We start from the raw sequence: 126,746 nt of genomic DNA, 5'->3' as shown, positions 1-126,746 counted from the left end.
CAGGTGACAGCTAGCTCGTCTTTGGCATGTTGCAACTAGGCTCATGATTTAAGGGCCTACTTGAACCTCGCTTCTTGGATTTCAGAGAAATGTTAGGTCTCAACCTTCATGGTACTTCCTTATGCAGGGTCCTGTATATTAGTAGTTTGAGTGTAAACCATATTATAGGCATTTCTCTAAGTGTTGAAAAGATAAAGAAAGGATAGTTCTTAATTCACTCTTTTATTAAAGAAATAATATAAAAATGCATGTTAAGTTACTAGGATTTAAACTATTAACATTAGATTTATTTAGATCAAATTTTGAAGTATCTCTTCATCTGTCCTTTCCAATGTCATCCAGTCTTGCAGGTAACAGCTACCAATCCTACAGGGCATCCTTGTTACTGTTCCCATCAGTAAAGATGAGTATACCTATCAACTTAATGTCTTTAGAGAATTTAGCACTTTATCTGTCTTTTGTGTTTGTTTGCAATGTTGATTTTAAGGAAATTAGATGTGAAAGGCTATTGATAAAAATTTTTCATTTCTTTCTTCTCTTATCCCTTATTGGCTCTGCTTTTGCTTGTTGTCTTGCTGTCTCATTGTCTCCCTCTAAGATATCATCGTTTCATGTCTAGATCTCAAAGCCTTTAATATATTTGCTCCATGATCCATTTTATACCCTGAGGCCTAGAATCTAGAACCTCTCAGTCTGAGAACAGAAGGATTCAATGCCTATTCACTTGCTTGTGTGTGATGACTTACTTTCCAGACAGCATCTCGTATCATCATGATAAAACATAGGTCCATTTTTACAGAGGAGAAAACAGGCAAAAAGAGGCTAAGTGACTTTCCCAAGCCTTACAGCTGTGACGTGAAAGACCAACAAGAGATGCCCTCTGAGTAAGGATGCTGGTTCAGAGGTGAGTTTGAGGAAGTACACAATCACCGTGAAACTTAAAAAAAAGTAAAAACACTTGTAATGCAATAAAGTATTTCATTTTATAAATGTTTTTGTAATTTATAGTTTTCACACAAACACAGTTTACATATAGCAAAATTAAATCTTTTAAGTATTCAGTTCTGTAGTTAACATACATGTATATTTTTGAAGTTTTTATTTAAATTCCAGTTATTTAACATACAGTGTAATGTTAGTTTCAGTTGTACAACATACTGATTCAACACTTTCATACAACACTCGGTGCTCTTCATGACCAGTGCCCTCCTTAATGCCTATCACGTATGTAACCCTTCCCCTCACCCTCCTCCCCTCCAGCAACCCCCACTTTGTTTTCTGTATTTAAGAATCCCTTATATCCTTAGGGATAAAGTTAGGGATACGATTGGTACAGCAATAAATATGGATATCTATGGTGCTAGTGATTGTGAGAGTTTTTCAATGAATAGCTTCAGAGCATCTGTGATAGATTATAGTAGGTCATGGGGGCCAGTGGTGTTTAGTTCTTTATGAAGTCATATATAGGTTAATACTTTTCACTTGATTAGTGTGAGGAATGTTTCAGGAAGGAGCATAGGTATAATTAGGCAGAATATTAATTATGAATGTGGTTTAGGAAGAGGAATTAAATCTCTGGTAATAAAGTTTCATTAAAATTTTTTTTAATGTTTATTTATTTATTTATGTTGAGAGAGAGAAAGCACGAGTTTGGGAGGGCCAGAGAGAGAGAGAGTCCCAAGCAGGCTGCACACTATCAGAGCAGAGTCTGATGCAAGGCTCAATTTCACCAACAGTGGCATCATAACCTGAACTGAAATGAGTTCGATGCTCAACTGACTATGCCACACAGGCACCCCACGTTTAAGTTTTACACAGTTACTGGGCCATGTTCTTTGGTAGGGATAGGTATAAATTAATTAGATTAATATTATCTCATTTATTAATGTGAAGGCACTTTTGTAATGCAGTCCTTATTTCTCTTGTCTTTTTCTACTGGGGGTAATGTAGAACAGATAGACAGTGACCTGGATTACTCATATCTGAACTCAGATGACATAGAACTTTAATTGTTGAACAAACCAACCATTAATAATGGTTACAGCATTAGGGTGTCCTGACCCAACCTTGAGGTCATAAACCTTATGAAGCTTTGAATAAGATAGTGCTGTTATCCCTAGGTTAAGTTGTTCTGTTGATCAGTGTTTTGCATCAATAAGTGATAAACTGTTTGACTGGTTGGTCTAGATTTTAATTACTTGAAGGTTATTTTTTTTATCCGAGGTCATGTCAAACAAAATTGTTAGTCCATTTACAGTTTAATTATCTTTTATTTGGTTAAATTTTTTGTTCATTTTTGGACTGATTAATTAAAGCTCCATAGGGTCTTCTTTTCTTATGTCATTCTTGCCTTTTCACAGGAAAGTCATTTTCATTGATTAAGAGTAAGAGTAAGTAAACCCTTATATGGTCACTCATACGAGTTCCTTTTTTCTGGAACAAAAGATTATGTTGCCTTTACACAGTGAGGATACTGTAGCCATTAAATAGATGTCACTGGGCAAGCAGTGCCTCTAATACTAGAAATGCCAGAGGTAATGTTTTTTCTAAACAAGTGAGGTTTGTGTTTGCTGAGTTTCTTTGACTTTTAAAAATCTTTCCTTAAATGCATACCTGTGTTGGGTTAACAATTAATTTAATAAGTAATGAATTACTGGGTTAAATTTATTTTGTTAACTATCAGTGATTGTCCATTCTAATATAAGCTTATGCAAGGAGAAATAACTCATGTTACTCAAATGAGTGTTATTGCTTCTATTAATTAATAGATTAATCCAGTATTAGGTTAGTAGTTGGTCCTTAGTGTTGGAATTTTGATAAATATATTGTTGACCTTGGATACTTTAATTGGTGACCACTTCTAGGCCAACTAAGGTGTTGTTCATTCTTACTATCCAAGGAAGGTTGTATCCTATATCTAAAGATTGTACCTTTTAGTTAATTAATTTATTTTTATTTATTTTTTAAAGCTTATGTATTTATTTTGAGGGAGGGAGAGAATGAGAATGTATTTATTTTGAGGGGAGGGGCAAGTGGGAGAAGGAGAAAGAGAACCCCAAGCATAGTCTAGATTGTCAGCTCAGAGCCTGATGTGGGGCTTGATCTCATGTAATGTGAGATCATGACTTGAGTACAAATCAGGAGTCAGATGTTTAACTGAGCCACCCAGGTGCCTGTAGGCTGTACCTGTTTTAACTAACTGAGCCACCCAGGTGCCTGTAGGCTGTACCTGTTTAGAAAAGTATTTAAATTTATGTTGAAATTATTATTTTTTAAGATAAGTTTAAAAATGAACTAAAATTCTGTTCTGGATGACCAGCTATCACTAGACGTGATAGGCTTTTCACCTCTACCTGTAAATCTTCTCACTCTTTGGCTACATAGGTGACTTTGTTCTTTATAATTGTTTATGGGTAGCTTGTCTGGTTTCAGGGTAGTTAAGTTCTTTTTAATTGTTCTAAGTAAATAATTAGGCAAAAATAAAAGTGTAAACTTTGCTATTTAGTACTTTTAATATTTCTTTTATAATTCTTTAATGGTACCTTTTCTATGGCACCAATTAGAAATTTCATCTCCTATACTCATAATTTAATTTAATTTTTAGATGTCTATTTTTTGAGGAGAGAGAGAGAGTGGGGGAGGGGCAGAGGAATTGGGAGACAGAGAATCTTTAGCAGGCTCCATGGCCTGCTCTAACAAGTGTGAGATCATGACCTGAGCCTAAATCAAGAGATGCTTAACCAACTGAGACACCCAGGTGCCCCAAATATTTTTAATTTTAAATAAGTGTTTTGTTTAATTCATTTATAATTATTGAGTTTGGTAACTTTGGGCTAGCTTTAGTTCAAGTGCTCATATTAAATAAAATCTCCTGGGTGTAAACCAGGTGCTTTATTCAAGGTACACTTTGATCTGTGTAAACACACTTTCCAGGATGTTTATTTACCTTATTACCTCCTCTTATATATATAATAATTATTAGGGGAGAGGGAAGATGGCAGCGTAGGAGGACGCTGGGCTCACTGCGCGTCCTGCTGATCACTTAGATTCCACCTACACCTGCCTAAATAACCCAGAAAACCGCCAGAGGATTAGCAGAACGGAGTCGCCGGAGCCAAGCGCAGACGAGAGGCCCACGGAAAAGGGTAGGAAGGGCGGCGAGGCAGTGCGCGCTCCACGGACTGGCGGGAGGGAGCCGGGGCGGAGGGGCGGCTCGCCGGCCAAGCAGAGCCCCCGAGTCTGTCTTGCAAAAAGCGGAGGGGCCTGACGGGCTGTGTTCCGACAGCAAGCGCGACTTAGCGTCTGGGAGGTCATAAGTTAACAGCTCTGCTCAGAAAGCAGGAAGGCTGGAGGACAAAGGGAAGGAGAGCTGCTGAGCCCCCTGACGACAGAGCTCAGTTTGGTGGGGAACAAGTGCGCTCGCCAGCGCCATCTCCCCCGCCCATCCCCCAGCTAAAATCCGAAAGAGAACCAGTTCCTGCCAGGGAACTTGCTCCCTCCGAGCAAACACCCAACTCTGCGCTTCTGCGGAGCCAAACCTCCGGCAGCGGATCTGACTCCCTCCTGCTGCCACAGGGCCCCTCCTGAAGTGGATCACCTAAGGAGAAGCAAGCTAAGCCTGCCCCTCCTGCCCCTGTCCACCTTGCCTACCCACCCCAGCTAAGACGCCAGATCCCCAGCATCACAAGCTTGGCAGTGTGCAAGTAGCCCAGACGGGCCACCCCACCCCACAGTGAATCCTGCCCCTAGGAGAGGGGAAGAGAAGGCACACACCAGTCTGACTGTGGCCCCAGCGGTGGGCTGGGGGCAGACATCAGGTCTGACTGCGGCTCCGCCCACCAACTCCAGTTATACACCACAGCACAGGGGAAGTGCCCTGCAGGTCCTCACCACGCCAGGGACTATCCAAAATGACCAAGCGGAAGAATTCCCCTGAGAAGAATCTCCAGGAAATAACAACAGCTAATGAGCTGATCAAAAAGGATTTAAATAATATAACAGAAAGTGAATTTAGAATAATAGTCATAAAATTAATCGCTGGGCTTGAAAACAGTATAGCTGACAGCAGAGAATGTCTTGCTACAGAGATCAAGGGACTAAGGAACAGTCACGAGGAGCTGAAAAACGCTTTAAACGAAATGCATAACAAAATGGAAACCACCACGGCTCGGATTGAAGAGGCAGAGGAGAGAATAGGTGAACTAGAAGATAAAGTTATGGAAAAAGAGGAAGCTGAGAAAAAGAGAGATAAAAAAATCCAGGAGTATGAGGGGAAAATTAGAGAACTAAGTGATACACTAAAAAGAAATAATCTACGCATCATTGGTATCCCAGAGGAGGAAGAGAGAGGGAAAGGTGCTGAAGGGGTACTTGAAGAAATAATAGCTGAGAACTTCCCTGAAGTGGGGAAGGAAAAAGGCATTGAAATCCAAGAGGCACAGAGAACTCCCTTCAGACGTAACTTGAATCGATCTTCTGCACGACATATCATAGTGAAACTGGCAAAATACAAGGATAAAGAGAAAATTCTGAAAGCAGCAAGGGGTAAACGTGCCCTCACATATAAAGGGAGATCTGTAAGACTCGTGACTGATCTCTCTTTTGAAACTTGGCAGGCCAGAAAGAATTGGCACGAGATTTTCAGTGTGCTAGACAGAAAAAATATGCAGCCGAGAATCCTTTATCCAGCAAGTCTGTCATTTAGCATAGAAGGAGAGATAAAGGTCTTCCCAAACAAACAAAAACTGAAGGAATTTGTCACCACTAAACCAGCCCTCCAAGAGATCCTAAGGGGGACCCTGTGAGACAAAGTACCAGAGACATCACTACAAGCATAAAACATACAGACATCACAATGACTCTAAACCCATATCTTTCTATAATAACACTGAATGTAAATGGATTAAATGCGCCAACCAAAAGACATAGGGTATCAGAATGGATAAAAAAACAAGACCCATCTATTTGCTGTCTACAAGAGACTCATTTTAGACCTGAGGACACCTTTAGATTGAGAGTGAGGGGATGGAGAACTATTTATCATGCTACTGGAAGCCAAAAGAAAGCTGGAGTAGCCATACTTATATCAGACAAACTAGACTTTAAATTAAAGGCTGTAACAAGAGATGAAGAAGGACATTATATAATAGTGACAGGGTCTATCCATCAGGAAGAGCTAACAATTATAAATGTCTATGCGCCGAATACTGGAGCGCCCAAATATATAAAACAATTACTCACAAACATAAGCAACCTTATTGATAAGAATGTGGTAATTGCAGGGGACTTTAACACCCCACTTACAGAAATGGATAGATCATCTAGACACACGGTCAATAAAGAAACAAGGGCCCTGAATGAGACATTGGATCAGATGGACTTGACAGATATATTTAGAACTCTGCATCCCAAAGCAACAGAATATACTTTCTTCTCGAGTGCACATGGAACATTCTCCAAGATAGATCATATACTGGGTCACAAAACAGCCCTTCATAAGTTTACAAGAATTGAAATCATACCATGCATACTTTGAGACCACAATGCTATGAAGCTTGAAATCAACCACAGAAAAAAGTGTGGAAAACCTCCAAAAGCATGGAGGTTAAAGAACACCCTACTAACGAATGAGTGGGTCAACCAGGCAACTAGAGAAGAAATTAAAAAATATATGGAAACAAACGAAAATGAAAATACAACAATCCAAACGCTTTGGGATGCAGCGAAAGCAGTCCTGAGAGGAAAATACATTGCAATCCAGGTCTATCTCAAGAAACAAGAAAAATCCCAAATACAAAATCTAACAGCACACCTAAAGGAAATAGAAGCAGAACAGCAAAGGCAGCCTAAACCCAGCAGAAGAAGAGAAATAATAAAGATCAGAGCAGAAATAAACAATATAGAATCTAAAAAAACTGTGGAGCAGATCAATGAAACCAAGAGTTGGTTTTTTGAAAAAATAAACAAAATTGACAAACCTCTAGCCAGGCTTCTCAAAAAGAAAAGGGAGATGACCCAAAGAGATAAAATCATGAATGAAAATGGAATGATTACAACCAATCCCTCAGAGATACAAACAATTATCAGGGAATACTATGAAAAATTATATGCCAACAAATTGGACAATCTGGAAGAAATGGACAAATTCCTGAACACCCACACTCTTCCAAAACTCAATCAGGAGGAAATAGAAAGCTTGAACAGACCCATAACCAGCGAAGAAATTGAATCGGTTATCAAAAATCTCCCAACAAATAAGAGTCCAGGACCAGATGGCTTCTCAGGGGAGTTCTACCAGACGTTTAAAGCAGAGATAATACCTATCCTTCTCAAGCTATTCCAAGAAATAGAAAGGGAAGGAAAACTTCCAGACTCATTCTATGAAGCCAGTATTACTTTGATTCCTAAACCAGACAGAGACCCAGTAAAAAAAGAGAACTACAGGCCAATATCCCTGATGAATATGGATGCAAAAATTCTCAATAAGATACTAGCAAATCGAATTCAGTGGCATATAAAAAGAATTATTCACCATGATCAAGTGGGATTCATTCCTGGTATGCAGGGCTGGTTCAACATTCGCAAATCAATCAACGTGATACATCACATTAACAAAAAAAAAGAGAAGAACCATATGATCCTGTCAATCGATGCAGAAAAGGCCTTTGAGAAAATCCAGCACCCTTTCTTAATAAAAACCCTTGAGAAAGTCGGGATAGAAGGAACATACTTAAAGATCATAAAAGCCATTTATGAAAAGCCCACAGCTAACATCATCCTCAACGGGGAAAAACTGAGAGCTTTTTCCCTGAGATCAGGAACACGACAGGGATGCCCACTCTCACCACTGTTGTTTAACATAGTGCTGGAAGTTCTAGCATCAGCAATCAGACAACAACAGGAAATCAAAGGCATCAAAATTGGCAAAGATGAAGTCAAGCTTTCGCTTTTTGCAGATGACATGATATTATACATGGAAAATCCGATAGACTCCACCAAAAGTCTGCTAGAACTGATCCATGAATTCAGCAAAGTTGCAGGATACAAAATCAGTGTACAGAAATCAGTTGCATTCTTATACACTAACAATGAAGCAACAGAAAGACAAATAAAGAAACTGATCCCATTCACAATTGCACCAAGAAGCATAAAATACCTAGGAATAAATCTAACCAAAGATGTAAAGGATCTGTATGCTGAAAACTATAGAAAGCTTATGAAGGTAATTGAAGAAGATTTAAAGAAATGGAAAGACATTCCCTGCTCATGGATTGGAAGAATAAATATTGTCAAAATGTCAATACTACCCAAAGCTATCTACACATTCAATGCAATCCCAATCAAAATTGCACCAGCATTCTTCTCGACACTAGAACAAGCAATCCTAAAATTCATATGGAACCACAAAAGGCCCTGAATAGCCAAAGTAATTTTGAAGAAGAAGACCAAAGCAGGAGGCATCACAATCCCAGACTTTAGCCTCTACTACAAAGCTGTCATCATCAAGACAGCATGGTATTGGCACAAAAACAGACACATAGACCAATGGAATAGAATAGAAACCCCAGAACTAAACCCCCAAACGTATGGCCAACTCATCTTTGACAAAGCAGGAAAGAACATCCAATGGAAAAAAGACAGTCTCTTTAACAAATGGTGCTGGGAGAACTGGACAGCAACATGCAGAAGGTTGAAACTAGACCACTTTCTCACACCATTCACAAAAATAAACTCAAAATGGATAAAGGACCTGAATGTGAGACAGGAAACCATCAAAACCTTAGAGGAGAAAGCAGGTAAAAACCTCTCTGACCTCAGCCGCAGCAATCTCTTACTCGACACATCCCCAAAGGCAAGGGAATTAAAAGCAAAAGTGAATTACTGGGACCTTATGAAGATAAAAAGCTTCTGCACAGCAAAGGAAACAACCAACAAAACTAAAAGGCAACCAACGGAATGGGAAAAGATATTTGCAAATGACATATCGGACAAAGGGCTAGTATCCAAAATCTATAAAGAGTTCACCAAACTCCACACCCGAAAAGCAAATAACCCAGTGAAGAAATGGGCAGAAAACATGAATAGACACTTCTCTAAAGAAGACATCCGGATGGCCAACAGGCACATGAAAAGATGTTCAGCGTCGCTCCTTCTCAGGGAAATACAAATCAAAACCACACTCAGGTATCACCTCACGCCAGTCAGAGTGGCCAAAATGAACAAATCAGGAGACTATAGATGCTGGAGAGGATGTGGAGAAACGGGAACCCTCTTGCACTGTTGGTGGGAATGCAAATTGGTGCAGCCGCTCTGGAAAGCAGTGTGGAGGTTCCTCAGAAAATTAAAAATAGACCTACCCTATGACCCAGCAATAGCACTGCTAGGAATTTATCCAAGGGACACAGGAGTACTGATGCATAGGGGCACTTGTACCCCAATGTTCATAGCAGCACTCTCAACAATAGCCAAATTATGGAAAGAGCCTAAATGTCCATCAACTGATGAATGGATAAAGAAATTGTGGTTTATATACAGAATGGAATACTACGTGGCAATGAGAAAAAATGAAATATGGCCTTTTGTAGCAACGTGGATGGAACTGGAGAGTGTGATGCTAAGTGAAATAAGCCATACAGAGAAAGACAGATACCATATGGTTTCACTCTTATGTGGATCCTGAGAAACTTAACAGGAACCCATGGGGGAGGGGAAGGAAAAAAAAAAAAAAAAAAGAGGTTAGAGTGTGAGAGAGCCAAAGCATAAGAGACTGTTGAGAACTGAGAGGAAACTGAGGGTTGATGGGGGGTGGGAGGGAGGAGAGGGTGGGTGATGGGTATTGAGGAGGGCACCTTTTGGGATGAGCACTGGGTGTTGTATGGAAACCAATTTGGGGGCGCCTGGGTGGCGCAGTCGGTTAAGCGTCCGACTTCAGCCAGGTCACGATCTCGCGGTCCGTGAGTTCGAGCCCCGCGTCAGGCTCTGGGCTGATGGCTCAGAGCCTGGAGCCTGTTTCCGATTCTGTGTCTCCCTCTCTCTCTGCCCCTCCCCCGTTCATGCTCTGTCTCTCTCTGTCCCAAAAATAAATAAACGTTGAAAAAAAAATTTAAAAAAGAAACCAATTTGACAATAAATTTCATATATAAATAAAAAAAAGAAAAAAAATAATTATTAATAAGTTATATGTAAGTTTTTATATTTGAGGAAGGTGATATGTGTTTGCCTCATGACCTATTTAATTAAGCTCTTTCATCATAAGTTTTTACTCAATTCTCCTTTATTTTTTAATTTTATAAAGACTTCAGTATAAAATTTAATGTTTTTAGAATAGAGGTATAGCCCATTTCTTTCTCTTTTTTTAGAATATAATTTATTGTCAAATTGGCTTCCATACAACACTCATTGCTCAACCCAACAAGTGCCCTCTTCAGTGCCCATCACCCACTTTCCCCTCTCTCCCACCCCTCATCAATCCTCAGTGTGTTCTCTGTATTTAACAGTCTCTTATGGTTTGCCTCACTCCCTCTGTTTGTAACTTTTTTTCCTCCTTCCCTTCCCCCATGTTCTACTGTTAAGTTTCTCAAGATCCACCTATGAGTGAAAACATATGGTATCTGTCTTTCTCTGACTGACTTATTTCATTTAGCATAACACTCTCCAGTTCCATCCATGTTGCTGGAAATGACATGATTTCATTCTTTCTCATTGCCAAGTAGTATTCCATTGTATATATAAACCACATCTTTATCCATTAATCAGTTGATGGACATTTAGGCTCTTTCCATGATTTGGCTATTGATGAAAGTGCTGCTATAAACTTTGGGGGTACATGTGCCCCTATGCATCAGCACTCCTGTATCCCTTGGGTAAATTCCTAGCAGTGCTATTGTTGAGTCATAGGGTAGTTCTATTTTTAATTTTTTGAAGAACTTCCACACTGTTTTCCAGAGTGGCTGTACCAGTTTGCATTCCTGCCAACAAAGCAATATTGAAGAAGACCAAAGCGGGAGGCATCACAATCCCAGACTTTAGCCTCTACTACAAAGCTGTCATCATCAAGACAGCATGGTATTGGCACAAAAACAAACACATAGACCCATGGAATAGAATAGAGAACCCAGAATTGGACCCACAAATGTATGGCCAACTAATCTTTGACAAAGTAGCGAAGAGTATCCAATGGGAAAAAGATGGTCTCTTTAACAAATGGTGCTGGGAGAACTGGACAGCAACATGCAGAAGAATAAAACTAGACCACTTTCTTACACCATATACAAAAATAAAAATGGATGAAATACCTGAATGTGAGACAGGAAACCATCAAAATCGTAGAGGAGAAAGTAGGCAACAATCTCTTTGACCACAGCTGCAGCAATTTTTGCTCGACACATCTCCAAAGGCAAGGGAATTAAAAGCAAAAATGAACTATTGGGACCTCAACAAGATAAAAAGCTTCTGCACTGCAAAGGAGACAGTCAACAAAACTAAAAGGCAACCAACATAATGGGAAAAGATATTTGCAAATGATATATTGGATAAAGGACTAGTATCCAAAGTCTATAAAGAACTCACCAAACTCCACCCCCCAAAAACATAATCCAATGAAGAAATGGGCAGAGGACATGAATAGACATTTTTCGGAGAAGACCTCCAGAAGGCCAATAGACACATGAAATGATGCTCAGCTTCACTCATCATCAGGGAAATACAAATCATAGCCCATTTCTTTCTGTCCCATAAGCTACAACTTGACCTAAAGTTTTAATGTTTATGCTTATTATAGTTTTAGGGTTTGCTGAAGGTGGTGGTATATAGACTGTATTTGCAAGAGTTGGCAAACTCTTAATGGGTTTATCAATTGTAGAACAGGCTCTTCTGAAGAGATAGAAAGCCCTGCCAAGTCCTTTGACTTTTAGGCTCTTGCTTGTAGTATTTTGGTGAACATTTTTTTTATAATAATTATTTCAGCTTGGGGCTAATCATAGTGGGGTATTCATTCCCAGTTTGGGTCTTAGCTATCGTTTAGTCAAGAATATTAAAGTCACTGTTGTAGTTTATTTTTATGTTAGCTGTACCTTTTTGTGTCCTAATTAAAATTTAACTTTATTGTGAAAATAGCTTTAATATACTTTATAATGAAATTACATCAGTTTGGGTTAATTGTATGACCATGGTGGCTGGGACAGAATCTACCATCCCTGGTTAATATAACTTTGTCAAATTTTCATTTATGGCTTTTTTTTTTTATCACTGCTGTTTCCTGTGGGTATGTGGTAAAGCAAGGCATTGTGAGCTACATTTTAGTGTGCTTGTTTGTCAGCATACAAAAAGGCAGTTGGAAGGATCTCATTTTCTCTAGTAAAGTCAAAAGGATTTATTGACCATGTTCATAGAGCGTAGCCTACTTACTTCTGGACACTTCAGATGAAAGAGATCCTGACTGCTACAGATTACACCAAAGCCCATGCCTGGTTTCTCCCCTTATCACTTTCCTTGAAATGTGTTACTAGTGTTTTGTGCTGATTTAAAAATCACAGGGTGGTGATAATATTATAAAATTAATTTATGTTAATAGCCAGATAAATAATACTGTGGTAATAAAATTTAAAAACACGGGATGTTTAAGGTGTAGAAGTTTATCTTTAGGTTCCTAGAGTCTATATTTTATCTTAAAATAGTCAAGATAGAACTTTCATTAAAGAGGGGGTAAACATGTGGAGATCAAAAAAAAAAGATCAGGAAAAGAGAACCTGAATACAGTTAACATGCTAGGAGCTTGCATTCACATTGTAATACCTAATCTCTATCCATACCTAATGAAATGGATTTTATGTTGAAAAATTACATCTCAGCATATTTTAATTGAAGTCACAGAGTTGGGAAACAGCGTGATTTGGGTACCATATTAGGTCCTGTGACCTCTACTTCTAAGGTGCCATTCTGATTCTGTTACATTCTAAAAGCTTAATTTTATTTCCATGGAAAATAACTGTTTTCATAGCATTTTGGAGGCTTCCTTCCCTATGATTCATTCAGGTTCTTCCTGACATAAACTTTTAGCAATGAATACCATTAGCAACCAATTTTTTGTTTGGAAATTTCTGGTAACTGACATTCTGTCAGAGCCATCTCTTAATATAGGCGAATTGTGAATCATGAAGTTAGAATATTCCCTCAATATATAGGAAGCTCTCAGACTATACAGAAGGCATCCCTTTGGTACAGGAAGGTCTTTGCTTTAGAGTCCAGATGTTCCAGGAATTACCTGAGAAGAAACCCTTGATATTTCTGGAAACTTTATAAAACTTCCAAAACTGATTTGGTATATATGGTGGTTGGTTTTGAAGTACTGTTTTAAATGTGAGGGAAGAAGAGAAGTAAGAGAGAAGAGTTTATTATAGAGTATAAGATATATTACATTTGGAACCGTCATTATCTGTGATCGTATTTTTCTTCATGGATATAGAGCTGATTCCAAAATCTTTTTTTTTTTTTAATTTTTTTTTTTAATGTTTATTTATTTTTTTTGGGACAGAGAGAGACAGAGCATGAACGGGGGAGGGGCAGAGAGAGAGGGAGACACAGAATCAGAAACAGGCTCCAGGCTCTGAGCCATCAGCCCAGAGCCCGACGCGGGGCTCGAACTCACGGACCGCGAGATCGTGACCTGGCTGAAGTCGGACGCTTAACCGACTGCGCCACCCAGGCGCCCCGAGCTGATTCCAAAATCTAACCAGGGCCTAAATACAGTCAAAACATGATAAAACAAACAATACACTTTTTTTGGGCAAGTTTTATTAGATAGTGTTATCCTCCCAAGGTAGATGTATTTATCATATAAAGTAACTTCTAGAGTAGGAAATGTTAGAGATCTGTGTTGTGGGTAGAGAAAGGCTTATAGACTGATTATCCATGCTATGTTTCTTGGAATGTCTTAATTACTGAGTTTCCCTAAATTGAGAGCATCATCTGATAATGTGCCTTTTCTGAAATTTGGAGCCAAAAATTCAAAGTGAATTTAATTACTGTATAACAGTCCTAGAGTTGGAAGTAAACTTTCAGTTTAAGTTTCTGTAGGTATGAGAAAAATTTTATTTTCATCAATGTCTACAGTTTTTGTGTGGAACCAAGATTTCACTTCCCATTCTTGAGGAAGTCGGAAGTCTTTTGTGGGTAGCAGATGATGGCCAGTTGTGGGACCTGATCCCACAGGCTGGTCATGACTTGCAAAACCATGCTCCTGGATTCTGAATGGCCCACTTTGAACTGCTGGTTTGATGAGGCACATTGAAAGCAGAGAACTGTTTTCTATCACAGAATTCTCTGTGCTCACTTACCAGTTTGGCTCTGTTAGAGTAAAATGTTTAATTAGCACTTCTTTCAGTTACAAAGCAGTATTAGGAGGCTGCTTTTAGTTTACTTTTTTTTTTAATGTTAATTTATTTTTGAGAGAGAAAGAGAGTGAAAGAGAGAGAGACAGAGTGTGTTGGGGAGGGGCAGAGAGAGAAGGAGACACAGAATCTGAAGCAGGCTCCAGGCTTCGAGCTGACAGCACAGAGCCCCACGTGGGACTTGAACTCATGAGCCATGAGATCATGACCTGAGCCGAAGTCAGATGCTCAACCAACTGAGTCACCCAGGTGCCCCTAGTGTACTTTTATTGGAGACGGTTCTTTACTATCAGCACCAGAAAGGTTATCTCATTGCTTATCTTTTGTTTCTTAAAATAGATGTTCAGTATTTACGGTGGGAAAGACTGGACAGGCCAAGGAGTTAATGCACCTAATACAAATGAAGAAATACTTCAAATACCTTGCCCTTCAATTGGGACAATTCTAAATCACAGAATCTCTACAGTCTCCTGGAGGAATACAGTTGGCTTGCACTCCGGTTATAGCAACATAAGCATCTTTCCTTTCTCAGTACCGCTTCCCTGTTCCCTTACTAATGAATCCTAAAATCAGCTTCCAAATAAACTACATGCAATACAATTTTGTCTTAGGGTCTTCTAAGGGAAACCAACCTAAGTAACTATGTAGAGCTACTACTCCTACATATATAACCCTTCAATGTAATGGTTCCTGACATTCCCCAGAGCTGGGTTGTACTTTGTTTTCAAACCTTATGGGAAACAGAAGGGATTTTCTTATATTACTTATTGTCAAAATAATCACAGTTTCAATCATAAAATATTATTTAGTAGATACTACTGCTGTCTGCTAAAATAATAAAATAATACCCTTATATAGTAGATTCACATCTCCCATGCTAACCAAAGTAATGAATAAATGCTCTACAGAGGAGTAGAATTTTGATCAGTGAGGTAGAAAATATATTAAGTTTATGTCTGTTTTAAATGTCAGATGCCTAGGTAGAAATATATAAAAGACAGATGGATGTATAGGTTGAGAGCTCCAATGATAGAACCAGTTAGCAGAGTCTGACATAATGTCCTTATTTGCTCAATCTTTTTATGGCTACCTTTATGTCTTTATTTCTTAACGTATATATGATGGGATTTAAGATGGGTGTGATAGCAAAGTCAGCAATGAACAGGTATTTATCAACTGACGATGTGGGGAAAGGCCATACATAGAGAAACATGCATGGAGTGAAAAATAGAACCACCACAGTGATGTGAGCTGACAGAGTGACAAATGCTTTGGATAAGTCTCCTGAAGAACGTTTCCAGACAGTGACCAAAATAAAGATATAGGAAAGGATTAGCAGGAAGAAGGTGCCCATGCTCATGAAGCCACTGTTGGCAGCAATAATAAACTCAAACTTGGCTCCATCTGTGCATGCAAGTTTTATGATTCTGGGAAAGTCACAGTAAAAGCTGTCTACTTTATTAGGACCGCAAAAGGGCAAGTTTATAATGAAAGCAAACTGGGACATAGCATGGATCACCCCAATGACCCAGCCAGCAATTACAAATGAAACACATATTTTAGGGTTCATGATGTTCAGGTAGCGAAGAGGCTTACAGATTGCTGTGTACCTGTCAAATGCCATGGCGATGAGTAACACCATCTCCACTCCTCCCATGATGTGGATGAAGCATATCTGTGTCATACAACTTTGGAAAGAAATTATCTTGTGTTCATTTAAAAGGTCTCTAATCATTTTGGGGACTGTGGTAGAGGCAACCCCCACGTCAATGAAGGACAGATTGGCCAGTAGGAAGTACATAGGAGAATGTAAATGAGAATCAAAAATTACCAAAAAGACAATGAAGAGATTTCCCAGGATGATTCCTAAATAGATCAAGGAAAATATTAATGTAAGAAAAACTTTAGTTTCCCAAGAACTAGAGAGTCCAAGCAACACAAACTCAGAAACCATAGAATTATTTAATCCATCCATTGACTTGGGCAGAAGAGCTGATTTTCAAATCACCTGAGAATAGAAAATGATTAAAAGTCAGAATCAGTGGTACAAGTGTAAATTTCCTATTTCTTGCTAGTTTTTTCTTTGGGGTACATATCCCCAATTAGAAATCCTTTAATTGGATAAGAAAAAAATTAAGGATATGAAAACATTATGGTGATCAAGAGAATGATTACATAAAAAGGGAAGAAAATTATTAATATTTTCGATGGAGGTAAATGGTGTTAATTCCCTTCTATTACATTTTCAGATCCTTTTATTTTACCTCTCAAGGAATTCTAGACCTTTCCCTGATCACTTACTTACGTGTTCTCCCATCTGAATAATCTCGGCTACTACTGTCAGCTTCACATTAATATTCTCACACTAAACTTGCTAATTTTCCTTAACTGAATTTATTTCAGTGGTCAAATAGAGATCTTTAGGCCAAAATTGTTTAATGCCTTTCACCTTGTTTCACCTTGTATATGTATTTTGGTTTTGTTTTTAAATTTGTGTGTGTGTGTAATTTTCCATGGAAATCAGGCGCTCAGATTGTGATTCATAATTTTGATTCATAACTATTATCATGGGTATATGCCTCTATATTCAATGAAAATGTTAGATACAAAGACTGAATGCTTAGTAAGTAAAAAATGTTAATTAAACAATTATAATATTAATAGATGACATGTTTTTGATGTATCCTCCATGCAAAGCTTTGTACCAAGTACATTATCTCATTTAAACCCCACAGAATTCAATTTGGAAAACTTTTTTTAGACTCATTTTACTAAAGAAGAAACTGAGTCTTAGAGGGATCAAGTGTCAGAGCCAGGACTTTTACCCAGAGCTGTAGGACAATATGATCCATACTTCTGACCATGGCTCTGTGCTCTTGAAGGTTGGCTCTTTCCCATATACCATGGATCTTCCCTAAGGATTGATCAATTAAACTTTCTTCAACTTTTTGCTTCCTTTTACCTATTTACATAGTTAGTTCTTTTTTAAAAAATCAAGTTTCTGAATCTTGTGTCTCCTAATTCTCTTTCTCTTCCTAACTCCTCATTGGCGGTCCTCACTTTTTGTTTGCCAGTAGGCCAAAACAATTCAGTTTCCAAAATTCCTTGTTCATAGGAAGAACCCCTGGAATCTGAATACATCATACAGTAATCAATTTTTAGCATCATTTTCCTTGATCTCTCTGCAGGATGTGATAATATTTGTCATGCCCTTTATTCTGTAACTCCCTTTGCTCTTGGCTCCTTGGCTTTTTTTTTAATTCTTTTTTTTAAAGTAATGTTTATTATTTATTATTTTTGAGGGTGGGAGGGGCAAAGAGAGAGGGAGACACAGAATCTGAAGTGGGCTCCAGGCTATGAGCTGTCAGCACAGAACCTGATGTGGGGCTCGAACTCCCAAACCATGAGATCATGACCTAAGCCAAAGTCTGACGCTGAACCCACTGAGCCACCCAGGTGCCCCTCATTGGCTTTTCTAAAGCCAATCTTCTTCCCACTTCTTGCCAACAGAAATTTCATTTTTTTCTGGTAGTTGGCTTAAATCTCTAGATTATAGAAGACATTAGCTCTATCTCCAGTTGAGAGCATGATTTTTATACATGATCTATACGTGATTTTTATAAACCAGTTGCTATAAACCCATTTTCCTTGGCCATGAATTAATCTAATATAGGGCATGTGACCCAGAACTATTCAATGGTAAACTAATGTTGTCTGAAGAACTTTCCTTCCAAATGAAAAGACAAATCTTCATGTAGAGAAGGTTCTTTTCATGGTCTTGGTTTTGTTTTGTTGTTGTTTTTTGTTTTTTGTTTGTTTTTTGTTTTTGTGGGGTTTTTTTTGCATTTAATGCTAATGATATGTTTAAAGGTGCAGAAACCACAAAGTTGCAAAGCCCATATAATAAAATAATACAGTAAAAATTCAGAGAGGACCTAGAAACCAAAGACATGTTGAATCATTTAACTCAAGCCTGCAATAATGTCCCTTCAGATTTATTCTTATAATGTGAGAAAAATAAGCTGTAATTTCTTTGATCCACTATAAACCAGGTTTTCTGTTAATTTGTTGAATGCAATTAGATCATTTTTATAACAGCCCTTCCCTAATTATTCCTCTGCCTTTCTGACCTCTCTATACCTTTCACTAACACAGCAATCATTTTTACTCTCCTTCACCTTAATTTCTGGTGTGACTCAGAGTCTGTGTTAAGTATTTTATTTTTAAGTGTGTTGACAACACCTCTTTTAACCATTCTCTCAGGAAAGTCTTCTATGCCTGTTTACCTTGGTCTGGTAATAGGGAGGACTTAAAAATGCAAATTATTCATCACATACCTCCGCCTGTATCTTTTTAAAACCCTCATAAAGATTCTCATTGCTCTGAGGGAAAAAAGATTTTATTCAATACTAGTTTACTTATTTTCACTAGTACCTACATGTTGAATTCTGAATCTGTAGCTTTATCCTTGCTCCAGAGTAATATATCCAAAGCAGTCTGTGGTATACACAAATGCAAGTTCCATCTCCATCATCAAGTAGATATGTCAGAACTGAAATTATAATATTTTAATTTATTCCAGTGCTTTGATAAATATCACTACCATTCTCTCCAGTGCCTGGTGTAGATACCTGGGTAGCACTCTATTCTTTCATTTCTAGCTCCAGTCGTATAACTTTATTCTCAACTATTTCTCATTTCATTTCCTTCTTCACTTCTATTGTCATTTTGTCCTTTACATCTGGTCTACATATTTTCCCATCTTGAAAAGGCTCCCAATTGAAAAGGCTCATGAATGATCTCTGTTCCATTTTTTCCATGTCCAGTCTGTTCTACAGTCTGTTTCCATATCTGTCTATCCACAGATCAAATGATCACGTGGTTTTCCTATGTGGGTCTATCAAGAGAAAATTTTTGATCCCACAGCATATCACATAAAGACCATGAGAAGAGATGAACGATACTTGATTTCAGAGGCTATTTCCATAAAGATTATAGGGAATGAAGGTACTAAACAATCACTGGATAAATTTCAAAGCTGATCCCTGATAAAAACTCTTAGTAAAAAGGAAGGATTAAGAAATATTTTAATATGATATTTTAAATATAATTTTTAAACCAATAGTCAATGTCTGATTATAGATGAAACATTAAAATCAAGAACATGAATAAGGAAGCTTGCAGAATTATGTTTCAATAATTTACTATAGCAGAAAGAGCAAATCAAGTAATGTTCTTGAAAGGATGATATCAAAAATATAATTATTCACAAATCATGTAATTGTCCATCTCAATAACTTGTAATTAAATGAAAAAAATAAATCAGGATTATTTTAATAAACATAATAAATAATAAATAGTAAATAATAACTTAATAAAATAAAACAATTTAGAAAGGTCTCCTTTATAAGTGAAATAATTGTGCAACATATACATTCTATTGAAAAAACAAACTTTTCTGAAACATTTGAAATGCAGATTGAAATGGGAAATGAAACCATGTAAATAGAGAAAAAAGATTCAAAGTTGTAAAAATAGCCATTCTCACTGAACTATTCTGAGCAATAATTGCAGTTCCCATGTTTTCACTCTTATGTGGTTCCTGAGAAACTTAACAGAAGACCATGGGGGAGGGGAAGAAAAAAAAAAGAGGTTAGAGAGGGAGGGAGCCAAAACATAAGAGACTCTTAAAAACTGAGAACAGACTGAGGGTTGATGGGGGGTGGGAGGGAGGGGGAGGGGGAGGGTGGGTAAGGGTGGGTGATGGGCATTGAGGAGGGCATCTGTTGGGATGAGTACTGGGTGTTGTATGGAAGCCAATTTGACAAGAAATTTCATATTAAAAAAAAATAAACAAATGAAAAAAAAAATAAATAAAAGCCAAGTGGAGGGGCACCTGAGTGGCTGAGTCGGTTAAGCATCAGACTCTAGGTTTCAGCTCAGGTCATGATCTCACAGTTTCGTGAGTTTGAGCCCAGTGTCAGGCTCAGCACTCTCTCACCCTCTCTCTCTATCCTCCCCCTCACTTGCTCTGTCTCTCCCAAAATAAATAAATAACCTTAAAAAAAAAAGCCAAGCAGAAATATTGTGGAGCATTACAGAGTGATCCAAATGTCCATTTCAAAGTCCAGAGATATTGTGAAAAGGAAATGAAGTGGGTGCTAGGTGGTAGATAAGAGAACACTTTCTGTAAAGGAGATTGGGATATATCATAAACCCATACTAATTAAACAATGATTGATTTAACTGAAGTTGAACAGATAAATATAACGAAACCCAGTTAAGAATGTGGTACAAATTAGGAAACTTAGTATATGATAAATAAGGCATTGCAATTAAATAGGATAATGGAAGGCTATATACTAAAATTAGAGTATTCGATAGTTATTAAATATGAAGCTCAACATTGGAAACATAAACTTGTAAGTATCTTACCATTCTTCTTACAGCAAAGTAGCTTCCAGATGCTTAGAAGGCTTAAGTGTAAAAATAAAATTGTAAAGTTTTAATAAAATGGGTACGAGTTAATATCTAAAACTGGAGATTGAAGAGGTCTTTCTATGTTTACTTCAAATTCAGAAAGCAGATTCCATTTTTTAAAATTTTCTCCTCAACAGAATAGATAAACCTGTTGCTGCTTTAGGTTTGGGGAAGCAGTGCTTCTCATTCTCAGCTGATGGGAGATGTGAAGTGGTACAGTCATCCCAGAAGGCAGTTGAGTCATAAGAGTAAAAAATATTTTAACTGTAATTCAGAATCCTATGTCTTGGAATTAATTGAAAGAAAATAGACAAAATGCATAATGTTATTTTACTTTAGCATTTCTTATAATAGGAAATGTTTGTTAATAAGGGACTGATTATGTGGATATATCCAGTTTTTTTTTTTTATTTAAAAAAAATTTTTTTTTCAACGTTTATTTATTTTTGGGACAGAGAGAGACAGAGCATGAACGGGGGAGGGGCAGAGAGAGAGGGAGACACAGAATCAGAAACAGGCTCCAGGCTCTGAGCCATCAGCCCGGAGCCTGACGCGGGGCTCGAACTCCCGGACCGCGAGATCGTGACCTGGCTGAAGTCGGACGCTTAACCGACTGCGCCACCCAGGCTGGATATATCCAGTTTTAAAAGAGTTATTAGGTATCTACATTAACTAGCATGGGAAGATATCAGTAAGTCCAGAAAACTATAGAGGAAAAAAAATATTTTTACTGGGGGAGGGGAGTACAAATGACATTTGCATGAACGGATGTTTAGAATTTGCCCCCAAATTCTACTTTAATTTGAATATAGTTACCACACAATGTTACATTAGTTTCAGCTGTGCAGCGTAGAGATTCAACATCTCTATAGGTTATGCTATGTTCACCCCAAGTATAGCTACCATCTGTGGCCATATAGGTGGTGGGATTTTAACTAATTTTATGCTTGTTTCTTTATCCCCAACTTGACTTCCTATACTTTTACAGGTAGTATTTTTTAAAATTTAAAATCAAATGTATCAAAATTAGTTGAGAGAATCAGAACACTTATATAGGAGCCATTTCCAATATACAGCATAAGCACCAACACAGGGGCCAAACTATTTGTGTTTCTAGATGCTCCACTTACCTGCTGTGATTTCTGTGTGAGTTACCAGACTGCCTTATGGGTCAATTTCTTCCTCTGTTAAACGTAGACACTAAGAGTCGGTACTTCTTATGATTGTTTTGAGGACTAAATGAGTTGAAACAAGAAAACATGAGAAATGCTATGGTATATAATAAGTGCTAGCAAAGCACTTATTTGCTATATAATAAGTGCTAAATAATTTTGATGATTTTCAGGAAACCATGGGAACAGTGGTTTAATTCCTCTGGCAAAGATAAAGCTAGCATGCTTTTCATATTGAATAGTAGGAATAGAATAGTAAAGACATAGATGTTACCTTTTATTTTGTGATACTAATATTTAGGGAGAAAGTAGATGAAAAGGTCAAAGTACTTCACATACCACTTTAACAAAGACCAAGGCATTCTGAAGAAATACATCTTATAATACAATTTTAATTGTGAGAATAAGACCAGAAGGAAATAACCAATGTGAGTGAAAATCAGTCAAATCAGGTGAGTTAACAAAGGAAATGGCAACTGAAAGAGAAGTAAATAGTGGAGAACATAGAAAGAGGAGGTAATTTATGGAACCAGATGCTGGAGAATTAAAGATGGGATTTCCATGTACCTGTGCAGGCTCTCTTTTCATCCTCAGCAGCTTCAAGGGATTGAGAAACACAGAGAGATTCGGTCTGTTTTGGGTTCATCATCATTGCTCTAGACAAATAGTTATAGATTGTACCGTTAGAAATGAAACCAATTAGCCTGACTGAGAATTAATGACTCATAAATGTTCCATATATTCACTGGCTCTTCCCCCTCACTGGCAAGAGGAATTTCCTTTTTGAGATTATCTTATATGACAGACTTCTGAAAGTTCCTGACTCTCCTCGATGGGAGAATATGTAAACTCAGTTCATTTGTTCTTAAACTATTTATCTATATTATATATATTGATTTCAATGGAAATTTTTTTCTTTTAATCCTTCCTTCCTTTCTATCTTTCTTCTTCCTCTCATTCTTTTTTTTGCTTTGTCTCTCTTTAATTTCTCCATCTTTCTTTCTTTTTTTTTTTTTTTACCTTTTTCAGGCTAGAAACTAGAAGATTAAAAAAATTGACTACCTAGTGCTTATTAAGTACCAGTTGCTGTGCTAATACGCACTTTATAAGTATTATCTATTTCAATAATCACAGCACTTATTGCCATTTACTTGATTTTTTTCAAGGTCATAAGTTAGAAAGTTAACAGAACTGGAATATAAACTGAGGTCTTTCTGATTCCCGAACCACCAACATAACTTCCCTCCTAGAGATGCCTTCTGATTTTGACAAGACTATAAAAATAGAAAAGGTTTTTTATAAAATAAGACCTTTTATTCTATGAAGAGGTAAACCAGACACAAACATATGTAAGAGTCCAAAAACAATGTTCATATTTATTTTTTTTTTTATTTTTTTTTTCAACGTTTACTTATTTTTGGGACAGAGAGAGACAGAGCATGAACGGGGGAGGGGCAGAGAGAGAGGGAGACACAGAAACGGAAACAGGCTCCAGGCTCTGAGCCATCAGCCCAGAGCCTGACGCGGGGCTCGAACTCACGGACCGCGAGATCGTGACCTGGCTGAAGTTGGACGCTTAACCGACTGCGCCACCCAGGCGCCCCTCATATTTATTTTAAAATCATTTTAACTTCATTGTCTGTTTTCATAGGACAGTACTTAGGCCTATTAATGTTAATTACTAAGAGGACTGTTAATGTTAATGACTAAGATTTTTCTGCATTTACCACTACTTACTTACTTATTTAAATTTAAGATTATTAACATGCAGTGTAGTATTGGTTTCAGAAATAGAACACAGTGATTCATCTCTTACATATAAGACCCAGTGCTCATACCAACAAGTGCCCTCCTTAATGCCCATCACCCATTTAGCCCATTCCCCACCCACCTCCCCTCTAGCAACCCTCAGTTTGTTCTCTATATTTAAGAGATATGGTTTGCCTCCATTTCTGTTTTTATCTTATTTTTCCTTCCCTTCCCCTATGTTCATATGTTTTGTATATCAAATGGTGGAATAAGCTAAATCCAGAAAACATCAGGATAAGAAAACATCTTCCCCAACCAGGGCATTCCAGAACCTCTAAGATTGTAGAAAGTCAGTGCTTTTTGTTAGTGTGTCTAATGCTGTTAGGAATTCAGAAGTCCCAGGAATTAGCTGGGAGAGAAAAACCCATAAACTTTCCTGTAAGCATTTAACCAAATAAAACATTCAGAACTCTAAGCTCCATAGATAGGTATAAAAAATCTGCAAAATAGTTTTAAAATAGGGGGAAACCGGGGCCCCTGGGTGGGGTGGCTCATTCTGACAGTGCAGAGTGTGCTTGGAATTCTCTTTCACTCCTTCTCACTGCCCTCACCTCTCAAAACAAATAGACTTTAAAAAAAAATAGGGGGGACGCATTAAAAGTAAAAGTTCAAAGAAAAATAATCTCTTATCTGGGATATACTTACCCTATACTGATCACCTCTGAAACCAGTTCCTTCACTGCTTAATGAGAGGGCTTACCTCCAGAGTCTGCTTTAGGTGAAATGAATTCCAGGTACCGTGAGCAATATTGGAGGGATTGTGTCCTCATTGTGCCAGGTGTGTGCTGTAAAGAGTAGCCTCTGAGCTTGGAGGCTTTCCATCTCTATCTCTGTGTTTTAAGTGAGTCAAGTATTTGGAAAGGTTTTCCCTATCATGCTCTTGGGGGATCCTTAGCTTCCACCTTTCCCTGAGGAAAAGTTGGGCATTAAGGGCATCATGCAATAATCTACTCTTTTGAAAGCTAGATTCAAGTTAGTCCTTTTTTTTTATTAAAATTTTTTTAAATGTTTATTTATTTTTGAGACAGAGACAGAGACAGAGAGAGCATGAGTGGGGGAGAGGCAGAGAGAGAGGGAGACATAGAATCTGAAGCAAGTTCCAGGCACTGAGCTGTCAATGCTTGAGCCCACAAGCTGTGAGATCATGACCTGATCTGAAGTCAGACACTTAACTGACTGAGCCATCCAGGCATCCCTCAAGTTAGTCCTTTTAAATACAAGTGGAAGTATAAAAGAAAGGAGTTTCAAATGTTATATTTCTTTTTTTATTAGGAGGATGTAACTTTCTTTCTTTTGCTCTGTATCTACCATGTCATAAAGGGAAGCAAGATGTTGATACCAGTCCCAGCAGAAGTTAGATCATATATGGACAGGTGACAGCTCGTCTTTGGAATGTTGCAACTATTGAACTTTGTTTCCTTGGATTTCAGGGGAATATTAGGTCTCATCCTTCACAGTACTTCCTTGAGCAGGGTCCTGTATATTAATAGTTTGAGTGTAAATCATATTAGAGGCGTTTCTCTAAATGATGAAAAGAGAATGAAAGGATAGTTTCTTAATTCACACACACACACACACACACACACACACACACACACACATATATATATTTAAGTTTATTTATTTTGAGAGAGAGCGAGAGAGCATACCTGTATGCATGCATGCAGGTATGCAAGTTGGGGAGGGGTAGAGAGAATGAGGGAGAGAATCCCAAGCAGGCTCCATGATGTCAGCACTCACAAGGCTTAGTCTCATGAATGCAATATCATGACTTGAGCAAAAATCAAGAGACATGCTTAACAAACTAAGCCACCAGGTGCCATTTACTCCTTTATTAAAGAAATAATGATATGAATGCCATATAACTTAATAAGATTTAAACTATTAATAATAGATTTATCTGGAGCAAATATTGGTGACCCCCTTCATCTATCCTCTCCCAATCTTATCTCTTCTTGGAGGTAATCACTACCATTTTCAATCTTGTGGTACAGACTTCTATTATTGATCCTATCAATAGGGATAAGTGTACATATCAACATATATCATTGTAAATTTTTTTCTTAACTATTTGTTTGCAGTTTTGATTTAAAAAAATTATATATGAAAGTCTATTAATTTTTTTTTATGTTTTATTTATTTTTGAGGCCAAGAGAGACAGAGCATGAGTAAATGGGGAAGGGGCAGAGTGAGAGGGAGACACAGAATCCGAAGCAGGCTCCAGGCTCTAAGCTGTCAGCACAGAGCCCAAGGGGGCTCAAACTCATGAACCACGAGATCATGACCTGAGATGAAATCAGATGCTTAACTGACTGAGCCACCCAGCTGCCCCTGAAAGTCTATTTTTATTAAATCTCTGTTTTCTTTCTTTCATCTTATCCCTTATGGGCCCTGCCCCTTTCCTTCCTCTTTACTATTTCATTTTTCCTTTCTTGGAGTTTCCTTTATTCCTTTCATTTCTAGATCTCAAAACATTTATTTGCTCCATGAACCATTTTGTGCCCTGAGGTCTAGAATCCATACATAGAGATTCAATGCTTATTTACTTGCTTGAATGCTGTAACACACTTCCCAGGCACTATCTTGTATAATCATGATAACATATAGATCCTTTTATAGAGAGGAAAATAGGCAAAAAGAGGCTAAGTGACTTTTCTAAGCCTTACAGTTGTTAAATGAAAGACCAATGAGAGGTACCCTTTGGGGAAGGATGCTGGTTTAGAGAAGAGTTTGAGGAACTATATGCTTACCATGAAACTTGAAAAAATAAAAGCCTTTGTAATACAATAAAGGACTCCTGGAGAGCTCTTGTTGTTCTATATCTTTTCCTGGCTGTTTGCTTGACTGTTTTCATTTTTGGAAACTCATATATAGCTGTGTACTTATGATTTCCTTAGCTTCCTGCTTTTCCAACTCTGCCCTGTCCATTATTTCTAATACTCTTTGGCTTACATATGATGGGCACATTCAAGGATGAATAGCAATCAGAAGTGAGCCAATTTGAGACTTATTAAGAACTACAAGCTCAGAAAGCAAAAGGAAGTAGTTATCTTGTAATCAGTCATCAGACATGTTTTAAAAGTACAACAGAAACAAAGCATAGGAGACTTCTGGTTTTCCTCTGACAGGTAAAGAGCTTGCAAGTTGTCACTTGAATTTTTACAACAAGGGAAAGCTGGATGATGAAAATCATTAACATTTTTTGTACCCGTAAGATAACTGAGGTCATAAGGCAAACTGCCACTTTGGAATCTGGAAAGAGAAGCATATTCAGAAAGACTCAAATGAAGTCTACCTAACTGGAGAGGAATCCGCTGGAACTATGAAGTTGTAGGGACACTTGATTGATAAATTTGGTGATTTGTTGTAGGCTTGAGTGTGGACTAGTGTGAGAACTTTTTGGGTGGCACATTTTTGGGGTCCTTTACATCCAAGAACCCTTCCAGGTTCTCACTGTAACATTTGAGAAGGATCTTTTCCTCATGGTTATGGCTGGGGAAGAACAAAGTAAACATTGTGAACTAAGAGCCTTTCCTACAACAAGGGACAGGTGAAACGACCTTGTCAGAATACAATTTTAAAATCCTTCCCAGCTGGGTAAGGAAATTTTTCCCAGGCTGACTTTGTTTTTTTTCTTTTAAGTCTTCCTGGATCCACCAACATAGTCAAAGGGGTAAGGGCTTCAAGAAAATACATTAAAAATGTTGCATTGAAGAAAGGAAGTAAGAGGCAGAAGAATTAAACAAGCTACATCACTGGAGATACAACCCTAAAACACAGACCCACTAAAGAATGGAAATCTAATCTTAGAAGATTATAGAAGTTCTCCTTCCTCCACAATGTACCACAATATGATCAGGGCTGCAGTATGATAACAAGAGATTACAAGAGACAGAATTGCATGTCACAGACTCTTTTCAAGGAGGAATACTTAGGGAAGCCCAAAGTCAAGAGATGAGGATAAAACAAATGCACTAGAGAGTTTTGGCCTCTATAGAGCCAAGGAAGGAAGTGATAAAGTTGATGATGCCCAAATTAAAATGCAAAAAGAAAGAGAAAGAGAAAGAAAGGAGAAGAGAATAGCCAAAAATTGTGGGACAATAAAAAGAGGCTTATTGTATGTTTTGGTGGGTTACCAGGGAGAGAAGGAGAAAAAGAAAAAAAACAGAGCAGAAAAAATATTTGAAGTAACAATGAGTGAGAACAGTCAAAAAATGAGAGAACTGTAGATCGAGGGAGCCAAGAGAAGATCAAAAATGATAAATACAAAGCAAAACAAAATCCTCACATGTAAGCATATCCAATACAAACAGCAGAAATGAAGAGACAAACAGAAAAATCTAGAAAGAAACCAAAGGTGGAAAGGACATCTTACCTGTAGAGGAACAGGGTAAGACGTTACAGTGAGCTCCTTATTAGAGCCATGCAAGCAAAAACAGTGGAGTGAAATATGTAATGAATTAAGAGAAAAAAAACAAACAAACATCAACATAGGCTTCTATGTCTAGTGAAATTTTCCTTCAAAAGTGAAGGAGAAATAATAAGTTTTGCAGACAAAAATTGGAGGATTCCATTATCAGAAAACCTATCGTGCAATAAATGTTTAAAAAAATTCTTCAGGCAGCAAGAAAATGACATAGGCCAGAAACTTGGATTTACATAAAGAAATGAAGGGCACTGGAGAAGGAATAAATGTTAGAGTAAATGTTTTTCCTTAACACAAAGGAACAAAGGAAGGTATTGTGTTATAAGGTACCTGCAAGTACATGTGAAGTAGTATAGTGTTATTTGAAAATGCATTTAGGTTAGGCAAAAATGTATTTTAAGTTTAGGGCAACTACTAAAGATTTTTTAAAGTATAATTTATATGGTAAGAGGAGATCAAATTCAATCAATAACAAAACCAATATATATTTTTACAACTTTTAATCAAGTAAAATGCAGCTAAAATTTTTAAGTAATCTTTAGAGTAATAATGATAACAGTAGTCATTAGAACCTTTAGATTGTGGGTAAAATCTTGCTCAGAGAAAATTTTCTAGCTCTTCAACTTTTAATACAATCAAATAAGAATGAATAAAATATTGTAATTGTTTTTCAACTTTTGAATGTAAGTGATGGCTAATATAGTAAACCCAACTAACATGGCAGGGTATAATATATTGAAAAGTAAATATTAATGGATGTTCACAGTAGGATCAATGAACAAAGCCAAAATAATTTATTTGAAGAAAATATTGTAATTGAAATATTAGATAATGGTTTTAAATAATGAAAATAATTTCATAGTATTTTAATTGAGGATAAAGAAATCACAGGCACAGAAAAAATATAAAAATAATTTTATATTTATTTTTAAAAAATGAACTTGAAATACAAAAATTAAATCGATCAATTTCAAGGTAATGTTTATTCTCAAAATGACCTCTAGAAATTGTTTACAAAGAAGATTAAGCAGATCAGTTATACTAGGAAAAAACATAAGCAAACCAATTCTAAAATAAGCACAACTTCTCTCCAAAGTCAAGACATTTCTATAGTATATTTTTATTTTATTTAATTAATTCATTTATTATTATTTTTAAAAGTTTATTTATTTATTTTGAAAGAGAAAGAGATTGAGCAGGTGAGGAGAAGATAGAATCCCAAGCATGCTCCACGCTGTTAGCACAGAGCCTGATGTGGGGCTTGAACTCACAGACTGTGACATCATGACCTGAGCCAAAATCAAGAGTCAGATGCTTAACCTACTGAACTACCCAGGTGCCCCCAAAGTCAAGACATTTCTATTTTTTATTTTTTTAATATGTATGTATGTATGTATGTATTGTCAAGTTAGCTAACATACAGTGTAGTCTTGAAGTCTTGGAAGACTACTAATCCAAGGCAAACAGTGTGCTTCTTTGATACCGGGGACTAGAGTGAAAGTCTTATGAAAAGATAGATACAGTATAGCTGTATTTCTGTCTTTGATAATTCATATTGCTGCCTTTCCAAGTTTATAGCTGGATTATTAGCAATATTTTTCTCATGCCTTCTACCTCTATTACTATATGGCTACTTAGAATGCTCTTTACTTGGGCTTTAATCTTTCCTCTGCAGCCTTTACATGAAAAATTATTTATATCCATACCACAGTTCCCACTTGATTTGGAGGTCCATCAAACATGCAGTATTTCATGTCATGTTTTGTAGGAATTTTAGAGATTAATGTCTTACTTCCCTGGTTTCCCAATATACAAGGCTTAGCTCTTAGAAAAATTCTTAAAATAATACCACAAAATATATAGTGTGATTCCTCTTGTATGTAAAAATGGGATATAATGTATATGAATAGAAAACTTTTCAAGAGATGCATAAGAACATATTTAACAGTGATTACTTCTGGGAAACTGGGGAAGGTGAGGGGAATTTAACACTCTCATACTTTTTGAAAAAATTTTTTTACCATATTTGCATTAATATTGAATAAACTGGACATATATATAAAAATATTTTAAAGTAACATATTTGCATTTTAATATGGATTCTGGACATAATGTAAGGAAGCCATTTTTACAATAGACATTTCAGGCATCTTTTCAGTTCAATAGGCAATAGAATTTTGAGTAAGCACAATTGTGAAGACCTTGAATCATGAAAGCACAGGTTTGGCTTCCATGGAGAGTATTCTACACTCAGTATGAGATGTACACATGCAAAAACATTTTGTTCTTATGAACAAGCAGAAGATAGTCAATAAACATCAGTGACTAAAAGGCTGCACCCATGTTGCCCCACTCCCACATTGGTCATGTTTAGTTGTAATCATTCCTTTGATATTTCTCACTCTAAAAAGCATAGGGAGCATGGAGCGTTGTGTAGGGCTGTTTTCACAATCCAACACCAACTACTTCATTTAGTCAAAACATCTGTTTAATATCATGGACATCAAATAATTGGTTTATTGACTAGGTTTTCTACTTTTCCTTTGTTGTTGTATCGAATGAATGGATTATGACTGCCATTTAGTTAATCTGATAAAGTAATATTTAAATCAGTGATTATTGAAATGTATTTTCACAGCTCAGCAATAATGAATAATGAGTAAACTATTTTACCTTCCAACCACTGTTTTACTATCAAATGTATATTACTAATTAGACTTTAAAAGGAGAAGTTATATTAAGGACTCATAAATCCTTCTGTATGAGAAGGCTTTAGAAATTATCTGGTATAATTTTACCCTATGGCAATTCTGTCAGATGATTATTCATTGATGCTGGAGTTCTTCCGGTGGCAGAAATCTCACTTCCTAACCATAATAATAATAATCTCATGGAAGCGGATATATGTACACTCAGTTCTTTCATTCATCACAAAGTAATTAATTAATTATTTAATTAAAAATTGTAAATGGATTTCAGTAATTCTTCAGGGACTAGCTTCTATTAATTACTCATCTAGTCATTTACTTTGGATAAGTGTGATTGTAAAAATCATATTCGGCTTTATGTCCTGTCTGTGCCTGTGAGATGTTTAAACAATTAATGCACAAAATTTTTCATCTATTTTTAAGCTCCCCCAGGTTAGGCTTTATGAGGAACTTGGTGTAATATTTAATAAACAGAAAAGGATTAATAGCAATTTCATTGACAACAATTAAATTTACGTATGTATTTCAGCTGAAATCGTGTGTTTAAAATTAATTCTTCTACTAACTTTAAATTCCCATGATTAAGATGTGTGAGACTGAATTTTATATTTGTTTAGATTTCTTTTCTGAACAACATTCCAGGCATTTAGTGTGGCTGATGTTAGGGCAGAATCCCAGAGTTATGGGAGTTCTCTGCTACCAGCTTTAAGTGAATGATGTGCTCTAAATTCTTATTTTTAATTTATTAAGTCAAAAGAATATGTGATGAGATATTTGTCATATTGATTACAAAATTCAAAAGCTACCTAAACCTATGAACCCCTGTTGATATGCTATAACAATGACATAAAAGGGAAACGGTACAGTGTAGTGGTTAATTCCTCGATCTCTGATTTGAGTATCAGTTACACAAAATCAGCAGGGTAACCTTGGTCAACTTATTTTGCCTGAAACTTAACTTCATTAAAATGGGAATGCATGTGCAGACTTTCTCACTTAAACCTTTTCATTATGAATATGCTTCACAACAAATTTTGAAGTGTGCTTATTGAATGTGTTAATAGCTATTTCCTGTTCACTGAGATAAGTTTCACAGATGTCTTGTAACATTCTACTGCCTGGAAATGTTGATTCTCCTTTAAAGGGTTCCCCAGGTGTGTTTGGTTGCACAAATGTGTGTTTTCCTTTAACTTAATTTTACTCTGTACCAAACTTCTATATTCCACCTTTCTTCAGACCATGGGGATTCTAAGGCAGAATTCCCGAGATGAATGGACTGAGGACTATTAGGTCACCAAAGTATAGTTTTGTCATTGAGAGCTGATGTTCCTGCTAGAGCAGCTCTAACTTAGTCTAGTGACATCACAATAATAACCACAGGACATCACAGTGGAAAGATTTTAAAAATGACACAGGCGTATCTGAAGATATTGCTTTCTAATATCCTTTTCTTACCTTCATTTTTTGGGGGGGGGTCAGGTAAGTGAGTAAAATGAAATTAAAGTTGGTAGTCTGCTGAAATTCCCGAATCATAAGGATTTTCTCTCTCTTTTTCAATTCAACAAACATTTATTGAATACCTCCTGGGTGCTAACTTTTAGCAGGGGGAAATTAAAACTTTTGTTTCAGGCTGCATACATTGTTCTATATGTCTGGATTATACCCTGATTTATAGGAAGATATTTTTGTACCTCGATCATAGCCTATTCCGGGGGGGCTAGAATGACTTGGACAGTGATTATTAGGTACAGTGCTTTGGACTGTGCCTTGAAGGTTTTTGAAAACTCACTAAGAATAGACCATACTTTTGGGACAGGTAAATTCTGCTGATTGTTTCTATTTATTCAAACTTACTTTACACAGAACTGAATTTTCTACTCCAGGCTTGATGTTATCCTTGAAGCTATAGGGAAATCTAAGTGTCACCAGAGAGGTATTCCAGGTTTCATGCTTGTGATGAGCATGCGTCGGTAGGAGTGGGGAAAGAATGAAGATGGGTAATGTTTTATGGGCCATGTCATGTTTAGCAAACACACCTCTGGAAATGAAAATGTGTTATGTGTGTGAGTCTCACTTGAGAAGACTATACTTTTTAGATGAATTAGTTATAGTTCAGTACCTTAGAAAATTCAAGTGTAGAGAAAGCCATTTGAAGTTTACAAATCATTGGATTCAAAATAATTAGGAGCATATCTACACTTTCACAGAAGGATTGGTTTGTAGAAGGCATCATAACTTGTCTGGTAGGTCACAGAATCTTAGAAGACACAAGTCCGGGCCAGTGAGAAGAGTCAGTTAGGAGGATGCAGAGAAAACAGAAATGAGAGAGGCTTTCGGTGATTCTGCCTTCCCACAGCCAGAATCACACTGTGTTCCTTTGTAATATTATACTTTATTCCTTCCTACAAAATTAATGGGGGAATGCACAGAAGCTTTGTTTTCTCCTGTCAAAAATATAAATTCAATATACAAATTTACTATGTGATTTTCAAGGTTTGATATGTTTTGCACTGGACAGACATTACAAAAATATTTATTTCATACTTGTAACTTCTTCAAGGGCATGAACGAGATATTTGGAGATTATTGCATAGCTCATAGACTTCTCAGTGATAGGGAATGTATTCAAAGGAAATCTCTTTACAAAGACTTCGATAAACATACAAATACTGTCACCAGATAAAATTCCCTAAGAATATATTCTATAATGACTTCAAAGTTTCCAGAAGTGAGGGGGAGATATAGAATAATATAGTAAACCAACATTGAAAAAATAATTTTCCAAGAGACAATTTCTTTTTTTTAAGCTTTTATTTATATTCCAGTTAGTTAACATACAGTGTGATATTAGTTTCAGGTGTACAATATAGTGATTCAACACTTTATACAACACCAAGTGCTCATCATAAGTGCACTGCTCAATCCCCATCACCTATTTCACCCATCCTCCCACGCTCCTTCCCATTTGGTCAGATTTCATGAGTATCAGTATAAGCATGTCAAAGTTAGTTTTAGAAATATGGAATTCCTTAGGAATCTAAAGAAATTAGGGTGGAGAATTGAAAAATATCATAAGTGTTTCATTTATTTCTAACCTGTTAAAAAGAATTAGAAGACAAAAGTTTGCATATACTCTCATAAACATTTTGATCATTGAACTAATCAAGATGAGTAGGAAAAAAAAGGGAGGAATAGTATAACAGCTAGATAGTGGTAATTTTCTATTTACTTTTTGACTATTTTTTTTTATTGGGGAGAGGAAATTTTCACATGGCGAAATAGCCAATGATCTAAAGAATTGACAGAAGTGTGCACTGAGATAACTGTAGATGTCAATAGAAGGACATGCAAGATAAATCCACATTTCAGGCTAGAGATAGTTTAAAAAAGGAAGGAAAGTATTTATGTTGGTGATGACTGAGGAACATCAGCAGGTCATTGTTTGTACATTGCCAACAACACTCATAGCTTCATCTGCCACTACCATTTCTAGCTCTTGCTTCATTTAATAGCAATCAAAAGATTCATTAGAAGCAAGAAACTAGCTCTGAGCTACAGTGAGGAGTGCTTTAAGATGTCAGGTTGGGGAATGCCCTGAACTGACAGGATTCAGAGATGAATGGAAAGACAGGAATTAAAGTTGTTAATGGAGAAATCTGAAACTTAATGTTTCATGGAGGGAATGTCAATCAACAACAGTGTTCAGGACCCAGTCTTGCTGCCTGTGCATCCTAAACTCTCAAAGACATGGAGTTAGACAGTGGACCCTGAGGGCAGCCTCTGTAGGATGGCAGGTTTCAACAGGATGGCACCCTTGTTAGGTCTCTTTAGCTTTTCTAAATTATGACTCATGTTATTCTGTGGGAAATGGTGTTAGCTGGACTCTCTCCTGTCAATTCTTTTTGTTAAAATTAAAATAAGATATACATGTGTGCTTCAAAAGTCAATTCTGGATTCACATTACCCTTTGAATGACCCTCCCCTAACTTGTTGGATTCATTTTCTTGGCTTGTGATACAGTGGCAGGCAGGTTATGGGGTTTGTCGATGTGATTAGCCATATTATGGACAGGATCAAAAATATATAAGTAATATATAATAAGAAACTATTATCAGGTCATCCATCCATTCATCTATGCACACAAACATTTACTGAACACCTGTTAATGGACCAGAATTTGTTACTAACATACTGTGTCTCTTTAGGGAACTCATAGATGTGGTAGGAGTGACATACAGTATAGCCAAAGTAGTATCATAAACATTATGCTTGCACAGCATGGCCTGAGAACATAAAGGAATAAGGTCAGTTGCAGCTGGAAGAGGAAACTGTCCTCTGGAGGCGTTGTATGAATTGTACTCACGTATGAGAAGCAGTCAGCAGAAGTACAGGGTGCACATAGCAGTTCAGCCATAACAGGCAAGCAAGCAAGCAAGCAAGCAAGCAAACATTAACAAAAACAGGATTATTCAAGTAGTTCAAGAAAATTGGAGAGTATTTTGTGGGAATAGGGGAGAATCAAGATGTGAGTCTGGGAATAGACAGAGGATACCTGGCCTCATATGAAGGAGTCCAAGTGAAGGAATAGAAGTCACTAAAGGAGTTTAAGCAGGACTATAACCAATCAGAGGACTCTCCCAGAAGCCATCTTCTTTCTTTTCTCTTACTCTCTCAATTGCTTACTTCTATTTCTCTTTTCTCCTCTTCTTCTATCTCTGTAAGTTCGCTCCCTTTACCTCTCTTTTTAAAATCATCTCCATACTTAATCAAGAAATGTATCCATTCTCTCTCTCTTTCTCATATACATATCTCCAGCAAAAGATAGTATTAAAAATATAAGTATATAAAGGTTGCACCTCAAGATGGACCCCTTGCTGAGAATTTTTGCTATATTGATAGTTTTGATGGTTGATGAGAAAAGAGTTGATCACTTACTAGTGAAGTTTCATGCCATTTTTTTCACTTTGTGTTCTATGTTTCCTTTTAACATACTGTGCATCTTGAATTTTCAGTTTTGTACTTTTTTATTCTAAAATTTAAAAATTTTAACCTACTGTTATACTTGTTTCAGGTGTACAATATAGTGACTCGACAATTCTGTATACTGCTCACTGCTCATCAAGTTAAGTGTCTCCTTAATCCCCATTGCCTCTTTTACCTTCCACCCACCCCGCCCCACACCACTTTCCTCTGGCAACCAGTCTATTCTCTGTATTTGAGTCTATTTTTCCATTTCTTTCTCTGTTGTTTGTTTTGTTTCTTAAATTCCACATATGAGTGGAATCATATGGTATTTATTTTTCTTTGACTGACTTGTTTCACATAGCACAATACCCTCTAGGTCCATCCATGTTGTTGCAAATGGCAAGGCCTCATTCTTTTTTTATGATTAATATCCCATTGTAAATATATATACACCACATCTTTATTATCTACCTATGATGGACACTTGGGTTGCTTTCCCGATCTTGGCTATTATAAATAATGCTCCAATAAATATAGGGGTGCATGCATGTTTACAAATTAATGTTTTCATTTTCTTTGGGTAAATACCCGGAAATGGAATTATTTCTATGTATTAAAAAAGTCAGCTACATCACCTGGTCTCGAAAGTAGTTGCTTTATGAAGAAGAGATATTGGGGTGCCTTATAACGTAATGCCCCCTATTCACCAGACCCTGTGCTTCATGGGTGTCTCCTATGTGTGTTATGTGTGCCCTAGTGTTTTGAGATGAGTAGATAAATCTCCTTCAGTATATTCCAGGGGCACTTTTCAAACTGCTGCTTCTCTGCAGATTTTTGTTATATGCTGGCTCTTTCAGGGCAGGCACTCAGTTTCCTACAGCCCTCATGCTCTCCCAGAGCTAAACCATCTGATTTTTAATATACCTGGAGTTAAGTCCCATTGATTGTAAAAACTGGAGAAGGTGAGCTCCACTGGTTTTCACAGCCAACTGTTATGGGGAGTCATCATCTCAGGGCAGGTCCCGCATGCCTAGTGTCTCTGGCAAGGAGTCTGATCCTCCTACATGTCTCTCTGTGTGGTGTCTTCTGTTTGTGGTGAGTCTCCCAGGAGTTTGATTCCAGACCATGTTTCTGCCCCTCATACCCTTTTCCATATGACCTCCTTTCTATGATTAACTGTGGTAAGTCCGTTCTGCCAATCTTTGGATTATTTTCCGTTAGTTGTATTAATGTGGCTGTTATCTTGGTGTGTACATGGGACAAGGAGAGCTCAGGATCTACTCCATCTTCCCAGAGCTCCCCTGATCTAACCTTCACTTTTGTATTTTCAAAAATCAATGTTTTTTTTAATCAAATGCCAATTCTTTGTAAAAGGCATCTAAATGGCAGAAATAAGGATTTTAGAAAGTTAAAGTCATGTCTAGTCAATCACATTTTACTATATTAATAATTCTAAAAAGTTAGGCATTTGTTTATGTGCATATACACACAAAGATACTATTGATTCTATTATGCAAAATTTTTCACCTCTGGTAGATCTATACCACTGTGGGTTTTTTTTTAAGTTTATTTTATTTATTTTGAGAGACAGAGAAAGCACATGTGAGGAAAGGCAGAGAGAGGGAGAGAGAGAATCCCAAGCAGGCTCCATGCTGCCTCCGCACAGAGCCTGACACAGGACTCAGTCCCATAAGCCATGAGATTTTGACCTGAGCCAAAATCAAGAGTTGGATGCTTAACTGACTGAGCCACCTAGGTGCTCCTACATGGTCAACATATAAAAATGCCTGGCAGTCCTTGTATGTCACATCCATTGCCATTTACTTCTGTGATTGTTCCACATCTCTGTTTATTTCTGCTCTATTTTTCTTAGTTATTGGCCATGTTCTCCATAAAGAGCCCTTGTGGGAAGGCCTTAGCATCACCGCAGTAGTATTTCCTCTTGGCTCCAATACCCATCCCATGCCATGACCCTCAGGATGCCCATTTCTGTCTGACCTGGCAACTCTCAAGACTATTCTTAGCTATATAGTGTCCATGGTGATCCCATCTGCATACACAGTGCAGGGCTGTGCCAGGCTATACCCTGAGCATAATGTGAAGTGGCATAGGAAGAAGTCATGACAAGAGAAAGAATGGTTGTCAGTGATGTGGGGCCTGGAAGAAAGCTTGGTGGTAGCAGTGCAGGTGGGTGGGGAACCTGTGGAAATCAATTCACATGTGGAATAAGCATCAATATGTTTGGTTGTGAAAAGGGAAAGTAGTTTAGAAAAACTTATAAGAGAAAAAATTAATATAATAGTTGGATTCCTGTGAAAGTGATATTTCAGTATTTTTTGATCTATCAAAATACCAATTTTATATGGTTCAAACTTATATATATATATATATATATATATATATATATATATATATACACACACACACACACACATACACACGGAGCTCAACAATCTGTTGTTTTTTTATTTCTATTTTTCTAGGCATAATTAAAAATGTTTTCTATACATTTCCTTTTGTAAACTGTTCTTTTAAAATAAAGGTTTATTATTAACATTTTCATATTTTTGTACATTTAAGGTTGAATGCCTTTCCCATTTGGGTATACTATTCATAATTTAATTCCTCATTTGAATTTAGGCTATTTTCATTTTTTTTCCTTTTTTCAATAATTGTATGACATTTGCCCAATAGGTACATTTTTTGGCTCATCTGTTCTTATTACCTTAAACAAAATTTCCTGTATAGGGAATCTTAGTCATAAGGCAATTCAAAGATATTTGATTGAAATTGTAGTTTGAAATTGTATTCTGGAGATGTTATATGAATTTGTAATGGGAATAATAGAGATTGTTTCATCATAGCTTCACTGATGATATATTATTCAGTTATTCATACATAATAGCAACTCCATATTGTTTTATTTACATTTCTTTGATTGCTAGTGAGTATGACTATTCTTCATGTGATGACTATTTATATTTATTATTCTGTCCAAGTTTTTATGTGTTTGTTCACTTAAAATTTGGTTTATCATTATATTTAACAAGTATTTCCCACATTTGTTTTTTTTTCATAAAACGTTTATATAGAAGATTAAAATTTTTGAATCTGTAGGTGTCCTTTTTTTTCTGCATGAGTTGCACATGAGGGGATATGTTTAGAAAGACTTTTCTCACACAAAGGATTGCCTAAAAGTAAGCCTATATTTCTTCTATTTCCTGTTTCTTTTGTCATTTAAATATCCATTAAGATGCATTTTATTTACTGTTGTAAGGTAAGGAATTTAATTTTCTTTTGCCAAGTTTGGTAAGCTGTGTCAACACCATTTATTGATAAATTTACCCTTTCTATACTGATTTGAAATGGTCCTTTGATAGACTCTTAATAGATCTCTCTCTTGCTTTGGGATTACTTTGCGACATTCTTTACTTTGTAGCTACTGTAAACTCTTCAAAGTACTAATATTATTATTTCACTGCTGTACCTAGTGGCTTTCTGTCACTTTTAAGATATTGACCAAATTCTTTACACAGGGTAGAGGACTCTACCTTGATCAGACTCTTATTTATTTATTTGTTTGTTTATTCCAAATTGTTCTGTTTCTTCATCCTAAATGAGTATTTCCCAAATCTTTCCTCTGGGTAGATCACTCTTCCTATTTTCCTCACTTATTTAACTCCTATTCATCATTTAGATTTTAGCATAAATGTCTTCTTCCAGGTCATAGCAGATGGCACTGCTGTGAGCTCTTATAATTCTCATAGCCCTTTGTTCTTTTCTTCAAATAACTTATCACCATTATAATCATCCACTTATATGATTAGTTATTTAATGCTTAGCTTCACAACTAGACTATAAACTACATGAAGACAGGGTATATATTATATCCCAGAATGTGGCACAGTGCCAGGTACATAGGTCTTCATGGTAGCTGCTCAATGAACATTTGTTAAATCAATAAATCATTGTATGACTTTTTTTCAAAGGACTTTTGTGACCAAGAGTGAAATTTTTTCTGTAATGTCAGAATTTGAAACCCAGTGATATCTGTTTCTTTCAATAGCTCTGGTGCATCCTTTTGTAATTATTTTTATTTGTTCCTTTCAGGTAACACAAGGTCAATGAATAAGTCAAATTACTCTCCAGTGTCTGAATTTGTGTTGCTGGGACTTTCTACCTATAGACCAGTGCAGCATTTTCTCCTTGCTTTCTCTGCAGTGTTTTACGTAACAATTGTTCTGGGAAACCTCTTGGTTGTGTTTGCAGTGACCTTTGACCCATTCTTACATTCCCCCATGTACTTCCTTTTAGCCAATCTCTCATTCATTGATTTGTGTTTTTCTACCTTAACAGTTCCTAAGATGATTCATAACCTATACTCTGGGTACAAAACCATATCCTTTCAGGGCTGTGTCATGCAGATATTTGCCCTTCATGTCCTGGGTGGATCCGAGATGGTCCTGCTCATCGCCATGGCCTTGGACAGATATGTGGCCATATGCAAGCCCCTCCACTACCTGACTATCATGAGCCCACAGATGTGCATTTTGCTTCTGTCCGGTGCTTGGGTTATTGGCCTCATTCATGCAGTGGTCCAGGTAGCTTTTGTTGTCCATTTGCCTTTTTGTGGTCCTAATGAGATAGATAGCTTTTACTGTGACCTTCCTTGGTTTATCAAACTTGCCTGCACAGACACCTACAGAATGGAATTCATGGTTACTGCCAACAGTGGGTTCATTTCCATGGGCACCTTCTTCTTATTGCTCATCTCCTATATCTTCATCCTGGTCACTGTATGGAAACGTTCCTCGGGTGGTTTGTCTAAAGCCTTTTCTACTCTGTCAGCTCACATCACTGTGGTGGTTTTGTTCTTCGGACCGTGCATCTTTGTTTATGTGTGGCCATTCCCCACAGTGCCAGTGGATAAGTTTCTTGCCATTTTGGACTTTATGATCACACCCATTCTGAATCCCATTATCTACACATTGAGGAACAAGGACATGAAGATGGCAATGAAAAGACTGAGTAGTCAATTCCTGAGTTTGAGAATGATCTCCTAAATAATTCACAAGAGGACAAGTTACTCTATGCATTTCCAGACAACTTCAAGTAATACAAATGCTTAAATAATAATACAAAATGTACAGGGTGCCTGGTGGCTCAGTTGGTTAAGTGTCTGACTTCGGCTCGGGTCGTGATCTCGCGGTTTGTGAGTTCGAGCCCTGTGTGAGGCTCTGTGCTGACAGCTTGGAGCCTGGAGCCTGCTTCAGATTCTGTATCTCCCTGTCTCTCTGCCCCTCCCCTGCTCACACTCTGTCTCTCTCTGTATCTCAATAATAAATAAATGTTAAAAAAATACAAAATTTGGGGTTGTTTTTTTCTAAAGTTACCATTTTATAATATTCAGAAGAGATCACTGATTGTGAGGGTACATTGAACTATCAGATTAACTCTCTAGTTAACAAATTGTTTGAAAACTGAATTAAAGCCCTAGGAAAAGTATGGGAAGTTGATGAAAAGCTTAGATTATAGATTTAGAATCTGCTGAAAGCATGGCCTCAGACATTAGACTGTCTGGATTCAAATTAATCAACTTGGAGCTAACATACTCAAACTTTTGAGGGAACTATGAATTATACAACTTTCCTTCAATTTAAACCTGGGATATGAATGATTCAATTTTATTGTTTTCTAAACAACAAAAAAATATATGAGAGAGTATTTAAATAGATACCCATTTGTTCCTGGAGGAAGAAGGTACAGAAAGGGAGTGTGAGGTTAATAGAATATGGATAAGGTAGTGTAATAAGGAAAGACTGAAATATATGGGTGGGAAAATAAGAGGGAGAGCCTCAGAAACTGCGTGTTTCATATATTTGGCCTGTGGCTGCTACTCTTACCCTTGCTTTGCCCAATTCCAATGGACTCATGCCATCTCCAGTTGGCTTAGGGCAGGGAAAAATGTATCTTTATTATAAATATAGAATATATATTATGTTTATATATCTTATTTCACAATTTTTGAAATTCTGACTTAATGTCTGTGACCAGCCATTATTCTTTAAATGTCAAATAGATATTAATGTGATCATTTAATGGCTGATATTATTATTATCCAATAATTATTCTGTCCAAACTGTTTGTTGACAATTTTTCTCTAGTAACTTGTCTTGGGTAACTCTTTTCTTATTCAAGATATTGGTTTCAAGTATACATGTGCTTGTGCATTTGTGTGTATAATCTGTAGAAATTGCAAAACTAATTTAATTCATATTTTGCTTTGATAACAAGAATACCAAGACAACTTCACTGCTAGAGTATAAAAGGACTCTGTCCTGAGTGTTTGTGATTCTTTCTGGTTGTACAATCAGTAATATTTAATATTTTTCCTGTTATTACTTTGTTGCTTAATATTTATATTTTTAATGGATTCTTATTGGGTACAATACATTGAAAAGGACAAACATAAAGTCAGATTTCTGAGTGAAGAATTTGCCATACTTTTAAGGCGAGCGGGGAAGAGAGAAGACTAAATTTCTAAGCTCAAAAATTCTGAAGAACGGGGCACCTGGCTAGCTCAGTCAGTCATAGAGCCAGAATGTGCTGATTCTTGATTTTGGAGTTGTGAGTTTGAGCCCCACATTGGGTATAGAGATTACGTACAAATTAAAAATCTTAAAAAAAATTCTGAAGGGCAAAACTGAATCACCTAAAATCTTTAAGACTGAAGAACAAGAGAACCATTAAAATCATAATTAAAACTTAGAAGGGAGGGGCACCTGGGTGGCTTCCTAGGTTAAGTGTATCACTTAGGCTCAGGTCATGATCTCAGGGTTCAGATCCTCATTGGGCTCTGTGCTGTCAGTTAGGAGCCTGGAGCCTGCTTCAGAGTCTGTGTCTCTCCCTCTCTCTGCTCCTCCCCCACTTGTGCGCGTGAGCTCTCAAAAAACAAAACAGAACAACAACAACAAAAAAAACCCATTAAAAAAATAAGACTTGGAAGAGATATATCCAAGGAGCAGGCACAAATCAGAAGTATACTGAGACTTGTAAAAATTACAATCCGATTCAAATAAGCTCAGTACTTGATTGGATTGAAGTGATTATAACTTAACATTTTATGCCTCATGGAAGAAACAGTAAATAGTTTCTGGAGGAATATTTTGTCAGATCTATATGATTTTTTTTAATAAAAATGTGCCTAAAATACATAAAATAGGAATATGCAAAGAAGCAGAGATGTATGCCTCATAATTAAGAGGAAAATAGTTAAGAACAAGGGTGGCTCAATTGTTGAAATTAGTAAAGGGGAAAAAAATCATATATTTTAAGAGAGAGATTACAAAGCCAAAAAAATGGAGAAAACAATAAAAATTTTAAGAGAAATGGAATATCGAAGAAAGAACCAAATATTTTAGAACTGTAAAAGCAACATGAAATTATGAATTTAAGTGGACTTAAAAACAGAGTGAACACAGCAGAAAGAATCAGTGGATTCAAAGACAAGTCAATAGATACCCATATTGATGTGCAGAGATGTAAAAGACAAAAAAAAAATCAGAAGGTTATAGGTATATGTGTCCACATACACAGAAATAATAATTATTTTATATAAGGGTTTGTGCCTGAGACCCTATCTTTTGGAATATTACAAAAATACACAGGACCATGTTACCTTTACAAAACAATTTGAAATTTGGAGCCCGGTCCCCTCTCTTGGAGCCCAGGAGCCCAGCAGCACTGCTATCTTCCTGGGCCAGCATGAATGCCCCTCAGAGCAGAGGGGGTGGGGGGCGGAGCAGCTCTGGCAGGAGGTGGACACGGGAAGGATCAAGGTCTCAGCAGGTGGCCGCAGAGTTCAATAGTACTGCATGTAGAATGCCTGTAAAGATGCCCTGCTGGTAGGTGTTCCAGCTGGAAGCAACCCCTGGAGCCCAGATTCTAGGCTTTCTTCTAAAGACTGTAGGGAAGAAGTTTGCTGAGGAAGGCTCTTAAGCACAAAGTGATGAATGACTGCGTCCCTGTCTCAAGAAAACACTTTTCTCCAGCCAAATGACTTTTAGATATTTCAGATCTTTCCTGTGGCCTGGTCCTAGAGCCTAAATTCTACAGAAATTGATGAGTGTCTACTCAGATAAAGGAAACTGGGTGAAGGAGTAGACTTTAAATAATAATGGCCTGATTTGTTTTGTAAAGTGCTTTTATACTTAAAAATGTTACCACCAAATACACGTCTTTCATAAGTGAATTACTAGTGTTTCTATACCTGGAATATTATGTTTGTTTTATGGATGTTTACATTTTGGGAAGGAAAACATTTTTGTTAAAAATTTGAATATTTGTAATTTTTTTTCCCCAAGATTTTTCTTTAATGATTATTTATTTTTGAGAGAGAGAGAAAGACAGAGTGTGAGCGGGGGAGGTGCAGAGAGAGAGGGAGACACAGATTCAGAAGCAGGCTCTAGGCTCTGAGCTGTCAGCACAGAACCCAAAGTGGGGCTCCCAACTCATGAAGTGTGAGATCATGACTTGAGCTGAAGTCAGACACTTAACTGACTGAGCCACCCAGGTGCCCCCCAAGATTTTTATACCATAACAAAACTTGTTCTTTTCTCATGAATTTACAGTTTGTAAATGAATACAAGCAAGTAGAAAATTGGGGGAAGAATAGGCTTTATTAATCAAATGATGTCTTGATTTTTCTAAATCTCTCTCTCTAATCATGAGAGCTGTGTTTTAGCAACCTTGTTTGGAAAGATTCATGTATATTAGATTACTCCATCTTGTGTATGCAGCAGATTTGGCCATTGTCTTCTTAATTTCCTCTATTTTATAGTTTTGGTTGTACCTTAAAAAAACACTACATTATTTCTTGCCTTCAAAATGTTTAAATGTGACCTTCAGAACATTGCAAATGATAAAAACAAAATAATGTGAAAGTACTACAGCCTAAATGAATTCTTAATGTCACAAGTGTTCTACTTTGATGATGTACCTTTGATTTAATTGGGAACATTTTTAAAAGGATATTTGATTTGTGTTTGTAATCATCTTTGATGAGCTTGGAAATAAAATTTCTGCTCAATTCATCATTAAAAAAACTATGAAATTTGAAGTATATCTGGATCCATGGGTTTCAGATAAGGAGATGAAAATTTGCATACCTTTTTGAAACACAGAGTAGGAAGAATTCTTAAGAAAGTTATTGATGTGGAGATAGGAGCCAATGGCCAAGAAAGAATTCTTGCGATGTTTTCAGTGCAAAAAGTGCTTTTATTATAGGCCTGGGACAGGACCCGAGGACAGAAAGGGCTGCACTTTTGCTGTATGAAGCTGGTGGTTGTATGCTTAGTGTGTAAGGGGGAGGGGCCTCTGCAAGGACTATTAGATCATAAATGTATTCTTCAAATTTCTACCCGTAAAATTACTTTTGCAAGATTTCTCTGGTGCTTATTATTCAGCTTGATATTAATTATTGGCGAGATGTACAGGCAGTCACGAGACCCTTTAAGAATGTAGGAACTAGCAGGTATTTGATCCGTATTGGAACTATGCAGGCTACAGATCAGCCTTCTGGGCTAAAGGTGAACATTTCCCTGCTTCTGTCCCTCATCAGTTATATTATATATAGTAATGAACAATTCACAAACTTTGTATATAATCCAGTTGCTTGCAGGCCATCTGAACCCCGAATAATTGAATGGATACTTTGTTCTAAAATCAGACTTTTTGACCTCACTCTCATAACACTTTTCCCTGCTTTAATCTGATATAGATAATGAACTTTCTAACCCATTTACAAATAAAAAGAGATGAAGCAAAATCCCTAAAGGCTGTTAGTATATCCATCTTTGTATTTAAATTAGCTCATCTTCTGAAGAGAATCATATTGTTTCACAGATGGCTAAAATATGAGGTTGCGGGGACAACACTCTCTTCAGATTATGATTATGATTCTTTTTTTTCTGAGGATGATGAATAATAGTTACTACCTTTCCAACGGTCTCTTCAGATAAGGTAGCTAGAGCTTTAACTAATTGAGAGACTAAGTTACCCATTATAAAAATAAAGAGCAGTATTCCATACACTGACCTGTTGATCAAAATTTAGAGATCTATGTCAAGTGCTTTGCTCAAAGAAATGCTTAGCTTAACAGGAAATTTTAAAATAAGGTGCTGAAGTAGCAACACGACTAGTAGTAAATAACATTAACATTGTTATTAATTTTAACTTATTCTGGAGCACAACCAACATCATAGTCATAGACACTGGCCAAATTTTCCAGACAGGAAATCATTTTGTATTCAGTGATTAGCAAGTGATTGTGGAATAAAATAGAATTGACATAAAACTGTTATCTGTTTCCATATGTGACTTGGGGAATGCTTCCCAGTACCAAATAATAAGACAGGTATGGCTAATTTAGAGATCTTATAGTACACATTCTGTTAACATGAGGCCCTGAAATACAGAAATCCATATGCTAACATAATCTCTTAATGGCATTTTTGATTTCTTTGTTCCTTAGAGCATAAATGGCCGGATTTAGGAGAGGGGTGATGACTGCATAAAACACAGCCAGAAATTTGTCCACCCAGGTGATGCTGAGTGGCCACAGGTAGTAAAAATGCAAGGCCCAAAGAAGAGCACTACCACTGTGATGTGGGCAGTGCAGGTGGAGAGAGCCTTGAATGTCCCATCCTTAGAGCAAAGACAGATGGTAAACAGAATATGAGTAAGAGATTAGCAATAGAATGAAGCAAATGGTTGCCAGTACCCCACTGTCAGCATTTATCCACATTTCTAGGATATAGGTGTCTATGCAGGCTAGCTTGGTCACCAATGGAATATCACAGAAAAAGCTAGCCAGTTCCCTGGGCCCACAGAAGGGCAGCTTTATAATCATAGTGAGTTGGCTTATTGAATGCACAAAGCCAATGATCCATGATGTCACCACGAACCCAATGTACGTTTGTCTGTTCATGATGCTGGAATAATGGAGTGGCTTGCAGATGGCCACATAACGGTCATAGGCCATTGACACAACCAGAAATATCTCACCCTCTCCAAAGAATGTCCAAAGAAAATCTGACACATGCAGCCTTCAAAGGAGACAGTCTTGTTTTCCTTGAGAAAGTCTGTGATCATTTTAGGGGTAGTGGCTGAGGAAAGGCAGAAGTCAATGAATGAAAGATTGGCTAACAGAAAGTACATGGGAGAGTGGAGATGAGGTCAGCAATAATTAGGAACACGATGAAGATGTTGCCCAAAATGGTGATAAGATAAAGTGAAGAAAATATCACCAGGAGAAAGGCCTGGAGCTCCCATGAATTACAAAGCCCCAAAATAATAAATTCAGGCACCACAGACTGGCTTACTTCTTCAATTTTGTCTAGTTTGTTCTAAATTCACCTGAAGGAAAGACAGGAAATTCATTTTTCTGAATAACAGTATGTGAATCAAGAAGATTTCTTCTACATTGCTGATGGAAGTCTATACTAATATAATCAGTGTGGAAAAAAGTTTATCTTGTAAAGCTCAATATTGATGAATTCTGTGGTTCAGCAATTTCACTCCCATTTCTATACCCAAGATAAACTCTTGTATGTGTATGTAGAGAAATTTATAATAATCCCCATAAGCAAGACAATGGAATATTATTCAGAACTATAACAAATTACAACTATAAAATGATATAGATGTATCTTAGACATAATACTGAAAGAAAAAAAAGTCCAAAATGGATCCACTCAGTACTATTTATATAAAGTAAAGAGCAATGGAAAAATAATGTATATTTTGCAGAAAAAATATAAATGATAAAACTATGTACAGAAAGAGAAGATGTAAGACCTAAGTAACCTTAAGTGAAGGGAGGTGAAAGGTAGGCATAAGGATGAGCATATAACCAGTTGTATGTTATCATTTAGGTCATGTTTCCATCAGTGTAATTTTATCATTAAATAAATAAGCAAACACAAAATGGGCATGGAAAAATAGTGAGAGTATGTTATGAATCAAGAATTATGATCAATTTGGGATTCCTGGCTGGCTCAGTTGATAGAGCAGGTGACTCTTGATCTCGGGGTTGTAAGTTCAAGCCCCATGTTGGGTGTAGAGATTACTTAACAATAAAAAATCTTTAGAAAAAAAAGAATTATGATCATTCAATAAATACTGTAGACCTGAGGTAAAGTGACATTTTTTAAAATGACATTGTTTAGAGGCTGTATGTTAGAAAAATAGTTTCTATTTATAAATTTGAAAAACTGACACAATATTTAATATATTATTGAAGGTTAATTTTTTAAAGTTATTTATTTTTGAGAGAGAGAGAGCGGAGGAGGAACAGAGGGAGGAGACAGAATCTCAAGCAGACCCTGCATTATCAGTGTGGAGCCGGACATGGGCCTCAAACTCACAAGCCATGAGATCATGACCTGAGCTGAAATCAAGAGTCATACCCTTAACTGACTGAGCCACCCAGACACCCCTGACTTAATTTTTTTAATGAATAAATAGATGAATCAATCGTTTTTTGAATCAATCTTTTTTTTTTTTTTTTTTTTAATTTTTTTTTCAACGTTTTTTTATTTATTTTTGGGACAGAGAGAGAGACAGAGCATGAACGGGGGAGGGGCAGAGAGAGAGGGAGACACAGAATCGGAAACAGGCTCCAGGCTCCGAGCCATCAGCCCAGAGCCCGACGCGGGGCTCGAACTCACGGACCGCGAGATCGTGACCTGGCTGAAGTCGGACGCTCAACCGACTGCGCCACCCAGGCGCCCCTTTTTTTTTTTTTTTTTTTTAATTTTTTTTTCAGAATCAATCATTTTTTAAAAGAGATATTAATACTATTTTGACAAAATGACAAAACTTTTTAACTAATGAGCATAGTTAAGTACAAGAGCAGATAAACTAATCAAATACAAGGTAGTTAAAAATCAGTTAAAGAATAAATGTTCTAGGCATAAAGAAAGGATAAATCATGAGCACCAGGAAGAAATATTCTCTGTTCATGAAATTCAAAGCTTATATAACCTGTAAGAAATTACTTGTAGCCTGAAGTGTACCTCGGCCATCGTGAAAGGTTTAGTTTTGAATATCACACTTTAAAATGTGTATTAAAGCCATTTTGCCAGACGTGGTATCATGATAATAATCGTACTTATTTTACTGCTGAAAAGATGAGTTAAAAGGTAAATGCCCAAAAGGAACACAGTTAATAGTCTATTTGGAGTTAGCTTCTGGAAAGAATGTTGATTTGGAGAAAAGTTCAGTTTGACTGAGAACTATGATTTCTATGAATCAAAAATAATAAAATTCTTCATAAGATTGCATGTCCAATGAAGCGGTAATTGACATAAGAAGAAATATAAATGGTCAGTAGATCTATGAAAAGTATTCTCTGTATCTATAATCATTCTATTATTTTTCTTGGCACTAACTTCTTCTGGTTTCCTCTAATTTAGTCTGTTATCCTCACTGTTGTCTATTATAAAATTGTTGATGTTGTTTAAATCCACAAGAGTTACCAGATACCAGCAATAAAAATAAGGACAGAGTTATAAAGTACTAGATATAGGAGGGCCTTTTAATTTTCTAGTGTGGTCAACAAGAATTTATTGAATTTATTTTTACTGTGTACTCTGATCACTTTTGGACACTATAGATGAAAATATAGGTTCTGTAGGTTATACTAAAGAAGTAAAAGCCTATGCCTGCTTGCTCACCTAATACTTGCTTTAAAAGTTGTTAACATTATTTTAGTTGAATTACAAAAGACAAAATATTACTACTAAATTAGCTATATTAATAGTCATATTAATAACACTGTTATAATTTATTTTCAATCATGTCCTAGGTGGGAGAATTAAATCTTGATTCCAAGGGTATAATAGTAAAATCAAATGACTTAAAGCAGAACTCCCCAAAGAGAATCAAAACTTAGGATGGGGGTGCGGGGGGGAAGGAAAAAGGAAGAAAGGAAGGAAGGAAAGAAAGAAAAGGAAGAAGAAAGAAAGAAAGAAAAGAAAGGAAGGAACGAGGGAAGGAAGGAAGGAAATTAGACAATACCTATTTTTTTGTTTTGAACTATGAATTTTAGGGTCATGTAAAAACTAAGTCTCCCTGTTTCTTTCTGTGTCTGCCTGCTCTCTCTCTCTCTCTCTGAATACCCACTGTATTTTCATCTACATTGTCTAACTTAATCTCTACAATAGCCCCATGAAATAGGTCCTGAGGTTGGTCCCCATTTGTAACCTGTTAGAAGTCTCAGAACAGAGAAATAGTGTGGCTGGGGTGGGGAGTGGGAGGCACACCCAATGTTTGTGACTCCAGTCCTTTCTCCTTCTTTGGTATCATTCCGCATTTCCTACTCTTCATTTCCAAAAGCATAATTCCATTCTCATGGTAACTATTGACTGTTACAACTTTTGAGAGATTTCATTCTATATTTTCTATCAGGATTTTTTCTGATCTAAATTATTAACAGTCCATTTTTCCATGTTTGGAAATTTCTGTTATTTATGCCTACATACCTGTGCCTGGAACATAATCCAGAAAAACTGTAGCCCCTGATGACTGTGGTGCTGTGAGAACCCAAATACTTCCTTAACCAGGGCATTTAGGGAGCTGTCAGACTGAATAGCAGGTGTTCTTTATGATGCTGTATGAAGTCCAGAAGTCCCAAATGTAGCTAGGAGAAGAAACCCTTGATATTTCTGGAAACTGCAAAAATTCCAAGCCATCCCAATTAGTATTAATGGAAATATAGTGTTAAAACATTGTAAAATTGTCTTAAATGTGATAGAGGAGGGGAATTAAGGGAGTAGTTAAGAAATTTAGAGAGTATAGACTGTACCTTCTTATCAGAGAGACCCCATATTTGACCATATTTTTTCCCATGGATAAAGTATTGTCTATATTCTAACTAGAATCTGAAATAAACTCATATTGCAGCAAAACAAATAATCCATTTTCTGTTGTGACCAGTATCCATGTGAGAGTGTGAGGTATATATTCATTGTAGAGACTACCTTCTGGGGTAGGAAAATTTCACTTACCCAAGCTATCTATGCTCCTTTGGGACCTCTTAATTTCTAAGTTCCTCTGAATTGAGAAAATCACTTGAAAGTGTGCCTTTGCTAAGATCAAAGACAGACCTGGTCAGTGCAATTAATTATAAAAGTTCCACTGATAGAAATTAAGCACAGTTTTAAAACATTTCTTTGGCTAACTTTTTAATTTAATAATTATATTATTTTAAAACAAAATTGCTATTTCTAGTCCCTTCAGGAGCCGATGACTTAGGTAAGTGGTCAGAGAAGACCAGTCAAGACAAATGAGCTGGTTGCCGATATACTCCACCTGTGTATATGACAGAACAGCCAGCCTTGAATTGCTGGTTTTGTGGGGTTTCAATGGAGGGTAGAAAAACATTTTGAAGTCTCGAGAATTTCTGTGGTTACATGAGCAAAGTTCTGGGTTTATATTGGGTGAAAGTCAGCATTATTAATATTCTTTTAGGTAACCAAACAATAATGGAAGCCTACCTTTTTATTTTCACTTACAAAGTATTACGTAAATCAAGTATTCTTGGTCAGAATGCAACGCTTTAGAGGTCTGAGAAGGAAATATGATAATATGTCTCTATCTGCCTTTTCTTATTACTTTTGTTTAACCACACACATACAAGTCTGTTCACGTTTTGGTGGTTGTTTCAGTTTCCTTTTAATTCAATTACACAATTATGTGTACACATATCCACATATTTTTGGGAGGAGTCTTGTTTGTTTTTGAATAGATAAGATATAGAAATGTACTTTAATTTATTTAAAATTTATTTAAAATCAATTTATGCTTAAGTATCTTTCTTTCAATGGTGATTACTACTCTTAGAAAAACAAAGAGAAAACTTATTTAAAACATATTTCATTTTTTGTTCAAAAGTAAAGATATATTTATATTTTTTAATTTTAAAAAAATGTTTATTTATTTAGAGAGAGAGAGATAGAGAGTAAGCAGGGGAGGGGCAGAGACAGAGGGAGACAGAGAATCCCAAGCAGATTCTGCACTGTCAGCATGGAGGCTGATGCAAGTCTCGAACTCATGAACTGAACTGTGAGATCATGATCTGAGCTGCAGTCAAGAGTCTGACACTTAGCTGAATGAGCCACCCACATGCTCAGGTAAAGGTATATTTTTAAAATGTTCTCTTCACAGTTTAAGGATGGATGCTTGGGGTTTGGAAAGCTAATGTAGAAAAACAATGAGGTATAAGGATGGGATTGCTGGACTTGACATTAACTATGTGGATAGTGTCAGTGATGTGAATCCACTAGTCAGCTTGGCTAAAGATCAGGCAAATGAAGGTGGTATCTCAAGACATAGCCTAGAAACATCACTACGTTAAAGTATAGATGGTTATGTTTAAGGAATGGAAACCACATGTAAACTAGTAAATAAACCAGTTATTGCGTTGTGTGAACATTCTAGACAGTCTGGAGAACACAAACATTTTAAATTATGGCAACTACACTAAAGTAACATTGAATATGTAGTGAAGCAGAGTTACATACCTTCACCTCAACCCCATGTTAGCTCATCAGGAAGAAGTGGCTGTGATGCAGTGTATTACAAACATTCTGTTGTTTATTTCCTTCTCTTCTCATGGTTAGAGAACATTTGCTAAATAGGCATTTCACTAGTCCTGACTGGTGGGGGACTCTACACAAGTTCCAAGCATTTACCAAGTATAGACTTCATAGTCACTATCCCTGTGTCTGGTACATTCTATGTAGGTATTCTAGGGAGTAAATGAGTCCTAAATTTCAGCTCCACCAAGGAAGAAGAAACCATGGTAGAGAAGTGGGTCAATGTGTTCAACTGAGAGAGGTTTTAAGATTGTTATTCTTTGAGGGAGAAGGGAGAAGTTACCTAATTAGATCTTGCTCACTTATCCCTAGGTAAAACTAAAAGAGTGAAAAGTCTCAGAGACTTCACCTAAGATGAGCATTTATGTAGCAAAGGGCACTTAGATATATCATCTTCCTAAAGTGGGTCCAATCAGGCAGAGGGAAGTAATTTTAAAGGACTGGGAAAAATGTAATTGTGATAGAGGATGAGAGCAATACCTCTTGCTTATATTAATATATTCACTTACCAGGGATTTTTATTTTATTATTTTATTTTATTTTATTTTATTTTATTTTATTTTGAGAGAGAGTGAGAATGTGAGTGGGAGAGAGAGAGAGAGAGAGAGAGAGAGAGAGAGAGAGAGAGAGAGAGAATCTTAATCTCCAAGCTCAGTGTGGAGCTCGACAAGGGGCTTGATGTGGGGCTTGACATAGGGCTCAATCCCATAACCCAGGGATAATGACCTGAGCCAAAATTAAGAGTTGGATGCTCAACTGACTGAGCCACACAGGTGCCCTGATTTACCAGGGATTTTAATCACCTATCAATCAATCATCCTGGACATTAGCAAGTCACTTTGGGGACCATATTATATTGTACATCATAATCCTAAAGCACGTGTCAACATCCACAGCTGACTAAGGTTTTTACTAGAATGTTTGCTGGCCAGTAGATCAGCCACGCTGTATGAGAGTGATTATGAAACCTTGAATAAATGCCTGGTAGAAGTAAGCAGAGAACCCACAACAGCATAAGCTCAGGTATGAGAGTTAAAACACATGCACACAACTCAAAAAGATTCAAAACTTGGAGGCATCTGGGTAGCTCAGTCGGTTAAGCATTTGACTTTGGCTTGGGTCATGATCTCATGGTTTGTGGGTTTGAGCCCCATGTAGGGTTCTGTGCTGAGAGCTCAGAGCCTGAAGTCTACTTCAGACTCTGTCTCCCCCTCTCTCTCTGCCCCTCCCCCACTGTTTCTTTCCCTCTCTCTCTCTCTCAAAAAAAAAAAGAAAAAGAAAAAAAGAAAAGAAAAGAAAAGAAAAGAAAAGAAAAGAAAAGAAAAGAAAAGAAAAAAAAGACTGAGGGCGCCTGGGTGCTCAGTCAAGCCTTTCACTTCGGCTCAGGTCATGATCTCATGGTCCATGGATTTAAGCCCCACATTGGGCTCTGTGCCGGCAATGTGGAGCCTGCCTGGGATTCTCCCTCTTTCTCCTTCTCTCTCTGCCCCTCCCCTGCTCATGCTGTCTCTCTGAAAATAAATAAACTTAAAAAAAAAGACTCAGAACAATTCCTATTGGATTTACACTATTCACTAATGTTTAAGGTGGAGGAAGGAGGTAAAGTTTAAATAACGATGTCTGCAAATGAGTTGTTGTCAACTTAAAAAGGGATACATTTATATATATCACAGGGGATGTTAGGAAAAAGACATAGACATTCATTTCTTAATTAGAATTCTGGATTATGTTAGGAAGGGCCATTCTAAGACCACTGACTCAAAAATAATTGTAATTTGGAGTTAAGTAATTATTACACAAAAAGGAATTTACTTACTTAGTAGTAGGTAGACTTGTTGAATGTTGGCCTGGATCTTCTCCCAGAATGAGCAATAGATTAGTGTCACTGACGTCTCTGATCAGCAGAATGCTCATAATTTTGTTTGTGTTGACCACCTGAATTCAAATGGGCTTCTATGAAATAATAGGGGAGCAATTAAATTCTATTCTTTTATTTGACTTTATTATTTTTTACATCAACTGCTTGTTTGAAGAAAAAGTAGTAAATATTAAGGCAACTTAAACTGAGTTGTTTTTCTAAGTTGTTTTCTCACCAATATTTGAAAAAATACCTTTTTTTTTTTGTCTTGAGTAGTTTGGATAGACAACTAGATTAAAAATTTCAATGGCTTTTAACTTGTACTTCTGTATTTCTCCAGCTGCTAGGCAATGGGGCTCCTAATCCATTACAATGAAAAAAATACTGAAAGACCCAGACTGATTAATATAATTATAAATAAGACCAAGACATCTATGAGCTAAGAATTGTTGTACGCAGGTAATGAGGGAAGAATTAAGCAGTGTAGTTATGTATGTGTTCCACTTCCTACATTTTTTTTTCAAGTGTCAATCTATTAATCATTCAGATGTTCACCAGCCAGAACAATGGGCCTGGATAAGCCACTTTTCCTTTCTGTCACCTAATGACACAAATGTGACACAAAAGCAGCCACACCTGCAATGTGTCTTGGTGCAGTGTATTTGGAAGATTGAACAATTCAAGTTTTTGTTTTTTTTTTAATTTTTTTTTTCAACGTTTATTTATTTTTGGGACAGAGAGAGACAGAGCATGAACGGGCGAGGGGCAGAGAGAGAGGGAGACACAGAATCGGAAACAGGCTCCAGGCTCCGAGCCATCAGCCCAGAGCCCGACGCGGGGCTCGAACTCACGGACCGTGAGATCGTGACCTGGCTGAAGTCGGACGCTTAACCGACTGCGCCACCCAGGCGCCCCTGAACAATTCAAGTTTTATTTCCCTGTGGATGAAGGATCAACAGGCCCTGACTTAGGATATTGCACAGAAAGGCCTGAATCTGCAAAACATTTATATTTCAGGGTGAACTTATTCTAACACCAATGTGTCAACTTATCTGAGACCCCAGGATGCTCATCCAGGCACTGAGTTTCCAGCAGGCAAACTCTCAGCAGGAAGGCCACCTTATTCCTCTTCCCTCTGCCTTTCTAGCATAGGAGGTACACCTGCAGCATCTTGGGTCAGGCCGGGTCGTGTCCAGCATGGGGCCAAAAGTGAGGCTTGAAATCACAACCTGAGGTCAAGACCTGAACTGAGATCTTAGATCTCAGATCTCGGAGATCTCAGATGCTCAGCCAACTGAGCCACCTAGGCGCCCCCACTTCCTACATTTTTAACAGTACTATTTTGATGATATCCTCATAAGCCCCTAAGAGATAACATTTTTTGTGTTGTTAAGGATTATTTTACTTCTATCTTCAACTTCTTTCCATCCAGATATAGAAGCCTGGGACATATAAGGTTATGATTTCTCTAACCTACTGTTTTCAAAACAAAGTTTTGTTTGGTGGAATCCCACCTGCTTGGTGCCTATTAGTTTCTAGCCCATCATTTTCTAGCAGTCTACTCAAGGAAGAGACTGAGTTAAGACTGTATCTTATAAGAAGTACTAGTTGTAAATATATGTAGTGTAGATCCCTTACCTTAAAGAAGGTGCTATTAGATTGGTAAGTCAACAGTGGTAAGACACTGAACAGCAGACAGTGGTATACAATTAAAGGACTACAAATTTCAAAGGATTTAAGGTCAACGTGGGCAGCACAGATTGGTGAAAGTACTATGGGATATGGCTAATTTGATTGAATGATAGACTCTCCAAAGATACGAGAGTAAGGAATGTAATTTCAAATAGCGGAGACCCTATTAGCATAATACGTGAAAGAGTACGTGCATGGTATAAACCAGGGAGCCCAGGCTTTAAAGACAGGCAAAAGTAGCCTGAAACTTGGCACTGTCACTTGTGAACTATGCGAACTTAGCCAAGTTACAAACTCTGAGCCTCATATTCTTTTATCTAAAATGGGATTCTTGGGGCGCCTGGGTGGCGCAGTCGGTTGAGCGTCCGACTTCAGCCAGGTCACGATCTCGCGGTCCGTGAGTTCTAGCCCCGCGTCAGGCTCTGGGCTGATGGCTCGGAGCCTGGAGCCTGTTTCCGATTCTGTGTCTCCCTCTCTCTCTGCCCCTCCCCCGTTCATGCTCTGTCTCTCTCTGTCCCAAAAATAAATAAAAAACGTTGAAAAAAAAATTAAAAAAAAAATAAAATGGGATTCTTGTATTACCTTATTTTTTTTTTTTTTTTGTATATTTCTGGACAGTGTCCAACCAAACTAGCTCAGGTAAACAAATAAATGCATAATATGTAAAATGGTGATAGTAGTGGACCCGATTTAGTTTATACAACACACCAGTATTCACTCTTGCCTTCCTTGCTTTCTTTCTAGCCCCAGTATCCATAAGAATGATTGTCTTTGCCTCTGCTAACAACCAGGGGCCCAATATGGTTGCTTCTATAGATCCCTGATATCTCTCAGGCATGATAAGACATTGTTCTGTCTCCTTCTAACACTGCACTTTTGGCTTCCCACCTCTAGGCTCCATCTGCATTTAAGTTTCCGTGTCCCAAAGAAGTGCTTGAACAGAAGACTTCTGTGTAAGCAGTTTATTTGAGAAGGGGATCTCTGGAGGTAGGAGTGACAGAACAAAGGGGATGAGACAGGGAAGGAGGAAAGGCCACTGAGGAGAGCAAATGTTATGTCCTGTGCCTACAATGTGCAAGGCAGTGGTCCTAGCTTTGGGAATATTACATTGACTAAACTACAGACAAGAACTTAGAGTTTTGAGGGAAAATCAGATAGCAAACAAATACTTATGTAAATAAATAAATAAATAAATAAATAAATAAATAAATAACTGAAAGCTGTAAATAACTTCTGTGGAAAAAAGGGTATACACTGCTGTGAGAGAGTGAAAGAGGAAATAATTTTTTATTAGTTAATTTTTTTATTTGACTATAGTTGACACATAATGTTACATTAGTTTCATATGTACAACATAGTGATTCACTTTCTCTTTATATCATGCTATGTTCACCACAAGTGTAGCTGCCATATGTCACCATACAACATTGTAGTATATACCATTGACTATTTTCCCTAAGCTGTACCTTTATTCCCATTACATTCTTTCAATAAGTGGAAGCCTATATCTTCCATACCCCTTCCCCCATTTTGCCTGCCTTCTCCCAGCAACTATCAGTTTGTTCTCTGTATTTATAGGTTCATTCTGCTTTCTGTTTATTTACTTGTTTTGTTTTTTTAGATTTCATGTTATAAGTGAAGTCATATGGTATTTATCTTTCTCAGACTTATTTCACTTAGCAAAATACCTTCCAGGTCAAACAAAATCAAAGTCATCACACATGACAAGATCTCATTCTTTCTTTGGCTGAGTAATATTCCATTATTAGATAGATAGATAGATAGATAGATAGATAGATAGATAGATACAGATATAGATATATACCAAATCATCTTTATCCATTTGTCTATTGATGGACATTTAGGTTGCTCCATATCTGGGCTATTGTAAATAATGCTGTGATAAACATGGGAGTGCAGGGGCACCTAGGTGGCTCAGTTGGTTAAGCGTCCGACTTCAGCTCAGGTCACCATCTCGCGGTCCGTGAGTTCGAGCCCCATGTTGGGCTCTGGGCTGATGGCTCAGAGCCTGGAGCCTGCTTCTGATTCTGTGTCTCCCTCTCTCTCTGACCCTCCCCCATTCATGCTCTGTCTCTCAAGTAAATAAACGTAAAAAAAAAAAAAAAACACAGAAGTGCATATATCTTTTTGAAAAGGTGTTTTCATTTCTTTGGGTAAATACCCAGTAGTGGAAAAATGGAATCATATGGTGTTTCTATTTTTAATTTTTTGAGGAAGCTCCTTAGTGGTTGTACCAATTTACAGTCCTACCAATAGTGTTTGGGGGTTCCTTTTTCTCTTCATCATTGCGAACACGTGTTATTTCTTATCTTTTTATTGTAGCTATTCTGACAGCTATGAGGTAATATCTCATTGAGGTTTTGATTTGCATTTCCCTGATGATTAATGATGTTGAGTATCTTTCCATGTGTCTGTTGTCCATCTTATGTCTCCTGTGGAGTAATGTCTATTCAGGCCCTCTGCCCATATTTTAAATGGGGTATTTGTTTGTTTGTTTGTGTTTTGGTGTTAAGTTGTATGAGTTCTTTATATATTTTTATATTAATCCTTTACTGGATATATTATTTGCAAATATATTCTCCTATTCAGTAAGTTGTCTTTTGTTTTGTTGATGGTTTCCTACACGGTGCAAAAGCTTTTTATTTTGGTATAGTCCCAATAGTGTATTTTTGCTTTTGTTTCTTTGCCTGTGGAGACATATCTAGAAAAACATGGCTATGGCTAGTGTCAGGAATTATTGTCTGTGTTCCCTTCCAGGATTTTTATGGCTTCAGATCTCACATTTAGGTCTTTAATCCATGCTGAATTTATTTTTGTACAGGGTGTAATAAAGTGATCCCCAGTTTTATTTTTTCCATGTAGCTGTCTAGTTTTCCCAGTACCATTTATTGAAGAAACTCTCCATTTTTCTTTAATCCTTATTAAAAGTAGCTCTTGTGATTGGTATATTGCAGGAGGTGAGGCTTAACGCATAATTTGTGTTGCTCCGGAGATACCACACGTTTGGTTCTTCCTACCCCCACAGAAGCCCCTAGGTATCTCCTCCCTTCAGGGCATCCTGATACATAGCCCCATTTCATATGCCATCAATCCCTTTTTCTTCGCCTGGGTGCCACTCCCGAGCACACATGACCCACAGTGTATAAGTGCACATGGTTTGGAACATAAGCATCTTCAAAATTCATTTTTTGAGAGGGAATGTTAGGGTCATGAGCCAGCTGGGTCCCCTGCAGTGCGCATCCTTATCCACATGTGAACCTCTGTCGGGACTGTGACCTGGGAGGAGTCTGCTCTTCTGTGTCACCAAGCACTTGGAGCATGTACGTGCCAGTGTAGATGAACAACTGTCTGGTCACCTGGGTGATGTGGCACAGGACCTGCAGCCGGCTCCTCAGCAGGGCCTTGACTCCTATACACCAGATGTTGTAGGACACCGAATATATCTCATACATGGTGGTCTTGATGTTGCATATTTTTGCCTCCTTTGTCATAGACTGATTGGCCATACAAGTGTGGGTTTGTCCTAGGCTTTCTGTTCTGTTCCAGTGATCTATGTATCTGTTTTTGTATTGTGGCTTTTTAAGGTTTATTTATTTATTTTTAGAGAGAGAGACAGACAAAGAGAAAGAGAGAGAGAGAGAGTGTGTGCCCAAGTTGGGGAGGGGCAGAGAGAGAGGGAGAGAGAGAATCCTAAGCAGGCTCTACACTGTCAGCACAGAGGCCAACACAGGGCTCGATCCCACCAACAGTGAGATCATGACCTGAGACCTTGGTGATTAGATCAAGAGTTGGCCTCTTAACTGAACCACGCAGGTGCTCCGGTACCATTCTGTTTTGATTATTACAACTTTGCAATGTATCTTGAAATCTGGGGTTATGATACCTCCAGGTATCTTGTATTCTTCAGGATTGCTTTGGCTATTATTTATTTGTTTATTGTATTACTTATTCTAGTTTTGTGAATAATGCTGCTGATATTTTGGTAGAGATTGCCTTGAATCTGTAGATTGCTTTGGGTGATATGAACATTTTAACAATATTAATTTTTCCAATACCTGAGCATGGAATAACTTTCCATTTTTCCATTTGTTTGTGTCATCTTCAGGGTCTTTCATCAATGTTTTATGGTTTTGGGGATAGAGGTCTTTCACCTCACTTAAGTTTATTCCTAGGTATTTTATTTTTCTGGTGCAACTGTAAATGGTGTTATTTTAAAAATTTCTGTTTTTCTCTTTCTGCTACATCATTATTAGTATACAGAAACACTACCATATTTTGGCTGTTAATTTTTTACCCTGCCACTTTACTGAATTCATTTATTACTTCTTGTAGTTTTTTTGTTTTTTTTTTTTGTTTTTTGGTGGAGTCCTTAGGATTTTCTATGTATAGTGTGATGTCTTCTGCATATAGTGACAGTTTAACTTCTTCTTTACCCATATGGATGCTTCTGATTTCTTTTTCTTGTTTGATTATTGTGGCATAGCATATTCAGTGCTATGTCAGATGAAAGTGGTGAGAGTGGACATTCTTGTCTTGTTCCTGATCTTAAAGGAAAAGCTCTCTGTTTTTCACCATTGAGTATGATGTTAGCTATGGTTTTTCATATATAGCCTTTATTATGTGGAAGTATGTTTTCCCTAACCCCATCTGGTTGAGAGTTTTTATCATGAATGGACATTGAATTTTATCAAATGCTTCCCCCCCCCCCATCTAATGATAAGGCAATTTGATTTTTATCTTTTTTGTTTGTTGATGTCATTTATGACATTGATTGATGTGTGAATATTGAACCACCCTTGCAGCCCAGAATAAATCCCACTGGATCATGGTGAATTATCTTTTTAATGCATTGCTATATACCATTTGCATTTTGTTGGGGATTTTTGCATCTGTGTTTATCAGGGCTATTGGCCTATAGGTTTCTTTTTTGTGTGGTATCTTTTTCTGGTTTTGGTCTCAGGGTAATTCTGGCCTCAATTGTGTCATAGACCCTGGGTCTAGAGTTCTTTCTTGTCCAGCAAGAAAGTGGGATGCAGGATTAAAATGCGAGAGATGTCCAGGAAAAGACAAGAGCCCTGAATAAGGGTCCTTGCTCTGTACTTATTAGGATCAGAAGGCTTACAAGCGTGATGGATGTGCACAAAGAGACAGTGAATCTTTGAACATTAACTCATGGGTGTGAGGGAAAGGGGGTTTTGAAGATATACAGTGTTAGGGGTTTAGGTCAATATAAAAATCCTGGCTCAGGGCAGATGGATGTTAACTGCAGACAAGAGGCTCTGTGTCTGTTTATCTTAGCCAGCCTAGGGGATAAGACAAATAAACCATGCTGCCTCAGGGTTAAGAAGGCACCTTTCTTTTGCTAATTAGCTCCTCTCTGGGCACCCCCCACCAGGGTCTATAGCCCTATTTACCTGTTTACCTAATTTGGTCCTTCCTTCCTGTGAAAGCAACTTTCTGCTGTTGTACTAAATTGGGAGGTGTTTTCACCCTGAATACCTAACCTTGTATACTTCATATACATTTGTTTTGGGGCTTTTGCCCCTTGTCTCTATCTTGGGGGCCTTTGCCCCGCCCTCTCTATCCTTATGTGACTAATCTTGTTTACCCAAATTTGGGTGTGAGAATCCTATGGCTTTGTAATTCTTCATGCCTTGTCAACCCATTGGTGCAAGCCCATGGAATTCCTAAACTTATTCCCAACTTCTCATTTTATATATGTATGTGTGTGTGTGTGTGTATGTATATGTATATGTATATGTATATACATATATATGTATATATGTGTGTGTGTGTGCGTGTGTATATATATGCACACACATGTATGTATGTATATATATGCCACAAGAAATAAAAGTGTTTTAAAATCAGGTTTATTTCAAAGCACAATAAAAAGCAAGAGAAACTACAATCTTGGGAGAAAGCAATTATCAGAAGCTGAGTCAGATATGACATATTTTGGAATTATTGTATAAGGAATTTAAAATAACTATAATTAATACATAAAGCGTTCTAATTGGAAAAGTAGACTCTATGCAAAAACAGATTGGTGAGGTAAACAGAGAGATAGAAACTATATGAATCAAAAGGAAATGCTGGAAATCAAAAACATGGTAAGACAAATGAAGGATGCCTTTCATAGGCTCATCACTAGATTGGACATAACAAGGATGGAATCTTTGAGCTTGAAGATACATCAGTAGAAACTTCCCAAATTCAAATACTTGGAAGGAAAAAAATGACAAAAATAATCATATATATTATTCAAGAATGGGGTACAATAATAAAAGGATATATGTATAATTGGAATAACAGAGGAAAAGAAAGGAAAAGGTGAAGAAATATTTGAAATAATAATGGCTTGAGAATTTTCCAAAAATAATGACAAACATGAAAAAAAAAAGAAACAAAAAAAAGTCTATACATAGGCATATTATATTCAAACTGTAGAAAACAAAAGAGAAAATCTTGAAGGAATCCAAGGAGGGTAAACATTATTTATAGAGGAACAAGGATAAGAATTCCATCAGACTTCTTGTCACAACCATGTTATGGTTGAAAGAGTGAAGTGAAATATTTACCTTGTTAAAAAAATTAATCTAGATTTCTATGTTCAGCAAAATTATCCTCCAAAAGTGTAGGAGAAAAAAAAAGTTCTCAGAGAGAAATCACTCATTCTTCAAGAAGACATAACATTCCTTAGTATGTATGCACCTAAAAACAGACCATGAAAATACATGAGGCAAAACTTGATATAAGTCCAATAAGAAATAGACAAATCCACTATTATAGTTGGAAACTTCAAGTCTCTGTTTTCAGTAATTGATACATCCAGAAGGCAGAACTTCAGTAAGCTCATAGTTGCTCTCAAAGGAACCATCAATCAGCTTGATCTAATTATATTTATAGATCACTTCATCCAACAATAACAGAATATATGTTCTTTTCCAGTTCACATGGAATGTTCAGCAAGATAGATCGCTTTCTGGGTCATAAAACACACCTCAAAAAGAGTAGAAATCAAAGTATGTTCTCAAACCACATTGGAATGAAACTAAAAATCAATAACAAAGATAGCTGGAACATTCTAATACATTTGGAGATTAAGCCATACAATTCTAAATAGCACATGGATCAAAGAAGAAGTCTTAAAAGATATTAAAAAATGTTTTTTTTAATTTTTAAAAATCTATCTTTATTTTTGAGAGAGAGACAACAGAATGCAAGCAGGGAAGGAACAGAGAGAGAGGGAGACACGGAATCCAAAGCAGGCTCCAGGCTCTGAGCTGTCAGCACAGAGCCTGAGGCAGGGCTCAAACTCACGAACAGTGAGATCATGACCTGAGCCGAAGTTGGATACTTAACTGAGTGAGCCACCCAGGAGCCCCTAAAAATGTTTTTAACCACATGGAAATTAAACTACAATTTATCGGGGCGCCTGGGTGTCTCAGTTGGTTAAGCGCCCAACTTCGACTCAGGTCATGATCTCGTGGTCTGTGAGTTCGAGCCCCGTGTTAGGCTCTGTGCTGACAGCTCAGAGCCTGGAGCGTGCTTCGGATTCTGTGTCTCTCTCTCTCTCTGACCCTCCCCCGTTCATGCTGTGTTGCTCTCTGTCTCAAAAATAAATAAATGTTAAAAAAATTTTTTTAAACTACAATTTATCAAAATGTGTGGAACACAATGAAAAAAGTACTTAGAGGGAAATTTATACCATTGAATTCATATATTAGAAAAGATAAAAGATCTAAACTCAGTACTTTAAGCTTACATGTTAGGAAACTGAAAAAAAAGAGAAAGAACAAGTTAAGCCTAAAGCGAGTGAAAAAAAGACATAAATATTTGAGCAGAAATCAATAAAATTTAAAACAAAATAGAAAAAAACCACCAACATTAAAAAGGTAGTTTTTTGAGCAAATCAATGAAAGTAATAAACTTCCAGCCTGGCAAACAAAAGAAAGAGAGAGAAGACACAAATACCAATATTAGAAATAAAAGAAGGGTCATTACTAATTATTCCATGAATACTAAAAGAATAATAAGGAGATATTTTTTAACAACCTTAAGCCCACAATTTGATACCTTAGATGAAATGCATCAATTAATTCCTTGAAAGACACAAACTACCAAAACTTACCTAATAGAGAAATAGATAATATGATAGGCTTATCTGTAATAAAAAAATGAATCAATAATTAATAACCTTCAAAAAATGCAACTTGCCCAATTCATTTCACTAGTGAATTTGCCAAACATTTATGGAATAAATGATACTAATTCTCTACAATTTCTTCCAAAAATAAAAAGCAAAGGGAATGTTTTCTAGCATTATTCTTTGTTTTAAGAAAAAAGTTTATTTATTTTGAGAGAGTGAGAGAGAGAGGATGAGTGGGAGAGGGACAGAGAGAGAGGGAGAGAGAATTCAAAGCAGGCTTGGCACTGACAGTGCATAGCCCAATGCGGGGCTCGAACTCACGAACGGTGAGATCATGACCTGAGATGAGATGAAGAGTCTGAGACTTAACTGACTGAGCCATCCAAGTGTCCCTTCTAGTATTATTCTTATACCCAAATCAGATGTTGACATTATGAGAAAGAAAAACTGGAGACCAATATCTTTCATGAACATACATGCAAAATCCCTAACAAAATATTAGCAAATCTAAATCAACAATATTTAAAAAGATTATACCCAAGACCGATGGGGAGTTATTCTAGTTACACAAGTCTTGAACATTTGAAAAGCAATTAAATTATAACAGGCTAAAGAACAAAAATCGCATGATCATATGAGGTGATACATTAAAATATTTGGTGCATTTTGTGTTTGATAAAATCCAACACCCATTCATGGTGAAAACTTTCAGCAAACTAACAATAGAGGAGAATTTTCTCAATTTGGTGAAAAAACAGTTATGAAAACCAACAACTAAAACAGCTAACATCTCACTTGAGAGGGAGAATCTGGTTGTTTACCCCCTAATACTGCAACAATATTTCATTTCTCCTATTCAACATTATACTGGAAGCCCTCACTAGTGCAATAAGACTAGAAAAATATTGGGTATGTAGACTCAGAACAAAGAAATAAAACTGCGTTTGTTCACAGATAACATAATTTTCTACGTAGAAAATACCAAACAAATGAGAAGAAATCCTCCTGGAACTAATAAGCAATTATAGCAATGTCATAAAAACAAAATTCATATTCCAAAGTAAATTGTTTTCCTATATACGGCCCTACACAATTGGAATCTAAAATTAAACAATACCATTTATATTACCATGAAAAATGAAACATTTAGGTAAAATCCTATGAAATATATATGTGATATATATGCAGAAAGTTATAAAACTCTGTTAAGATACCAAAGACCCAGCGTGTCTGGGTGGCTCAGTCAGTTAAGCATCCAACTTCATCTCAGGTCATGATCTCATGGTCTGTGAGTTCAAGCCCCATGTGGGGCTCTATGCTGGCAGCTCAGAACCTGGAGCCTGCATTGGATTCTATGTCTCAAGCTCTCTCTGCGCCTCCCCAACTCATGCTCTGTCTCTGTCTCTCAAAAATGAATAAATGTTAAAAAAAAAAAAGTAAAAAAAAAAGGTATCAAAGAATATCTGAATAGTGGAGAATATTGTTAAGATGTGGATTATTCCTAACTTGATCTAGAGAGTTAATGCGATCCCAACCCAAACCTCAGCAAGCTGTTTTGTGAACTTTGACAAATTGATTCTAAACTTTATATGGAAAGAAAAAAATCTGGATACCCAACACAATACGGAAAAAGAGCAAAGTAGGAGATAGCTACTACTTGAATTCAAGGACTGCTATAAAGTTACAGTAACCAAGATAATGTGGCATTCGTGTAAAAATTGACATGTATGGCAATGGAGGAGAGGAGACCGTCTATAAATAGACCCATGAAAACGGTCAACTGGTCTTTGACAAAGGAGCAAAGGCAATTCAGTGGAGAGATGATAGTCTTTTCAATGGTTTTGAGATAATATGACATTCATATGCAGAAAAGGAATGAAAACATAGGCCTTTTGTCTTTCACTAAAATAACTAAAAATGGATCATACAATTAAATATAAATTGCAAAACTCCAAAACATCCAGAAGTTAAAGAGGACAAAATCTAAGTGACCTTGGATTTGGAGAGGAGTTTTTTGACACAATTCCAAAAAAAACATGATACATGGAAGAAAAAATTGATAAGTGGAACTTTCTAAAATTTAAAAACTTCTGTTCTGTGAAAGACCATGGTAAGAGAATTGACAGACAAACCAAGGATTGGGAGAAAATAGTTGGAAAACACATATTTGATAAAGAAATATATCCAAAATATACAAGGAATTCTTAAAGCTCAACCCTCAGAAAATAAACAGATCGATTACAAAATGGGCAAAAATTCTAAACAGACCAAACCCCACCATAAAAGATATACAGATGGCAAAACAAACAGAGAAACAAACACACCCCCACACACACATACACATGAAAAGACACAACATCATTTGTCATTGAGGAATTTCAACTTTTGACAACAAATGAGATACAACTGTACACCTATTCAATTGGCTTAAAAAACTGACAACATTAAATGGTAGCAAGGATGCAGAGCAAGAGGAACTCTCTTTAACAAAACTGTAAGAAGTTTAAAGTGTGCATCGTGGTGATTTGACATACATATACATTGTAAAAACATTATCCTCATCATGATAAAAACATTAATTAACACATCCATCGCTTTACATATTTATTTAATTTTTTTGTGAGAACACTTAAGTTCTACTCCTTTAGCAACTTTCAATTATACAATACACTGTGATCAACTATAGTAACCTTGTTTTACATTAGATCTTCATACCTTATTCATCTTATAGCTGAAATTTTTTACTTTTACCAACATTTCCCTATTTCCTCCTCCCCTCCCCTACCCAGCCCCTTGCAACCACTTTGTACTCTCTGTTTCTATGCTTTTTTCTTTTATTTCACATATTGGTGATACCATGTAGTATTTGTCTTTCTTTTATACCTCAATAAAACTGAAAATTTTTTTTCAAAACTCCCATTCACTGCTGGTGGAAATAGGAAATGGGACATACATTTTGGTAGTTTCTTACAAAGCTGATGATAATATTACCATAAGATAAAGCGATAGTATTCCTAGGTATTTACCAGATTGGTTAAAAACTTATGTTCCCATAAAAACTGCATGTACATAGGAACTTTATTCATAATTACCAAAAACTATAGAAAGCCAAGATGTCCTTCAATAGGTGAATGGATTAAAAAAACCGTGGTATATCATACAATGGATTATTTAGCAATAAATAAAATAAGGTATCATGTCATGAATGTATATTCAGGAAACTGAAGTGTATATTGCTAAGTGAAAGCAGCAAATCTGAGAAGGCTGCATACTTATTCCATCTGTATGACATTATGGAAAATGCAAAACTATGGAGACAGTGAAAAGATGTGTGGTTATCAAGGGTTCACGGGTTCAGTGGGGTGGATGAATAGGTGAGGTACAGGAGATTTCAGTGCAGTGATACTATTCTATATGATAGTATAATTTTCGATATGTGGTTTTGTGCATACTGTGTCATCAATGAGAACCTAAAAGGAATGATGCCCTGGCAACAACGAGCATGCGTAGTGCCCAGATGTTTGTTTCTAATATCATCTCCAGTAAAAGGAACCAGACATCCTTGGAGAAGTGGCTGATTATAGAAATAGGGCAGAAATACACAGGATAAGCCTGGAACATTCTGTAATGCTAGAAAATAAGGAAATGTTCAAATATATACACACTCACGCATTTTGATGGAGGATACCAGGGTATATCAGGAACCAAATGAAAGAGCTCCCACTGGGCTAAACTGAAAAAATTTGTACAACAAAATAAAATAATATTTAATCCAAATAAGTATCTTAATCCAAATTATAAAATAAATATCCATGAGCCCATATTGATATGAATGATTGAATAAATTAATAAGTAGGGTAGAAATTTTCCATACAGAAGAATTACAAGTAAATTATGTAGACACTCTAACCTAAACCTAAACCTGGAGGAACATAACCCCTCATTTCTTAAATACGGGTTCAGCATGATGACTTCTTTCCAAAGTGTACAGTATGGAAAGCAGGGAAAAGTAACTTTACAATGAAGAAAACTGACAAACACTAGTTCAGCCTGACAATCAAGGCCACGAGAAATGAATATAACCTTGATAGGAGGTGATTAAAATGGCACTTTATTTGTGGTGTTCCTCCCCCAAACCCATGATTCTGGTCTAATCATGAAAAAAAAATCAAATACATTCCAATAGAAGGATATCCTACAACATTTATGGCCAGTGCTCCTTAAAACTGTCAAGGTCATTAAATACATAGAAAGTCTAGGTAAGTATTATAGCCAAGAACAGCCTAAGGAGGTATGACATCAAGAAAAAATAAATAAATAATTGTGTATCAAAGTACAATATCAAGAAAGTGAAAAGATAGTATGTTAGATAGAATTGGAGAAAATATTTGCAAGTCATATATCTGATAAGGGTCTTCTATTCACAATATTTAAGGAACTCTTATAGCTCAACAGTAAAAATAAAAACCAACTCAATAAAAATGGGCAAAAGACCCAAATAGACATTTCTCCAATGAAGATATACAAATGGCCAACAAACACATGAAAAGATACTCCATATTGTTACTCATTAGGGAATTATAAGTCAAAACTACAATGAAATACCGCCTTTTGACCATTAAGTTGTCTATTAGCAAGAAAAAAAACAAAAAACCAAAATGAGTGTTGGCTAGGATGGGGAGAAATTAGAACTTTTGTGCATCATTAGTGTGAATATAAAAAGGGACACCCACTGTGGAAAACAGTATTGCATTTCCTTAAAAAGTTAAACAGGGAATTACCATATAATCCATTAATTCTACACCATATAACCCATTAATTCTACTCCTAGGTATTTATACAAAATATTTGAAAACAGGTAAAAAAAAAATCTTGTGCATGTATATTTTTAGTAGAACTTTTCACAGTAGCCAAAGGTGGAAACAATGCAAATGTTTATCATCTGATGAATGGAGAAACAAATGTGGTTTATCCACACAAAGGGATATTACTCAATCATAAAAAGAAATGTACTGATATACACTTCAATATATATAAACTTGAAAATTCTAAATGAAAGAAGCCAGACATTAAAGGTCACATATTGTTTTGATTTTATTTATATGAAATATTCAGAATAGGTAAGTGCATGGAGACAGAAAGCAGATTAGTGTTTGTCAGGAGCTGGAAGAGAGGAATGGCCAGTGACTGCTCGATGGATATGGAGTTTTCCTTGGGGTGATGGAAATATTTTGGAACTAGATAGAAGTTGTGGTTGCACAGAATTGTGCCATTGGATTCTACGCTTCAAATGATCTTGTGTTGTGTGAATTTTCCCTCAATAAATACCTGAGAAAGATAAATGAGGACATATTATTTTCTATTATGAATTAAAATTTTAGTTGTCTACTTTGTTTTGGCATATTGTTTTTCAGTCATAGTTGGCTTAAGTTTACCTTTCCCTCTGCTGGATATTTAGGTGAAAATTCAGTTTTGATCTTAAAAAGTATGTTAAAATTCACACACTAAGTTTTTGCTCATTTTAAACTCTCCAGGTCAGATATTATGTAGAATTTAGTTAAAAAAATTTGATATAATGAGAATAATTATTAACAATCAAGTTTATTAGAACAATATGTTGAAATGGAGCTCTTATAATAGTGTTACAAGATATGAGAATGTGTGATATTTTTTCTTCTTTGTGTCTTAAAAACAGACATTGCTTTTCTAAGCAGTTAGAGACATTCAGTATGTCTGCATTCAGTTAATGAATAAAAAGATCACAGCACTGAATCCCAAGGAACATGAATTCTAACTATTTTCTGCTATTAACTGGATATAACTGACAACCTGTTTCTTCATTTGATAGGGAAGAATATTGCATTTCCATCTCACCATTTTGTTTGAAAAAATAAATGAGATAATATGTGTAAAAACATTCAGAAAATTTAAAAGACAAATCTGTAAGTTCTTATTTTTATATTATAGCAATCATATAAAAGGATGCAGTAGAGTGTAGGATTAAATCCATGTACTTTGAAATAAAAAAATAACGGTTTTTAAATATAGATCTGACTCTAGCATAGTGACCTTTGCCAACATGTTTAGTCTTTTTCTGGTATATAATACTAGTATCTCTAAAATGGGGATGTTAATTGTATAAATGAGGTAAAAAGCAAGTACAGTGTTTCCAAGGATAGTCCATGGATATGCTTTCAAAAATATCCTAAATAATTCTTAATGAGTTTGTTAATAACTATTCCTTTTTCACTGGTATTTGATCTAAATGATAGTTTATAAATAGACATTAAAATTTTAGAAGATGCTAACTTTCCTTAAAGATATTTTGCTGTCATAGTTTATTATACGTAGTTTCCTTTGCTTTCCATTTACTTATTTAACCAAACTTCTAATACTCTTTCCTTCTCTTAATGCCATGCCATGAGAACTAAGTAAAACTCCCATGATGAATGGCTTGGGGACTCAGGTCATGGAACCATTAAGTGGTCCCCAAAAGGTGTTGTTAGATTATTGTTAGAGCAGGAGCAGCTGTGAGAAGCACTAACCATATAGCATCAAAGAGGGAAACATGTTTTTGAAAGATCCAGTAACAGTGAAAATATTACTTTCTGGGTTGAAAATTTTTTTTTTTTGGCCAGGTAAGTGGAGATATTATGTCAATAGCCTGCTAAAATTATTGGCTATTCTTTTTATCCTAACAGTGTATACATTTATGGCACAACATTAGAAAATCTCTCCCTCTTTCCTTTTTTTTCAAATCTCCATTTCTGGGGGCACCTGGGAGGCTCAGTCGGTTAAGCGACCAACTTCGGCTCAGGTCATGATCTCATGGTTTGTGGATTTGAGCCCCGTGTTGGGTTCTGTGCTGACAGCTCAGAGCCTGGAGCCTGCTTCAGATTCTGTGACTCCCTCTCTGCCCCTCCCTTGCTTGTGCTCTCTCTCTCCCAGAAATAAATAAAATAAAAAAAATAATAAAAATAATAAATCTCCATTTCTGTTTTCCAATTCGACAAGCACTTTTTGGACACCCAGTGGTGCTGGTCTCTCCAAGGGAAGTGAGAATTTTCATTTCAGGCTGTATGTATTGCTCCATATGCCTAGATTATGTCTTGATTTACAGGGAAATTTCTGAGTCTTGATTGTATTACATTTGGATAGAGACTAGAAAAGATCTTAGCAACTGGTTTTAATGTGAGTAACCTTTTACCTGCCATATATTTGTGGCAATTTCTAGAGTGGCAATTGTTTTCTATTCTACTGGAATCAGTTTTCAATAGGAATAAAGTATAAAATCAAAGTCTTTATCACAAAACCATTACCATCAACTATCCATGCATTTATATACATATGCATGCCCACATCCATCCAATCACTCATCTTTTTCCCCAAACTCACAACACTTACATGGGCCAGCATTTATGACTAAGCACAGTCCCTTCTCTCAAGAAGCTCATAGACCTAGCAGGGGAGATAGAGAGACTATTTAAGTGTAAATTATATTATCATGAAAAATTTATTATGAAAGGTTTGCAAGTATGATGTGAAAGCATAGAAGGGGAATATCTAATCCAGACTGGAGGAGAGTGAGACATCATTGACTAGTTGTGGAATAGATGGAATGAATTTTTATAATAAGAAATAATCAGCTAAATGAAAAAAGTCAGGGTGCCTTAAGTGCAGAACAAAAGTATGGGTAAAGCTGAGCATTCATGAAGGAGCAAGGTAGTTCATGACATTTGTGAGGTGCAAGAAAGATGGGCTATAGACAGCTCCCAAGAGTTTTATATGCCAAAATGCTGTGATGTTGAGAGAGCAGGAAAAATTACTGCGTAATTTTAAGCAGTAAGTAGGCGACAGAAGAAACAGGAAATATTCTCCTGGTATGTATGTTAACTGCCTCTCTTAAAACCTTTATGGTAATCCTTGCTTCTATTCCTCTCTCTTTCTTTTCTTTCATTGCTCCTGTCCTTTCTCGCTCCTCCCTTCTCCTGCCTTTTCCTACCCTCTCCTTTCTTACTGGTATCCATCAACTAAACAATAGCAATAGACTGCTCACAAGTCACTTTATCATGGCAATGAATCTCTGAGAACATTTTTTTTTTCAACGTTTTTTTTTTTTTTTTTTTTAATTTATTTTTGGGACAGAGAGAGACAGAGCATGAACGGGGGAGGGGCAGAGAGAGAGGGAGACACAGAATCGGAAACAGGCTCCAGGCTCCGAGCCATCAGCCCAGAGCCTGACGCGGGGCTCGAACTCACGGACCACGAGATCCTGACCTGGCTGAAGTCGGACGCTTAACCGACTGCGCCACCCAGGCGCCCCTCTGAGAACATTTTTAAAGTGACGGTTGTGATACTTATATGACTATACAGTTGTTCACACATTTGTAAAATTTTATTTCAATTTTTTTTTTTAATTTTTTTTTCAACGTTTATTTATTTTTGCGAGAGAGAGAGACAGAGCATGAACGGGGGAGGGGCAGAGAGAGAGGGAGACACAGAATCGGAAACAGGCTCCAGGCTCTGAGCCATCAGCCCAGAGCCCGATGCGGGGCTCGAACTCCCGGACAGCGAGATCGTGACCTGGCTGAGGTCGGACGCTTAACCGACTGCGCCACCCAGGCGCCCCTATTTCAATTTTTAAATGCTTATTTGAATATTGATATCACTATAATCTGAATTTGAAAGGGTGCACATCTTGAACCCCTTATTTTGTATTTAAAAATCATACTTTTTAAGTCAAAAACAATATAAGTTGTTTTAGATCATTTAAACAGAACAGAAATACAGGCTTGAGGAAGTGAAAGCCACATGTAATCTTACTTTTCAGGACTTACTATTTATAATATTTTGTATTCATTCTTGGAGAATTTTTTTATTGAAACACAAAGTTTCATATTAATTTTATGCACTTTCTTTTCACGTTAAATTTAAATCTTTCCAGACCTGTATGTGTCGCGACCGGCGCGACAAACACCGAGGTCAGGGTTCTGAGGGTAGGGGAATGAAAGAAAAAAGAGAGAAGAGAAAGTTTGGGAACAGGAGGGTCCCCTGGGCTGATGGCCCAAGTGACGGCTTTATTGTTGTTGTACACAATCTTTTATAATATAAGACTTTTATGGATTAGGTCATTTTAAGAATAAACAGGTTTTACATGATTATTGCCAGTCAAAACATTTAGTTTTGTATACCTTGTGAACTTTTTGAACAGGTCACAAGACCTTGTTGATAGATTGCTAGCAAAACACAGTTCCCATGTTTGTGTCTATCTGACTCCGGGTAGAAAAAGGCAGGTAGCATTACTGCCAACACCTGCAGACCACAGTCTTTAGGAATTAACTCTCGTAGCCTTGACAAGTCTTTTGTATGCCCTTGAAAGTGGGGGAATGGGAGGGGGAACCACCGGGTTGGCGTGAGTCAACAGGGAACTTGCTCCACCCGGTCTCAGCCTGGCGCCTGGGCGGGCCTCCCACATGAATGGGAGGGGGAACCACCGGGTTGGCTTGAGTCAACGGGGAACATTGCTCGACCTGGGCTCAGCCTGGCACCGGGGCCCGGCTCCCCACAGTATGTGTAGAATTATTTACTTGATTTTAAGAACTTCAGGGTATTCCATTATATCAATATACTAAAATGTGATTAATACCTTTTCTATTGATTGACATGGGCCAACAACATTCTATTATTTGTATACATGTGTGTATCTGTTTGTAAATACATATATATTATATGAACATATGTGCTGCATGTACATAATATTTGCTCTTATGCTAGTACTTCTAGGAATATACTTGTACATTTTAAATTCTAACAAAAATCAATTTATAATCCCTTCATCAATATATAAGAGCACCTTTTTTTTTTGAAACCTTGATAATACTGAGAATTCTCTTTCTCTGTTGATCAGTAAAACACAAAACAATGAAGATTGATGATGATCACTGATGATGAGACTAAATATCAATAAATATGTTTATTGGCCAGTTGTATGTGTTGTTGCTGTTCCTGGTGTTAGTTACCTGTGCATGCCTTCCCACTTTTTAAAGTTAGACCTTCTCCTTGTAGAGTTAATATATTGATTTTTCTATCAAATATACCACTCTGATTGATGAGAATATTTTTCCTATCTATTGAAATGTGTCAAATTAAGACCACTTGTTTAATAAAGGATTTTTTAACATTTGGAAGATAAAGAAAATAGAAAAACAGGGAAAAACACCTAATTTTCCTGCGACTAAGAAAAAAAATAATCTTTTATTTTTACTGACTTTTCTGTTCATCGTTAAAATATTTTTATTTATTTTATACAGTTGGGAACATACTAAATGTGTGTCTTTTGTATTCCAGAATATCCATATTTTAAAATATCCACACATTGTGTGTTCACAATCTTTAGATAGAGTTGATTATAGGTCCTTTGAGATATCATATCCACTGCTATTCAGTTCTGTAATTACCCCATTATTCTTTGCTTGATCTTTATGTATTTTATCTCAGTTATTGGCTATAAAATTCTACATCCATTGCCCTTGTGGTGGGTCCTCTTAGTAGGACCTCTGTAGTGTTTCCTTTTGGCTACAGTAACCCTCAGGATTTCTATTACTGCCTGGCCTGACTCCTCTCAAGTCTATTCTTGGCTATAGTGGGAGCATGGTGCTCCCACCTTCTTATGCTGCTTTCCTGCTGAGGAAGCACAGACTTGTGACATGCAGGAGCCTGGGTATGATGCGGGGTAGTAAAAGGGAAGAATGATGACATAAGAAAGAATGGTTGTTAGTAGTGTGGGGCTGGGGGGAAAATTGGTGGTGGCAGTGCATTGGGGGAACCACGTTACTTAATTCAGGCATGAAATAAGCATCCATAATTTAGTTTGGTTGCTTAATGGTAGTTTAGAAAATTATGTAAGAAACAAATTAGTTAATATATTAGATTGAAATTTATACCATTAAAATTTAATCATCTTTGGACCTACAGAAAGAACAATTCTATATGCTTCAAACTAATAAATACACAGAAGTCCAGAGAGTAACAATTTATTGATAAGCATAGAAGATAAGAATTTCTATTTTTTTTCCTGGACATATAAATGTAAAAAATGGGTTTCCTATTCATTTGTTTCTCTCAGATCTAGGGTTAGGGTTAGGGTATGTGCCTAATATCCTGCTGTTCAGAGACCTCTCCCAAGGTTATGGATTAGGGGTTAGGATTTCCTATTCATCTTATTTGATAACCATTTCTTTTTATTCAATGAAAATTATTCATATATTTTCATGTTACTGACTTTTATTTCATTATACATGTTTGAATGGCTCCTCAGGTGGAATTGTCATTAATAATTTAATTCTCTATTGTAGACATTTAGATTATTTCTAATATTTTTTAATAAGTATGGTTCTAATATATATGTAGCCCTATAGCTTATTTTTTAACTAATCTATTGTAGCATTAAGCAAATTTTCTTCAAGTGAGATTCTTGGTCATAAATGAAGGATAATTGAAACTTTTTGGTGTGTATTATTATTGTCATGTCAAAGAATTCTGGTTTATTTTTTATTGAAGTATAGTTCACATACAATGTTATACTTGCTTCAGGTGTAGAGTATAGTAATTCACCAATTCTATACATTTCACAGCACTCACCATGATAAATGTAGTTACTGTCTGTCACCGAACAATATTATTACAGTATTATTGCCTATATTCTCTAGTGACCTACTTATTTTATAATAGGAAGAGTACCTCTTTGTTTTAAAATTTGTAAATGTTTATTTAGTTTTGAGAGGGAGAGACAGAGCATGAGCAGGGGAGGGCCAGAGAGAGAGAGAGACACAGAATGTGAAGCAGGTTCCAGGCTCCAAGCTGTCAGCACAGAGCCCAACATAGGGCTTGAACCCATGAGCTGTGAGATCATGACCTAAGCTGAAGTTGGACACTTAACTGACTGAGCCACCCAGGTACCCCAGGAAGAGTATCTCTTAATACCCTTCACCTACTTTGCCCATTCTGACACCCCCATCAGTTTCTTCTCTATATTTATGAGTGTGTTCCTGTATTTTTTATTATTGTTTGCCTTGCTTTTTGGATTTCATATATAAGCGAAATAATTTGGTATTCACTTAACATTCTGTAGGTCTACCAAAGTTATCACAAAAGGAAAGATCTCATTCCCTATTTTGTCTGGGTAATATTCCATTGTGTGTATGTGTGTATGTGTGTGTGTGTGTGTGTGTGTGTGTGTGTGTGTGTGTGTGTGTGTATAATATATATTAACCTATATATATATATATATATATATATATATATATATATATATATATATATATATATATATATTAGTATTAGGTTGCTTCCATATCTTGTAAATAATACTGCAATAAACTTAGGAATGCAGATATCTTTTTGAATAGATGGTTTTGTTTTCTTTGGGTAAATTGCAGTACTGGAATTGTTGGATTATCTAGTATTTCTGTTTTTAATCTTTTGAGGAAACCCCATACTGTTTTCCACAGTGGGTATGCCAATTTACACTCTCACCAATAATACATAGGGAGGGTTCTTTTTTCTCCACATCCTTGCCCAAACTTGTTATTTCTTGTTGTTTTGATTCTAGCTATTCCAACAGGTATGAGTTGATATCTCTAATTTTGATTTGCACTTCCCTGACGATTAGTGAGTGAGCATCTTTTTACTTGTCTTTTGGTCATTTGTAGGTCTTTTTTTGAAAAATGTCTATTTGGGTACTTTGGTGATTTTTTTAAATTATTTGTTTTTTTGGTATGAGTTTTGTAAGTTCTTTGATATTTTTTGATATTAACCGCTTGTCAGATATATTATTTACAGATATCTTCTCCCATTCATTAGGTTGCCTTTTTTGTTTTGTTGATGGTTTCCTTCATTGTGCCAAAGCCTTTTAGATTGATGTAGTCCCAATAGTTCATTTTTGCTCTTATTTCCCTTGCCTGAGGAGACATATCCATATGCATGTTGCTAAGGCCAGTGTCCAAGAGATTACTGCCTATCTTTTATTTTAGGAATTTTATAGTTTCAGGTCTCACATTTAGGTCTTTAATGCATTTTGGGTTTGTTTTTATGTATAGTGTAAGAAAATGGTCCAGTTTCATTCTTTTGTATGTAGATGTCCAGTTTTCCCGACACCACTTATCGAAAAGATTGCCTTTTCCTTATTACCTCCTTTGTCAGAGATAAATTGATCATATAATTATGGGGTTATTTCTGGGCTCTTTATTATGTTCCATTGACTTAACATGTCTATTTTTGTTCCAGTTCCATAATATTTGATTATAAATGATAGCTTTGTAGGATATCTTGAAATCAAGGCTTGTGATAATTCCAACTTTGTCCTTTTCTCTAGATTGTTTTGGCTATTTGGAGTCTTTTGTGTTCCATACAAAGATTAGGTTTATTGGTTTTAGATCTGTGAAAAATGCTATTTGTATTTTGATAGCCATTGCCTGAAATCTGTAGGTTCCTTTGGGTAGTATGGACATTTTAGTGATATTAATTCTTCCAGTGCATGAGCATGGTATATCTTTCCATTTCTGCATGTTGTTTTCAATATCTTTCTTCAATGTCTTATAGTTTTCAGAGCACACTTCTTTGATCTTCTTTGTTAAATTTATTCTTAGATATTTTTTCTTTTGGGTGCAATTGTAACTGGTGTTTGTGTCTTAATTTCTCTTTGTTACTTCATTATTAGTGTGTACAAATGCAACAGATTTCTGTATATTAATTTTGTTTCCTGTTACCTTACTGAATTGATTTACCACTTCTAGTAGTTTTTTTTTTTTTTTTTTGAGTCTTGAGGATTGCCAATGTAAAGTATTATGTTTTCTGCAAATAGTGACAGTTTTACTTCTTTCTTATCAATTTGGATGTCTTTAATTTTGTTGTTATTGTTATTGTTGTCTGACTGCTGTGGCCATGACTTCCAGTGCTATGTTGAATAAAGGTAGCACTAAGGGACATCCTTGTCTTGGTCCTGTTGCTAGAGGAAAAGCTCTCAGTTTTTTTTTTTTTAATCATGGAATATGATGTTAGCTGTGTGTTTGTCATATGTGGCTTCTATTATGTTGAGGTATATTCTATCTAAACCCACATTGTTGAGAGTTTTTATCAGGAACAGATGTTCAAGTTTTGTCAAATGCTTTTTCTGTATGTTTTTATATGATTATATAGTTTTAATTCATTTTGTTAATATGATGTATTATGTTGATTTACTTGTGAATATAGAACCATCCTTGCTTCTGTGGCATAAATCCCACTTGATTGTGGTGAATGATCCCTTTAATATATTGTTGAACTCAGTTTGCTAATATTTTATTGAGTATTTTTGCATGTCTATTCATAAGGAATATTGGCCTATAGTTTTTCTTTTTAGTAGTGTCTTTGGTTTTGATATTGGGGTAATGCTGGCCTAATAGAATGAATTTGGAAACTTTCCTTCCTCTTGTATTTTTTGAAATAGTTTGAAAGAAATTGGGAATAAATCTTTAATTGTTTGATAGAATTCACCTGTAAATCCTGGTCCTGGACGTTTGTTTGTTGAGAGTCCCCCCCGCCGCCCCAACTCAGTTTCATTACTAGTAATTTGTCTATTCAGATTTTCTATTTCTTCCTGATTCCATTTTGAAAGGTTGTATGTTTCTAGGAATTTATCCATTTCTTCTAGCTTGTCTAATTTGTTGGCCTTTTTGTATCTATTTTGAACGTACCTTCTGGAGAATTGTATTAGTTTGTACTACCATTATCAGTGTATGAATGTGTCTGATTCCTCACAGCCTTATCCATGACAATCATCATTTTTTTTAAACTTAGACAATTTGTTAGAACTAAATAGCACTCTAGTGTAATCTTAGTTACATTTATCTGATTAAAGAGTGTTTTATTTTTCATGATTATGATTAATAGGCATTTTGCTTTTGTCAATAGTCTTCATATGTTCTACTCATTTTAAAATTGATATATTACATTTTTGAAATGTATTTGGAAGAGCTAATTTCATATTACAAATATTAATCATCTGGGAGTGCCTGGGTAGCTCAGTCAGTTGAGTGTCTGAGTCTTGATTTCAACTCAGGTCATGATCCCAGGCTAGAGAGACTGGGTCCTGTGTTGGGCTCTGTACTGAGTGTGGAGCCTCCTTAAGATTCTCTGTGTCTCCCTCTACCCCTTACCCTGCTAGCATGCACATACTCTCTCTCTAAACAAACAAACAAACAAACAAACAAATCTATTTCCACAGTGTTTTTACTTTTATTTTATAGCACTTTTATCTTCATGTAAAAATACCTATGTGTATATCTATATATACTGTCCTTCTATATCTGTGTGTATCGACATATAATGTGATTTTGATTTCCATGTCTTGGTTACTGTCAACTATTTCCTCCTTGTTTTGTTAATGAAGGGTGTTAAGAATGAATTTTCCATCTTAATGTTTGTTTTTAGTACTTATATATTTCTTTTGTTTTCTTGTTAACATTTAAGTATTCATTAAAAATTTCCTTATGTTTATGTTAAAAGGCAAAGATCTCCATTTATCCAAGTTCCATCTGCTGTTCCAATCTTGTTAGTTGAATACTTCACCCTGTCCACACTGATATAATTCTTCAGTAGTTTCACTAAGTTTACTTTAGGCCTTTCATTCAATTCCTTACATTGAAGCCTTGTGACTGTTTGACAGCAGAAATATATCAAGCTACTCCTTAAAATCCCTAATAATTCTCTATTGCTCATAGGATATAAAGCAAAGTTCAATTTATGGATACAAACTTTCATCCTATCTGGCCTGTTACTCCAGCCTGATCTCAATTGTTTATCCCTTTGCCCTGCTAACCTTCCTGTTTCATGATCTTTGCACTTTGCATTTCCATAGTGTGGGCTCTACTTTTCAGTAGTAACTCCCTGTTAAGCAGAATCTGATCAATCACCACTTGGATGAGCCACATTGTTCTTATGGTACTCTGTTCTTTAAAGGAAAAGAGGGTTCTATCTGTCTCTAAAGCTATTTAATGTCTAGATCCACCATTAGCCTGTAAGCCTCCTAAAGTCAGGGTCAGTGTTTTACCTCAAAACTGGACATATGGTAGCCTTCAATAGGAATATTAGTTATACTATGTGTGTATATTAGCTGAACAGAGAAATTAACATGATATTTTAAAAACACCTGTTGGCTGTTACTAAAGATTTCTTCTTAAAACCAGATTTAATGAAAGCTTAAATCTGTTTTAAAATAATAATTTTTGGTAAATTCCTTTTTTATTGTTTTGTTTTTGCTCTTTTAGGTATCACCAGGTAAAGCCAATGTTTGAAACAAATTACTCTGAAGTGTCTCAATTTGTGTTGCTGGGACTTTCTACCTATAGACAAGTGCAGCATTTTCTCCTTGCTTTCTCTACCGTGTTTTATGTAACAATTGTTTTGGGAAATCTTTTTGTTGTGTTTACAGTGACTTTTGACCCATATTTACATTCCCCCATGTACTTCCTTTTAGCCAATCTCTCATTCATTGATTTGTGCCTTTCTACCTTAACAGTTCCTAAGATGATTCATAACCTATGCTCTGGGCACAAAACCATATCCTTTCAGGGCTGTGTCATCCAGATATTTGCCCTTCATGTCCTGGGTGGATCCGAGATGGTCCTGCTCATCGCCATGGCCTTGGACAGATATGTGGCCATATGCAAGCCCCTCCACTACCTGACTATAATGAGCCCACAGATGTGCATTTTGCTTCTGTCCGGTGCTTGGGTTATTGGCCTCATTCATGCAGTGGTCCAGGTAGCTTTTGTTGTCCATTTGCCTTTTTGTGGTCCTAATGAGATAGATAGCTTTTACTGTGACCTTCCTTGGTTTATCAAACTTGCCTGCACAGACACCTACAGAATGGAATTCATGGTTACTGCCAACAGTGGGTTCATTTCCATGGGCACCTTCTTCTTATTGCTCATCTCCTATATCTTCATCCTGGTCACTGTATGGAAACGTTCCTCGGGTGGTTTGTCTAAAGCCTTTTCTACTCTGTCAGCTCACATCATTGTGGTGGTTTTGTTCTTCGGACCGTGCATCTTTGTTTATGTGTGGCCATTCCCCACGGTGCCAGTGGATAAGTTTCTTGCCATTTTGGACTTTATGATCACACCCATTTTGAATCCCATTATCTACACATTGAGGAACAAGGACATGAAGATGGCAATGAAAAGACTGAGTAGTCAATTCCTGAGTTTGAGAATGATCTCCTAAATAACTCATGGGGAAACAAGTGGTGCCTTCTGCAAGCAATACTGTGTGGATAAGTGTTGAAGGGTTATATACTATCTTAAGACAATTTATTTTTCAGTAGAACAAAAATCTCAGATAGTTTATTCCATGTTAATGGTCAGTGGTGTGATTATATGCATATTTATTTATCTAAGACCATTTTGCCTATTTTAAAATTTTAAAATACTGAAAACCTGCATTTTGTGTGGCTCATGAATTTGAAGTCACCGTGCTGTATTTGCAGAGCAATGGTGTAAACAAAGTTTTCTGTGTTACTGGATTGGAATATATTCTCATGTAGACAGAATGATTGATTCTTACAACTTTTTTTTTTTTTTTTTTGGGTGAACAAAGCATTTAAGTTGGTTCAGGTGTGCTGCTACTTTTTTCTTTTCTATGTTACTTATGTTAACAGATATACTCCATTACATGAATATAATTTTTGTCATAGATTATATATTGTCTGATATTCACATAAGCAAAAACAACAAAGTGGGCAAAAAAACAACAACAACAAAAAACAGTCAAACAGCTCTTAGTATTTGAGATCATATTAAGATCTGGTTTCCAAGTGGGCAAAGTTATAACTTCTTCCTCTCAACTCTGCTTTTAACTATTCCCTTTAAATGTGTACTGGTGTTAGAAAGATGTGAATTAAAAAATAACATACATTAAAGAGAATAGAACTAGGATGGGGTTTAGAAAATGTAAAAGACAAGGAACTCCTATGTAGTATTGCCACATATCTTTATGTAGCATGGATACAATGCAATACTGAATACCACTCCATGTTCAGGCATTAAGCCTGTGCTGTTTAGACTTACAGGCCTGACAGTTCACCACCCCACGAAGCAAAACGATGTGTTTTGAAAATGCTTACGTGTTAAAATTTTGTTTCATTTTGTTTTTATTTTTTTTTTATTTATTTTTTTTTCTTTCTCTTTTTTTTTTATTTATATATGAAATTTATTGTCAAATTGGTTTCCATACAACACCCAGTGCTCATCCCAAAAGGTGCCCTCCTCAATACCCATCACCCACCCTCTCCTCCCTCCCACCCCCCATCAACCCTTACTTTGTTCTCAGTTCTCAACAGTCTCTTATGCTTTGGCTCTCTCCCACTCTAACCTCTTTTTTTTTTTTTTTTCCTTCCCCTCCCCCATGGGTTCCTGTTAAGTTTCTCAGGATCCACATAAGAGTGAAACCATATGGTATCTGTCTTTCTCTGTATGGCTAATTTCACTTAGCATCACACTCTCCAGTTCCATCCACGTTGCTACAAAAGGCCATATTTCATTTTTTCTCATTGCCACATAGTATTCCATTGTGTATATAAACCACAATTTCTTTATCCATTCATCAGTTGATGTACATTTAGGCTCTTTCCATAATTTAGCTATTGTTGAGAGTGCTGCTATGAACATTGGGGTACAAGTGCCCCTATGCATCAGTACTCCTGTGTCCCTTGAATAAATTCCTAGCAGTGCTATTGCTGGGTCATAGGGTAGGTCTATTTTTAATTTTCTGAGGAACCTCCACACTGCTTTCCAGAGCGGCTGCACCAATTTGCATTCCCACCAACAGTGCAAGAGGGTTCCCGTTTCTCCACATCCTCTCCAGCATCTCTAGTCTCCTGATTTGTTCATTTTGGCCAGTCTGACTGGCGTGAGGTGATACCTGAGTGTGGTTCTGATTTGTATTTCCCTGATAAGGAGCGACGCTGAACATCTTTTCATGTGCCTGTTGGCCATCCGGATGTCTTCTTTAGAGAAGTGTCTATTCATGTTTTCTGCCCATTTCTTCACTGGGTTATTTGCTTTTCAGGTGTGGAATTTGGTGAGCTCTTTATAGATTTTGGATACTAGCCCTTTGTCCGATATGTCATTTGCAAATATCTTTTCCCATTCCGTTGGTTGCCTTTTAGTTTTGTTGGTTGTTTCCTTTGCTGTGCAGAAGCTTTTGATCTTCATAAGGTCCCAGTAATTCACTTTTGCTTTTAATTCCCTTGCCTTTGGGGATGTGTCAAGTAAGAGATTGCTACGGCTGAGGTCAGAGAGGTCTTTTCCTGCTTTCTCCTCTAAGGTTTTGATGGTTTCCTGTCTCACATTCAGGTCCTTTATCCATTTTGAGTTTATTTTTGTGAATGGTGTGAGAAAGTGGTCTAGTTTCAACTTTCTGCATGTTGCTGTCCAGTTCTCCCAGCACCATTTGTTAAAGAGACTGTCTTTTTTCCATTGGATGTTCTTTCCTGCTTTGTCAAAGATGAGTTGTCCATACGTTTGTGGGTCTAGTTCTGGGGTTTCTATTCTATTCCATTGGTCTATGTGTCTGTTTTTGTGCCAATACCATGCTGTCTTGATGATGACAGCTTTGTAGTAGAGGCTAAAGTCTGGGATTGTGATGCCTCCTGCTTTGGTCTTCTTCTTCAAAATTACTTTGGCTATTCGGGGCCTTTTGTGGTTCCATATGAATTTTAGGATTGCTTGTTCTAGTTTCCAGAAGAATGCTGGTGCAATTTTGATTGGGATTGCATTGAATGTGTAGATAGCTTTGGGTAGTATTGACATTTTGACAATATTTATTCTTCCAATCCATGAGCAGGGAATGTCTTTCCATTTCTTTAAATCTTCTTGAATTACCTTCATAAGCTTTCTATAGTTTTCAGCATACAGATCCTTTACATCTTTGGTTAGATTTATTCCTAGGTATTTTATGCTTCTTGGTGCAATTGTGAATGGGATCAGTTTCTTTATTTGTCTTTCTGTTGCTTCATTGTTAGTGTATAAGAATGCAACTGATTTCTGTACATTGATTTTGTATCCTGCAACTTTGCTGAATTCATGTATCAGTTCTAGCAGACTTTTGGTGGAGTCTATCGGATTTTCCATGTATAATATCATGTCATCTGCAAAAAGCGAAAGCTTGACTTCATCTTTGCCAATTTTGACGCCTTTGATTTCCTTTTGTTGTCTGATTGCTGATGCTAGAACTTCCAGCAGTATGTTAAACAACAGCGGTGAGAGTGGGCATCCCTGTCGTGTTCCTGAACTCAGGGAAAAAGCTCTCAGTTTTTCCCCATTGAGGATGATGTTGGCTGTGGGCTTTTCATAAATGGCTTTTATGATATTAAGTATGTTCCTTCTATCCCGACTTTCTCAAGGGTTTTTATTAAGAAAGGGTGCTGGATTTTGTCAAAGGCCTTTTCTGCATCGATTGACAGGATCATATGGTTCTTCTCTTTTTTTTTTGTTAATGTGATTTATCACGTTGATTGATTTGTGAATGTTGAACCAGCCCTGCATCCCAGGAATGAATCCCACTTGATCATGGTGAATAATTCTTTTTATATGCCGTTGAATTCGATTTGCTAGTATCTTATTGAGAATTTTTGCATCCATATTCATCAGGGATATTGGCCTGTAGTTCTCTTTTTTTACTGGGTCTCTGTCTGGTTTAGGAATCAAAGTAATACTGGCTTCATAGAATGAGTCTGGAAGTTTTCCTTCCCTTTCTATTTCTTGGAATAGCCTGAGAAGGATAGGTATTATCTCTGCTTTAAACGTCTGGTAGAACTCCCCTGGGAAGCCATCTGGTCCTGGACTCTTATTTGTTGGGAGATTTTTGATAACCGATTCAATTTCTTCGCTGGTTATGGGTCTGTTCAAGCTTTCTATTTCCTCCTGATTGAGTTTTGGAAGAGTGTGGGTGTTCAGGAATTTGTCCATTTCTTCCAGGTTGTCCAATTTGTTGGCATATAATTTTTCATAGTATTCCCTGATAATTGTTTGTGTCTCTGAGGGATTGGTTGTAATAATTCCATTTTCATTCATGATTTTATCTATTTGGGTCATCTCCCTTTTCTTTTTGAGAAGCCTGGCTAGAGGTTTGTCAATTTTGTTTATTTTTTCAACAAACCAACTCTTGGTTTCGTTGATCTGCTCTACAGTTTTTTTAGATTCTATATTGTTTATTTCTGCTCTGATCTTTATTATTTCTCTTCTTCTGCTGGGTTTAGGCTGCCTTTGCTGTTCTGCTTCTATTTCCTTTAGGTGTGCTGTTAGATTTTGTATTTGGGATTTTTCTTGTTTCTTGAGATAGGCCTGGATTGCAATGTATTTTCCTCTCAGGACTGCCTTCGCTGCGTCCCAAAGCGTTTGGATTGTTGTATTTTCATTTTCGTTTGTTTCCATATATTTTTTAATTTCTTCTCTAATTGCCTGGTTGACCCACTCATTCGTTAGTAGGGTGTTCTTTAACCTCCATGCTTTTGGAGGTTTTCCAGACTTTTTTCTGTGGTTGATTTCAAGCTTCATAGCATTGTGGTCTGAAAGTATGCATGGTATGATTTCAATTCTTGTAAACTTATGAAGGGCTGTTTTGTGACCCAGTATGTGATCTATCCTGGAGAATGTTCCATGTGCACTCGAGAAGAAAGTATATTCTGTTGCTTTGGGATGCAGAGTTCTAAATAGATCTGTCAAGTCCATCTGATCCAATGTCTCATTCAGGGCCCTTGTTTCTTTATTGACCGTGTGTCTAGATGATCTATCCAATTCTGTAAGTGGGGTGTTAAAGTCCCCTGCAATTACCACATTCCTATCAATAAGGTTGCTTATGTTTATGAGTAATTGTTTTATATATTTGGGCGCTCCGGTATTCGGCGCATAGACATTTATAATTGTTAGCTCTTCCTGATGGATAGACCCTGTCACTATTATATAATGTCCTTCTTCATCTCTTGTTACAGCCTTTAATTTAAAGTCTAGTTTGTCTGATAGAAGTATGGCTACTCCAGCTTTCTTTTGGCTTCCAGTAGCATGATAAATAGTTCTCCATCCCCTCACTCTCAATCTAAAGGTGTCCTCAGGTCTAAAATGAGTCTCTTGTAGACAGCAAATAGATGGGTCTTGTTTTTTTATCCATTCTGATACCCTATGTCTTTTGGTTGGCGCATTTAATCCATTTACATTCAGTGTTATTATAGAAAGATATGGGTTTAGAGTCATTGTGATGTCTGTATGTTTTATGCTTGTAGTGATGTCTCTGGTACTTTGTCTCACAGGGTCCCCCTTAGGATCTCTTGTAGGGCTGGTTTAGTGGTGACAAATTCCTTCAGTTTTTGTTTGTTTGGGAAGACCTTTATCTCTCCTTCTATTCTAAATGACAGACTTGCTGGATAAAGGATTCTCGGCTGCATATTTTTTCTGTCTAGCACACTGAAAATCTCGTGCCAATTCTTTCTGGCCTGCCAAGTTTCAAAAGAGAGATCAGTCACGAGTCTTATAGGTCTCCCTTTATATGTGAGGGCACATTTACCCCTTGCTGCTTTCAGAATTTTCTCTTTATCCTTGTATTTTGCCAGTTTCACTATGATATGTCGTGCAGAAGATCGATTCAAGTTACCTCTGAAGGGAGTTCTCTGTGCCTCTTGGATTTCAATGCCTTTTTCCTTCCCCAGTTCAGGGAAGTTCTCAGCTATGATTTCTTCAAGTACCCCTTCAGCACCTTTCCCTCTCTCTTCCTCCTCTGGGATACCAATTATGCGTAGATTATTTCTTTTTAGTGTATCACTTAGTTCTCTAATTTTCCCCTCATACTCCTGGATTTTTTTATCTCTCTTTTTCTCAGCTTCCTCTTTTTCCATAACTTTATCTTCTAGTTCACCTATTCTCTCCTCTGCCTCTTCAAATCCGAGCCGTGGTGGTTTCCATTTTGTTATGCATTTCATTTAAAGCGTTTTTCAGCTCCTCGTGACTGTTCCTTAGTCCCTTGATCTCTTCAGCAAGAGATTCTCTGCTGTCAGCTATACTGTTTTCAAGCCCAGCGATTAATTTTATGACTATTATTCTAAATTCACTTTCTGTTATATTATTTAAATCCTTTTTGATCAGCTCATTAGCTGTTGTTATTTCCTGGAGATTCTTCTGAGGGGAATTCTTCCGCTTGGTCATTTTGGATAGTCCCTGGCGTGGTGAGGACCTGCAGGGCACTTCCCCTGTGCTGTGGTGTATAACTGGAGTTGGTGGGCGGAGCCGCAGTCAGACCTGATGTCTGCCCCCAGCCCACCGCTGTGGCCACAGTCAGACTGGTGTGTGCCTTCTCTTCCCCTCTCCTAGGGGCGGGATTCACTGTGGGGCGGGGTGGCCTGTCTGGGCTACTTGCACACTGCCAGGCTTGTGATGCTGGGGATGTGGCGTCTTAGCTGGGGTGGGTAGGCTAGGTGCACAGGGGCAGGAGGGGCAGGCTTAGCTTGCTTCTTCTTAGGTGATCCACTTCAGGAGGGGCCCTGTGGCAGCAGGAGGGAGTCAGATCCGCTGCCGGAGGTTTGGCTCCGCAGAAGCGCAGAGTTGGGTGTTTGCGCAGAGAGAGCAAGTTCCCTGGCAGGAACTGGTTCTCTTTGGGATTTTGGCTGGGGGATGGGCGGGGGAGATGGCGCTGGCGAGCGCCTTTGTTCCCCACCAAACTGAGCTCTGTCGTCAGGGGGCTCAGCAGCTCTCCTTCCCTTTGTCCTCCAGCCTTCCCGCTTTCTGAGCAGAGCTGTTAACTTATGACCTCCCAGACGCTAAGTCGCGCTTGCTGTCGGAACACAGTCCGTCAGGCCCCTCCGCTTTTTGCAAGCCAGACTCGGGGGCTCTGCTTGGCTGGCGACCCGCCCCTCCGCCCAGGCTCCCTCCCGCCTGTCCGTGGAGCGCGCACCGCCTCGCCGCCCTTCCTACCCTCTTCCGTGGGCCTCTCGTCTGCGCTTGGCTCCAGCGACTCCGTTCTGCTAATCCTCTGGTGTTTTTCTGGGTTATTAGGCAGGTGTAGGTGGAATCTAAGTGATCAGCAGGACGCGCGGTGAGCCCAGCGTCCTCCTACACCGCCATCTTCCCTCTCTCCTCTCATTTTGTTTTTAAAGTTTATTTATTTTGAAAGAGAGAGAAGGAGGAGCAGAGAGGGAGGGAGAGACAGAATCCCAAGCAGGCTCTGCATTGTTAGCACAGAGCCTGATCCTGCAGATAATGAGATCCTGACCTGAGTGGAAATCAAGAGTGGGATGCTTAATTGACTGAGCCACCCAGGCACCCCTGACATTTTATACTGATATTGAGATGGAATTTGCTTCCTTATGTATTTCATATTGTATTTCTTATTTGTAATCTAGAATTGTGCCTAATTAAATATCTTCCATAATGTTTCCTCCTTTTATGTCTGAAAATAAAAATGGCAATAGAATATCTTCTACCGTTAAGATAAACATTCCTTCTGAGGCTACACATCTTAAGTGTTTTTAAGCAAAATTCCTCATTTAGAAATTTTCATGAGGGGTATGTATATATGTATGTATGTATGTATGTATTTATGAGGCAGCCTGAAATGTCAACTTAATTTTCTGTTAAAATTTATTTCTTTTGGAATCTGGGCATAAGCTGGTACTGATTCTAGCCACAAAACAGAGAAAAATTTTATGATAATATTCTTTCATAAATGAAATGTCATTAAACCTGTAACACAAGATATATAAGAACATTTGGATCAGAAATTCAAAATCTCTAACTGAAAATGAATAATTTGGAATTAAAAAGTAAGAACCAACTTATACTCAGAACAAAATTTGAACATGACAAAATCATTTCAGAAATGAGAAATAAACTACTAGGTACTCAAAAGAGACCAGAATTGCCAAAATTACAATGAAGGATACAGGAAACAAAGATGAAAAGAACCAAGAAAATAAAACCCAGTTAAAGACAAAAGTAAAAAATTTTCAGAGAGAAAGTTGTATAGAAGTAGGCAAATGATATTCAATATTTGTATAATTTGAAAATGAGACAATATAATAGAATTAGCATTTCATACTGTTATTAATGTGTCAGAAATAAAAGACCGGAATCTGTATAATGAAATACTTTATAGTCATCTTGGGAAATCTGATCCAAGATGGTCAATTTCAAGATGTATACTAATAAAATTATTGCTATTTAAAGTATTGTATCTTCTGAGCCTCCTTTCAAAGTAACTGAAGTAACCTAAATAGGACAGAAAATCAGGTTGGCGGCAATGTATAGTTGCCCTTAAGGTATAGTTAGTCCATCCTTCAAATCTATCAGTATTAAAGAAAAATGATGTTAAGAAAGTAACATTTTGAACAATGTTGGATGTAGCAAAACAACAAAATAGGACAGATTTATTGACAGTCGTTGATAAACAGTGTTCAGTCTAAGACAGGTCAAGTGGGAAATACAATAATTGAAAATTAAAATTATCAGAAATATGATCACACTAAACTAGATGTTTTGGGTCTGTGGATATATATCAGATTTTTTAACCTAATTATAATGAATACACTTTTCAGGTGTACATGTAACATGTAACTGGATATACCAGTGAATGGTTATTTAATGTCTAGTTCCTTCACTAAAGAGTATACTTCCTGAAGGCAGGTGAAAGTTTTGTGCCAGAACTTGACACAGTATCTGGTGTTTATTGGGTATTTTCAGTAGGTGGTCAGGGATGGAATGAATGAATTCTTAAAAGCAGCTTGTTCCTGGTAATGAAGATTGTTTCCAATTGCCCACATTTGGAAACCAATTGAGATTTTCTTTCAACATTTCTAACATACTATATTTCAGGTTTTTTTCTTTCATGTGAACATCCATGAATAGAGGAAATTAATTTGTGGTGAATGAATTTACATTCCGGACCTTTTATAACTTTTGGCCAATGCAACACTTCCTATTTTTCATTTCCTAAAACATGTTCATCACCCAAAATAAACCCCATACCAGTTAGTAGTCAGTCCCAATTCCCTTCTCATCACATTTCCCGGCAACCATGAAACCACTTTTTGTCTCTATGGATATGACTATTTTGGACATTTTATATAAATGGAATTTTATGTGTTTGTGTGTGTGTCTGGCTTCTTTCACTGGGCATAATGTTCTGAAGGTTCATCTATATTGTAGCATGTATCAGAATTTCATTCATTTCAATGGCTGAATAATATTCCATTGTATGACCATACCACACTTTGCTTTTCCACTCATATGTTGACAAATATTTGATTGTCTCTACCTTTGGCTATTGTGAGTACTGTTCTACAAACATTTGTGCTATTTTTTTGTTTGCTTGTTTGAACACCTGTTTTCAATTATTTTGAGTGGAATTGCTGTCATATAGTAACTTTATGTTTAGCATTTTGAAGAACTGTTAAACTTTTCCACAGTGGCTGCACCATTTCACAATCACATCAGCAGTGTATGAACATCCTAATTTCCCCATATCCTCAGCAACACTTGTTATTTTATTTTATTATTTTTTATTATGGCCAATCTAATGCATATGAAGTAGGATCACGTTGTGGTTTTGATTTGCATTCCTCTAGGTGTTGAGCACCTTTTCATGTGGTTCCTGGTTAGCCACTTGTTCATCTTCTTGAGAGAAATGTCATCTCATATCTTTTGTCGTTTGTGTTTTTTATCCCTTGTGATACATTTGTTTCCCAAGCTTCTTTTTTTTTTTTTTTAAATTTACGTCCAAATTAGTTTTGTCGTTTGTGTTTTTATTATTGGGTTTTAAGAGTTCTTTATATTTAGACCTGTATTCGCTTTCTAGGGCTGTCATAACAAATTAACAGTCTTGGTGGTTTAAAACAGAAATTTGGTCTCTGCAATTTTGGAGGCTAGAAATCTGAAATCAACCTGTTGGCAGGGCTATGTTTCCTCCAAGGCTCCAGGGAAGAATCCTTCCTTGCCACTTCCAGCTCTGGTTGCTCCAGATGTTCCTTGGCTTGTGACTCTAAGAGTTCATCCTCTACCTCTGTCTTCACATGGTCTTATCCTCTGTATTCTTGTCTTTTCCGCTTTGTCTTTTATTAGGACAGTTGTTAGATTTAGAGCCAGCCCAGGTTCTCCAAATTAATGTCATCTCAGCACCCTTATCACATTTGCAAAGGCCTTTTTTTTTTTTTCCCAAGGAAGGTCACATCAACAGTTTCAGGAGTTGTGATATAGCATATAGACCTATCTCTTTGAGGGCCACCACTTCACTGGCTACAAGACCCTCATCAGAGGGTCTTACAACTACGTTCTCTCATCTGCAGGTTTTATTTTCACTATCTTGAGTGGAGTCTTTGACACAAATATTTTTAGTTTGGATGAAGTCCAGTATACCTATTTTTTCTTTTGTTGATTGTGCTTTGGGTGTCCTTGTAAAGAAACCATCGCCTACAATAAACAAACAGCAAATAATAAATATACTATGAATTTCTAGGATTGTATCATCTGTGGTTTTTGTTTTGTTTTCCATTCATGGCCTGGAGAAGCTGAGATGATAATGAGGAGCGTGGTTTTGAGGTGTGTCTGCAGACAGAAACCACATTATGCAGGGCCTTTAGGTGTTGAAAAACATCACAGTTTGAACTTTATCCTAACAATAAATGGATGGCCTTTGGGAGCTTTCATAGTATGTATGTTTGCTTTGTGAAAGACACTGTTAAGTGTTTTATGTAAGTTATGCATTTTATCCTTAACATGCTATGAGAATGTAGTGCTATTTTACAGAAACTGGTTCAGAGAAGTTATGTTTCTTCTCAAAACTCCTACACTGACCCCCTTTCATAGGTGTGAGTTTCCAGTGTGTGGGGTCCTCTAAGCTTCTGAGTTTTAATAATGCCAAACTCTCCCCTTTATTCCTGCAGCCCTGAAGCTGGTATTTTTTTTTTCCTTCAGCTGCTTTTAAAATGATCCCTTAGTGCTTTAAAAAGTCTATTTTTAGTTCTTCAATACCTAGGTAACCATCTTTAAATGATATTTTTTTATTAAAAGAACAAGTAAGTCTTTTTTTGGTGTGTTCTAATTTTAAATTTGTAACAGAATTGGTCCCAGGAAGCAGCTCCTTAAATATGGGGATTGAGGGGCGCCTGGGTGGCGCAGTCGGTTGAGCATCCGACTTCAGCCAGGTCACGATCTCGCGGTCCGTGAGTTCGAGCCCCGCGTCAGGCTCTGGGCTGATGGCTCAGAGCCTGGAGCCTGTTTCCGATTCTGTGTCTCCCTCTCTCTCTGCCCCTCCCCCGTTCATGCTCTGTCTCTCTCTGTCCCAAAAATAAATAAATGTTGAAAAAAAAAATTAAAAAAAAAAAAAATATGGGGATTGGGAATTGGCTTGGTTTTGTCCTTGGGAATGAGCACAGCCTGAGATCCTTGCCCATAGGAAGTGGCATGCTAGTGACCCATTACCAGTAGGCAGTGGCATTACAAATAATTGTGTTGATTGTATTGAAGGCTAACTGAAGCAAGTGGCTATTGTACTTGACCATTTTGTTACTAATGACGATTTTAAGGAGTGTGGTGAGTGGTGGATTCTTCTGAATACTTATAGAAAGAAATGACAAACTCAGATTTTTAAAAGTTGATTTCAGGTTGTAGTCTGAGAACCAGAAAAACATTATGGCAGCTCTTAAATATCTTACTTCTGTACATATAGATATGATCCTGCTGAAGTTGGCCACAAAATTTATTTTTGTAGTTTGCAGAATAACAATATAGTTTGTGAAATATAGGGCATTACTTAGGAAGAAGTGGAAATATTTAGAATTAAACATGTAGGGGCACCTGGGTGGCTCAGTTGGTTAAGTGTCCAACTACGACTCGGGTCATGATCTCCTGGTTGGTTCATGAGTTTGAGCCTCCCTTTGGGCTGTCAGCATGGAGCCCTCTTCAGATCCTCTGATCCCCTCTCTCTTTGCCCTTCTCCCACTCATGCTCTCTATCAAAAATAAATAAACATTAAAAAAAACATGTAGGGGCACCTGGATGGTTCAGTTGGTTAAGCTTCTGGCTTCAGCTCGGGTCATGATCTCACGGTTTGTGGGTTCAAGCCCTGCATCAGGCTTTGTGCTACAGTTTGGAGCCTGGAGCCTGCTTGGGAGTCTGTGTCTCCCTCTCTCTCTGCCCCTCCCCCCTGCCCACACTCTGTCTCTCTCTCAAAAATAAATAAACATTAAAAAAATTTAAAAAAAAGTGTAAACATTCTTACAAACTTCCAATTATTTCCCTCTTTTGTTCATTAAAATATGCAACATAAAGCGGTAAAGTGTCCAAAGCTTATTGGAGGCAATCTTAGTGACCAGCCAACTATGTTATTTAAGTAAAATACATGGTACTATCTTTAAAAAAAAAAACCAAAAAACTACCTCTTACATTTTCTCCTGGTTAACAAGTGTATTTTTAGCAACCCTATAGGATATACAGATGCAAAAGAAGTTTCAGACATGCTGCTTGCTTTACAGTAGCTTAGCAACTTTTTCACCTTTTACTTCTGGCTTTATCCAAGAGGGGTTATTCAATTTTAAGAATCTCTACAAGAGGCATTAGCACATTATATTAAAGCATGTTTGAAATTTTAGCTGTAATTCAGAGAATTTTCACAAGAAGTGTAATAATAACTTTGGGAATAGTAAACTTGAAAACACAGGGAAAGGAGACAAAATGAGTTACTCTTTTAGGAGTATTAAAATATAGCAACACATTTTCCATACTCTTCTGGATTCAATGTTCATCCACTAAGATTTGTTTAAATAATAATTTTTCTAAAACTGTGAGAATCTTATCATTTATGTTTTTTCAAGGAGAGACTTGGACTCAGTGAATTTAATCATTGCCTAAGATACCCACTCGGTGAGGTGTTCAGGAAGAAAGTCCAAGTTCCTTCTGCTAGCTTAAGGTGCTTTCCTTTTCTCTCAGGTTCTGAGTTTTATCTTGTTTCTGTAGTAATTCAGTTTTATATCACTTCTCACCGGATATATATCCGTTTTTACTTCTATCTCTATGTTAAAAGTTGTTTTAAGATAAAATACTCTATCTGATGTGAAAAACTTTATCTTCTTAAATGGAAAAATCCACTTGAGTCAAGATAGCTGGAACTTGCTAATATCCAGTAGCCATCAAAGAATGGAGATCTTCCAAAAGCTGACCTGAGAACATCTCTCTGGTTCTGCATGATGATGATATGTACACCTTTGTCAAAGAGACCACAGAAGCTCCCATAGGAATAGGATGGGAGGAGAAAAACTATATTACCTTCTTTAAAGGTCAGAAGTTAAACAAGCCACACTCAACTCGAAGCAAGTGGGCATGGGTAATGCAGATACATACAGATATTCTAAAAATTACTTTAAGAAGAGAGTTACAGAGAACATGAGATAACTTACTAAACACAAATTTTCTCTAAGACCAGATTGCTATTTCCTCTTCTCTTCTGATTTATGCTTGAGACGACATCCGCAGTTGGGTGGAGACAGTATCTGTAGAAGTACTTTCCCTCAGGCTGACACATATTCACCACTAGAAGGAATCCTTTGGGTGAAATTCTCCTATTCTGTATTCTGGGAAGAACAAGAATCATGAAAATAATTTACATTGGACATCTCTTGGGGACTTCTTTGTCAAGAAAAACTTTTTCATATTCTAGAAATCAGAACAAGGAGACAAGACAAATTACACTTTAAGCAGCTATGCATTAAACATTAGTGAAGTTTTAAAGTATTTTTAATTTAACATATAAGTACTCAGGACATGTCTTTTGCAATATTAATCTCTAAGTAGATTTATATCATCAAATTCAATTAAGGTTTTACTTCCAGTTGCCAGAGGAGTCATATCCTGACTGGTATGATACATAACCAACATCATAGGTGACCTCATGATGAGAAGCTCTCTGTACCCACCTGCCCAATCTTAAAGTTAATATAGCAGCCTTAAGTGGATTCAGCCATGTATAGTGTCCAGACAGTCTCAACACCACATCACTCTCTCAAGGCTGTATCCTTGGGGCAGCTTCTGGGAGGGAGGAAGGTACGTGGAATGCACATTCCAAGTACAGGGGAGGTGGGGGGAGCCTCCCATTGCCCAGTTCTAACTCATGGGTCAACTGGTGGTCATGTCCTCTCGATGACCTCCCCTTCCAATTCTCTGATTATATTTTTAAAAATTATTTTCTTGCAGCTCTATCAGTTTTTGTTGCATATATTTTAAAACTCTGTTATTTGGGACATAAATAATTAAAATTGTTACCACCTCCTGATTAATTGATTTCTTTCTTAGTATGAAATAACATTCTTTATCCCTGGTAATATTCTTTGCTCTGAAATATACTTTGATACTAAAATAGCCACTGATGATTTCTTTTGATTTGTGTTCATATGGTAAATATATATCTCATCCTTTTATTTAAATTTTTAAATGGACTTTTTCTTTAGAGTAGTTTAAGATTTACAGCAAGATTGGGGGCGCCTGGGTGGCTCAGTCGGTTGGATGTCCGACTTTGGCTCAGGTCACGATCTCGCGGTATGTGAGTTCGAGCCCCACGTCGGGCTCTGTGCTGACAGCTCAGAGCCTGGAGACTATTTCGGATTCTGTGTCTCCCTCTCTCTCTGACCTTCCCCCGTTCATGCTCTGTCTCAAAAATGAATAAATGTTAAAAAAAAATTAAAAAAAAAAAAAGATTTACAGCTAGATTGAGTGGGATGTACAGAATTCCCATATACCTCCTGTACTCCTACATACACAACCACCTCCACAATCAACATTTGATATTACAGTGGAACATTCCTTACAATTAGTAAATCAACACTGACACATCACTATCACTCAAAGTCCATAGTTTACATTAGGGTTCACTTTTTTTTGTTGTACATTCTGTAGGTTTTGGAAAATGTATAATGACATGTATTGACCATTGTAGTATCATACAGAATAGTTTTACTTCCCTGAAATCATCTGTGCTCTGCTTACTTACTTTTCCCTCTTTCCTAACCCCTGGAAACTACAAATTTTACTGATTCCATAGTTTTGCATCTTCTAGAATGGCATATACTTGGAATCATACAAAATATACCCTTTTCACATTGGCTTTTTTTTTTTTTTAGTAATATGCATGTAAGTTCTTCTGTGTCTTTTTGTGGCTGGATAGTTTATTTACTTTTAGCACTGAGTAATATATCATTGTATGGATGTAATACAGTTTATATATCCATTCACTGTATGAGGCAGATCTTGGTTGATTCCAAGTTTGGGAAATTTTGAAAAAAACCTCCGTGAACTTCAGTATGCAGGGTTTTGTTCCAATGCGTTTGGGTAAATAGCAACCAGCACAGCTGGATTGAATTTGGTAAGAGTTTGTTTAGTTTTGTAAGAAATTGCCAAATTATCTTCCAAAGTGTCTGTACTGCTTTCCATTCCCAATCAGGATTGGAGTTCCTGTTGCTCCATATGCTTGCCAGCGCTTGATGTTGTCAGTGTAGGTAGTAAGTAAGCCTAATAAGTTTATTGTGGATCTTGTTTTCAGTTTTAGTTCTCTAATGATACATGATGCTGAACATCATTCACATGCTTATTCGCCATCTGTATATTTCTTTAGTGAGATGTTTGATCAGGTCTTTTGCTTATTTTTTAATCAAATTGTTTTCTTATTGTTGTGTTTAAAGAAATCTTTGAGTATACTGGATACTAGTCCTCTCTCAGATATATCTTTTGCAAATATTTTCTCCAAGTCTGGCTTGTTTTCTCATTCCCTTGACATTGTCTTTGGCAGAGAAATGGTCTAAATTTCCATGCAATCCAGACTGTCAGTTACGTCTTTCGTGGACTGTGCCCTTGGTGTTGTATCTAAAAGATAATTGCCACATAAAAGGTCATCTAGATTTTGTCCTATGTTATCTTCTAGGAGATTTATTTTTTTGCACTTCACAGATCTGTGATCTATTTTGAGTCAAATTCTGTGAAATGTGTAAGGTCTGTGTAGATTCTTTTTTTTTTTTTTTTTTTTTTTGCATGTTGATGTCCAGTTACTCAAGTGTTATTTGTTGAAAAAACTATCTTTGTTCCATTGCATTGCCTCTGCTACTTTCAAAGATCTGTTGCCTAAATGTATGTGGGTCTATTTCTGGATTGTATATTTCATTCCACTGATATTTGTCAATACCATATTGTCTTGGTTACTGTAGCTGTATAGTAAGTCTGAAATTGAGTAGTGTCAGTCCTCTGACTTTGTCCTTCTCCTTTTCTTTACATGTTTAACCTATTTGTCTTTATATTTAAAGTCGGTTTCTATGCTGTAGTATATCATTGAGTCTATATTGGTGGAAGATTGGTTTATAGTTTTTTTGTTTGTTTTTATTTTGTGCTGTTTTTGTCTGGGTAAAACTGCCCACATAGAGTGAGTGGGCATTCCTCCATTTTCTGGAAGAATTTTTGGAGAATTGGTCTTATTTCTTCTTTAAAAATTTGGAGAATTTATCAGTGAAGCCATCAGGGCCTGGAGTTTTCCTTTGAAAAGTTTTAAAATTATGAACAAAACGTCTTTATTTCTTATATGTCTCTTTAGATTTTCTATTTCTTATTGTGTCTTTTAGGCATTTGTTCATTTCATATAAGTTATGTAATTTGTTGGCATATAGTTTTCCATACTATTCCTTTTTTTTTTTTAATTTTTTTTTCAACGTTTTTTATTTATTTTTGGGACAGAGAGAGACAGAGCATGAACGGGGGAGGGGCAGAGAGAGAGGGAGACACAGAATCGGAAACAGGCTCCAGGCTCCGAGCCATCAGCCCAGAGCCTGACGCGGGGCTCGAACTCCCGGACCGCGAGATCGTGACCTGGCTGAAGTCGGACGCTTAACCGACTGCGCCACCCAGGCGCCCCTCCATACTATTCCTTTAAAATAGTTTTTATTTTTTTCAGGGTCCCTAGTGGTGTTTCTTCTGTGACCTTGATTGTTTCAAACAATAGGCCTTGGACATAGATTTTCTGCATTTGTCTCCAAATGAAGTCCCCTCCCTGAGGCGGGGCTTCCAGACCCCTCTTGTTTACCATGTTCACCCTGGGCATCTCTCCAGATCATGAGGCCAGAGCCAAGAGGGGAAATGGGAGCCACCAGATATTAAGGCCACAGCATTTGCTCACTTTGTGTCTCTGTGTTATATTTTGGTAATTCTTACAATATTTAAACTTTTATATATTTGTTAGGGTTATCTGACATCATTGATCTTTGTTGCTTTCATTGTAATTTTTTGGGGTATATGAACCATACCCATATAAGATGGCAAATTTAATTGGTAAATGTTTGTGTTGACTGCTCCAACAACTGTTCCCCCATCTCTCTCCATCTCCACAGGGCTACCTATTCCCAGAGGCAAACAACATTGATATTAGGCCAGTTAACAATCCTACAGTGGCCTGTAGGTGTCCAAATAAAAAGAAGAGTCACACATCTCACCTCAAATTAAAAGCTAGAAATGATTAAGCTTAATGAGGAAGGCATGTTGAAAACCGAGACAGGCCAAAAACTAGGCCTCTTGTGCCAAACAGCCAAGTTGTGAATGCAAAGAAAAAGTTTTTGAAGGAAATTGGAGGTGCTATTCCCAAGAACACATGAAATAGTAAGAATGCAAAACAGCATTTTTGGTGGTAGGCAGAAAGTTTTCGTAGTTTTGGATAGAAGATCCAACCAGTCTCAACATTCCCTTAAGCCAAAGCCTAAGCTAGCACAAGGCCCTAACGCTCTTCAATTCTAGAAAGGCTGAGAGAGGTGAGGAAGCTGCAGGAGAAAAGTTTGAAGTTAGCAGAAGTTGGTTCATGAAGTTTAAAGCAAGAAACTATCTCTAAAACGTAAAAGTGCAAGGTGAAGCTGCGAGTACTGATGTAGAAACTGCAGACAGTTATCCAGAAGGTCTAGCTAAGACAGCTGATGAAGGTGGCTACACTAAACAACAGAATTTCAATGTAAATGAAACAATCTTATATCTAAAGAAGGTGTCATCTAGGACTTTGACAGCTATAAAGGGAGAGTCAGTGCCTGGCTTCAAAGCTTCACAGACAGGCAGACTTTCTTGTCAGGGGCTAATGCAGTTGGTGACTTTACGTAGAAGCCAATGCTCAGTTACCATTCTGAAAATCCTAGGGCCCTTAAGAATTATGCCAAATCTTCTCTGCTTTGCTCTATAATTTCAACAACAAATCCCGGTAACAGCAAATCTGTTTACAACATTATTTACTGAATACTTTAAGCTCACTTTGAGACAACTCCTTAGAAAAAAAAAAGATTCCTTTCAAAATAATACTATTCATTGACAACGTGCCTGGTCACACAAGAGCTCTGGTGGAGATGTACAATGAGAATAATGTTGTTTTCCTGCCTGGCAATGCAACATCCATTCTGTAGCCTGGGGATCAAGGAGTAATTTCAATTTTCAAGTCTTATTATTTAAGAAACACATTTTATAAGGCTATAACTACCACAGATAGTGATTCCTCTGATGGACTTAGGAGAAGTCGATTGAAAACCTTCTGGAAAGGATTCACCTTTCTAAATGCCATTAAGAACATTTTTGATTCATGAAAAGGTCAATATAGCAACATGAACAAGAGTTTGAGAGAAGTGTCAACTCTCATGGATAAATCTGAGGAGTCCAAGACTTCAGTGGGGGAAGTAACTATAGATAAAGAGCAAAATAGCTAGAATTGTAAGTGGAGTCTGACAGTGTTACTGAATTGCAACAATCTCACAATAAAACTTTAACATGAGGCTTTGCTTCTTATAGATTAGCAAAGAGGATCTATTCTTGGTAAAGATACTGTGAAGCTTGTGGAAATGACAACAAAGTTTTTAGAATGTTACATAAACTTAATTGATAAAGCAGCAGAGCTGGGGAGGATTGACTTCAATTTTGAAAGTAGTTTTACTGTTGGTAATATGCTATCGAAACGCATTGCATGCTTCAGAGAAATCATTTGTGAAAGGAAAAATCAACCAATGTGGAAAACTTCAGTGTTGCATTTTTTTTTTTAAGAAATAAAATTGCCTCATCCGTCCCAACCATCAGCAACCACCACCCTGGTCAGTCAGCAGCCATCCACATGGAGGCAAGACCTTCCATCAGCACAAAGATTACAACTTACTGAAAGCTCAGATGCTGGTTAGCAATTTTTAGCAAAAGGTTTTTTTCACCTAAGGTATATACATTATTTTCTTTACATATAATGGATGCTATTATACACTGAACAGACTACAGTATATTGTAAACATAACTTTTATAGGCATTGGGAAGCCTAAATATTCATGTGACTCACTTTATTGCAATGTTTGTTTTATTGTAATGGTCTGCAACCATCTCTCAATGTCTCCAAGGTGTGCTTTTATGTGTTCTGTAGTGTATTATTTTTAAATGCAGGAGCTTAAACTTTATTTCTGAATTCATAGTTTTAGATGGAACTAACACCTGTCAGCTTTCAAGATTCCTCAGTCCTCGAAGACTTCTCCAGTCCCAGTAATTGTTCCCTCCCTGCCTCCCCCAAGCATTCCCAACTATAAACATTATGTTGCTCTTTTATTGACTCCCATGCTTTTCCTCATTCCTCAAATGGTAAGGTCCAGTTTGTTGTTTTCTTTACTTTGACCTAGTCAGTCTTTCCAGAGCCCCCTTTCCTTTCTTTGTTTTCTAGCTCAATACACAACGAAAAGAAAGTGGGTGATGAATTTTTGCTCTTCCCACTGAGGATAGGAATTGGACAGGGCTGCTGAGCACGTCATACAGAAAAGGGAGCCCAGGCTCAGAGAAGTAGAGGTAATTATGGGTGAGGTCACTGGAATTAAGCTGATCCCAGGTGATCTCATTTTGGTTGTTTATCCAGGTTCTAAGAGTAGTTCAGGGCAGGTCTGTATTGTATAGCATAGTGTTATACTTTCTAAACTCTTTGTTCTTTGTAGCTGCACAGGAACAGTTCCAAGATCAGCAATACATCTCCTATAATTTCTTTATTGGAGCTGGTGTAGTCTAAACAACCACATCAAAAGAAAACCCTAAATAAAGCTATCTGTTTAGGTACAAAATGCTTAAATTTTCTAAAATTAGCATGGGTTATTGATAGCTGGCTATAAGTTTTAATAGCTTAATTTAGAAGCAGCCTCACTCTCTTTGAAAAGGCGTGTAAAAAAGATAGATTCAGGAAATTTAACTCCATATCAAGAAGAGATACATGGACCTACATAAATGAATCCTCTTGACTTTATCATTCTTTTGCTTTGTCCTTAATGCCTACATAAAATTCTCAGTGGATCTTTTCCTAACAAGTTGAGTCATAATTAATGCTTCTCATCTCTGTGCCCTCATGATACCTAGTGATATAATTTTTGTGTATATATATATATATATATATATATATATATCTTTCTTCAAAGACTATAAATTTTTAAAATTTATTTATTGTCATGTTAGCTCCTAGCCTGCTGCCTGGCACAAAAATCTTTCCTCAATGACAAATGCAGTCATTTATTGAGATTCTGCTATTTGCCATATTATGTTTTTAGGAAATTCATGTAAATTATCTCTCTTAATTCTCATAGCTCTGAGTTAAATTTTCTTTCTAGTTCATCCAGAATCTCCGACACATCGTTCCAAACCTGAGTGTGCTTTTCACTACTGATTATAACAAACTCAGCTAACATTTGCTATTTTGTGTGAGCTTTAACAGGCAAATGGTTTGACTTTATTATCTTTGCAACATCTCTTTTGCTTACCAGTTCAGAGACAGTTACAGGCAATGTGTTGAGATGGGAAAATTTCTAGATAGCTGCTAATCTTCTGAATTCATAGTTCTTTTAGAAGGAACAGGTTGATAAGATGTATAAACTCCAACCTAGATTTCTGAATATAGTTTCTATTGGTATCAGGTAGTGTGTACTAGAAAATTCTCAGAATCTTCAGTAGGTGATTCAATTGGGAATTCTGTCTGTTGAGAGAATAATGCTTCACAAAAATGTGTTTTTTGATGGTTTCATCTTTTAGAGCAGTAACAGTTTGAAAGGACAGATGAGGTGAGACCACTAGGGAGATTAGGGATATTTTTAGAGCTGGTGGCTTACTTTCTTCTCTTGTCTTCAGGTGGCTATGCAACCATTAAGTTTTAAAAATTTTTTTGGTTGTAAAATAATCAGATTAAGCAAATGTTGTTGCTTCTGGTGCCAGCAAAATTAATGATTATTACTAGCCTTAGTATCTACATGATTCATTTTCATGTAAAACTCTCCCATGGATAGAGATATGAGATGGTTGGAATATAAGTCATGTACTTGCATCTTGGCTGTGAATCTGGTTGAGAAATATAGTTTTTATTTTATTTTATTGTATTTTATTGTATTTTATTTATTTTATTTTTTAAATGACTTTTTAATGTTTGTTTTTGAGAGAGAGAGAAAGAGAGAAAAAGGCAGAGGATTCAAAGAAGGCTCCACTCTGACAGCAGACAGCCCAATGTGGGGCTCAGACTTACAAACCGTAAGATCATGACCTGAACTAACTGAGCCACCCAGGTGCCCCAGGAAATATATCCTTAAAAAAAATCCCTTATTGGCAAGGCAGTTACACTAATGGGATTACCAAAATGTGAAGGTGTTCAAAGCTTTTAATAGAAGACACAAAACATAGAATTCTCTACATATAAATCATTTGCAATGAACTCGGATATTAATGCAAAAACATGTCACCTCCTTACCCCAGGGAAGATGTGATCGGATTACTTCCCTAGAATTTAAATGTGGTTCAATCCCTCTCTGTCTAAGTGTCCTACAGTGGGATAGGAGAGATGGGGAGCAAGTTTTCAGTGTTTGTACTTTGAATCAAACCTCACCAGCAGAGAATATGGAATTCATACAGGATGCTGTTATAATGTAACTATGAAAACAAAATAATGACATCCCTGATATATTGGCATCCAGATATTAGTGAATATAGACTCTTTAATTGAGGTTAAACTCTGGTGACACCGATATGAGAAGAAAGTGAATGATCTGAGAAACTAGAGTAAAATTTATGAGAATATCTTGAAGCATATGGTAGCCCTGATCTGACATGAATACTTTAGTCACAGGCAGATGAGGGCTTGTGAGGGTTGTGTGACAAGCTGCCACAGAACATTTGATTTGTGCTGCTTTTCTTTTCTTTTTTCATTATATTTAGTAGAATATTTGATACACACAGCTGTGATGAAGAATGGGAAAGATCTTTATGACCTGATACGGAGGTCATGTGACTTGACATTTCTAGGATACAGTGTCAAATGAAATGACCAAAATAATGTCTATGGTATGCAAGCAAAGAGGAAAATAAGGTGGGAAGGAACCATATAGCTTCACATTTGTGCAAAATTAAACATAGGAAACAAACCACCAAATAATGAGATTAGTTACTTACAGGCAGTGAGTGCATGAAAATTAAAGAAAGACTGAGGAATTGTTGAAGATTACTTTAAAAAAAGAGACATGGCATTGGAATACAACTTGTGATCCTGGATTGGTCCTGGACCACATACTTTCTTTTCTAAAAGGACATTATTGCCATAATTGGCAAAAAAAGGAATAAGTTTGATAGATTAGACATCCATATCATATTAATATTCGTTTCCAAATTTGAAAATTACATTGTTTTAGAAAATACATACTGAAGTAGCTACAGGTAAAAGAGCATTATGTCTAGAACTTACTCTCAAAATTCAGAAATAAAAATATATGTGTATACATATAATATACATATATCACATATGTGTTATATACATATGAATATATACACATATAATTGTATCTATATACACATATAATTTAATATATGTAAATATCTATTTATCTTATATTTACATAGATTTATATATGCAAATATATTTTTTGTATACCTATACTATATACCTTTATATGTACCTATAAAAGCACTGTTAAATATTATTAATATTACAGCAGAAATGAACTTTACTAATTACCTATAATAGGCAAACTTAAAATTATGTTTGCAAGTTGAAAATATGGATGACACTATGGAAAAAATTAAAACCTCTGTTAGGAGATAAGGATTACAATTTGATTAAATGGAAAGACATATCATGCTCATAAATTGAATGACATAACATAGCAAAGACATTAGTATTGTCCTAAATATATGTATTCTACTGCTAAATACTGTCCTAAATATATGTATTCTTACCTGCTTTTTTTATTAATTTTTTTAATTTAAGTTTATTTATGTTGAGAGAGAGAGAGAGAGAGAGAGAGAGAGAAAGTAAGTATGAGAGGGGGAGAGGCAGAGAGGGAGAGGGAGAGAATTCCAAGCAGGCAAAGTCAAGAGTTGGATGCTAAACCTACTGAGCCGCTCATGCCCCAAAATTTAGCTGCACTTTAAATGAGCTTACAGTGAAACGTACATAAAGGTGCATGATTTTCTAAGTGAACTGTGAATAGAATAACAAAGCGGGTGAACATATCAACTAGATATTAAACCATATGTCAAGTGAGAGCACCAAAAATAATAAGGTAATAATAAAATAAAAGACGAATAGATGGAACTGAGTAGAAAACTCAAGTCATGTATGTATATGCATACAAATGTCTTCTGAGATACATATATGTAAGAGTGTACATATGAAATATACATATACAATGTACATATAAACATATATACACACATATATACATATTTATACACACACACACACACACACACACACACACGTACTTATGTGATGACCAAGCAGAACAGTAAAGAAAGGACAGATTGATTTGTAGTTGCTTCTGAGACTAGTGGTTAACTAAGAGGAGAAGAATAAATTTGGGTCTCTACCTTTCAAATATACAAAGGTGGTCTGCCGAAATATTTAACCACAAAAATGTGAAAAATATGATCATAATAGAAGAAAATGTTGAGGAATATCTGTGTGGTTTATGGTTGAGGAAGAATTTCTTATGATCATATCTTTTTTAAATGAATAAAAAGACAAACGTTTAATAAGTTCCTGAACACAAATTTTTATCCAGTCAAGGAAACTAGAGACAAGAGTAATGCATGAGAAATTCAAAAGAAATATTTGTAATCTATTAATTAAAGTGATATTAATATCTAATCACTTTTGCCAAATAGAACTTTCTATGATAATGAAAATGGTTTATACCTACCTGTCTTGTCCCATTTGGTAGCCACTATTTACATGTATCTATTAAACACCTGAAGGAGACTAATATGGGTTAGTCTCCAATTTTATTTTAATTTATTTATTTTAATTCATTCAACTTAGAATTTAAACAGACATATAAGGGGTGCCTGGGTGGCTCAGTTGGTTACGTGTCTGATTCTTGATTTTAGCTCAGGTCATGATCTCGTGGTCTGTGAGATCAGCCCCTAGTTGGGCTCTACACTGTGCTGACAGTGGAGCCTGCTTGGAAGGAACTCGCTCCCTCTGCCGCTCCCCCACTTGCACTTTCTCTCTGTCTCAAAATGAATACAAAAACTTAAAAATAAACAGATATATATGTTACCAGCTACTGTATTGAACAGTGCAGAAGTACAGCATCCAAATCAACAAGAAAAGCTCAAAAACTTAAGTCGGCCAGAATCTTAAAAGAATAGCCATAGGAAAACTTGAATAGCTAATAGGTATGAGAGGGGTACCAAATTCACTGATAACAAAAAAAAAAAAAAAAAAAAAGCAAAAAGAAGGCAAATTAGAGCAACAAGATATTATTTTACATTTAAACAAAAATTTAGAAAGGCTAATTACAGTAAGTTTTTTAGTGGGGACATGAGCAATGGGAATTCTTGCTGTGTAGCTGGAATTAGAGTCACCCTGGAAAGCAGTTTGTAATATTTAGTGAAATTATGTGGGTAAATGCTTTATTATCCAGTTTTGCTTCTTCTGGGTGTTTATCTTAGAGAAATGCTTACACCTACATAGGGCTGTTGGACAAATATTAATTATGAAATCATTTATGGTAATAGGAAATCATAAGCAGTTTAGCTGTCCATCATTTGATGAGTAGGTAGTAACGAGAGTTTACTAGTGAATAATAACAATGCTTTGAAGTGATGAACTCTCTTTGTATTAAAACAATATGAATTGTATTCAGAGGAAAAGAAAATAGCACGGTATTTTTGTAAATTAATGCACATAGATTTATAAAATAAGGAAATTGTCATATTTAAAGGGAAATAAATATATTTAGAATGAGATAATTTCAGTGAAGAATTAATTTAGGAAGAAAAGATAAAAATAAATAGACTCTTATGTACAATAAACTGTGGCATTATTTTTATCTCGATGCTACATAAAGGATATTATAGAAAAGGGAAAAATGACATCTGGTGTTCTAAATCTTTTCCTCTCTGCATGATATAAAGAAGCAATTAATTAATTAAGTCCTGTTATGAAGAAGAGTGTCTCTCAAATTTTGGCTACAATTTCCCTTAAAAATTACAGGAAGAATGAGCTTATGTATTTGACAAGGTAAGTCAGTGACACCTGCAATCTTATCAGTCTCTCAGTCAAGCAGTGTTTATTAAGTAACTACCGTATGGCAGACATGCGCTAGGGATGTTCCAGTGAGTACGGTAGACATGGTCCTTGACTTCATGATTCCTTTATGTTCTATTGGGAAATATAGATAGATGTAAGCATTTGATTAAATAATTTACAGTATGACAGACACTAAAAAACAGCAATCTAGGCTGCTTTGGAGTCCTGCAACAGAGTTCTGCTCACGTTTGCAGGATTAGGGAAGGCTTCTCTCAGATGAAGTCGGAGCTCTCCCTGAAAATGAGTAGGTGTGAGTTTAGAGAAGATGGTGGTAGGTGAAAGAGCTTATAGTCCTTTTAAAACTGAGCTATCGTTAATGTATTTTAAACCTTTTCAGAAAATAGAAAGAGAAAGTTACACAATGAACAATTCTAAAACAAACCAAAACAGAAACAACTGGTAAAATAATTCTGATAAGATGAAAAGCAAAATAAAATCCATGTTATTACAAACTGGAGCTTCAAGTACAAATTCAAGGACATGTTGACAATATTAAGTCAATCCACTAGTGTAACAGATTAAATGAAGAAAGATACAATTATCTCAAAATGTGCATAAATTTTTCATAAGTTCAACAATCATTTATGATTTTAAAAGATTGGAAATTAATAAAAGAGACATATCTTAATTTTAAAAAATATAGTCCATGATATTTTGTGAACAAACGCTGTAAATTCAGGGTTAAAAAAATGCCTTCCCTTCAGCATTGTACTGATTGTTTTAGCCAAATTAAATCCAACCTACTAAAATATCACTAAATATATTATAAAATAAAATATAACAAAATGAAAAGATATGCTACACTAATGAACTAGAATAATAAAAATTACAAAGTTGTTAATTTTTTCTAAGTCTATAAATTCTGATTTCAATTGCTATTCTAAATTGTTTCTCTAGAATTTGGTAAGTTATCCTAAAATCATCTGAATGAGTTGATTGACAAGAACAGGGATATATTTAAAGTAGAGCATTTTGAGGGTGCAGATTCCCTATGACAAATAGCAACTATGTTTAAGATTGTGTAGTGTTTTCCTTGAGAAACAAAATGTCCATTGGAAGGGGTGACAGAGGCCAGGAATGGATGCCCGGATACTCGGCATATGGCAAGGGTAACAATCAGTAGGGAGAAACTATTTAGTAGCTGGTATTTGGATGATAATTTATATTCATATAAAAATAAAGTAGATTCCTATCAGATACCAATATAAAATTTAACTTCCAGTTGGATTAAATAATTAAATGTTATGAGAAAAGTTTAAAATTATAAAAAAGAAAAGAATATTTTGGGCTATCAAATGTAAAGATGTATTACATAAAAGACAAAATCATAAACCTAAAGGAAAAGATAATTAAATGTAACAATTTTAAATTTTATAAATTTATAAACATCACAAAGTGTTAATATAATCTGTAGGAGTGAAGATGCTTTCATTTCATGTAATTTGTTTGTGTGTGTGTGTGTGTGTGTATATATATACACACACAGTATATACATATATATTCACTATATATATATGTAGTGAAAAGGCAACCCATAGAATGGAAGAAAATATTTATAAATTATATACAATGTAACATTGTGTATCAACTATATTCAAATAAAAAATTAAAATAAAAAAGTTAATATCCACAATATATAAAGAACTTCTATAATTTAACAACAACAACAACAACAAACAAACAGTTTAATGGGCAAAGGATTTGAATACATATTTATCCAAGGAAAATACACAAATAGCCAACAAGTATATGAAAAAATGCTCAACATCACTAATTATTAGAAGTACAAATCAAAACCACGCTGAGGTATTACTTCACACCTCTTAGGGTGGTCACTATCAAAATAAAAACAAGAAGACACCAGAAAATAACAAGTTCTGGCAAGGATGTGGAGATGTGGAAAAATTGGAACCTTCTGCACTGTTAGTAAGAAGGTAAATGGTGCAGCCACTCTAGAAAACTATGGGAAGTTTCTCAAAAAATTAAAAGTAGAAATACCATATTATACAACAATCTGGCTTCTGGGTATATATCTAAAAGAATTGAAAACAGGATCTTGAAGACATATTTGCACACCTGTGTTCATTGCAGCATTATTCCCAATAGCTTAGAGGAGGAAACAACTTAAATATCCATCAGTGGAGGAATGGATAGAGAAAATGTGGCATATATACATAATGGCCTAGAATTCAGCTTTACAAAAGAAAAAAAAAATCCTTACATGCTACAATATGGTTAACATTCGAAGATGTTATGGTAAGTGAAATAAGCCAAGCACAAAATGACAAATACTGCATGATCCACTTAGATAAATCTCTAGTAGTCAAACTCTTGGACACAGAAGGTTGGAATGGTGTTTGCCAGGAGCTAGCAAGATGTGGAAAGGGGAGTTTTTGGTAAATGAGGATAGAGTTTTACTTTTGCAAGATGAAAAAGTTCTAGAAATCTGTTGCACAAAAAGGTACACATAGTAACAATACTTTACACTTAAAAATATATAAAATGTAAAAAAAAAATTTAAATGTTGTATGATTTTTGTCACAATAAAAAAGAACCAGAGAAGCACATATTTAAACAGATAAATCATCAAAACATTAAACTGAGTAAAAAAAAATACATTTTAGAATAATAACATTTATATAAATCCATTTATATCAAGTTAAAAACAACAAAATGTTTTTATGCACAATGTATGAAATATGAGGGAAATGATTTTAAGAACATACAAAGGAATGATACTTGTGGAGCTGATGATAATGATGACCTTTGGTACAATAAAAGAACTGGGTGTAGATGGTTGCTTGGGGTCTTGATTACCTCTAATAAAATATTTTGGTAGTCAAAGAGAATCTAAAATGTGGCAAAATGTTAGAAATTTGATAAAACCACATGCTATATCAATGTCTACCCTTAATTCTATGATTGAAATAACTCATAAGAAATAAATACAAATATACCCAAAGAACCCAATGAACTTTAGGGACCTGGTTCCCTTAGGTTTTGAAAATAAAATTTTAGTCTAAAATATGGCATGCACACATGGCTCAAAATACTATTTTTAAAACACTCTTTAATCTATAATTAGTATATTGCACATATTGCTTAAGAGGCAATGAAGAAAGAATTGGGTAAAAGCCTCTAAAAATGTTCCTGGGTGTTCAGAAGAGAGCGGAGCATTTGGATTTGATATCAAAGAGGCTATACAATGTCATTTTATTCTAATATCCATGAACCATAGTTGAAACATTATAATTTAGTACACTTTATACAACTTGGAGAGCTTGCATACTTCCTGTTTTGTTGTAGTGTTATTTCCTGGAACATAAGGGGGCTTCTTCATTTTCCCTTGTCCATGGGGATTAACACAATATTAATGCTCTTACTGGATTCTTGAAAGATACATGAGAACAAATATGTGTATAAACATAAATGAAAGAATAAGGTAAAATGAGCTGTGTGTAACATATATATCAGGTGGAATTTCTATTTTTTAAGAAAGAAATATGTGTTTCTTGTAAGTAGATGACAGATCTATCTTCATAGAAACTAGCCTGTTTGCCTTGTTAAAAAAAGTAATAATTCTTACACATATTAGGATCCACAAAAATCTGAGCTTATGTGTTTGTGCGTGCGTGCGTGTGTGTGTGTGTGTGTGTGTGTGTGTGTGTGTGTTTAAGAGTTTAGAAGAGTTGGGGGGGTGCCTGGGTGGCTCAGTCGGTTGAGCCTCTGACTTTGGCTCAGGTCATGATCTCGCAGTTCGTGAGTTTGAGCCCCATGTCGGGCTCTGTGCTGACAGCTCAGAGCCTGGAGCCTGCTTAGGATTCTTTGTCTCACTCTCTCTACTCCTTCCCCGCTCATGCTCTGTCTCTCTCTGTCTCTCAAAGATGAAGAAATGTTAAAGAGTTTAGAAGAGTTAGGATGAGCATGAGGTGTTGTATGGAAACCAATTTGACAATAAATTTCATGTTTAAAAAAAAACAGGGTTAAAAAAAAAGACTTTAGAAGAGTTCATACAATCTTATGCACATTTAGTCAACTAGAGAATTTAGCTGAAAGAGCCCTAATTCTGAATTAAAAATAGATAAATAAATTCCTATTTCATTCCTCTTTATTTAATGAAATTTAGTCTTGGACATTTCTAGGTTTCCGACTATACTTGGTGAGCCAGTTTTTTTCTTTTTAATTCTTTATTACATTGAAAAATGATTAACCGTACCTGGATTGAATTTTAATTAAAACAATTATTCTTCCAAAAAATAAAACATGTTATAGAAATGTTATAATGGAACATTTGATATTTTTAATATACATTATGAATATTTTTTAAATCTACAAACAAAATGAATTAATATCAACTTATTCTGAGATATACTGTACATGAGTTTTGCATTGAAAAGCTTTATCATCATGATTGTTGCCTAGAAGATCTGTCTGGATCTGACATGTTGGGTCCTCAGCCTATTCATGGCTGCTTTCATCTCCTTATTTCTCAGAGTGTAAATAATGGGGTTCAGTAAAGGTGTAATAATTGAATAAAACACAGAAAGAAATTTATCCACTGAAAAGCTACTGACAGGCCAAGCATAAATGAAGATACATGGCCCAAAGAACAGAGTGACCACAGTAATGTGAGCGGACAGTGTGGACAGAGCCTTGGAGAGTCCACCAGAAGATCGACGTCGGACAGTTACCAGAATGACAGTGTAGGAAACAAGCAAGAGTATGAAGCAGATGAAAGACAACAGTCCACTGTCAGCAGTTACCAGCAACTCCAGAACATAGGTCTCAGTGCAGGCAAGTTTTAGAACTAGGGGAAGGTCACAAAAAATATCGTCCAATATATTGGGACCACAGAAGGGCAAGTTGATAGTAAAAACCATCTGGCTCATCGTATGCACAAAACCGACAACCCAGGACAGCAGCACAGAGCCGGTGAGGACTCGGCGGTTCATGATGGATGTGTAGTGAAGAGGTTTGCATATTGCAATGTACCGATCAACAGCCATGACTATGAGAAGAGTCATCTCACTGCCCCCTAAAAAGTGAAGGAAGAACATCTGAGCCATACAGCCCCACAAGGAAATAGTTTTGTTCTCCTTGAGAAAATCTGTGACCATCTTAGGGGTTGTGATTGTAGAAATACACATATCCAGAAAGGAGAGATTTCCAAGGAGGAAGTACATTGGTGTGGAGTACAGATGTGAGTCAAAGGTTACGGTGACCACGATGAGAAAGTTTCCTGCCACAATAGCTGCATAGGCCAACAAAAATATGAAAAAAAAGAAAATTTCAAGTTCCCAAATGTTGGTGAGTCCTAACAAAACAAACTCTGATATCATTGAGCTATTCATTGTATCCACCTAGTCTATATAGGGGTTTTTCAGAAAGTCATTAAAATGTAGAAAATCTGAAAAAAGTGATGATTTAAACTTTGATAGTTTTGAAGATATGAACATATAGAAAGTAGCATTTGATTCCTATAGAAAGAGAAAAGATGAACATTTCTGAAAAAATACATTCAATTTATTGATTCAAGCAACATTCACATTACCAAATCTATTTTCAGCCAGAAAAGCACCAAAGATAAGAAATTTATTGTAAAATTTTGTAAACAGTGTTTGCAGGTATAGAATGCATCTCCACGTTGATTTGTTGTTTCTATCATGAGTTTATGAGTTTATGAACCATGAGTTCAATGTGTCAATGAGTAAAAGAGCCAAATGACCATTAGTCAAATGATTTAATTCAAGTGGGTAGTAATACAGTCGTGTAGCTTTGTGGTGATGGTGCTTAGTATTTGATCTTTTGCTTCTTTCCCCTTCCCTAATATAAAATATTCAGATATGTGCATGTGAGTTGATATATTTTTTTCAGCAACTTGCTTTAGGGTAATTTATTATATCAGTTATACTATATCATCACCCCTCCCTTTTATCTTAAAGAGGTATAGCAATGATTTCACTTATTCCTGAAGCTATAATCTGGTTATGGATTATCATATGTTCTTATTGCCCCCCCTAAATTATAATAAAACAAGCTTCCTAGGAAGTTTCCAGGCAAGGCCATAAATGTTTCTCAGTTTCCAGGTTTCTTTCTTTCTCCCTTCCTCCTTCCCTCCCTCCCTCCATTCTTTCCTTCCTTACTCCCTCCCTTCCTTTTTCCTTCCTTCCTTCCTTCCTTCCTTCCTTCCTTCCTTCCTTCCTTCCTTCCTTCCTTCCTTCCTTCCTTCCTTCCGTCTTCATTTCATCCTTTCCCTCCTCCTCCTCCCATCAATGTTGTCCTCCTCTTCCTCCTTCTTCTGAATAACGTTGTGCATTCAGAACAAAACTTGTGTCCTCCACTGCTGAGCCTTTTCGCCTATTTTCCTGAATGTAATATTGCTGGGTTCTTGGCTGGAGTTTTTTTTTTTTCCTTGTCCCTTTATATTGTGTATATAGATGGTCTGTGAACAACCAACAAACCCTTTACAAGTAGTGTTTATGTTTCCTTGGCTCCTAAATGCTTATCATTATTGTACCCAGTGCTTTCCTCTGACACTGTTTTGCACTTGTGTGCAGACTGACTCAACTCTTATCTTGGCTCCTACATCCTTGACACTTGTACCCTGTATATGTATCCAGATTGGGCTGACACTGTTGGCTTACTTTTATCTACTTTTAATTTTGATTTAGATCTTTTGGTCCTAGCATGTTTTTCTTTCTTCTTAAAAAAAAAAAAACTATTGGGGCGCCTGGGTGGCTCAGTCGGTTAAGCGGCCAACTTCGGCTCAGGTCATGATCTCACACTCCGTGAGTTCGAGCCCCGCGTCGGGATCTGTGCTGACAGCTCAGAGCCTGGAACCTGTTTCAGATTCTGTGCCTCCTTCTCTCTCTGACCCTCCCCTGTTCATGCTCTGTCTGTCTCTGTCTCAAAAATAAATAAACATTAAAAAAAAATAAAAAAAAACTATTAGTGATATACACCAAACACATAGGTGGAGGCTCATACATATACAAACAAAAAGCACGATACTTACAGCACATTCTAGTCCTGGAGCACCAAAACAGAGCATGCAAAACCTACTCTGAATTTCTTTTTTTTTCTTTTTTCTTTTGCTTAGTAGTTCAGGAAATATTCAGAAGTTTTTGTTTAGCCTAACTATCAGAATTAAAAAAAGAAACTGAATCAAGAATAAAGATTTAAATTCTGCCCCTGGCCTCAACATTTACTAGAGATGTATACTCTTAACTTTTGAACATTGATTTTTCCATAAAATGAAATAATACCTACTCTACTACCTCATAGATTGTTATGAGACCCCAGGGTAACATATTTGGAATATATTTGTATATTTTATTAAACAACCATAGATCCTACATAGGTACAATCACATAATTCTATATGTAGCATTATCTCATTTTCTGATGATTTTAAGGATGCTCAAACCAGTAGGAACCACAGAAGAATCTTACCATGTAAGACTTGGTAAAGAAGACAGTGTCAAAGTATTTTTCTCTATAAATATAAATGATGTAATTACCTTAGTTGTCTTCATTATAAAGATTTAACACCATCATTGTTATTCCATTTCATGCAGTACTTGAGTCTGCGTACTAGTTATGTATAGCTTCAAATTATGCATTTCTCAGTCTTATGGTACTAACAGGAGAAAATCTTGAGAATTATAAAAGCAATTTTGTAATATTTAATATGTAAAATTGGAAAATTAAAAGAAAAAATGTATATTTATTAATTTAGTTTTTTTAACAATTTGCAAGCCTCTTCATTAAATATATCCATCATATAGATGGATTCCATTCTGTTACGATAGATGAAATCATTCATTATGACAATTTATACACATGACCAAAGATAAAATATCTTTAAAATCTATATTTTTCTGCTCAGACACAGACAAAAATAAGATAGAGTATGAAAAAGAAAATAATTCTTCCTAACATAAGTCACAGTTAAACCTTAAGTGGAAAGTTTAAACTTTTGCATGGTCTGTATTATACAGACATGATGAGCTGAACAGGAATGAAAAATAATTGGATAAAGTGGATAGGGCCTGGTTTGGTTTCTCTGTAGCAGGAATTTGTCTGAGAATGGGATGCTTGACCTGTGACTGGAGAGCCTGGCTCTTTCTGTGCCTTTTTTGTGACTAAAGTATGAAAACGTACTGCACTCTTTTCCACTGAGGGCACTTGTCTGGGGAAGAAAAGCTGTGGGATGCCCAATACTGAGTCTCTGTATTCAGTAACAAAGTCTTTTCCATACATTTCCACAAATGCACTTAAACAATATATGTGGAAATGTGTAACTGGCAGTTCTTTTAATAAGAATAAAGGCTGTGCACTTTTTAGTGATCTTGAGGGTTTTTTTAAATGAATCATCTTATGAGAGAATTAAGCCATGTATAGATTATCTAACCCAAGGGGAATATTCACTTTTATAGGCAAAATTCAAATTCTGCCAAAATAGCCATTATAAATATTTTCCTGATTAAAAAATAAACTTTTACAATTAATAGAAAAAGACTTAACATTATAAATACACAAAGGACTTTATTCTCATATATTGGTCAAGTTTGAAATATTAAAGTAACTTTTAAATGTAGTTAGGGGGCACTGGGTGGCTCAGTTAGGTTAAGTGAGAGACTCTTAATTTGAGCTCAGGTCATGATCTCATGGTTCTTGAGTTCGAGCCCTGGTGTTGGGGGTCTGTGCTGACAGCACAGATTCTGCTTTGGATTCTCTCTCTCTCTGTCCTTCTCTCTGCCTTTCCCCTGCTTGTACACACACTCATTCTCTCTCTCTCTCAATACACACACACACACACACACACACACACACACACACACACACACGTTGGAAGAAGACCAGTGGATTTAGAAAAATAGAAGATAGTCCTTGGCTTGCACAATTACCAAAAACAAATATATTACCAGTACAATTAGATAATTATATTGAATAGAAAGTTATATAACTTCAGTGAAGAAAATACTTGTAGACTTGAGGGAGAAGATTTTTTTAAAAAATACTGATTGAAATTAATCATTGCTCTCACCTAATGTTCCCTAAGTGTTTTCTGTGTTGAAATACATACTGAATGTATGAAAGTAAAAACATATGTGAGTAAATTAATATGAAAAAAATAAGTCAATGTTTCCCATTTTATTATTTGAAGTGTTGATAGATTACATTTTAGACTTATCACAAATGCTAAACTTAGCCAAGTAAGAATCCGATTTTTCCATTATTTTACGACATTCTAAATTCTTTTAGTTTTTTTTATTCCAAACATATTAAACTAACCCAAGTTAGTATTGCAAAAAATAAACTCGCACTGTAAAACTGACCCCTAAAATCAGGAATGTGAGTGCTATTTATCAGTCAGACTAGCTGTTCCTCTTACTGAAATTAGATACATTTATGCAGTTGCTAGTTGACCCAAATTATCTTTTACTGTTGCCCTCATTATCAGATAATATGGTTATCATTCAGTTCTAAGTTTCTGTAAAATTCAGTTCTGAGTTTTTCTTTTATTAAAGTGTGCAACTGCAGTTTGGTGTTAGCACTGCTATCTAAACCTACCAGTTCTAGCTGAGGAGTGGTCTCTTTAAAGACGTGCAGACACAGTGAGATCCTGAATATATATCTTTTTTTACACCATGAATATATATGGCCATCATTTGCAGTTTTTTTTAAAAAAGGGCAAGAATCATATACATAAGGTATAGGCTTGTGATCAACTCCCAAAGGGAATTATTAAAATAAATATGCTAGGGTTCCCTAGAGTTCAGAGCAAGGACCTCTTCTCTCATTATTTAAGTGGATTGTGTATTCATGAAGTATATCAGCCATGTGAACTTTCTCTAGTAAGTGCTTCGTACTAACTCAGGTGTTTTGGTTGGGGCAGGATGAGCACATTGATAGAAAATTGATCTATTATAGATTATAGTCTTGAGGAAATAATAATTCTATTAATTTGATTTCCTCAATCTGAATATTTGTGATTAATTTGGTAATTGAATGTATTTATTCAAGTAAAGTTAAAATATTACCCACACTGAACAAAGCATATAAGGAAATTCACAAGTATAGGCCAATTCTTAGCAGAGAAAAATCTCCTTTAACATGTAAAGAGAGAGAGGGAAAAAGAGAGCAGAAAGAGCTTGAATGAGCAAGCTGGGGAGGCTTTCACCATGGTAATCGATAAAGGAATAATGGTAATCAATAAATGATTGGTTAGTGGAGTTTTGCAATCAACCATTCTAAAGATAGAGAATTTTGCTAGCTCTTTATAATTATATAGAACTTCATGGTAACTCAAAAGTATTAAAAAAGATCTGTAGCAACACCTTTACAAAACAATGTAATTAAGCAAATAAAATTCTTAAAGCTATCAGTGTAACAATATGATTGCAGATGAGTTCATATGGTACAGAAATTTTTCTGAATACTCTTAAATACAACTCTTCCATGCTTGTCCAATTAAAAGCCTCTTGAAAAGATTACAAGAAAGCGAGGGTAACAAATATATGATACGTGTGGTGCCACATTAATTTCCAAAGGCCACAACAGACATTGTTAATAAATTTTTCACACTTTTTGATTGAAACCAAGAATTTGTTTTTTAATTTAGTTCCTTATACAGCCACAGCGATTAGAATTGCCATGAAAAATAAACCTTTTAAGAATATTTATGGTAAGTGTGTGTCACAGTTCAGTGTGGCATTTGAGATGCTTCAAGAAGAAGACTCTTAAATATAGAAATCAAAAGATAATATTAGAACAGTATTATGTGCTCTGACCTAATTGTCCAAACCAGTTGGTAAGGATGGCATGCATAGAATTTTTCAGAATCAATCTGAACTGTTAGAAGCACACAATCTGGAGCCAAACTAAACTAGGACAAATATATTTTAAAAGGATGAAGAAGGGAATAAACAGGAAAAATATCTAAGTTTGATATACAAAGTACATTGTAAAGCTTTTGCACTGCAAAGAAAACCATCAACAATACAGAAAGTTATCATACTGGCTGGGGGAAGGTTTTTGCAAGTAATATATCCAATAAGGGGTTAATACCCAAAATATGTAAAGAATTCATACAACTGAACACACAAAAAGGAAAAAATCTGACAAAAATGGGCAGAGGACCTGAACAGACATTTTCCAAAGAAGCCATATAGATGGTCAACAGGCTCATGCAAAAGTGCCCAACATGACTAATCATCAGGGAAATGCAAATCAAAACCACAATGACATAATACCTTAAACTTGTCAGAATGGCTAGAATAAAAAAGACAAGACATAACGATTGTTGGTGAGGATGTGGAGAAAAAGGAACCTTGTGCACCTACCTCTGTTGGTGGGATGTAATGTACAGGCACTGTGGAAAACATTATGGAGATTTCTCTAAAAATTAAAAATAGAATTACCATGTTATCTAGTAATTCCACTGTTGGATATTTAACCAAAGAAAATGAAAACGCTAATTTGAAACGATTTATGCACCCCCTACATTTATTGTAGCATTATTTATAATATCCAAGATATGGAAGCAACCAAAGTGTCCGTTACTAGATGAATGGATAAGGAAGATATTATACATGTGCATGCACACACACACACACACACACAGAGAGAGAGAGAGAGAGAGAGAGAGAGGGAGAGAGAGGAGTATTACTCAGCCATAAAAAAGGATGGAGTCTTGCCATTTGCAACAACATAATGATCTACAGGATGTTAAGTGAAATAAGTCAGAGAAAGACAAATGCCATATGATTTCACTCATATGTGGAATCTAAAAATAAATGAGTTAAAAAAAACAACAAAACCCAGAATTCGACATATAAATACAGTGAACAAACTAATGCTTGCCAGAGGTGAGGCAGGTAGGGGGATGGTGATGGTAAGTGGGAGATACAGGGTGCCTGTTATGGAAAGAACAAGTCACAGGAATAAAAGGCACAGTATAAGAAATACAGTCAATGAAATTACATTACTGTTTTATGGTGACAGATGGAGCTACACTTGTGTTGAGCATAGCATAATGTAAAAGTTTGTCAAAACCCAACGATGTGCACCTTAAAGTAATGTAATATGTGTGTCAACTATACTCAAAGAAAAATTTTCAAACAAAAATATTTTTATTTTATTTTATGAAAAACTCAAACAAAAATATTATTTTTCTAAACTGAGACATTTAGGGGCACCTGGGTGGCTCAGTCGGTTAAACATCTGACTTTGGCTCGGGTCATGATCTCATGGTTTGTGGGTTCGAGCCCCATGTCGGGCTCTGTGCTGACAGCTCCGAGCCTGGAGCCTGCTTCAGATTCTGTCTCCCCCTCTCTCTGCCCCTCCCCCCATTGTGCTCTCTCTCTCTCTCTCTCTCTCAAAAATAAATAAATATTTAAAACAATTTTTAAACTGAGACATTTAAAAATGTTTAAAAAGACTTCAAAAAAGATGTCCCCAAGATGTTCAAATACTTTTAGGTTTTCTATTTGCCTTTGGAAGTCTTTACAGTTTCCACATACTCATTGTTTGTGTTTATTTAATAAATTCAGGTTTACTATCTGAAACAGCCCAAAAACTATTCCCTTCTGCTTTCACTTTTGATGCATTATATTCTCTACTTATGAGGACTGAGGTATATACCAAACTGTAATAAATATGGCATCCTCTCCTTCCCTTTCTCAAAACACTTCGATGGCTTTACATTGGCAATAAAAAGGAATCCATTAGGCCTGAAAACTCTGGTCTCTTCCCTTCTATAATATCTCAGCACAGGGGTGCCTGGGTGGCTCCATGGCTTAAGCATCCAACTTCAGCTTATGATCTCATAGCTCATGAGTTCGAGGCCTCTGTCAGGCTCTTTGCTGACAGCTCAGAGCCTGGAGCCTGCTCCAAATTTTGTGTCTCCATCTCTCTCTGTTCCTTCCCCCCTCACACACACTCTCTCTTTCTCTCTCAAAAATAAATAAACATTAAAAATTTTTTTTAAAAATCTCGGCATAGATCTTTTCCCTTTCATTCATCCATCTCCTTCACAAGGTTTACTTTTAATACTTACAAACTCTTTCTCACTTCACAATGTCTATGTACACTGCCCTTTTCCTGGAATATTCTTTTCCTTGCACAAATGTCTAATTCTAGGGCTTTCTTAATGTGTTGGTATAAACAGCTCTCCTTAAAGTGATCTTCTGAGACAACCACTCCTAACATAGATCTCTCGCTTTGGTATTCTCTCCAGAGCAGGGACCAGGTCTGTGTCTATAACCACAACCATATATCTGTATTGCTTTGGACAGTGCTTGGTACCTAGTAAATATTTTTTTATTGTTTCATAAATGACTGAATTCAGTTGAAAAATCATTGTGTACATATTTTCTGGTACAGCAAGCTGCACTAAGCAGTTCATGGTTTTAATCTGTAATATTTGTGTTGATATTGATTCTTAGAAAACTATTTGAGTACACAAAGGTATGTTGGAAACATTTATTTTTAGGCATATTTTTTTACATTCTACTAAAGATGATTAGCATATTGAGGCTATAGTGTGAGAAAGTACTCTTATCCCCATTCAAATCACAATGCCTCTGTGAAGACTCCATATGGTTAACAAATATTGATGGATGTTTTCACACCTATGAAGTTACTTAATATAACTTTAGAAATAAAAATTGATAATAAACACCATATAGTGTGCTCTCTTACTAAATTTACCCATTTTTACGTACTGGGCCATTAAAACTATAAAATTTTTGTAAGAAGACATATGATTGGATATTTTAAACAGTCATCAGGGTCGTTTCCCTGACTTCTAAGGAAAGAAAGTACAAGGAAGTAATGAATGCACACTAATTTATGTATTAAATTACTGCTATGAACATTTTCCATTAGATTTTTAATAAAACTGACCTTAATATTCCACGAATTTTGAGGGAGGAAATTGAAAGTCTTTAAATTTTTAATTTTGATTGTTCTGATAAATATTAAATTTGATATTTAATATCAAAACCCCAATAGCAGAGAACACAAAACAGTCAGCTGTTATAAACGTTCTTTAGGAAGTGAGCCAAGAGCCAATATGCTGGCTGCTGAGTCTCTTAATGGCTGCTTTCATTTCTTGATTCCTCAGAGTATAAATAATTGGATTAAGGAGAGGGGTGATTATAGAGTAAAACACAGAAAGAAACTTATCTACAGAGTAACTCTTGAACGGGAAAACATAGATGAAGATAGCAGGACCAAAGAAGAGAGTGACCACAGTAATGTGAGCAGACAGTGTGGACACTGCCTTAGAGGATGCACTGGAGGAGTGCTGCCAGATGGTGACCAGCATGACAATGTAGGATATGAGCAGGAGAATGAAGCAGATCAGGGACAGGAAGCCACTATTGGCAATCACCAAGAGCTCTAGGATATAGGTCTCAGTGCAGGCAAGCTTGATGACCAGGGGAAGGTCACAGAAAATGCTGTCCACAACATTGGGACCACAGAAGGGTAAACCTACCGTGAAAACCATCTGGCTTGTGGTATGTATGGACCCAATTGCCCATGAGAGCAGCAGAAACCCGATGAGCACCCTGTGATTCATGATGGTCTGATACTGCAAGGGCTTGCATATGGCAACATACCTGTCTATGGCCATAGCTATCAGAAGAGACATCTCTCCACCCCCAAAGAAGTGCATAAAAAACATCTGAGCCATGCAGCCCCACAGGGAGATGGTCTTGCGTTTTCTAAGGAGGTCTGCAATCATTTTGGGAGTTGCAGCAGAAGAAAGACATAAATCAAAAAATGACAAATTTGCCAGAAAGAAATACATGGGGGAGTGAAGATGCGTATCAACTATCACGGAGATCACAATGAGGAGGTTTCCTACTATGATGGCTACATAGACAAGGAAGAAGACTGCAAAAAAGAATATTTGAATTTCTTGAGAAGTGGAAAGTCCCAGCAAGATGAACTCAGACACACTTGATCTGTTGTTGGGGACATCCATTCATCCTTTCATATGAGTTTATCAGAGGTTGCCTAGAAGAGGGAAAAACACACAGAATGTCATAGGGACTGACAAGTCCATAAACTTGATCTTTACTCACATACTGTCTCTTATCCAGGCAAACAACCCTGTTGCTACTATGACTACTTCTTTCGTATTTTACAGGAGATATTTCACTGGACCACATAGTATAGAAACTGGAGGGAATGGAGACAACTAAATAAAATGGGTGTATTTGTTGGTAGGGGCAAGGTCAGTTGGACATTAGAGAAAACCTCTCCCTTCTTGTTCAGCTGCAGATCAGACTGTGTGTGAGCATTTAATTTATTAGAATGATATAAAGGAATTTTGGAAGGCAAAAGCAAGATAAATTTTATCTCTTGCAGGAAGTGCATTTACTGACATTTTTTGTGACATTCCAGTATGCAGTAAAAAGTTTGCCATATTAAATATTGCTGAAATCACATAAAGTGCATTATGCTTCTTGAAAAGAACTAATTATAGATCATAAACATATATATTGTTGTTAGAAGATTGAATGTGGAGACAGTTATATCATTAACTGAGATCAAACCCAATTACTGAGGAAAGATTAAGGTTTTTAGACTTGAATGACCCAGATTGACTCTCAAAACTACAGATGCTCATCTAAATATTGCCTAATTCTTCATTTCATATGACCAGACATAAAGTGTCCCATCTGTGCATTCTTATCCAGTTGTTGGAAAATTGGATCAAATAACCATTTTATGTAATATTTTTTTAATCTTTGTTTATTTTTGAGAGAGAGTGTGTGACCAGGGGAGGGGACACAGAATCCAAAGCTAGCTCTAGGCTCTGAGCTGTCAGAACAGAGCCCGATGCAGAGCTTGAACTCACAAGCCGTGAGATCATGACCTGAACCAAAGTCAGATGCTTAACCGACTGAGCCACCCAGGCAACCCTCTGATATTTGTTAAGTCATATGTTATAACATATCTGAGTGTATAGAAATACCTAAATTACTACTAGTAGGACTAGTGAAGTTTTCCTTTGTAGTCTTGTTCCTCTTTCCTCCATTAGTGAGGGATAAAGAGTACGGTGAATCATTTATCTTTGTAAACATGACCTAACAAAACTTAAAATGTGATATATTCTTTGAAGAGAGTACTGTCTTGGATTACTTAGCCTACTTGAACTTGTACTTCCTAACAATTATTTTCTTTAAATTTCCTTTAACTTTTACCTTTGTCAAAGATGGAAAAAAGTCATAGATATTATGTTGCTTGCTGACTGAAGTGGATTCAGCCAAGCTAAATGAACTTTAAAAAATACACACAAGTAAAAAGAATAGGTCAGTGCTCAATCAATTTAAATTCACCTACTTAAGACCTTCCTTGTTTGGCTGATTTTAGCTCTATTTTTCAAGTCTTATTCCAGGCATGTTGTTGATCTCGAGTCTTTTCCTTGCTTTTATGAGAGCCTAGACCCAGGGCTAATGCAGATTGTCAGAAAAGAAAATAGAATATATGTGATTTGGGGAGTATATTTAACCTTTTAGTTACACAGTTCAAATTTTTAAAAATATAGTATATCTAGATAACCATAAAAAACATTTAATCATATTCTCTATTCTATGCATGGTTACTATCACTAACACCCACAGTTCTTGTAAATGGCCCATAATCTTCCATTTTTGACACTATCATTCAGAATAGCATAAAAATTTCTTCTTTCACAAGGTAATAAAACAAAAATGGACATCTTAGTTCTCATTCACAGATGTGAATCTATATTTCTTATTTGTGCTTTGCACTCATCTGTAAGACAATGATCTTATCTAAACTATAGTCCTTGGACCTTCCGTATTTCTCTGAAGTATGAAATAAGTGCAGCTTTAGGTACACAAGGGTCTGGCAAAGACAGAGTTCTAGACAAGATGCTATTTCTAATTTTTTCTGGCTTATTAAGTGTTTAACTACTTGGTCATTTCCAGATTGTTACCATAGGAAAGTTGCATTTTCTCATATGCTTTTCTAGCAATTTCTAACAAGTATAATGATACCATCAATATTTTATGAGTGGTGACATTCTATTATTTTCAAAGTCATGAATCAAGCGTTTTATCCTTGCATTTTTAAAAACAACAAAGGAACTTTCTCTATATTTCTGCTATAACTGAAAGAATAAATTCATTCAACCTGATATGTGTAGCCAAAAAATTTGAACATACCTAGATTTCTCTTCTCTAAGAATAATTTATTTGGCCTGGATTGCTGGATCATAATCTTACTTTCCAGTAATTATTGGTATAGTATTTTCTGATTTTTGTATTTTTTTTCAATTGTAACAAGATCAGGTTGGTTCCAGTGTAATTTTCCCCTTTCAGTCCTCCCCTCAGTTATCATTTTTGGCATATGTATGTATCATTTATGGACACATTTAATGTTACTAATGAAAATAATGTGATCAGTGTGGCATATTGGTAGAGTAGCATGTCAGGATTATGTAACCTACCAGTATGCACTTGGACCTCAGAAGTAACATCAGTATGAAATGGATGCTTAATCTTCATCATTCAGTGACTTTATTTTCTTCTCTGGACTTCAAAAGACAGCAGTATATAAGTGTATCCCTTGGTAGGAGGCACAAAAGAGAGAACTCATTTGATTGTTTTAGATTCCTCAGAGACTGGCAGTAAAATAGTAATTGGGATTATTAAAAAAGACTCTTGACATTACAGAAATGAGATGCATTTTTCATCTATAAAATTGAAAATATTTTAAATTTTTTTTTTCCAACGTTTATTTATTTTTGCGACAGAGAGAGACAGAGCATGAACGGGGGAGGGGCAGAGAGAGAGGGAGACACAGAATCGGAAACAGGCTCCAGGCTCTGAGCCATCAGCCCAGAGCCTGACGCGGGGCTCGAACTCGCCGACGGCAAGATCGTGACCTGGCTGAAGTCGGACGCTTAACCGACTGCGCCACCCAGGCGCCCTAAAATTGAAAATATTTTAAAGGCAACAATCCATGACTCAGGTGGTAGTGGAGAGATAGGAATAGAGTTGAATTATGAGAATTTTGCATGATGTTCATTCTTTTGCTGTAGTTTGCTTTCTCCAAAAAGCATTGATAAATGTGATATTTAGGAAAAATATAAATATTCTAGATTATTTAAATTCTACATTTTATTAAGGCTGAGATTTTCACATTTAAACTTGAATCTCTCTGGACTTTTGAGAAATAATGTGAAATGATTTTTCATCATTGCAATTAAATAATACTTCATTCCACTAAGAATTTGTTATGCTTTCTTTATAACCTTTTTAAATTATCTGATAAATCAGACTCTTCTTCAGGTGCACCCATTTGCTGTTTTGTTTCCCTGATAATTTTTGAGGAGGTACTATATATTTTATTACTCATTAGTTTATAGTATATTTAATGTATGGAAAGGCAAGTCTGATCTCATTGGTTTTTTAATTCAGAGTGATCTTGACTATTTTCATAACTTTTTATTCTAAATTAAATTGGTTTATTTTCTAAGTTTAAATAAGTTCCACTGATGTTTTGATTTCACAGCGTTAAACAATATGAAAGGTAGAAAAAAGAAACAGAATTACAAAATTGAGTCTTTCTTCCAGAAGGATTCTATGTCACTGTAAATGTCTACCTACTTGTATGACACAACAAAAATTTCCCATGTTGATCATCAACACATTTTTTGGGGGGGGTAGTAACACGTGTTTTGTTAAATGTAAGTTTGCATATTTCCTACTTTGATGCCCTACTTAATATGATCTTTTCCTTAAACATAATTGATTTTATTGCTATTGTTTCCATTTTTTTACATATTTACATGGTACATGGTTTCTTTTTTTTTTAATATGAAATTTATTGTCAAATTGGATTCCATACAACACCCAGTGCTCATCCCAACAGGTGCCCTCCTCAATGCCCATCACGCACCCTTCTCTCCCTCCCACTCCCCATCAACCCTCAGTTTATTCTCAGTTTTTAAGAATCTCTTACGGTTTGGCTCTCTCCCTCTCTAACTTTTTTTCCCCTTCCCCTTCCCCATGGTCTTCTGTTAAGTTTCTTAGGATCCACATAAGAGTGGTACATGGCTTCTTGTGGAAAGTTCTTTTGTAATTTTTTTCCCCAGTTCATTGTCTTCTTTGTTTTAGGTTACTGGTAAAAGGATCAACAAACATTAATAATATTTTTTCTAATACATTTCTTGTGCCATATTCCATTAACTAGAATTTTAGAGTACTTGTTAGTTTCTCAAACATGACACTTCCATCTTTCTTGAAAATGAAAGCTCATTTTCTTGGAATCAGGTGTCTGTGCACTTCCATGATGTTTCCAGCACTGGCCGCAAGGCTGCATCTCACTAACCTGCGCACATTTAGCAATGTGTCCAGCCCATGTATGCAGTCTGGTGAGTAGATTTCTCCCATCCTTCATTAGTAACAGATGACTGAATTCATTAAGCGACACTGTGCTACCTTCCTTACAAGTAGAAGTGGCAAAGATGTAAGTAAGTGGTAAGATGTAGGTAAACAGTATTATCACGCAGCTACTTGGTGAAAATTTATTGTAAGGGCTCACTCCTGAGAGAGTTATGCCCTTTGTCTCCCAACTTCACATTTTCTCAAGTCTAATTAGAAATGTGTTAGTTTTTATACTAACATTTAGTAATGTAAATATAGTTAAAATGCTGTCAGTTAGACAATATACATATATAAAACAGAAGGATGTTAAGTAATTACTCAAGTGACAAAATATCTGA

The 126,746-nt window shown here is 36.3% G+C and overlaps 5 protein-coding genes, 1 long non-coding RNA gene, 1 other non-coding gene and 1 pseudogene across 9 annotated transcripts; 2 read left to right on the top strand and 6 right to left on the bottom strand.

Moving 5' to 3' along the window:
* Window positions 1–15,450: 15,450 nt before the first annotated feature.
* On the bottom strand, window positions 15,451–20,865 carry LOC112855965 (olfactory receptor 4F21-like). Its single transcript, XM_025919476.2, has 3 exons — window positions 20,823–20,865; window positions 18,826–18,939; window positions 15,451–16,395 (listed from the first exon to the last, which is right to left on the bottom strand). The coding sequence occupies exon 3, from the start codon at window positions 16,360–16,362 to the stop codon at window positions 15,451–15,453; it is 912 nt and encodes a 303-aa protein (XP_025775261.1). The 5' UTR covers window positions 16,363–16,395; window positions 18,826–18,939; window positions 20,823–20,865.
* A 1,148-nt stretch (window positions 20,866–22,013) lies between these two features.
* Window positions 22,014–102,309, bottom strand: LOC147580142 (uncharacterized). Of its 3 annotated transcripts, none has more exons than XR_015251887.1 (7): window positions 102,163–102,309; window positions 95,005–95,053; window positions 67,998–68,061; window positions 64,311–64,343; window positions 54,422–54,558; window positions 22,607–22,695; window positions 22,014–22,102 (listed from the first exon to the last, which is right to left on the bottom strand). It is a non-coding gene; the product is annotated as an uncharacterized LOC147580142 (long non-coding RNA). The 3 variants fall into 3 exon arrangements; XR_015251888.1 differs by lacking the exon at window positions 95,005–95,053 and adding an exon at window positions 94,798–94,971; XR_015251886.1 differs by lacking the exon at window positions 64,311–64,343.
* LOC112855277 (olfactory receptor 4F6-like) lies at window positions 40,069–41,010 on the top strand. Its single transcript, XM_025918874.2, has one exon. The coding sequence runs from the start codon at window positions 40,072–40,074 to the stop codon at window positions 41,008–41,010; it is 939 nt and encodes a 312-aa protein (XP_025774659.2). The 5' UTR covers window positions 40,069–40,071.
* On the bottom strand, window positions 46,434–49,032 carry LOC112855641 (olfactory receptor 4F4-like; annotated as a pseudogene).
* LOC112856724 (small nucleolar RNA SNORA17) lies at window positions 54,987–55,121 on the bottom strand. The gene has a single exon (XR_003223269.1). It is a non-coding gene; the product is annotated as a small nucleolar RNA SNORA17 (small nucleolar RNA).
* LOC112855927 (olfactory receptor 4F6-like) lies at window positions 80,652–81,590 on the top strand. Its single transcript, XM_025919437.1, has one exon. It carries the CDS (start codon window positions 80,652–80,654, stop codon window positions 81,588–81,590), a length of 939 nt encoding a protein of 312 aa, XP_025775222.1.
* Window positions 102,310–111,391: 9,082 nt separating the features above from the next.
* On the bottom strand, window positions 111,392–112,336 carry LOC147580141 (olfactory receptor 4L1-like). Its single transcript, XM_086708487.1, has one exon. It carries the CDS (start codon window positions 112,322–112,324, stop codon window positions 111,392–111,394), a length of 933 nt encoding a protein of 310 aa, XP_086564613.1. The 5' UTR covers window positions 112,325–112,336.
* An 8,692-nt stretch (window positions 112,337–121,028) lies between these two features.
* On the bottom strand, window positions 121,029–121,970 carry LOC112855926 (olfactory receptor 4K13-like). Its single transcript, XM_025919436.2, has one exon. The coding sequence runs from the start codon at window positions 121,968–121,970 to the stop codon at window positions 121,029–121,031; it is 942 nt and encodes a 313-aa protein (XP_025775221.2).
* Between the last annotated feature and the right edge of the window lie 4,776 nt (window positions 121,971–126,746).

Source organism: Puma concolor, chromosome B3, assembly GCF_028749965.1.
Source record: "Puma concolor isolate L17-30 chromosome B3, mPumCon1.1.hap2, whole genome shotgun sequence".
Taxonomy (NCBI): Eukaryota; Metazoa; Chordata; class Mammalia; order Carnivora; family Felidae; genus Puma; species Puma concolor.
This window is presented reverse-complemented; position numbering and strand designations above follow the sequence as displayed.

Coding starts and splice junctions, on each gene's coding strand:
- LOC112855927 (XM_025919437.1), top strand. CDS start 80,652: ATGTTTGAAACAAATTACTCTGAAGTGTCTCAATTTGTGTTGCTGGGA.
- LOC112855926 (XM_025919436.2), bottom strand. CDS start 121,970: ATGGATGTCCCCAACAACAGATCAAGTGTGTCTGAGTTCATCTTGCTG.
- LOC112855965 (XM_025919476.2), bottom strand. CDS start 16,362: ATGGATGGATTAAATAATTCTATGGTTTCTGAGTTTGTGTTGCTTGGA.
- LOC112855277 (XM_025918874.2), top strand. CDS start 40,072: ATGAATAAGTCAAATTACTCTCCAGTGTCTGAATTTGTGTTGCTGGGA.
- LOC147580141 (XM_086708487.1), bottom strand. CDS start 112,324: ATGAATAGCTCAATGATATCAGAGTTTGTTTTGTTAGGACTCACCAAC.